Source organism: Phyllostomus hastatus, unplaced genomic scaffold (genome assembly GCF_019186645.2).
Source record: "Phyllostomus hastatus isolate PE091 unplaced genomic scaffold, TTU_PhHast_1.1 phas_contig_29, whole genome shotgun sequence".
In the NCBI taxonomy this organism is placed as follows: Eukaryota; Metazoa; Chordata; class Mammalia; order Chiroptera; family Phyllostomidae; genus Phyllostomus; species Phyllostomus hastatus.
Window position 1 is genome coordinate 47,575,477 of NW_025333835.1, and position 123,405 is coordinate 47,698,881.

General features: G+C 59.2%; 3 protein-coding genes across 4 annotated transcripts; 2 read left to right on the forward strand and 1 right to left on the reverse strand.

Annotated features, from left to right (window-relative positions):
• The first annotated feature begins 11,042 nt into the window (after positions 1-11,042).
• LOC123818782 (cat eye syndrome critical region protein 2) lies at positions 11,043-95,691 on the forward strand. Of its 2 annotated transcripts, none has more exons than XM_045839042.1 (18): positions 11,043-11,297; positions 61,462-61,556; positions 69,935-70,118; positions 71,610-71,749; positions 72,421-72,525; positions 74,135-74,181; positions 74,836-75,005; positions 81,062-81,215; positions 83,646-83,775; positions 84,189-84,226; positions 84,299-84,390; positions 84,666-84,792; positions 85,366-85,757; positions 86,136-86,264; positions 86,425-87,274; positions 88,716-90,087; positions 90,992-91,103; positions 91,760-95,691. In XM_045839042.1, the coding sequence occupies exons 1-18, from the start codon at positions 11,172-11,174 to the stop codon at positions 91,763-91,765; spliced, it is 4,269 nt and encodes a 1,422-aa protein (XP_045694998.1). In that variant the 5' UTR covers positions 11,043-11,171; the 3' UTR covers positions 91,766-95,691. The 2 variants fall into 2 exon arrangements, with proteins under 2 accessions (XP_045694998.1, XP_045694999.1); XM_045839043.1 differs by having other exon boundaries at positions 88,719-90,087.
• Positions 95,692-97,464: 1,773 nt separating this feature from the next.
• On the forward strand, positions 97,465-107,133 carry SLC25A18 (solute carrier family 25 member 18). Its single transcript, XM_045839023.1, has 10 exons — positions 97,465-97,657; positions 98,838-99,118; positions 100,006-100,128; positions 100,310-100,365; positions 100,770-100,860; positions 102,633-102,751; positions 104,704-104,848; positions 105,482-105,636; positions 105,928-106,003; positions 106,296-107,133. Exons 2-10 carry the CDS (start codon positions 99,099-99,101, stop codon positions 106,435-106,437), a joined length of 927 nt encoding a protein of 308 aa, XP_045694979.1. The 5' UTR covers positions 97,465-97,657; positions 98,838-99,098; the 3' UTR covers positions 106,438-107,133.
• Positions 107,134-107,310: 177 nt separating this feature from the next.
• ATP6V1E1 (ATPase H+ transporting V1 subunit E1) lies at positions 107,311-120,551 on the reverse strand. The gene is made up of 9 exons (XM_045839024.1): positions 120,401-120,551; positions 117,424-117,489; positions 115,693-115,802; positions 115,203-115,269; positions 113,773-113,862; positions 112,928-112,996; positions 111,043-111,137; positions 109,034-109,121; positions 107,311-107,841 (listed from the first exon to the last, which is right to left on the reverse strand). Exons 1-9 carry the CDS (start codon positions 120,431-120,433, stop codon positions 107,779-107,781), a joined length of 681 nt encoding a protein of 226 aa, XP_045694980.1. The 5' UTR covers positions 120,434-120,551; the 3' UTR covers positions 107,311-107,778.
• Positions 120,552-123,405: the final 2,854 nt, after the last annotated feature.

Sequence of the window (123,405 nt, forward strand, 5' to 3'; positions counted from 1 at the left end):
ATTTTGCCCTAGCTGGGCGACTCCGCTTGTTTGGGTTTTGGAGCATCAACCCATCCACCAAAAGGTCACGGGTTCGACCCACGGTGGGGTGCACAAGGGAGGCAACCGACGGATGTTTCTCTTTCTCTCAAATAAATGAACATACCCTTGGGTGAAGATTAAAAATATTAATAATGACAATAAAAATAAAGGGGGAGCCAAAGGTAAAACTAAAGCAAAATAGGGAAAACTTGGAGAAAAAAGATAAAAGCGCTCTTGACAAACTAAAATACAATCGTGTGAAATTGTTCCTCCTTTGTTACCCACGATGCCCTAGATGGTCTCCATCCTGTTTTCATGTTCAGGCTGAAATCCACAACATGAACGTGGCCGGGAAAGAAAACAGACGTGGAAGAAAAGCGAGTGTTTGGAATCAGCTGTACTGTATTTTGAAATAAGCTGGCCAGCAGGACTTCGGCACCTCTCAGTAATAAACAGTGAGTGATATACAGTAAAGTAGAAGGACAGAGTTTCAGAAGGGTTGGAATCTGGCTCTTTTCACCAAAATATCAGCTTCATTCATCGATCTGTAGTCAGCACCCAGCACAGCAGCGCCCATTTTTTCTTAATGATTAAACCAACTAAAAGTAATTTTCTTTTTTTTAAAGATTTTATTTATTTATTTTTAGAGAGGGAAGGGAGGGAGAAAGAGAGAGAGAGGGAGAAACATCAGTGTGCAGTTGCTGGGGGTCATGGCCTGCAACCCAGGCACGTGCCCTGACTGGGAATTGAACCTGCGACGCTTTGGTTCGCAGCCTGCGCTCAGTCCATTGAGCTACGCCAGCTGGGTAAAAGTGATTTTCTACATATTTTCCTGATTGAGGGAATCTAAAATATATTTTCTGTCATTAAAACTTTAGCTATTATTGATTTTTTTAAAAAGGTAATGTTATTCTGAATACCTTATGGTTCATGCTGTCGCTCAATTACATCAGCGTTATATAATATATAATCAAGGTCATCATGTCACTGCTGCGTATTAGGGCAGTCCTTCTCCAAAAGTCTAATCTGGTTGAGAAAACAGGACAAGCCCAGCTACAGTAACAGATTTAAGTAGCACTTCGAAATAAATAGTAGAAAGATGACCCAAGGAAGTGCTTGATAAGAGAATCACACAAACTGCAGTTCCTCAGGTCAGAGCCCCTCCCTGGGGAGAAACCTCGGAGGTGGGGTGTGCCAGGGAGGCTTTGCGAGGGCAGTGAGTGCTGCGGAGGTCGTGGACGGAGAGGCTGAGTCTTCCCAGGCGGTTCAAGGGCGTGATCAGAGGCAGGAGGCGAAGAGCTCCGTGTTGGGGGTGCGTGACTCAGGTGGCAGGTGCAAAGCAGGCATAGGTCAGGTGGGGTCAGGTGGGGTGGGGCGAGGCCTGGGAAGAAGGCTCAAAGGGCAGGTCGAAGCCACACTGCGGCAGGTCTCGAGCGAAGCAAGCGCCCACCAGAGTCGGCAGGTGCAGGGAGAGTCCCCGAGTTGTGAGCCGGCGAGTGGCAAGACGGTTTAAAGTGGAAGAGCATTACTCTGGCTCTGTTTTTAAGGCAAAACACATAGCACACAGGGGCCGTTTATTTTTTATTTTTAACTATAGTTTATTGATTATGTTATTACAGTTGTTTCCTTTTCCACCCTTTATTCCCCTCCACCCTGCATCCCCCCTCCCACCGGCCTTCCCCCTCGTTAGTTCATGTCCAGGGCTCGTGCATATAAATTCTCTGGCTTTTACATTTCCTGTACTGTTCTTAACCTCCCCATGTCTATTTTGTACCTATTATTCATGCTTCTTATTCCCTGTACCTTTTCCCACATCCTCCCCCCGCCCCCTCCCCACTGATAACGCTCCGAGTGATCTCCATTTCTGTGACTCTCTTTCTGTTCTAGTTGTTTGCTTAGTTTGTGTTTGGTTATTTAGGTTCGGTTGTTGATAGTTCTGAGTTTGTTGTCATTTCACTGTTCATGCTTTTTTATCTTCTTTTCCTTATATTCTAAGTCCATTTACCATTTCATATACTAAGGGCTTGGTGATGATGAACTCCTTTAACTTGACCTTATCTGGGAAGCCCTTTATCTGCCCTTCCATTCTGAATCATAGCTTTGGTGATTAGAGTAGTCATGAACGTAGGTCCTTGCCTTTCATGACCTTAAATACTTCTTTCCAGCCCCTTCTTGCCTGTGAGGTTTGAGAAATCAGCTGACAGTCTGATGGGAACTCCTTTGTAGGTAACTGTCTCCCTTCCTCTTGTTGCTTTTAAGATTCTCTCCTTATCTTTAATCTTGGCTAATGTGATTATGATGTGCCTTGGTGTGTGCTTCCTTGGGTCCAACTTCTTTGGGACTCTCTGAGCTTCCTGGACTTCCTGGAAATCCCATAGTTTCCTAAGCCTTTCCTCATATTTTCAAATTCTTGTTTCTTCATTCTGTCCTGCTTGAATGTTTATTTCTTCCTTTTGCTCCAAATCATTGATTTGAGTCCCAGTTTCATTCCCCCATCACTATTGGTTCTCTGTACATTTTCCTTTATTTCACTTTTCATAGCCTTCACTTCTTCCTCTATTTTGCGACCATACTCAACCAATTCTGTGAGCATCCTGATTACCAGTGTTTTGAACTGTGCACCTGGTAGGTGGGCTATCTCTTCGTCACTTAGTTGTATTTTTTTCTGGAGCTTTGATCTGTTCTTTCATTTGGGCCATTTCTTTTTTGTCTTAGTGCACCTGTTATGCATTAAGGGGCGTAGCCTTAGGTGTTCGGGGGTGGGGGTAACCCATGTCACTGCGTTGTGATGCTGTATGTGGGGGAGGGTCCGAGAGGGAACAGTGCTATTTGCTCCGCTCTGGGCCGGCTTTCAGTCACTCCCCCTCTTCCCACAAGCAGACTGGGCCCTTCTGGTGCTGGTTCCTGCGTGTGTGTGTGTGTGTGTGTGTGTGTACGATCTAGGACCCTCTGGGTCTCTCCAGCGGACTCTCCTGTGAGGCTGTGAGTTTCTCCTGCTGCCTCAGCCCCCACAGGTGTTTTCAGTCAGGGGTTTGAGGCTTTATTTCCCCGCTGGGACCCTGGGTTGTGGGTCTGTCTCACCCCCCAGTTGTTCCTCCCAGTTTATCTGCACACAAAGGTGGGACTCCTGGCCCTCCAGCAGCTGCCTCGCCACAGGGGCCACGTAGTTCAAGCCCCTCCTCTCACGGAAGAGGTGGAGAGAGGAAGAGCCTTTTCTCAGAGTGGACCGGAGCCTCCTGACTACTAATCTAACTCACTTTCTGCAGCCTGTAAAATTTTAAATTAGCCCGCCCAAGCCCTCTTTGGCACCTTATGGAACTTGGCCCTCTCATTTGAAAAGAGGGGTGTGCGAGAGAGTGTGTCAGGAACCTGTGAGGTGCTCACACCCTAGCCATCCACGGGCAACTGAAGCAGAGGAAGCAGTGCTCCCACAGTCCTCTGCTCCCGCTCCAGGCCGATTCTGGGTCTGAAACGAGGGTGGCCAGGTCAGGCTGGAGGCGGATGGAGAGGAGGGGCCGGAGTCCCAGAGAGAGAGTGCGGGAGGAGTGGTGAGAGTTGTGTTGCCGTCCCAGGTGCAGTGCTTACGGAAGAGGCCGCGCTTCTCCATGTCTCCTGCCTTCCAAGGTTCGGCAAATCCGATTGTGTGGAACTTGCTCTGTACTCGTCCTTTCCAGAGAGACAGTGTGATGAGAGGTGGTCACCGGGGGTAAGGGCAGCTCGTGCTGGCGCGGGCTGGTTTTGCGTCTGTGTCTGGGGCAGAGACCCCCGCAGCCTGGCCCACAGGCCCCATCTCTTTGTCAAGGGGCTTCTCCAGCTCCTGTGACCGACCAGAGTCTCGACTCTCACTGTCACCCCGACACGGTTGGAGAAAGCCAGGGAGAGCTGCAGGAACAATCTGGCCGCCCGGCCACCCAAGGGCGCTGTATCTGAGGACCACCCAGTGGCCCTGGGCCCCACCCCTGTGTGAAGGAGCCACTTCATGACAACGTCCGGCGACGAGGTGTCCCGGTCAACACCACTCCACAGAATGCCCAAGAGGCCCAGGCGGCTAGAGCACAGCGTTGCCGAGGAATCAGCCGGCGGGAGGGCGACGCTGGGCTCAGGTTACTGCCCCCAGCTGGTCCCCCGGCCAGCCCCAGGCCGGAAGATGGCCCCGTGGCCTCGGAGCAGCACAGGTTCCACCCCCGGCTGCCTCGTTTCCTCCAGGACACCCCATAAACCTCGGGACATCAAAACAGTCCCGCGGCTTGCGTCCGAAGCACTTAAAAGTCGCACTCGTTGACTGTTGACTGACGTGGGGTCCGGAGAAGCCTACGGACCGGGCCGCAGGACTCCGCGGGTTTACGGCCGTCGGGCTGCCTTCCGAGACGGGGGCGGAGGCCTCGGCTTTGCATTTCCTTAGAGTCGGAGCTCCGCGCCGCTCGAGGCCGCCTCTGCCCGCGAGCCCAGTTAGCCGGGAGCCCAGTTAGCCGGGAGCCCAGTTAGCCAGGGCGCGGCAAGCTGATGCACGCCTTCCGCCTGGGACTGGTCACCTTCCCGCCTCCGCTGAGGGCGTCTGGGGAGCGGAGGCAGAGTCAGCGCGATCTACCCGCGTCTGGGATTTCACGGGCCTGAATACGGTAGCCATCTGGCCAGAACCATCTAACCCAATAAATGCTCAAACAGTTAAAAGAAAAAAAAAAGTACTGCCTAGGTTCTCATATTATCCTCCAGAAACCTATATAAATCCCGTCACTGCTGAAATTACTGCATATTTGGCACAGAAATATACAGTTGGCCCTTGAACAACCCTCGGGGGTTAGGGGTGGTGACCCCCTGTGCAGTCCAAAATCCAAGTGGAACTTCTGACTTCCCCCAAACCCAAGGGCTGATGGCCTCCTGTTGACTGGGAGCCCCGCCTGTGACAGAAGAGTTGATTAACATGTTTTGCATGTTACTCTATTCTCGTAATAAAGTAAGCTAGAGAAAAGACAATGTTACTGAGCAAACCATAAGGAAAAGAAAACGCACTTTTAGTGCTGCATTTATGTATTGAAAAAAACCAGTGTGTAAGTAGACCCGTGCTGTTCAAACCTGTGTTGTTCCAGGGTCAAGTGTATAAATGTTTCTGGAACATTCATTAATAAGCAAAACTGACTAGCCAAACTAACGACTGTGTGTTCTTAAATTTTCAATTCTTTATTTTTATTTTAAAATTTTATTCATTTTTTTATAGAGAGAAAGGGGAGGGGAGAGACAGAAACGTTGATTTATTTTCCACTTATTGATGCGTTCATTGGTTGTTTCTTGTATGTGCGCTGATTGGGGATTGAACCCACAACCTTGGCATAGTGGGACAAACCTCTAACCACTGGGATACCCGGTCAGGGCCTTGTTTTTAATTTGAAAAATATTTTATTATATAAAGTTATACCCCAAACTGTGCTTTATTCATTATGTCCTGTACACTGCCACATACTTTAACCTGAGGACCTTTGTAGAAGCAGGGACTTTCAGATACCCTGGGAGACACTCCACCCGCGACGAGCTGTGTAAGTTCCGAGAGCAGCAGCTGTGTAAGGGTGGCCAGCAGCCCGCAAACAGCGGACACCGAAATAAGAGACGGGAGTTTAACACACAGAGGGCTACGTGCTTTACTCACTGATACACTAAAAGTCCATCTCTATTTTACGTATTTTTTTTTTTGCTCTTACTTCATTTGTCGTATTGGTAAGCAAAGCCCTGAGAAAGGTGACTTCCCCTGCTCAGACTGGGACCCACCTTCACCTTGACTAATCCGCAAGTCGCCAAGTTTGAAAGTCTCCTCATCAGATGCGACTGCACGCAGCCACTCACGAAAACTGTTCTTGAGGGATTTCTTGGTGAGATATTTTCAATATCTTCTAGAGAACTGTTTCTCAGAAATCACTGTGCTTTTATTTTATTTTATTTTTTTGACAGGGGGAAGAGAGGGAGAAAGAGAGAGAAGCGTCAGTGTGTGGTTGCCTCTCGTGTGCCCCACTGGGGACCTGGCCTGCAACCCAGGCATGTGCCCTGACCGGGAATCGAACCAGCGACCCTTTGGTTTGCGAGCTGGCGCTCAGTCTACTGAGCCACACCAGCCAGGGCTGTGATTTTATTCTTGATGCGTTCGTGAACAACATTCCCAAGACTTCCTGTTTCCCATCTACTTTCACCTTCTCCCTAGAAACGATGTAAGATTTCCAGAATCAAAAGTTCCATCTTCCACAGGATGCGCGTCCAGGCTGTCCTCTTAGCCCCTTCACCACCTCGAAGGGGGTCCGTGTGCTCAGAGAGCTTATGTGCTTTTTCAAGTGGAAACCATTTATGTAGAAGAGACCATGGAGCTGAAGGATGTAGATAGACAAGAGAAATGCTTCTTGGCACTTTTTTTTTCCAGCATTCAGAATCTTTCTAATGAGAAGGCAGGACCTGGGGTTAGTTTGTGTTGCCATGGCCGGCCCACGGGATGGCCCACGGCTGGCCCACGCCTCTGGCGCACTGGAACTCCCAGCCCTCGGGGGGCACACCGGTTTTGGGTCCCTGGGATGTTCCCAGATGCCTGTACGCGTCTCTGCCCTCAAGGACCTCAGAGCAGGAGGTGCCACCGCCCTTGAGGCAGCCCAGGGCCAGCGGGCCCATGGCCACCAGGAGTCCGCTCCGGCGGCTGCTCCCACGCGCTGCACACCCCCTGAAGCTGGGCAGCTCCTTCACACGCGCGTCATGGGTTGTCATCTCTCCAGCCACAGCGGGTGTGCCTCCCGGCCAGGGAGCTTCATCCTGTGGGTCGTCGGGGGAAGGGACAGAGGCGGCCGGTGAGTGTGACTGGTGAACGACCTCTTCAGCACCATTTGGTGGAAGGTGGGGCTGGTTCCCACAGCCAGAAACCTCTACAGCCTGACCAACAGCCCGCGGTGGGCGTCCTGGCTGTGGGGCCCCAGGGCCCCATCTCTCAGTCCTTGTGGAGGTGGGTGTCCTCTCCTTTGCTGGTGCCTCCTGCTCCTCCAAGTCCGGAAAGAGCCGCTTGGTGCTTCCAGGGTCAGCTGAGGGTACCGGCAGTGGAGAGAGGAAGGGAAGTGGGTAGGAGCTGTGTATGTTTTTTTTGGAAGATGACACAGGAGTGTGTAGAGGGTGGAGGGACTGGCCAGGCTGGAGAATGCCAGGGGTGAGAAAACAGCTGGAGAAAGGGAGGGGGCGGGGCGAGTGTCCAGCGTGCAGGTACAGGGTCAATAATCCGGATTCCAGGAGATTAGGTGGGAAGCACATCCAGAAAGCAGAGCTGGGGCAGCTAAGTCCTTCGGGGAGGGGGTGGGGGAAGGCGGGGCAAATGTTCAAGGCAGGGTCAAAGGTCCAGGGTATCAATTCCAATGGAGGCTCCGGTTAGAGCCCAGACTCAGGGAACACGTGGCCACCCTTCCCCTGCACCCAAGACACACGAGGCGCATTGGCTCCTCAGACCCGGATGGGGTCCGGGCTGTGGGCAGACGCTGGCGTGAGCAGAGAGCCCAGTGGGGTGAGCAACCAAGCAAGCACCGCAGACCCCGAGCCAGAGGTGGAGGTGGACAGAAAGAAGCAGGTCTCAAGCTGATGTGCCTCTCACTGAGAAGGGACCCTCCGAAGAAGAAGGTCCAGGCGGCGAAATCACCAGGAAGAGACAGGGAGAGACCCAGGCCACCACCAGGGGGCACTTCCAGTTCCAACACAGCTTTGTTGATTCACAGCAGGGATTTTGGACCGGTGGGCTGTAACACTTTTTAAAGCACACAGCACCTGACTATTTAGTCAGGGGCACTGACCTGTTTTCCCTTGGATTGTCAAACAAAAAAATTACACCAGCCACAGGGCAGAAGCCACCCGATGCGCATGCCCTGTCTTGAACCATAAATATGGGGGTCATATAACAGAGGGCGTCTTACTGGTCACCTCGTATAATAATTTTGTGTTTGATTGGTTAATTCTTGGTACCAGAAATGCTTACATGCAAGTATAAGCACCTGGTTTTTTAAAAGTCACTTTGGAACAAAAAAGGGTAGGTAATTAACATTATTTTTTTGTAAATCAGTGAAAATTATACGTATTTTTGTCGGATTAGCAAAAAAGATGTTTTTTTGGTGTGCCGCAGGACGTCAGTAATTAGTTTATGTGTCCCGTGAGATGAAAGAGGCTGAGAATCACTGATGGGCAGGATGGGGCAGCGGCGTGGGGGGAGGAGGGCAGCAGAGTAGCTTTCAAGTGGAGGTGCGGGGGAGGGTCGTAACTCTAGTTCAAATGTAGTCCAGTCACCAAGATGTCTCAGTTTCCTGCTTTCTGGCATTGTGGACGTTCTGGGCACGATCAGGAAGCTGGCCAGTAATGACAATTAAGTGGCCAGGTAAAAAAGGTGAAACAGTGATAAAGGTGAAGGCAAGAAGAAGACAGAGGGCGAACCAGGGAAGAGAAGGCGGGGAAAAGAAGGACCAGTCAGGATGGAATGGATTAGAGCCAAACGTGGAGGGAAGCGGTAACCCTTCAGTGAGAAAGGGTGGAAAGTCGAACTGACCCGTGGGGAAATGGAGGAGGACAAGGAAAAAAAGTCCAGAAAACATCTAATCCGGGTTATGGGATGAATTCCACAGGCGCTGGACACCCTTCTTACATCTGGTCTACTGACAGCGTATGTACCTGGTAGCTGTGCATTACAAACACACCACAATGTAGCCTTTGCTCTTTAGATGGCTGCTTCTGTCAAAGATGAACAGAGATAGTGTAATTTGAAGTTGCATTTTAAACCATTAAGTAGTTCCAGGTAATGAACAAAATTGTAGGACTTTTGGGCTGTTTCTCTGGGGGAGGGCAGAGCGTCTTAAAAGATGAAAGTATTTTGAGATTAGTTGATTCAGAAAAGATACACTTAAATACACATTTTAAGAAGTTGGATTTTTGAGAGTTGCTGCCTTATAAAAACGAAACAGGTTATTGAAACTACCAGAAAAATGAGGTGGAGGGGTGGGAGGCAAGCACCCACACAGCCCGCTCCCAATCTATCACCTAGCGTCCATTCCCCCTTGTGGGTTCTCCGCAGACTTCACAAGGACTCAAGGCAGAAGAGGACTCAGCCTTTGGTTTTCCCGCCACACGCTTTGTGGCTGTACCTGTCACGCAGTAAGTGCTCGATTCACTTGGGGGGAAGCATCAGGGCGGGTGCTTCCTGCCTGAGAGGTGGAATCCAGAACCCACTCAGGCCCTTTGAGACTTTAGAATGCACTTGCTAAATACTGGGCTTGTTTTTTTCTGTAAAGTAAAAGACACATTTTTCATTTTCACCAGTAACTTTATTGATTTGGGTATTTTGAGGATGCTGGCTGCCTCCTGCGTGTTAGAACATTGATCGTTCTCAGTTAATGTCTCGAGTTGATCCTTATCAACTTCAACTGGTCTACCGGACCACACTGCATCCTTTGGCGAGAAATCTCCAGCAAACCACTTTTGACACGTTTGATCATGCACAGCACCTACTCCACACACTGCATAAATCTTTATTTTTATTTTTTTTGCATTTCAGTTGCGTCTTTACCTTTCTTGAAATAATAAAGCACAATATGTGTAAAATGTTGTATATTTTAATCCCCCTTCAATATTAAAATAGCTTCACAAAAATTCACCAATTTTGATAAACTTTTTAAGAAATGCACCTTGATATGACAGCTGCCACAATACAACCTAATAAAATTGTTTCTAAATTAAAGACAACTACGTGCTCGTGCTCCCAGAGTCATCTTACAGAAAACAAACTTTTTGGTCAATGTGATACGTAATCACAGTGACCACTACAAATAATCTGGGCATTCGATTGGTTTTTCCAAATTTCTGGTCTGCTTTGGAGGTGATTCTTTTTTTTTTTTTCCCTTCAGGCTCAGCAGAATTCTAACACAGTGTAGAATGCAACATTTCTAAAGCAGACCCCTCAACACCCACCCTTCTGATCGAGTCTTCTCTCAGCCTAAGGCGCGCATGTCCCCACCCCCACCAGAATCCACAGACTAGCTCCCTTTTCCCATCCCCCAACTTTCTCACTACACAGCGCGCACCCTTCCAGGCAGCCAGTCTGCGGCCAGGGTATCTCCGGGCTCCAAGCTCCGCTTCTCTAGGGCAGTCACAGGAGCCCATTCCCGGGGAGGGGGGGGGGCGGTGGTGGGAGGGATCGCTCTTCCGCACGTCGGCTGATTGGTGCCTCCCCTACCCCACCCTTCCCGCTGCGCTCCAGCCTCCATCGCACTGGGTTCCAGCTCTACCAGACCCGCCGCCTTCTTCCCTCGAAGGAAAGAGCCACTTTTGAGCTTCCTAGTGCTTCTCGGATGGAATAAAAGTGTTCAGGAACAAGTGGAAACCACTTGATTTCTCGAGGCCTTCGATTTGCGCGGTGCCCGGTGCGCAGGTTTTCCGGTGCTACCCTCCGTACCAATAATAACCGAACTCCCACACGTGCGTCTTTCTGCATCTGGCCCCAACGGAAAGCATCACGCCGCGGGCCCTTTAACAGGATGCGACCACTAAGGCCTAGTGGGGGGTGGGCGGGAGACCGTCATTGTCCTCGCTCCTGGAAGTCATTGAACTCCTCAGTCCCGAACACCTGGGAAGCGGAATGGTTCTCTGCGCTGCTCCCGGGGTGCCCCTCAACCGCGTCTACTCACACTGCGCTCTTGGGGTGCTCAGTTCGCTCTCCCCTCCCCCTCTCTTCCCGTGCAGCTGTCCCGGCCGCGGTGGGGGCGGGGTTGTTGTTGTGGCGGGGCGGCCCCGCCCCCTCCTCGTGGCGGCCCCGCCCCCGGGCCTCGCTCGGGCCCCGCCCCGCCCCCAGCCCCATCTGTGTGCGCCGGCCGCGCGGTGATTGCATCGGACCGGCTGGGGGCGGCCGCCGCGGGATGGGGCGCGGGCGCGGAGCCTGCGGGCAGCCGGAGCCTCAGCCGCCTCAGTGACTCGGGCGAGCCGTCGCCCCCCGCGCCCGCCCTCAGCTCATGCTCTCGCCGAGCGGCGGCGGCAGCGGGAGGAGCCGCCGCCCGCGCCCCTGCCCCCGCCCGCGGAGCTGAGGCGGGAGTCCGGCGGGCAGCGTGGGGCCGCGAGGCGCGCGTCGAGCTCGGGGCCGGCGCTCCGGCCGCGAGCGCCGGGGCCGGGAGATGTGCCCGGAGGAGGGCGGCGCGGCCGGGCTGGGCGAGCTCCGCTCCTGGTGGGAAGTCCCGGCCATCGCGCACTTCTGCTCGCTCTTTCGCACCGCGTTCCGCCTGCCCGACTTCGAGATCGAGGTGAGCGGCGGCGCGCGGCGCCCGATTCCGCGCGGAGGGGAAAGGCTCTCGGCGGAGGGCTCGGTGCGGACCGGCCGCGGCGGGAGTCGGGCTCGGGACGGGGGCGGGCGGCCGCCGCGCGCACCGCGCCTGCTCCCGTGAGGCGGAGCGGGCGGCGGGCGGCCGAGCGCGCTTTTGTGGGAGTGGGACCGCCGCGCTCCTCGGCCTCCGGGAGCTCTCTCTCGGGACGGCGGGAGCGGCGCGGCAGCTGCCGGCGGGACGGGGCACCGGGCGGGGCCGCGGGGCCGGCCGAGGCGCGTCCCCACGTCGGCCGGCGCGCCGGGCTGAGTCGGGGCTGCGGGGCCGCGGAGGGAAAGTTTAGGACTCCCGTTATTTTTGAACGGCGCCCCTCCGCTCGGAACGGGCGGCTCCCCTCATGCCGGGACATGCGGAGCTCTGGGGTCGGCTTCGCCACCATTATCGCGGCGGGAGAGGGGCGGCTCTGGCCTGGCCGAAGGCGCTCACGCCCGAGGCTTTGTGAGCGCCGCGCTCGACCGGGCTCCTCGCGGCGGGGCTGGTGGCGGGAGAGTGGGGGACGGAAGGGACCGGGTCGCCTGGAAGAGCGGCCAGCCCCGCAGCATCCGCATCCTCCTTTCTTCTATTTTTAATTTTGGAAGGCGGTGTGGAATATTTGATTGGTCGGCAGGTTGCATCGCGCGGTCGCCTCTAAGCAGTGTGCGTAGTAACTTCCCACCTTGTGCCTTTGCACAAAGGTGGGTGCAAACGGCGGGTCAGTTTTTCTTTCCAGTTCTGCCTTGGAGTTCGCCGATGGAGTCATCGACACTGGAGTCGCCCGTTCGGAGGAGCGAATCGTGGTCGCGGCCTCCCCGCCCCCACCTATCTCACTTTCTGCCATTTTCGGATTGATTTGAGTTCGTTTACTTCTCCAAGATTTTCTGTCCTCGCCTGTATTTTTAGACTTTGAGTCGTTTGTGGAAGCACTGTTTGCTTCTCCTATGCATGAAGTGTGGGAACCCGCTCTTATTGCAGAGTTAGTGAAATCGGGAAAACGAAAAGATCAAAAGGGCCAGGGTGGGAGAAGGAAGAGGAATGCGGGCTGATAACTGGGGCCGTTCGCTGGCTCCTTAGTTCCGTAAACTGATTAAAACAAGGAGATCACGTCGCGTGCTGCCTCTGTTTTTAGGAAGACGGAGCCCCTGGGGTATTTTAGGTAGCGCCTCAGTGTTTATTTGGAAAGTTTGAACGAGACTGCAGAAAGCATGCTTTTCACTAAAAACGTTCGGGGGACGACTGCTCAGGCTGACTCCAGCAGAGAAACAGGGCCGCAGAAAGGAAAGGTCGGGGACGCTGAAGGTCAGGCGAGGCCCCACCATTACTCGGGCGACCCTGTGGTTCCCCTCGGTTGGCGGCGGAAGACCGTGCGCCGTTCAGATGCCGGGGCTCAAAATGGTGGCTGTTTGTTTGGGAGGTTCTGCCCGAAAGCACGCGTCGGGGGCGCCGGCCCCTTCTCTTCCCGGCAGATCACGGTTTCCGAGTTGACGGGCCCGTCCCACACGTGCTGCGGGGAAACTCATCCTTCAGAACCCATTTATTCCCATTCTGCTGATGGAGAAGTAGAGGTACCCAGTCCTGCCTCATTGCAGTTACGTAGCGTCCTCGCTAAATGACTCGTGCCGCGCTGGGAGAAATACACTTGGTTTCTGGGCGTTAGCGCGAGTAATGTAGTTGCTGGCGCAAGTGCAGGCTGAGAGGAGAGGCCAGGTTTGCGTGGGTAACACATGAAACGTCGGCTGCAGGTGAGCCGTGGGCCCTCGGAGGGGTTCTGGGAGGCCGCCCTCTCGCGTGCAGGGCGTGCGCTCCCTCAAACGCGAGCAGCAGGAGTGGGTCTTTGGGCTCCATTTTGATAACTGCTCACACCTGCGTAACTCTTCTCGTTTCTCAGGTAAGATGTGTTTCCAAATGGTTAATGTAAAATTTAACTTACAATTTTCAGTCGCTATCAGAAATTAAAGTTTAAAAACTTACTTTTAGGTTTGTAACAAATTTGATTCCGTGACTGGAGACCTCACCAAGAACGCTATCAGTTTTGATTCTCTAAGTATGAATAAATTTATTTTTATTTCGTTTAGGTGAGTTTTTAATCTAATCCTTTATTGTCCTGGCAGTTTGAGACACAATCCCATGGTTAGGATTTACGATGCAGTGGAAGACCGTTCTTTAACAAAACGACACAAAACGAATGCTGAGTTGTACCTTGTTAGGCCAGCTGAAGAGGCTGTACAATCTTAACTGGTGGCAGCCTTAACAGACAGAACCGATGAGGAACACCAAGGGGTGGAAATGGGGTATCAGCTGTTTCAGGAAGCCAGTCTTCACTGGTGGGAAAGATCTCACCTCACCCTGCACCTCCAGGCTGAGCTCATGGGTTCAGAAAGTGCAGGAAGCAGAATCCTCGAGGACTTGGCTTCTGTTTGAAGCAAAGCAGCCTTTGGAAGGAAGGGCGGGAGGGTCCGAGCCACAGTTCTGAGAGAGGTCGGGGCCTCCCACTTAGAGAACTGTCCCCCAGACATGGATATTATTTTTGCACGTTAAAAAAAAAAACTTGGTTCGTGAACCTTGAATGCACAGGATTTCCTTGGAAGAGTCAATCGACTTAATTTTGGTTTGGCGGGGGTATGTGTGAGGCCTTGTGTGTTGCTTCCCGCCCCCCACATTGGGATTCTGTAATCATCAGACCAAAAATCTGTGAACGTATAGGCAATGCTGTAAGTTGTTCAAAATCTCTGACTTCAAACATAATACGTACACGTTATGTAAAACTTGAACATTAAAGCAAAATATAGGTGAGAGAATGAAAGTCACCGCACGGCCACCACTCAGAGAGACGCCGTCAGCACGTGGGGAGATCGCCAGACGCCCTGCGGTGTGGTTGCGCCCGGGGCGGGTGTCCGCCTGGCTTCCACAGGGGCGTGTGGAGGCGCCTCTGGGCAGCGGCGCTGCGTTCAGTGGCCATTACTCATCTCCCCGAAGGTTTAATGCTGTTTTGTCTTTTTCCTAGGCTCGTTATTTTTACAGTGAGTGCAGTCTGTTCCTTGACCGAAGTAAGGAAGGGGAGGACCGGATCTTTGCGTATAATCTGGTCGGGAGCGAATGGTGATGGGGTTGGTCCGGGGCCAGAAGCCCCACCCCAGACGCCCCGGGCATATTTTCTTCAGGGAAGAGGCCGGGGTGCCTCTCGGTGACGGTTTGAAAACGGTCGTGTTCAGTTGTCGGAGCGGCTCTTGTATAGTGTGGCAGCATAGTACAAATGATGTGATTGTCCGTCGGCTTTTGGTCCTGAGCGTCCAGCCTTTGAGGACTGCTGCCTTGGCCGCCCTCCCTGGAGGTGGCAGGGGTTCCAGTCCTCACTGCCTCGGCGCGGTGACCGACCGGGGTGGTGTTCTTACCTCAGACCTCAGACTCCTGGTGGCTGCTCCTGGTGTCCCAGCCTCTCAGTGGAGAGCGCCAAGGCGTGAGTTGTCACTCCCCAAAATAAGTAATGAAAATTGCCCAGGGCAGCTCAGGGGCACAGCCGTGGTGTTAGTGGGTCTCCCGCCCCGGGCCTGTGGACCCCTGGCCTGCAGGAGGTTTGTGTTGGTGTGCACGAGTGGGCTTTGCCGGAGGAGAGGGGCTACCGCCCTCCTCAAATCCCGAGCGCTGTCCCCTGCCGCCCAAAGGTGGAGAGGCCTTGAACGAGGCGGAAGAGTGAGCTGGCCCTGGACAGGGCCATCGGAGGCCTGGCTTCGTGACACCAGAGGCCCTGGGCTGGGAGTCAGGAGTCTGGAGCTCGTGCTCTGACTGTGCCCCTCACTGGCTCGCGTGACTCGGGGCAGGTTAACATAGTCTGGTGACAAGTGATACTCTGTAGGAGCACTGTGTACCTTTTCCCAGTGTCACCTCATTTTGTGTCCCGAGCCATCACGGTGGGGTAGGAGTTATTCTCACTACAGAGGGGGCAATGGCAAGTTCAGAGAGGCTGAGCTGCTGCACGAAGGCTCATGTGGATCTCAGGACCTTTGATGCCACACTATGTCTCACACAGTTCCTTTCTTACCATCGCCAAGGACATTTTCTTTTCGTTGCTTTTAGAGAGAGGGGACGGGGTGAGAGAGAAGCATCGATGGGGTTGCCTCCTGAACGCTCCCGGACCCGCTGTGTACGCATGTGCCCTGACCGGGAGTTGAACCGCAACCCTTTGGTTACAGGACAACACCCCAACCCGCTGAGCCACTGGGCCAGGGCCCTCACGCTGTTTCCGAGTCCATTTACATTGTCTGTGAAATGAGGGGCTGGACCGAGATTGCGCAGTGCAAGTGGACAGTTCTTTGTTTCTTAATAACGTGGGGTGAAGATTGTTTGAAAACCGCTTAATTAAGTACGGACGGACAAGTGTACGATTTCAGTTGTTTCTTTCAGCTCATACCACGCATCCACGGTGTGCTGGGTGCAGTGTGCTAGGTGCTGGGGATACAGTTGTGAACGTAGAAACACCTGCCCTCTTCAGTGGGAGGTAGACGAGTTGGGTGGTGCGTTGGGGTGACAATTAGTCGAGCGGGGCGGAGCCAGCGGGAGGGCCACACTGGGGGGTTGTTGCAGTTTAAAAGGGGGTGATTGGGTACTGCCCCCCTGGAGGGTGGCGTTTGAGTAGGCCGGCAGAGGAGTGATTTAAACTGAGTTAGAAATAGGTGGTTGGCCCCATGAACCTGTGTGTTGGGAGATGCCGCACGGCAAACGTCCTCTGGAGAGCCCACGGACGGGCGGACGGGCTGGCTCGTGGCGGGGCAGGTCTTCGTGCTGTTGGAAATCCTGAAGGGGGGTGTTCTGTTGGCGTGATGCCCCGGAGGGAATGCTGGGGCCCTTTCTGTTCACACCAGCATCTCGAAAGGGAAGTTTGTCTTTTCCAGAGCTTCTGCTTGCGGAGGGGAGCTTCCGAGGGGCCTTGGGGGCCTCTGCCGTTGTAGGAGGGGAGGTTTCCTCTCGTCTCGCGAGGGCAGCGAGGGCAGCCTGGGCTAGCGTCTGGCCGGCTCCGTGGCAGCAGCTTAGCCCGGCCTCACGCAGTGTCCTGGAACACGACGAGGATATCCTAAAATAATACACCTTGGCCGCACTCGGCACGCCCGACCGGCTGCCCTTTGACGGGGAGAGGCTCCGCGCTGGGTTCTTGAGGTTTGGAGCAGGCAAGAATGAGGAGCACTGGCAGGATGCTGGGAACCCAGGCGCAGAAGCTGGTGCGGGCAAAGACTCCGGGTGGGCAGGTCCGCCTGGCTCCCAACGGTGGGGCCAGGGTCCGTTCGGTGGGCCTGCACGTCCGGCTGACCTGGGGCGTGGGCCCACCCGCGTCGTTCCCTGGAGTTGTGGTGCCGGGCACACCCCACTGGGTTTCAGACGCCCCTCCCATGAAGTGGGAGTTTTAAACTGCACGGTTCCCAGGGTTTCCTCGGCCCCCAGTCCAGTGACTCCAGGACCCTTCCTCAGTGTGCACAGTGCTGTCAGCTGACCCAGAGTTGCCCCGACCTCGTGGGTTTGGACCCAGGGTGGGAGCTGTGTTTGGATCTGGGTCTTTTTTTTTTTTTTTTTTTTAAGGATTTAATTTATTTATTTTTAGAGGGGAAGGGAGGGGGGGAGAGAGAGAAATATCAGTGTGTCATTGCCTCTCACGTGGCCCCCCCCAAGGGACCTGGACTTGGCCTGCAACCCAGGCCTGGGCCCCAACTGGAAATTGAACCGGCGACCCCTTGGTTCGCAGCCCGTGCTCAGTCCACTGAGCCACACCAGCCAGGGCCGGATCTGGGTCTTAACATGAAATTTGTACAAAGTGAAGGCGCAGTATCACACTCAGTGCGTTTGTGGTGTATGTGAGCTTGCCTTTCTACGGAAACCGTGCCTGCAGGTGTGCTCGGAAAGGAGCTCCTCGGGCGCGAGGGTCGGCCGCTCCCCCGCGCCCCGAGGGGTCCAGCCTGAGCGGGGGGGCGAGGTTCCACGGAGCTCTGGAGGACGGGGGTCTTGCGTCACGTTACGCCCCCTGGCTCTCGTTTCTTCTAGGGAGCACGTGCATGCTTAGAGCTGGAATGAGGCCCGGCGATAGCTTCCGGCTGGCGGTCACCCTTCCCTCTGCTGCTGCGCCCTTCAGAGGTCCGTTTCAGCCCCCCGTCCTCCCACGTTTCCCTGGGTGCTGCTCCTTGGGTGCTCTCCTCACGCGTCCTTCACATTAGCCTGTGGCGGTTACTAACCCTTTGTACGGAGGACGAGGCAGCCTTTTTAAATGTTTTAATTTTTTTCCAGTAGTTCTTACAGTTGAGAGAGGAATCGTGAGCGGTTGAGAGAGGAATCTCGGGCGTTTTATCCCAGGGTCCTGTGGGCTTCGTCGGTGCTCCGGGCTCCTCAGCCGCAGCACAGGGGGTGGGGGGCTGGGGGGCGTGTTTCGGGTCCGATGAGCCTTTGCTAGGGGAGGCGTCCGATGCAGTTAGCAGCGTCCTGGCCTCTGTGCTCTCTCTAGCTGGTGGCAGCCTCCGCCATGACACATGAAAGTGCCTCCAGACACTGCCCAGGGTCTTGCATCTGAGCAGGGTTGTCCTGGTGAGACTCCCGTCTTCCGGGTGGAGTGGGGAAGGCTTAGGGTTGGTCGTCGTAAGGAAGGTGCACTGTGTGTGTGTGTGTGTGTGTGTGTGTGTGTGTGTGAAGTGGAGGAGTTCTTTCCTTCTTGCAGTGATTCTTTTCCCTTCATGCAGACATCTACTATCTCCCTTTTTCCCCTGGCTGGTGTGGCTCAGTGGATTGAGTGCCAGCCTGAGGACCAAAGGGTCATCAGTTCGATTCCCAGTCAGGGCACGTGTCTGGGTTGCAGGTCAGGGCCCCAGTTGGGGGTGTGCCAGAGGCACCTACACGTTGATGTTTCTCTCTCTTTTTCTCCCTCCTTTCTCCTCTTTAAAAAAATAAATAAATACAATCTTAAAAATACATTCTTGTTACTAGAAGTTGAAGGCAATTGAAGTCGCTCCCAGATATGCGTGTCGTTAGCAATCGCACATGTCAGCGACTCGAGAAACGGAATTTTTTCCTGTCTCGTGGAAGGAGAGCCGTCTGGGGACCTCGGGGAGGGGGCCGTGAGCCGACTCCCTCCGGCAGGGCCTGGCCGCGGTGGACGGAGGGCGGTCGGAGCCACTCGGGCCGGCGCCCGGCTGCCACTGCCTGTCAGAGCGCGGCTGCTCTAGACGGTGTCTTGGTGTTGTGCCTGGGGGACTGGGGGGGGTTAGACGGACCAGGTCAAAAGTTCAGTGAGACGGAGCTGAGCACATGTGTGCATGTGAGTGTGCGTGTGGGAGTGTGCGCGTGCCGGTCCTCGCGTGCACCTCGGGGACATCGGCACGTGTGCAGCACAGAGAGTTCATCATTCCCTCAGAATTTTCGGTTCAGACCACACCAAGCACAGAGCCTTTGTCGATTGTCACTCTGAATGTTTTTCATGCTTTCTCCCATGGGAGTCGCCTCTCAGTGTGACGGTATTTATGAGTCAGATGAACTCTCACTTTGGTTTGGGGAAGAAATGTGTGTGACGATCACTTCGCAGTAGGAGCGTGCTGTGCAGGCTTGGAGCCCGGGGGAGAAAGCCTGGAGAACGTCAGTGGTCATTTGTCCGCGGCTCCTGGAGCCGTCTTTTCGGGAAGTGTCCATCTCAGAGGACATCGCTGCCATCTGGGGGTGTCTGCTCCCCGCTGGGGCCCAGCGCCTTAGTATTCGTTCTTTGTCTTTTGTCGGGGAAGCAGGGCCTGGCCACACTGCTTCGCCCTCTCCTGCCCCGTGCTGCGCCGCCCCACTGGGGCCGGGGCTCCTGCGGGCCGAGCCCGCGGTGGGGGAGGGGAAGCGTGTCTGGCCTGCCTCAGGGTCCGGATCCCAGAGTTTGTGCAAAAGCCTGAAGCTGGTCACTTCCGAAGCCAAAGGAATTTTTATTTTCTTGGAGGGCGAATGACCCCTCCGAGTACCTCTTACCTGCCCTGCTTTGTGCTTCGTTATCCACGCTCCCGTTTAAGGTGTAACCTGGCTTACTTACGTAGGAGTCCGAGGAAGATAGTGTTTTGTTCTCCCGCGGAAAGGCCCTGACCTCGGGACGTCACGGTGGGTATTTGGTCGGTCGCAGTGACGGTCGTGTTCCCATGGCTGTCACGCCCCAGCAGGCCCGACTCCGCAGGAGTGTTGGGGGGCCCCTTTCCCCTGGGGGGGGGTTGGCCGCAGTGACCACCTGCTGTGGCAGCATGTCACCGCGGCCTGTGGCCCCCTGAGTTAAGTGTGTGAGTGGTGGTCACGGCAGACCGGGTGCACCCTTCTCTGCTCCTCTCCCCCCACCAAGATGTGGTGGAAACGGGAAGCCCTGGGGTCGCGACTGCACTGACCACTTCACGTGCGTAATGTCGGGCTTTCAGCTGGGCTCCAGTGAAAGTTCCGGAGAACAGGGTGAGTTCTTACAGTGCACAATGCCGCTGAGCTGTCTGGTTGGTGGAGAGTGGTCCCCCCCCCAGTGCTTCTAATGAGCCTCTGGCCCTGCGAGGTCATTGTTTCCGGGACAATGGCACTGAGGACTGTTGATGTGCTTGACAGAAAAAGTGTTAAATTAACAGGTCTGCTTCTTGAGCCACCCTTTCTTTCCCCGTTCCCATTGTGTCTCCTCTGTCTCCCTGAAAGGTGGTGTTTGCACATTCTTTCAGGTGTGGGAGACAAGGGTTAGAACCAGTGTCCTGGAGTTCTTTGTCCAGGGCACAGTGTTACGGGGGAGGTGGGGTGGTTTATTTTTTCCGAAACTTGCTGGATTAGTGTATCTACAAATTAAAGTTTAAATTGCAGTTGGCGGGCATTATGTTTGTTTCAGGTGCACAACACAGTGGTTAGACATTTCTGTCACTTACGGAGTGACCCCGATAAGGCTGGTGCCCCGTGACACCATGCAGTTACCCCAGGGTGTCCCCGTGTTCCCTGTGCCGCACTCCCTGTCTCTGGGGCTGCTTCCCAGCCGCCCGTCTGCACCTCCTAATCCCTTCACCCTCCCGCCCGGCCCCCAGCCCCCTTCCCATCTGCCAGCCACCGGTTGGTTCTCTGTGTCTGAGAGTCGTTTCCGTGGTGTGTGTTCGTTTGTTCCCGCTCATTAGACTCCACATGGGAGTGAGGTCACGTGGTGTTTGTCTGTCTCTCCTCTGGTTCCACTTGCACCCTCTGGGTCCGTTGGTGCTGCCGCCGAGTAAGGAGCCGTTCTTGTTCACGGCCGAGTAATGTTCTTCCGGGCGCAGCGCCGCGTCGCCTGTCCGTGGACACCTAGGGCGCCTCCACAGCTCGCTGCCGCCGTCCGTGACAAGTCCTCCTTGGCCTCTTGCCGTCGCCTTGGTTTTACAGTCTCATTCGTCCGATGCAAATACTGCCTCCCCCGCCTTTTTTCTTTCATTTCCGTGGGCGTGCACTGCCCTTCCCACCCTGCACTTTCATCTGTGTGTGTCTCACCGTCTGGAGTGAGTGTCCTGTAGGCGTCAAGAGTAAGGGTCTTGTTTTCTTATTCACTCAGCCCCTCATGTGTTTGGTTGGAGCATTTAATCCATTTAAGTTTAAAGTAATTATTGATAGGTATGTAGCTGTTGCCTTACTTACGTTTTGTATTTTTTTCTTAAGTCTGTTTTGTTTTTACATTTCTTGTGATGAGTTTGTTTAGCTTTTCCTTGTCTGGGAGGGTCTTTGTTGTTCGATTCTGAACGACAGCTTTGCTGGGTAGAGTAGTGTAGGTTGTAGGTCTTTGCTTTTCGTCTCTTTGAACATTTTGTGTCAGTCACTTCTGGTCAGAAGTGCTTCTTTGAGAGATCCGCTCCCAGTCTTATGGGAGCTCCCTTGTGGGTAACTAACGGCTTTTCTCCTGCTTTTTCTTTTTTAAAGATTTTATTTACTTTTAGAGAGATGGGAAGGGAGGGAGAAAGGGAGAGAACATCAGTGTGTGAGAGAGATGTCAACCGGTCGCCTCTCACTCGCCCCCTACTGGAGACCTGGCCTGCAGCCCGGGCACGTGCCCCGACTGGGAATTGAACCGGCGACCCTTTTGTCCGCAGCCCGCGCTCGATGGGCTGAGCTGCACCAGCCAGGGGGGGTGTGTGTGTTCTAAAGGCCAAGTGGGTGGCAATGACAGTGTGACAGCAGGGTTATGTGCCCAGCAAGGGGTCGAGGAGATGGCTGCTGAGGGAGTCCAGAGGCCGGTGGAGAGCCCGTGTGAAGCGTGCCCGGGAGAGGCCGCCGTGGAGGCTCGTGTTGGAGCCCACGGTGCAGCCGGCTGGGTCGGAGCGTCCCCTGCTAGTGGAAGGCTCGTGAGGAGTGCAGTTGGCGGCAGTAGGCGGGAGGTCACCGCAGGCCCCGGCCACCAGGGCCGTTCCTTGTGTTCAGACTCTGCAGACAAGGAGGACAGTTTGAGACAACGAACGTCCGGTGTGCCGGGCGTTTTAGGTCGGATCTGGTGTCGGTAGCCGTGATAGGAGCGGGAGGACGACGGCTGCTGTAAGCACTGGAGTGGGACGGGTGTGCAGTTCTCGGGCTGGTGGTGACAGGAGAGTGCCGTTGTCCTCGGTGGTGGCTCAGCCCAGGCAGGAGGGGGCCGCCAGCGGTGCCGGGGCCCCTCAAGAGGCTGGCGTCAGCTGAGGACGTCCGTGGCCTCAGGTAACGGAGAGCACTGAGCTTGCAGACACTGTGGAGTGTCCTGTGAACACGGACCCGGAGGCAGGTGGCCCCCGGCGGGGGCGGCAGCTCAGTGGCCGGGGTCGGCCAGCGCTCAGGCCACGCTCGGCTCCCCGTCGCAGGGTGGGTGCCGCCGTTGCCAGGCCTGTGCCGCGGCGCGGGGCTCGGAGCTTGGAGCTTGGGCCCCTTCCCCTGGAAGGCGGCCGCGCTGCCCCCGAGTCTGGGGAGGAGGCGCGGGAGGGAGAGCTCGAGAGAGCGGTGGGGAAGGGAGAACTTGAAAATGAGCGCGGACTTTTTTACAGGTGACACAGGTACTGTGGTGAGAGGGAAAGCCAGTGTCTCACGTGTTAGGGCTGCCCTGAAGGAGTCGGCCGCTGTAGGGCACCCCCACCGCCTTTTTTCATCGTGAAAATCCCGCCTGCGTCCAGCTCCTGCCCCGGACTGCGCGTCAGTATGGCTCTTCTCCCCCACCCACCCCCCCAGGGTCAGTGGCTCCGTGTTTCAGCGTCCTGCTTAGCAGAATAAAAATGGAAATCCAGACACAGAAGTGGACCCCTTTTTTCAGTCGAACCCTCGATTTGCTCTTGCTCAGCTGTGTATGGTTTGGGTACTTGGGTTGGGCGCTTGTCTCTGCTGAGGAGGGAGTGGTCTGGGAGACCCTGGGGGGCTCCGGTCCTCGTGGGGCGAGCATGGTGCGCAGGAGCACAGCCGGGTGTGGGTCGTACGTGCTCCGCTGATGACAGGCTCCCAGGGCCCGGCGAGTTACGGTTCACCAGAAGGGCCGTTTTTCGTTTCTTTGTTTCTTTGATCTTTCTCCTGTGGCTCTGCAAAAATTTTGGGAGGTTATCTGGCAGCTCTCCTGGCCTCTTTGCCTGTCTCTCCTCCCTTCTCTGAGTCAGGTACACTTGTGTCCTGGCAGCCATCCACCGCATCTTGCAAGGAGAGGTGAACTGGGTCGGTCGCCGCCCCGTTCTTGGGGGTGTGACCAAGGGGAGACGGGGGTCACCGAGTCAGTGTGGGAAAGAGCCTGGGAGGCAGGCGCGAGAAGCGAGCTGCGACCCGGAGCCTGCGAGCGGGAGCAGAGGCAGCACCTCAGCCGGGGGTGGGGGGGCCTGCGCGCGGGGGCTCTGCGCCCACCCCGGGGAGCGCGTCCTGCAGGCGCCCCACGTCTGAGGCAGCCTGCACGCCCTGCCCCCCAGAGCCCAACGCTTGCCAATGTTTCTGTGCGTATATTCAGTGTTTTACACACGTAGGTGGGATTGTATTTCAGCTCCTCTTCTGAATCCTGTTTTATTCTGTTAATAATATCGCATGACATAAAATGCCTTTTCAGCACTTACATTATAACCTTTAATAGCTGCAGGAAATTATGATTTATTTAACCAATCCTTTGTGGGTCATTAAGGTTATTTTTAGTTGTTTACTATCATAACAACCGCGGACAGAAGATATTTCTCCCCAGATGGGACTGGTGTTTTTAATCTGAAGTCTTAGGTTTTTTTCCCTAGTCATTTTTTATCTCACGTTCCGTGATAAAAGCCAGAGTGAACTTGGTGCGCGTGGCGGGCGCTCCGGGCCCTGTGCCAGGTGTGCCTCCCGCGTCGCCCGCTCTGCCCTGCACCCCCGCGGGAGCGGCCCTGACGGCCGGCAGTCTCCGCGTGCTGCGCGGTGGTTTGTGTGCGCCTTGGGGTCAGCGCCGCAGCGAGTCTAATCAGCGTCCATCTCTGCTCTTAGTTACAGTTTTTTTCTTGTGACGGGAACTTTTAAGACCTACTTTATTAGCAGCTTTATACAGGACTACAAATTACTGGCACCACACAGTACATTACATCCCTGGGGCTGATTCTGTAGCTGGGGTGCAGTGTTTGACCCCCACCCTTCTTTCACTGCGCAGAACGCCCTCGAGGCCCGCCTGTGCTGGTGCAGGTGGGAAGAGTTCCTTGTTTTGACCGAATGATGCTCCGTTGCACGCACGCACGCACGCACCAGAGTTTCATTCACTCATCCGTCGGTGGACACAGTTGCTTCCGTGTCTGGCCGTTGTAAGTGCTCAGTGAGCGTGGGGAGGCAGGTACACTGGTTTCATGTTCTTCAGATAAGTACCCAGGCAGATCCGTTTGTAATTTTTGAGGGAACTCCCCACTGTTCTCCGCAGGGGCTGCCCCAGTCTGCATTCCCACCAGCAGCGCACGAGGGTCGTTTTCTCCGCGTCCTCGCCGGCCCTGGCTGTGTGTGGACTTATTGCTGACGGCCGTTCTGACAGGAGTGATGGGGTGTCCCATCGTGGTTTTGATCTGCATTTCCTTGATAATTAGTGATGTTGAACAACTTTTCGTGTACCTGTTGGCTGTGTGTCTTGTTGGAAAAGCATCTGTTCAGATCCTCTTTTGTGATTCAGGCTTTCAGTCTAGGGCTGTGCCTTGTGTTCAGCTTCTGGGCCCCCTGGCCCCTTTCATGGGGGGCGGTCGCCCCGTCTTTCCTTGCCCTTTTAGGAGGAGCGCATCTGAACGACGGTTCCTCACTTTGGGTTTGTTGGGTTCACCCCTGCGATGAGGCTCGGGTGCTGTGTCTCTGGCAGGACCGCGGAAGCAGCGGCCAGTGTCCTGCACGCGTCCGGGCGGGGGTGGTCAGTGCTCAGTGTGCTCCCTCCGCGTCCGCCGTGTCTGCCAGGCCCGCCTCTGCACTGCTGAGTCGCTGCCGTGGACGGCCCGGGGGGCAGACTCGCCGCGAACACGCTGGCGCACACCACACTCTCGCCCGTTCTTCAGTTTGTTAGCCCACGTGCGACCCTCCGCCCGAGTCGTTGCACCGTAGTTGCTGGTCATCTTCAAATTCCTTATTCCCTTCGTGCTTACAAATTGTATGCAGTTTTTATGTGTAGATTTTAAGTGATTCGAGACTTTTTAGTGTCTGATAAGAATATAACTTCATAAAGTTTTTTGTTTTCTTTGAAGTATGCTATAGTGGATTATAACAATATTCACAAAGTAAAGTCATTTTTTTTAACTGAGGAATTTTACCCCAACTTTTAAAAAAAGATTTTATTTATTTATTTTTAGAGAGGGAAGGAAGGGAGAAAGAGAAACATCAATGTGCGGTTGCTGGGGGCCGTGGCCTGCAACCCAGGCATGCACCCTGACTGGGAATTGAACCTGCGACACTTCGGTTCGCAGCCCGCACTCAATCCACTGAGCTACGCCAGCCGGGGCTGAAAGTCACTTTTAAAGCTTTAGATGTCCTGTCGTCATTTTATTTAAAAAAGCTTCAAACCTACCCTTAGATGTATTAGTTGTTAACATTTCACCACGTGAGCTTTTTCCTGAGTCGTTTTAAAATAAGTTGACAATGTGGTGATCCTTTATCCCCAAAACACCTTTTGGCATTTCCCGGGAATGGGGACCTTCTCCCAAAAGACCACAGTAGCCTGCTCACATTGAACGAGACCAGTGCTGATGCTTTAATGACATCTCGGCATCCACGCGTCTCCACAAGGACGGTTTTCCATCGGTTGATGGGAGGGTGCCGATTCGCCGTCCCACCTGTTCCCACGCTCACTGGCCGATGGGCCCTGCCAGGGATGCAGCCCTCAGCCATGGGTTCGAATCCGGCGTCCCTCACTTGGCGTGGTGCACCTGCGGCCCGTGTGTGTTGCACGTGTCAGCCCTTCGTTCCTGTCATCGCTCAGTAATGTTCCATGGACGGGACAGACCAGTCACGGGGGGGGGAGGGAGGGGGCGTTGGAGTCCTTTCCCGTTGTGAGTAAGTCGCTGAAGCACGCCCTCCCTGAGGTCACGCGAACCCTGTGGTCGCTGAGTCACGGGGTAGATGTGTGTACGCAGAGAACTGGTCTCCTCGCTCCTGGTCTTCCCACAGCCGTGTGAGTCTCAGCTCCGCATCCAGCCTTTGTGACCGGCCGTGTTTTCTGTTTTTGTTTGTTTTTAAAATTTCTTTAAAATTTAAAAACCATTTGATTTACTTTCAGAGAGAGAGGAAGGGAGGAAGAGAGGGAGAGAAACATAGTTTGTGGTTGCTTCTCGTGCACCCCTTACTAGGGTCCTGGCCCGCAACCCGGGCCTGAGCCCTGACCGGGGATGGAACTGGCGACCCTCCAGTTCTCAGGCTGGCACCCAGCTCGGTCCGCTGAGCCGCACCAGCCGGGGCACGTCCAACCTTGTAATGAGCTGCCAGCCTTGCTTACTGCAGCGGCTGCACCCACGTCTGTTCTCAACAGCCGGGTTCGAGGCCCGGCCACGCCGCAGCGCCGTCTGGCCTCGTCGCCTGTCTCTGTGATGATGGGCGTCCCGGTGGGCACGGAGTGGCATTGGGTCGTGGTTTTCATTCGCGTCTCTAGTGCTTAGGACGTTCGGCACCGTGTGTGTGTGTGTGTGTGTGTGTGTGTGTATTAGCTATTCATGTATCTTTGATGAAATTTCTGTTACGGTCTTTTGCCCATTTAAAAAATTGGGTTGCTGTCTAAGTTTGTATGTTCTGAATACAAATCCTTCTGATGTGTATTTTCTCGCAGTATGTGGGTTGTCTTTTCAGATGTTTAAAATTTTTATGAGTTTTAATTTATCAGTTTATTTTTATATGGTTGTATGTTACCATTTTCTTTCTGAAAGTCACAAAGTTTTCTTTTGGAAGTTTTACTGTTTCAGATTTTATATTTGGGTCTGTGATCCATTGTGGTTGATTTTTGGCGTATAGTTGGAGGTATTGATCAGAGTTTCTTTCAGTTCTGTTTGTGCATGCATTCCAGCAACTTGCGAAACGCCAGCCTTCATCCAGTGAATTGCTTTTGTGCTTTTGTCCAGGATTGGTTACCTGTATACATATGGGCTTATTTTTGTTACTCTGTTTGCCTGTGTTCAGACCAGTGCCACACTGTCTTAATTATTGTGGCTTTGTAAGAAGTCCTAAAACTAAGTAATGTTAGTAACGTTCACGCTGTTGTTCATTCTCAGGTGTTTGGGCTATTTTATATTGTTTGTGCTTCCACAGGAATTTTAGAATTTATCAGTTTCTACAGAAAGAAAACCTGCTTGGGATTTTGATTGGAATTGTGTTGAATGCATAGATCAAATTGTAGAACACTCCACATAATAGTATTTAAGTTTTCGGATTCCTGAAAATGCTGTATCTCTCTTTGTTTAGGTTTCCTATAAGTTCTCACCGAAAAGTGAGTATTTTTCTTTTCACTGTTTAGGTCTCTCATATTTTTGTTGTGAGACTTAATTCTGAAGCATTTCATACTTTTAAAATGCTGTCGTACATTTTTAAAATCCCAGCTGTTTTTTGCTGGTACACAGAAATATGATTGAGTTTTGCACATTGACCTTGGCTCCTGGTTCCCCACCTGGCTGTCCCCCGCTCCCTTCCGTCGCCGCCGTCCCCCTCCCTCCCCGCGTCCCCGTGCTGGACCGGGCGTCCCCTGAGGTGCCTGCCGGTTCCGAGCTGCTTGGCAGTGCCGCGTGTTTGGAGAGTGTTCGGAGAGCTCTCTGTTACTGGGTTTCATTTTGTCTTGGTCCGATAGGGTGCTCCATGCGACTTGCGTCCTTTAAAATTGACCGAGACGTGTTTTACAGCCCAGAACGTGGCTCTTGCTAAAGGGTTTGCGCGCGTTTGAAAGACTGTGTCTGCTGCTGCTGCTGACTGGGGTGTCTACAGATGCTCAGTTCAGGAACTTTAAAAATCTGCTGACGCAGCACGGAGCAAACGTGGGATGGATTTGTCTCCCTCCCCCAGACTCACAGGGTGAGTCCTGGAGGTCCGGCCGGCAGCTCTCCCTGCAGCTCCTCGGCGTCTGTCCTCGGACGGGGTGGCAGCTCTGAAGGACAGGATTTCATTGTCGCACTGACCAGCCACCGAGGTCACCCAGTTGGTTACTTAATAATTAAATGAAGTTGCTTGTAATTCATTGAGCCTTCGCAGAACTAATTAAAATAACCCTTTCCTGCCCAGTATGCCTGGGGATGCTCCTGTGGAAAGGGAAAAGTCTGAAGCCCATGAAAACTCTCTTGGGACGAAGAAGCAGAGGTTTCGGTCAGTTTCGAGAGAAGGACCCGGTTTAAGCAGCACGCTAAGTGTGAGCAAGACAGACGCAGGTCCCGGTCCGGAGGGGAGCCCTGAAACCACGCGCGTGCTCCTTCGGCAGCGGTGTCCTCGGGGTCCTCGTGGGGGAGCTGCGTGCCAGCTCTCCCTTGGCTGGGAGTCTGGGGCCAGCCCTGTCCGCAGCCAGTGCCCCCGTCCTGGAGAGTTTCCAGCGGCAGGGCGTTGCCCCGGTGAGCCGAGCCGAGCCGGCCCTGCGCGCGCGGCAGCCTGGGGCGCAGAGGAGGCTGGTGAGAGGGAAGGCCGCGCTGGGCCGGTGGCGAGTCACAGGCGATGACAGAGATGACAAAGGGCTGGGCTTGCAGACCTGGAGGAGACCTTGCGCCAGGTGCCTTACCTCGGCCTTCCCTCTGCAGACGGGCCAGCTGGCGGCAGAGGGATGGGACACAGGAAAGGCGGGCTCTGGTTGGCCGCGGGAGCGGGGTGGCTGGCCCCGCGGGGGGCCTGCCCGCACTGGGACTCGCACACGCGGCTTTCCAGTTCCGGGTGGCACTCCAGCCCGCCGAGCCGGCCGGGGAGCTCCTGAGTGTCGGTTAGGACAGGAATCTCCAAAGCTGCTTCCGTGACTTACGTGGTCTCGTCATCAGCTGCTGGTACAAACCCCTGAACGATTATTGTTTACTTTTTCAAGTTCATTTTACAAATTTAGGTACAATTTACGTGACATAATGCTAACTGTGAACCACGTTAAAAGCCCGAAGTTTAATGGTGTTTAGTGAATTCCCTGTGTTTCACTGTGCTACGTGACCGTGATTTGTCTAGTTCCGAGGCATCGGGATCCCCTCGAAGGAAGCCCGGTGCCCCCTGAAGAGTCCCTCTCCCCTCACTCTGCCTCCGGCCCCCGGCCCCACCGTCTGCTTTCTGTCTCCGTGGACTCCCCGTTCTTCTCCGGGTGTCTGTCTCCCGGAGCCGTGGGGAGAGCCCGGACGGGAAGGCCAGGGAGCACGCTTCCCTGTAAGAGGTTGCCCGAGTCGTGCACAGGAGTCGTGCACAGGAGTCGTGCACAGGAGGAATGGGGATTGGAAGCGAGAGCCACGCCCAGCAGGGAATAGTAGGCAGAGACGGAGTCTTTCTTCCTCACTGTTCCATGTTGATGACTTCTGTCAGTTAAATTGATTCTTCGTAATCTGCCACCTTGTTTTACATTTTTCTAGTCACTTCTGTAGCTTTCAGCATTAGCCACAGAGTGATGTTTTTGGATTAAGAGAACAGTCGGAAGGCACTGCTTTATTTGAGAGTTAATTTAATGTTATATTCCTGCCGACTCAGGGGAAGAGACACCCGGAGGGCAGATCTTGGTCAGGTGAGCAGTGGGTGTGTCCCCAGAATTGGGGGTGGCCGGGCGAGACGAGGAAGATTAGCAGAAGGCTGCAGGCGGAGGCTCAGCGCTTTGGGACGAGTCCACGAGCTCCCGGGGCGGCCGCCGCCGCGGCTGCGGCTCCACCTGGGCCTCCCCTCGCGGGGCTGTGGTGTCACGGACGCAGGGTGTGCACGCACGCTCGGTTTTGCCGAGAGGAATCGTCAGGTTGGGTAATGTTCCAGCCGAGGTACAAGGAACTGAAGGCTCGGTTTAAGTCAGTTCTAATCTACGACTTCTCTCTTTATCCAGTAAAATCCAGACCATTGGCACCTCAGTTCCTGTTTTTGTTTCATATCAAAAAAAGAAAACAAGTAAAAGTCAAAATCTGAAACAATCCCATTTCTCTCAAAAATGAAGTTTTGATTGTAGCTCTTTCCCATCTTGCGAGACGGCGGGGGAAAAGTTGAGGAGCCCAGACTGCGGAGAAGAAGCCTGAAGGCCGATGCTGGAGGCAGGCCGGGAAGGGCCGCCTCAGGCCCAAGATGCCTGAGGAGGGGGAGGGGGAGCTGCACTGCAGCCGATACCCTGCCCGAGTCCGAGGAGTTGGCAGGTACGAGGGGTGACCCCCCCAAAGCAGAACTGTCTTAGGGAGGTTGGGCCCCTTGTGGTACAGGCCCACCAGCTAGGTGAGTGGTCTAGGAACCCATCTGTATCAGTGGACCAGCTGGTGGTGGTGTGAGAGGCTGCATTCAGCTTCCGTGAATTTTTTTGAAGACTCAACACGTTTGCCCATTTCACGATGGGTGATTTATGAGTGCACCTGCCCACAATGCACATGGAGTGTTCAGTTTTTGACCAAAAACGGTGTGATCTTTGTACCCCACCTTTCCTGTTTACCTGATCTCGCCCTGAGTGACATTTTTTTGTTTGCTCAGATAAAAAAAGCCCTCCAAGAGAAACATTTGCTGATTGCAAGAGGTGAAACAAAAACCAGCAGAAGTAACAAAAGACATCAATGTTGATGAGTTCAGAACTGTTTTTTGAGCAGCCGAAAAAATGTCTCAGTAGGTGTATTACATAAAATGGAGAGTACTTTGAAGGTGACTGACATTTAAACACATAAGAATAAATACACAATTTTTAAAAAATGAAATCTGTTTTGTTTTGGGGTCCCACCCTTGAACACGAGGAAGTTCTCAGCAGCCAAATCTGGGATTGGAAAGGAAAAGGAGGAGGAAATTCTTGCTGCTGTCACAAAGCCAGTCGGTGGCGACAAGAATAGGGGCACCTGAGAGGTTAAATCTCACAAAACACGCAGGTGCCATGCTGCTGAGGATGCCTCGGAGGCTGCTCCCCCAGTCAGTGTGTGGGGGAGGCGCAGGCCCTCCTCTCCTGGGACCACAGCAGCTGGTGGCTTTCTGCCGGTGACGGGGCCTCTGGCTCCTAGTGGGGTCCCTCTGCGTAGAATGCCCCAGCCGGTGTCATCACCCCTCCACCCAGATGGGCATCAGTGCTGCGAAACCCCCAGCAACTCCCGGAGCCTCCTCCAGGAAGCGGCTCAGGGCCCAGATGTGAGGTGGGGGGGGTCCTTTCACCCAGAGGAAGGGAGAGTGGGAGGGGGCGAAGCAGCGGGAGGCTGGCCAGACGGCCACGGACGCGTGCACCCCGCCACGCTCAGGCCGGCTCCTCGGCCCCGGGGCTCCCTCGGCTCTGGCTGTGCGCACGCACAGATGGGCTTGTCCTCTCCGACGGGGCCTCTGCATCTCCGACGAGGGGCCTGATCAGATGCTCGAGTTGGAGCATTGTGTTGGAGCGTGTGTTAGAGCAGTCAGTGGATAAAACTGGAAAGTTGACGTAAGAAAAAGAAAATAAAATGGTTATTGGTGATTATTTTGAGCCTATATAGGTCTGCATGCAGACACAATTTTAAAATATGTGGTGGTGTTACAGCGTGTTTTATGTCTTTTCAAAAGTAATACAGAAGGAACATTTTTCATGTCCATACGCAGGTCTGTCCTAGCGCAGCCCGATACGGCTGCGCCGGCCTTGTTCATTGAACGCTGTCCCGTGGGGCCCCCCCCGTTGTCGGACATCTCGGTCTTTCTCAGTCTGACGTGAACCCAGGGTGTGAAGACGATCTGTGTGTGTGCGTGCGCTGTCTCCTTAGGGTAAACTTCACCGTGAGTTTCTGTGTCACGGTTATGTGCCGCCACTCACTCACTCACTCATTCAGTCCCACCCGAGGTCCTGCTTGTTGACTTTAGAGAGAGGGAGATGGAGGGGGGAGGGGGAGAAGCACTGATGTGAGAGAGAGAGACACTAGTCGTTGCTTTTTGTGTTGGGCTGGACAAAAAGTCCATTACGTTTCATCTGCAAGATGGCTCTGTAGTGCTTAGCTGTCTTCAGCTCTGTCTGAAGGAACTTTGTTAGATTGTATTGTGACAGTTATCATATCAGCGTGCATTTAAAAAAATACCAAAATTGATGAATTTTTGTGCAGCCATTTTAATAGTGAAGATGGAAGAAAATATGCAACATTTTCAGCGTATCATGCTTTGTTATTTCCAGAGAGGTAGAAACGCAACTGAAATACAAAAAAAGATTTGAGCAGTGTGCGGAGAAGGTGTCGTGAATGACCAGGTGTGAAAAAAGTGGCCTGTGCAGTTTCTTGGTGCTGTCGACACTGTGGCCGAGTCACCCTTTGCCGTGGGGCTGTCTGGTGCACGGGAGGGTGCTCGGCAGCAGCTCCGGCTCTGCCCACCAGAAGCCAACGGTGGGAGACAGCCGACAGGACAGACTCGGCACACCCCAGGCAGTAAAGTTGTTGGTGGAAATGGAACGTGTGTGTCTTGTTTCACGGAAAAACGTAACAGACTCTGTGGCCAACCTGGGGGTCAGACAGACCCACACCTTTAGGTTTGCAGGACGACGCTCCAGCCAGCTGGGCTCAGCCACAGCAGCTGGAGCTGGACCAACCAGTCTTCTCTCCTTCTTCTCCTTCTTCTCCTTCTCCTTCTCCTTCTCCTTCTCCTTCTCCTTCTCCTTCTCCTTCTCCTCCTCCTCCTCCTCCTTCTTCTTCTTCTTCTTCTTCTTCTTCTTCTTCTTCTGTGGTGTTTTGCTTGTGATGGCTGATGTTCTAGCAACATTTGTTGTACGTGTCGAGTGAAAGACACACGGCGGTGGCTGCGTGCAGTGCGGGGCTCCGCTCCGTTGAATGTGGTGAGAAGACTCGCGGAGGGCGACTCCTCCTGGTCCGGTCTGGCTCCCACCGCTGAGTCTCAGTGGCGTGCGACGGAGTCCACTCCCGTCCTTCCTTACGGCTGCACTTCCTGTTCTGTTTCTAGCTTCCCCTTCCATTTTAATGCCCCGTGCCCCCCTCCCCCCATTCTCCCCAGCGACTCGGTTTTTGCGTGCTTGGAGCGGGCTGGGGTGTGTCTCATCGGAGCTGGCCTTGGGCTTCACTTGCTAATGTGCACAGTGGGGGGGTCCCCATGGGCGCGTCAGCTCCCTCCTGCTTCAGCAGAGGTCACTGAGGGAGGGTCTTGCTTTGGTCGGGGAGAAGGAGAGCTTTTTCCAAAGGCTCTGCTGAAGGGGAAGGAGGACTTGGGAGGTTGGGGCCACTGTGTGCCATGGCCCCGTGTGGCTGTGAGGGGTCCGCCTGGGGTCTGCTGACCGTGAGTGGTGCTCAGCCTGTACGTGGAGACAGGTGGGGGCTTCGTGGGTGGGGGGCCCCCTTCCCGTGGCAGTGTGGGCGCAGCAGTCTCGGTGCCGGCGGCGTCCGTGCCCCGTCTCGTGAGCAGCGCGTGCTGGCCTTGCAGACGGACTGCAGTCTGACTCGAGTAGCCGCTCAGGTTTCTTGGAAATGCCCGACACCCTGTCTGAGGTGGACAGCGAGTGTCTGACCTTGACCTCAGCCTCTACACCCTCTCGGGGCGTGCACACCTTTCTGCGACCTTGTTGGACATGCATCTTCTGCGGAGCCTGCAGTTGGGCGTGGGGCTGGTTTTAAAGGTAGGGGACCCACGGTGATTGTGGGCCTCCCTGACCGGGGCCTGAGTCAGAGAACGGTGTCTGACCTCGGAAGCTGGGGAGTGAAGCGGCACAGGTGATGGGTGTCCCCAGCAGCAGCGGGGCCTGCGACCTCTCACTGTGGCGCAGGCTTTGTTTCCAGGCAGGCAGACGCCCTTGGAGGGCGCGAGGCCCTGGGCGGGCCCAGTTGCTCCGACTTGCTCTGCAGCATCTCCTCCCTGGACGAGTCTGCCTGGGCCGGCGGCCCCGTGGTGGCTGTGGCGGCGGCAGCGGTGGTGGCGGCGGCGGCGAGGAGGCGGAGTGCTCAGTGTCAGAGGGCCGGCTTTGCCGCAGGACCTCGAGCCCGTCTGGCGCCTCGTGTGTGGTTCAGAGCTCCCCAGACGCCCTGTGCCCTGTTTGGAAGAGGGATTCCAGAGTCACCCTAGCCCTCCAGGAAGACGGTTTCTTTGTGATGGCAGAGTTTTGAAGCGAACTGCAGGCACTTGGTTACTGATTGTGAATTAGCTTGCAGGTGATATCACTAAACATTTAATTTAGTAGCAAATGCAAGGTTGTTCTTGTGATATTCTGACGCACATTTTCACATGCTCCTTAGGACGGGAGAAACATTGTTGGGATGGATTATAACTAGGACAGAGTCTGTATGTCTGTTCAGCCGTCTTGGTGACCATCCTCGTGCCGTGCCTGTGGGGGCGTGCCTGCGTGTTCGAGGCGTCTGTTTGCAACCGTGCCTGCTGGGTTGCACAGTGAGAGTTGCCCGTACAGAATGGGAAATGTTTCTGTGTTAAATAGTCTTCTCTGTGGAGAGTAGAGCTGTGTTCAGGGTGGTGATACAATTCACGTAGAAGCCACTTCTTTCAGTGCCGACGGTGTGAACCGTGTATTTGGGGAAATGAACAAATACGTGAGAATTACTTGATTTCCCAAGTGAACCGTACCTGTTGAGAAGCATTTGGCGTTTTGCTCAAGTCACCGACTGAGCATCATTTTCTTCCCCCCCCGACTCGGTGCTCTGCCTCTCTGGCCCACTTTTCTCGTTCTCCTGCTGCTGGCGTGGGGCCACTAGGCGAACTGCTTTCTGCTGGGGGTTTCACGCGAGCAGCTTCACCGCTGGGACAGGTGCCCGGCTGTGGACTAGCACCTGACTGGCATTCCGCAGAGCACTGGCCCGCAGCTGATCGTGGTCACGTTCCTCCAGGAAGACTCCCACGGACGGACAGCGTTTCCTGACTCGTCCCAGGATAGCAGTTCACAGTCCCCAGTTTTATGAAAGTCTGGGTTTCTGCCGTTGTGTCATGGTGCCATGAAGCTCAAGGCACTCAAGATAAAATTTTAATTCACCTTAAGGAATAATTCCAGGCCCTGGCCTGGTAGCTCAGCTGGTTACAGTGTTGTCCTGATGCCCCAAGGTTTCAGGTTCGATCCCTGGTCAGGGCACATACGAGAATCAACCAGCGGATATATCAACATGTGTAACAACAATCAATCAGTCAGTCTCTCAAAAATAATTTTAAAAATAAAAAACTAATTCCATATAAAAGGATGCAGAGCACCAAGCTGCAGTACAGCACTGGATCTGAGGTCATTCCTTCCTTTGTGAAGCAGAGGGAGATGGGGAAGCAAGAGGAGTGTGTGTTGGGGGCAGGTTTTCTTGCCTTCTCCCGGACGAGCTCCTGCACCCACAGGGTTAGCACTCAGCACCGTGGGCGCCACGCTCCCTGGGGCTGCGGGGGGAGCAGGGAGTGAGGGCCCCATGCACCTGGGCTCCTGGAGACAGGCGACCCGTGTGCACCGAGTGCACTAAAGCCTGAACGCCCACCGGGTGTGCGAGGAGGTGCTCACTGCACTCCACCCGGTGGGCCAAGACGCACACGGGGACGGGAGAGCGCGTCTGTCAGAACTGTCGGACTGGACCGCGAGTCTCGGTGCTCCCGATACGCTGCCGTCTCACGGATGCAGCCTGGCGGCCAGGCACTCCCTGTGTCCAGTTAGGGTGATCTCGGGCTGTTCTGACTGACTTCACCTGCAGTTTAAGTGCATCAGCATGTTGGGGGGTCTGGATTAACCTTGGCGACACCACCTGAAAGCAGCAGTAATGATGGCGTCAGCAGGGTGAAAACATACGTGTGTGGCCAGAGTTGCGGCGTGGGTCATCTGCATTGCCTGGTACTAGTTTTCATACATAAAGCTGCGTTTAATTTTAAAAGGACAAGAAGTTTGCGGTCTCCTTCACGTCTCCCAGACCGCTGCCCTGCGCTGTGGCCGTCAGTGCGCGCCCCGCTCCTGCAGCGGCCCCCGTGGGTGCGCCCCCTCTGCGGTGGCCGTGCCCCTCCTCCTGGCTGTGGGCGGTTCTTCATGGAGGCCCCGCAGTCCGGCTCCCTCCCAGGAGCATGGCGCCTGCGTACCCCGTCCTGTTGTAGTTGACTTACACTGCGCTGCCGCGGGCAGTCGACACGGGCACCGCGGGCAGGAGGGAGCGCGGGAGGCCCTAGAGCTGCTGGGGTGTGTGTGGGGGGGCAGGGTGGGGAGTCCGGGCGGGCCGCTCTGCCTTCCTGGTGGCCGGCCTCTGTGGGAGGGGGTGTCTGTCCCCAGAGGGCCAGAATTTGGAGTTTGGAAATGGCAGTCTTACAGTTTGTTTATGCGGTTAGTCCTTGGTTTACTCTGTAAATAACTGGAAGCTTTTCATCTCGCACTCCATCTTTCCGACAGTCCTTCTATCCATTGTAGCATCCGCTGGGGAGAGATTTTGTTCTTCCATTGAGTTTTTTGCTCACTGGAGATTCTGAGAATTCTTCACTGCTTCCAGAGGGCCAGGCTTCCCTGTGTATGGACGATTTTGGGGAAGAGACTGTTTTTAGGGTTGTGTTTAGTGTCTCTGGACCTTTCCATTCTGTGTTGGAGAGGTGGGGATGGTGAGACTCTGAGGCCAGCAGTTCACGCCGAGGGAGTGGAGTGCCCTCTCTACTGAAGTGCCTTTGAGTGCAGTTCCCTGAATAGCGATGAATTTCATGTAGAATATTCGAACACGGGCAGCACAGAGTCAAAGGGTCAGCCAGAGGAACAAGCAGTGATTTGTGTGTACAGGGTGGGGCAAAAGTAAGTTGATAGTTTGTATAGGTAATAATACAGTAATTAATATAAGAACAAGCTGTTCCACGTACTCAAAACTGTGCACCTACTTTTGTCACACCCTGTATACACGAGTACTAATAGTTACTGAGTTTACAATTTCTGAAGAAGACTTATTTTTTTAGAGAGAGGGGATGGGAGGGAGAAAGAGGGAGAGAGACACCGTGTGTGAGAGGCAGGCACACTGGTTGGTTGCCTCTCCCACTCCCCCCACGGGGTCCTGGTCTGGAACTGAACCGACAGCCTTCTGGTTTGCGGGCTGGTGCTCAGCCAGGGCGAGCGTTTGTTAATAATGGGTCAAGAAGATGGAATTTGGAATCCTTTTCATTGTTCTCTTGTCCTCCACCTCTATTGTCCCGTACATTTCTTTTGTTTCCCTGCTGCCAAACGCTGGTACTTTTCTCCCTCCTCCTCCACGCTGTGAAGGGTGAAACGGGTGAGGCCGGTGAGGTCTGCTGCGAGTTCAGGCTGCAGATCCGCGCCGCCCCCAGCGTGGGTCCTCCAGTCGCTTCAGCGCTCCGGTTGGTTGGTTTTTTAATGGACGGTATGAATGGACATCAGATGGGCACATTTGTTACTGCTCCCATCTGATAAACCCCTCAAAGTGCCCAAGTTATTAATGTTTTTAAAGTCGTTTGATGCGTATCTCACGTTGACATTGTTGTCAGGTGTGTTCTCACAACGGGATACTTCTTTATCCTTGAAGAATTTAAAATAGCCTTATCCCATAGCTAGAAGTTTGTTGAGCTTCATAGTCCTGCGAAGAGATTTAATTTTTAATGGGCCTCATTACATTCATTTAACAAGTCTGTTGTATGCATTTTTGTCAAAATAGCATTTAGAAAAATTTAAATCAAGGCCTGTGTTAACCAAAGGTCATTGGTGTCAATTCAACACCAGTGGGAACCCCCGATTTGGGGGGCAGTGAAGGAGGAAATGGTATTCTGAGCAGACGGCCCGCGGTGGTTGGGGGGCCTGGGCAGGCTCCTCCACTCTGCCCCAGCAAGGTTGGGGGAGAGTGCGCTGCGGGTCCCCTGGGAGCAACTTACCTGGACCCAAGTCCCTGCTCCTGGCCCCTGATCGGTCTGTCCTCCTGCAGAGGAGGGCCCCAGTTGTTGGAGTTTGGTCCAGGAGGCATTGTCCTGATTGTCCAGAGTGGAGCTGCTCTAAAGGGTCAGTGCAGACACTGGGGCTGTAGCTCAGCAGCTCTGGTTGGGCGGGGAAGCCTCAGTCCCGTTGGCTGAAGCAGGATCGCGGAGCTCCTCTGCGAGGGCTGCTCCCCAGGGCGCGGTGTGTGGGGGCCCCGGGCAGAGACGGCCAAGCCTGGTGAGCCGCCCGAGCCCTGCTGAGGCGTCTGCTCTCCGTGTCCCCAGTAGCAACAGCCGTGGTTGGCATTGTATCTTCTTTGAGGGTCACCTTGATCACTCAGTTTTGCTTTATGAAATGGGAAGTTTACTGTAGTGCACTTGTGTCCCAGAGAGGCAATAATTTATTTTCAGGTCTATGGAAGGAAAAGTATTACAGCAACTGAAGTTGTAGCGAGTGAAAATGTTACCAATGCGTTCACTGCTCAAGTGTTACGAAAAGTAGGGAAAAAAACTTCAGGATGCAAAATGTTATTTGCTACAACCTGTGCTTAGGGCGAGAGGTGGAAGTGTGGCTCTTTGGATTTCCTCGGAGACAGAACTCCTGGGCAGCCGAGAATCTATATATTGCAGTTTACCGCTCTTTAGCACTTGATGGCCTAAACGTCTTAAAAAATTGTTTTTATTTATTTTTAGAGAGGGGAAAGGAGGGAGAAAGAATGGAAGAGAAACATCAATGTGTGGTTGCCTCTCACCCGCATTGCCTACTGGGGGAACTGGCCCACAACCCAAGGCCTGTGTCCCGACTGGGAATTGAATCGGCGACCTGTGGTCTGCAGGCTGTTGCTCAGTCCACTGAGCCACACCAGCCAGGGCTGAGGGCCTAAACTTTTCATTTACTGATTTTGAGAAGAAATCTTGATGGAATATATTATGCTTCCCAGTCTTTTTTTTAATAGACTTCATTGAAGTATAATGTATACTTTATTGAAGTATACAAAAAAGATATACAGGTTTTAAGTATATGGGTACTGTTGAGTTCCAACCACTGCATACACCTTTGTAACCACATCCCCAAACAAAATACCACTTTCATTCCCCCAGGAACTCTCACGTCCCTTCTCGTCGTACTAACGCCCCCCCAGCCCACCCAGTGAAGCTGCTGGTCTGATCTCCCACTGCAGATTAGACTTGCATGTCTTACAGAATAAATCGGATCGTGCAGCGTGCACCCTCGATGCCCCCCCAGCCTCATGTAGTGGAGGTGTGGGACACGCCTGTGCCCAGCTCCCACGACGGTGCACTGCGGCACGTGGGCGGACTGTTTCCATGGGTCCGTGTGGTGCTGCCCCAGCTTTATTAGCTCTGCACTTAGGCTTGGGCGTGGGTTCTCGTGCCGGCTTCTTGCAGGGTTGTTTCTGGCTGTCCACCTCACGTCACACGACCAGCTCCTGGGGTGCTGCCGCGTTTCTCGCCGTCTCACCTGCAGTGCGCCTTCCACAGGTGGCGCCGGTGTGCCGGCCCAGCGTGGTGCCGCCCGGCACGCGCAGTGATCTGTGCTCACGCTCACTTGGCTGAGCCGCGAGCGCAGGCTCCTGGGAAACGCTGCAGATGAGCGTCTGCGGGGATGCTCCTGCCGCTCCGCACCCTGTCGCCGCCTCTCTTCCCACACGTCCGTGGGCTGTCATTCCATCTGTCACTCCTGCTTCATCTCCCGATCTCCAAGATGTTGCATCAGCCAGTTGATCCCCCATCAGCCCTTGTAGTTCATCACACTCAATTTTATCTCCCCCACCCCTCCTGCGTCCCGAACACACCCCCCACCGCCGGGTCTCCCAGGCTGTGGTGATGTCCTCCCTCTCCTACAACCAGCTTTCGCTCAGGGCCAGTGCCCATCGGGCGTGTAATGCTGGGGAGGGGCCGTCTGCCCCGAGCCTCAGTTGTGCTTTGTGTGGTCTGGCTTGTTTCTCGGCTTCCGGCCCCGGTGTCTGGGCACGTCCAGGGGGCAGAAGTGCCAGGTGGCGTCGTTCCTGTCGGCTGTGGCTGCAGTGTTTCCGCTCCTTTTAAAAACAGCTCGGTGCTGGGCTTTCAGATGACCCTGGAAACAAGTACTTTGCCCGTGTAAGTCATAGCAGTGGTGGACAGTCGCTGCCCGTTCTTCATGGTTACTTGTTCAGCGTACTTGGGGCAGTGCACGTCACCAAATGTGTGCTGGGCTAACTCTGTTAGTTTGCAGGACCGGGACAGCCACCCCTGCGTGTGAATGCTCTGGAAGCACTCGGTTGCTCATGTTGCACGGTGAAGTGGTTACACCAACTTACAGAGAACCCTGGTGCGCATAACAGTACGGATGGTCTTTGAGTGTGATTCGTAACTCTGGTCACGTCTACACATTTCGGTAGCTTTCTGAATGCTGCATCTGTTTTTGCTGAAGTTGCAGTAAAAGACACACATTTGAGTGACTTTAGTAGTAGGCTTTTAATATGCTGTATTTCACTTGGCTCCTAGATGAACTCTGTGTCGGTTGCATTATCTCTTTCACACATTAAGAAACTGAAGCTTAGATTAGTTAAACGACCTGTTTTGTTTGGACTGTGAGGAAACCTGGCTTTGAGTTATTCCAGTGGACGACAGTAAGGCCTACCTTGTAGGGTGTTTGGGAGAATCATAAACAGCGTGTGCGTAATTAAAGCATCAGGCCTGGTGCGTGACACAGAAACTATTAAACAGGCCTGTTTCCTGTTCTCGGTAAACTTATGGTCTAGAACATCTTCCAAAACATCCTAGCCTTTGCTTGAATTGGTTCATTTCTAAGAGGAATCCATTCCATCTTGAGCATAAACTTGTATGTAGACTTCTAATAATTAACAGTCTTCACTTTCGGTCAAGATGACGGTGTAGGTAGACGTGGTGCTTGCCTCCGCCCACAGCCAGGTCAGAAACACAGCGACCTGCAGAACTGTCACCACTCAGCGCCACCTGAAACCTGCTGAACGGATGGCCTGCAACTCAGGGTTTGAGGAAACAGCCACGTCAGGACTGGTGGGAGGGACAGATGAAGAACCGGCCGGCCCCACACCCATGTGCGGCAGATAAAAATCTGGAGGGACGGCTCAGCCGCACAGGTCCCCCTGAGGGACAAGGGGTCCCAGCCCCACACTGGGCCCCCCAACCTGCCCAGGGTTCCGGGGCTGCGAGGAGAGTCTCCCAAGCCTCTGGCTGTGAGCACCAGTGCAGACAGAGGCGGAGTGAGCCGGAGGCTGGAGTCCCAGGCAGGTTCTCTCAGAGGGCCTGTGCACTCGGACTTGCTCAGTCTCACCCCCTCTGCGCTCCAGTGCTGGGGCAGCAGCTCGAAAGGCACCAGGGACACAGGAGGAGGAAGTGAAGCATCGGCATCAGGGCGAGAGCTGGGGGGCAGCTTCCTCCCAGACAGACGTGCAGGCAGAGGCCACTGCTCCTTTGATGAGCCTCCCGGCACAGAGCTTCAGGCAGGCCCCTTACCTGAGTCCCCATCAACCTGGCTGACACTGTTTGCCCACCCTGGTGTCACTCTACCCCACTCCCACCCAACTTTTGGGCCCATCCCAGCTGTTTCCGTGGCCTTTCCATACAACTGGCCTCTCTTGCCTCATGCTTCAGGCTTCCCTAAAATCTTTCAAGCAAGTAGCATCTGACATGTGTGCCCCCTATCTCTTGCTAAGTGGCCCCAGGCCCAGCACTAGGAGCAGCTGGCCTTGGTTAACAGCTGGGCCTCTCCTGGGCACCTCCAAGCCCAGCATAAGTAGCCACCATCTGCAGCTTGCATTGTGCCTCATGCCAGGTGGACCCGGGCAGAACACAGGAGGTAGCTGACCTTGCACCTCTTGGGAAACTTGAGACAGTGCATCACCAGGTGGACAACTTCAGTCGTGTCCAGGCACCACCCGGCCACCTCCAGAGCGACACACTCAAGGGGCTTACTCACTGAGCACCAGAGCCTCGCTGAGGCATGTCCCGCTCCATAGGGTCGCCTCTTGCACATCCTCCTCAGCCGTGTTCGCAGCCAGTCCTTGCAGCTGGTTGGCCTGGGGATCCATCTCTCCCAGTGACACCAACAGCAGTCGAGGCTCAACGGCAGCGGGACAGTGCACATAGCCCACAGGGGATGCAGCTGGAGCCCCCAGGACACCTGCCACACAAGGCCACTCGGCGGAGTCCAGGAGGCGTGGCGGCTCTTAGCCTGACGCACAGAAACAGAGGGAAGCAGCCAAGAGGGGAGACAAGGAAACAAACCCAAAGTGAAAGAACATGAGAAATATCCAGAAAAAGAACTGCATTGAAATGGAAGCAAGCAAGTTACCAGACAGAGTTCAACACGATGGTTATGACGATGCTCAAGGACTTAGTGAGAACTCCCGACAGCATGAAACCAAAGGACCGAGAAACCAAAGTGAGTCAGACAAATGAAGGACACACTAACTGAAACGAACGATTTACAAGGAGTCAACAGTAGAGTAGGTGAAGCTGAGAATTGAATCAGTGATTTGGAGTCTAAGGAAGGAGAAAAATAACAGCAAAAATAATCCCCCCCCAAAAAGATGATAGTGTAAGGAGCCTCCAGGGCAACTTCCACATAATGGGGGTGCTGGAAGGAGAAAAAGTGCAAAAAATTGAAACCCCATTTGAAAAAATAATGACAGAGAACTTCCCTCACCTGGTGAAGGAAGTAGACAAGTCCAGGAAGCGCGGAGAGTCCTGAAGCAGATGGACCCAAAGAGGCCCCCGCTGCAAGGCCCATCAAATCGCCTGAGTGAAGCAGACGGGCCACAAACAGGAGTTTGCTTCGTTGTAAGAGCCAGCGCGTGGCCGCAAGGTGGTAGGGCCAGGTGGAAGGGGCAGACCCTGTGCCTGCGAATTGTCTCCAGTCAGAGGGGGGGTGTGGTGCCTCTTCTCTCACCGCTGAGCTTAGGAAGCCCTAGTACCCCTGTAGATCTGTGTGGTCCACTGCAGGTTTTGGGGGGTTAGCAAGTGAGACAGATGGTCACAGGGCATCTGGGTTTCTTTAATCAGTGAAAATTTCAGACAGGTCACAAATACATGGAGCCTAGAACAGACTCCCTGGATCTCATTTACTCCCAAGAAAAAGTAACCTTAATGGGGCGGGGCCCTCCAGCGTAACCCACACTTAGGCAGTGCAGTGCCCTGACGAGTTCAGCCTGGGGCTGTGGAGGATGAATTATCTGTGACCCTCCAAGGGGTGGGTACTGGGCGCCAGAAAAGGCAAGTTCCCTAACTTCCTCCCTCTCCTGAAAGACAGTTTACCGATGACTCAGACGGTGCTCGATCACAGTGAGGGCTGGCCTTGGACTTCATCTGGAGTCTCGTTACAGAGCCCAGCACAGCGCGCCCCTGCGACCTGCCCGGTCCACCGCGTGGGACAGCGGGGCGGCCGGAGGGAGGGTCCATTAGGCGCTGCGCACATGCGGCTTGTTTGCCCCCGCCTTTGACATGCGTCTCAGTGAGCTTGCCTAATGCTCTTCCGTCAGACACTCAAGCTTTGTCCCTTTTGAATAATTAACGTCCCTTTTGAATTAATTACTCCTTGGGCAACTGATTTTGAAAAACCCATACTTTCACCACTACTAATTCCAGCAACCCCTTTCTCAGATGCAGAGGCTTTGTCTGCCTGCTCCTCAGGGTCGGCCAAGTTTGTCCCCACGGAGTCTTCCCCAAACAGGGCCATCCGCCGGGACCGAGGTCCCTTCTCAGTCAGGAAGAGGCGGTATAAATAGCTGTGCACGCACTCCAGAGGGGGAAGGGCCCCAGAGGTGAACTCCTGTTTTTGTTTCAGGGTAATTAACGTTCACTCGGATTGAGCTCAACTTGGGGCTCTTGTGCTTTGGGCTGGGGTTCTGACCCAGCAGCCTTCCGGCCCGGGTGGGGTGGGGGCCGCGGCGCCTGTGTTTCATGTCGTCCCCGGATGAACGGAGTAACGTGAGAGCAGTGGTTTCTTAGGCTTGGACTTGAGGCTGGGAAACGGGCTGTGGAGGGTGAACGCCTCCCCCGGAACGGTAGTGGCTGCGGAGCCGCGGACGCGGGGGGTCTCCCGTGGGACGCTGAGGACCTGGCTCCTTGCCGTGTGCGGTGTCTGCGGGCTTGTGTGCCCCCAGGTCCTCTGCCTGCTCCTGTCGCGAGGTGGCTGTGCTCCTGGCTGCCTCCTGCCTCCCGCCCCTCCCCCACCTTGGCCTTCTAAATTAGACACATTCCTTCCTGTGCTCCCAGACGTCTCCATCTCCCCGTCCTCTGACAGAGCAATCATTTATCAAGTTGTTTCACGCGTTGTCGGGAGGGGGGCCCAGGGACTCGAGTTTGTTTCGTCCCTTTGTTGGGGCTCCGCGGGATCGTCCAGCTCCGTCTCCAGCCGACTGCTGGGAGTTGCTGGACTCCGGGCGCAACTGTTCAAGGGGCTGTCTGTCATCCACTTGCTGCTGCCTCAGTCTTGTCTTTCCAGCTCCCAGTTACTGCAGCTGTGATCACCCTGTCCTTCCTTGCACACGTGCGTTTCCTGGACATGTGTGCGGTCGTGGGAGGGTTTTCCCATTCCTCTTCCCCCCCGGCCCTAGTCACTGGAGATCTGGAAATAGATCTCGACGCGCTCTCTCTCGCCGTCCTTCCCCCGTCCTTCACTCCCACCCCGCGCCTCCCTGGCGGGGGCCGCCGTGACCGACTCGGAGCACGGGAGTCCCGCCGTCACGCGGCCCCTCGGTGGGTGTGGGTGAGCGTCCCGCGGCCTCCTTGTCCACGGTGCCGCCTCACCGTGGACACAGATCTCCACACAGTGGACGGGTGGAAAAGGTTTCAGAGTTGTCCAGACTCCTTTCCGGGGGGGGCATAGCTGCCTGTTGCCAGCGGTTACCGGGGTCTCCGGGGCGCCTGTGGAGGTGGAAGGACGGAGGGCTCAGCCCTAGGACGCAGCGTGAGCACTAGCAAGCGCTCGCTGACTGCGGGGGTGCGAGATGGGCGCTGCTCACCGCGACCCCTGCACAAGGACCGTGTGTGTTTTGGGAGCAACGGGCAGCCGCTGCCGCAGCGACCACGGGAGCTGCCTTCGCTCTTCCGAGCGGCAGCCTCTGACCCCTCAGCACAGGTCAAAGGCCGAGAGCTCTTCGGGCAGCCCCTCTGCCTCCTCCAAGGCTGAGGCTGCTTCCAGGCAGTTCCTGCGCTTACGTCATCTCTCCGTCTCTGTGGCTCAGGACCCACCGTGGGGATGGCCCTCGCGGCCCCACGCACAGGACGTCCAGGGTGAGCTGGGCTGTGTTCTCGTGCGCAGGGCCGACCAGGGAGGGTGCCGCTGCAGAGTCCACGCACGTTCTTGGCAGAGTCCAGTTCCCATGTCCCGGCTGTCCCGCTGGCTGGCCGGCAGCGGGGCCGCTCGCCCCTCTCAGGCTGCCTGCCCGCCTGCGGTGGTTCTGGGGACGTGGAAACCGTCTCCCGTCAGAGCCACCTCGCGAGCCTCCTCGCCGGTCTGCTGACGGGGGCGCTGCCCGATGTGACCCCACCGCAGAAGCTGCGGTCGCCGAGTCAGAAGCAAGTCCGGCTCCCACCAGCGTTGGAGAGGCAAGAGGTCGCGCTACAGCTCAGGCACAGGCGGGCGAAGCCCACGGGGTGTTGAGGGTGTGACGGCCCCGCCAGCCTCGGGGCAGGGCTGCTGACGCTGCGCTCCGGCTCCGCACCGCACATCGCGCCCCTGGGGGGAGCCCGAGCCTTGGGCACAAGACAGTCGCTCCGATGACCGCGGTGGGGACAGGCCTGCACATCCGTGCCTGCCCTGGGACATCCTCGCTCTGGAGCCCATCTCAGCCCTCCCCCAGTGTGAACAGGAGCTTTGGTTATTGTCTAGTCCAACCGCCTTGTGCTGACAGACAGCCAGACTCGGCAGGGAGCCCCGAGAGAGGTGTAACCTGCACGTGGACCTGCGCTGGGCTCCAGCGTGTCCCCACATGGACAGGTCCATCTGGGACTGACCGCCTTTCTAGGCACAGTCGGACCCAGTGGGTTGCGTCCACTGAACCCTTTGCCCCCAGCCACACGCATCCCTTCCAAGTAGGACTCATCGGACACTCGAGTGCGGGAGGAGCTCGGGGAGCCTGCCCTGCAAGTCCCATAGTGGGTTCTCCGGGGGAGGGGCGTGATCTGCACCCCCCCCCCAGCAGTCCCCCCGGGGCCCAGCGCCCAGTCAGGCAGTCCCCTCGGACTGTTCGAGGCTCCTTGTCGCGAGACGGTGGGAACTCATCCTGACCGGGGGGCCGCAGTGGCAGGCGCAGTGTCGCAGGCTCCTGCTGAGGGCCTGACCAGACAGCACGTGTGAGAGGACAGTGCACCCGCGGGTGGGCGGACAGCCTGCGCCTGGCTGTGGGGGAGAAGGCAGGAGCAGCGCGTGTCCCTTCTGTGGACGAGAAAGGCAGAGGAAGCCCTGCCCCAGACGTGGCGTTGGCGGGAACACCACCCTCCTGCCGTGGGGGAGGAAGGGCCCTCCGCAGCGAGAGTTTCCAGGGTCAGGCCAGAGCTCAGCCCTCGGGTGCCCTTCCCGCAGGCGGTGGTGGGCGGGTACTCCAGTGATGAGCCCTGAGCGGGAGCGGGCGAGCGGGGAGGATGGGGCGGCGTGGGTGCAGACGGGCGCGCTTCCCTGCGGCCCCCGGCCCGGCAGGGGCAGGGGCAGGGTCCGGGCGGCTGTCAGTCCTGCAGTGGATGGGGACCTGCTGCGCCAGCCAGCCGCGGGTGCCGCACGCGAGAGGGGACTGGAGCACGTACTGTGTGCCCGCCTGCAGGAGGACGTGAGGGCGTCCGGCAACAGACCGGACCATAGCTGCTGCCCCACGTAGTGGCCGGGTTTGTCACTGACCAGAGTGGAACACAGGGTCAGTCCCGCCACCGCTCCTGCAGCCGTCCGCTTGGGGACGACGGACTCTGAGACCGGAACTCCGACTGAGCGCCTCAGGAAGGGGAGGGGAGAGGGTGCCGGGTCGGAATGGGGGAGCAGGTTCCGAGAGACCTGGCGCACCTGAAAAGCCTGCTCGGGCTGCAGACCCACCGCCTGCGCTCCGCTTCCTGTCTTTACGCGCGGCAGCATCCGGGTGCCCGTGGCAGGTGGTGCCTTCCTCCCCGTTTGGCCTGGGCCCCAGGCTGTCCACCTCCGGACACGCCGCCTGCGTTGCGTGCGTCTGCTGTCTCTCGTCCCTCTGAGATGATGAGCTTTCCGAGGCCAGGAGCCAGGCTTGCTCGTGCTCACAGTGCCCGTGTCCCCCAGCACAGACCGCCGTGCGGGCGCGGAAGAGAGGGGACAGGCAAAGGCCCAGTTCTGGTCCTGTCTGGCTGCTCGGGGGGCTCTGGCATTCTCTGTGCTTTGCATCTTCGCCAGGGGATCCTTCAAGGTAGAAGAGGAGTAGAACACGCCCTTTCCTCTCGTGCCGACTTGTTTTCCGTCCGCAGTTCTCCAGAGGGTGCCTGTCGCCACACTTCACGGTGACCGCACGACTCGGACCCCGCGCTGACCGGTGTGGCTCGGTCGGTCCGCCACCCCGCAAAGCGGGAAGTGGGTTTGAAGGCGGGTTTGATTCCCTGGTTGGGGCGCGAGTGAGGGGCAACCGATCCATGTTTCTCTTGCTCTCTTCCTCTCTTCGTCTCTAGTAAGTATGTATTTTTAAAATATTTACTTATTTATTTTAAGAGAGAAGGGGAGGGAGAGAGAGAGGGAGAAACGCTGATGTGTGGTTGCTTCTTGCATGCCCTCTGCTGGGGACCTGACCCAAAACTCAGGCGTGTGCCCTGAGTGAGGATCGAACCAGCGACCTTTTGGCTCACAGGTCGGCTCTCAATCCACTGAGCCACACCGGCCAGGGCTGATAAATAAACACTTAAAAAAATACATATTGACCACTTACTGACTGCCTCCATAGGGCAAGCTCTGTCTGTGCTGGTAGTTTAGATTCCTTACCTCTGCAGGGGAGGAAAGCAGTTTGAACACTTGGGTCAGCTGAGCTTGAACAGTGGTGTTTGTCCTCTCTCGAGGCCCGCGGTGCGTAGTGAGTGCTCGGGGTCGTTGCTGTGGCGGGCTGCACGCGGCGCGGGCCTGGCCCTTTCACTGAGTGTGCAGTTCCACGGTGTGAGCACACTCCCGCTGCTGCGCCGCCCCCTCCGTCATCCCCGAACGGTTTGCCTTCCCACACCGAGAGCCCGCCCCCACGGCCTCGCAGCCCCTCCCTGCCTCTCCGCAGCCCCAGGCCGCCGCGCCGTGCGCGCTGTCCCGGGAGGCCGGCTGCCCTGGAGGCCTGCTGAGGAGGAGCCCTGCTGGGTGTCTGGCTTCGGCGACGGCAGCCTGACGTCCTCGGGTTTCCTCCGGGTGGGTCACGCGCCCGGACTTCCTCCCCTCCGGCTGGGGGGCACTCCGCCGTGCGGGCACGCCACGTGTCGGCCTTCCCTCCGTTCGCTGGTGGGCGTTGGGGTCGCTTTGCTTTTTGGCGACTGTGAGTAAAGCTGCCGCGAACACGGGTGTGCAAGTATGTTTGAGCCCCGTCGTCTGAGGTGGACTGGCCGGGTCACGTGGTGGACCCATGTGTAATGTTCAGGAACCGTCACTCTGCTCGCTGCAGCGTCGGCCGTGCTCGAGGATTCCGACTTGTCCATACCTCGTCAACACGCGCTTTCTGGGTTTTCTTTGAAATGTTCTGGGTTTTCGTTGCACAGTTGTGACAGCTAGTTTTTAAAAGGCTCTTGAAGGCTCTCGAGGTCTCTTCGAGACCCAGCAGTCTTTCTGTGTCGCCCCGGTGTCGGGCTGCTCTTGAGTCGGTCGCACCGGGAACCCTGAGCGCTGGCCTCCAGAGGGAGCTGGCAGAGGCTGCCTGTCCCGTGAGCCTGCGGGGGGGGGCCGCTGCCCCGGCAGGGCAAGGGCCCCTGGGGCGGGGAGGACCGTGCGGCAACGGTTGGCGTGCTGGGCCTGAGCACTCCGCTGCCCTCGGACAGCGTGCGTCCACGGTCTCGTGCACTTCTTAGAACAACTTCGAGAGAAATACTCACAGCTTGCAGGTAAGAAGACAGATTTAGAGTAATTCATTCTCCCGCAGTTACGCACAGCCGAGGAAGGGGAGGTGCCAGCTCAGAAACCAGAATCATCTGGCTCGACAGCCCGAGCTTTGGACTCCTGCTCCCGGCCCGGGGCCCGGGGCCCGGAGATGACAAGGGAGGAAGAGGGCGCCGCGGCGGGTCTTCCCTGCCACCTGCCCACTCCCTGGGAGACGAGAGAGCTGGTGTCTAGGCACACAGCTCTTCGCTTTGCCTCCTCCCGTGACGTCCTTGTGGCCGAATCCTGGTCGGCTCAAGTTCACGGGCCCACCCTCCAGGAGTCACGCGTGTCGAGCGGTGACTGAAGGCCCAGCTTCTCGCTCCTGGTCGCCTGGAGGCCTCTGCTGTTCAGGAAACCGCCTTCCTCACCCACCGCCCCGCTCCCGGGGGCTGCCCGCCGGCTGCCCGCCGGCTGCGCTGCGTGCCCGTGTGCATGGCGCCTGCGCATCACCGGGTATGGAAAGCAGGTTTAGGATGATCTTCACATCACGTTGACCTTATTTTCCCCTCTTTTTTTCTTAAAGAAGACCCTTTAACATTTGACGTAATGCTGCTTTGGTGGTGATGAATTTTTTCAGCTTTTTCTTGTCTGGGGAGCTCTTTTTCTGCCCTTGGATCCCACATGACAGCTTTGCTGGGTAGCGAGCGTAATCTTGGCTGTAGGTCCCTGCTTTTCATCACGTTGAGTATTTCTTGCTGCCCTCTCTCTGGTGTGCAGGGTGTCTGTTGAGAAATCAGCTGACAGTCTTTTGGGAGCTCCCTTGGAGGTAACTAACTACTCTACTCTTGGTGCTTTTGATATTCTCTTTGTCTTTAACCTTTGGCATTTTAATTACGATGTGTCTTGGTGTCGCTTTCTTCGGGGTCATCTTGTTTTGGACTCTCTGTGCTTCCTGGACTTGGGTGTATTTTTGTGATTAGGTTAAGTTTTCCATCGTTTTTTTAAGTAGATTTTCAGTCTCTTGTTCTCTCTCATCCTTCCAGCGCCTCCATGTCGTGAACGTTGACACACTCGATACACTTGAAGTTGTCCCGGAGGCTCCTTACGCGGTGCTTTTTTTTAAAATTGCTATTCTGATCCGATGTCTTCTGCTTTCTTGTCTTCCGAATCACTGGCTTGATTCTCTGCTTCGTCTGCTTCATTGTTGATCCCCTGTATTGTAATTTTCGTTTCGGTTAGTGTCTTCCATTCTTACTGGTTCTTTCTATGGTTTCCATCTTCATTTCCATGTTTTCTGCCTCACTGTTGAAATTCTGAGTGCCTCTTCCCCTACGGTCGATGAGCACCCTATAACCTGTGGTTTGAGGGTTATAGGGTTGGTTGTGTGTCTCCATTTTGCTTCGTTCTTCTGGAGTTTTCCTCTGTTCTTTCATTCGGGCTGTATTTCTTCCCCCCTCACTCTGGCTGCCTCCCTCTGCCTCTGTCTGTGTATTGGGTAGAGCTGCTTGTCTCTTGGGTTTGGGGGCGTGGTTTTATGGGGCAGGTGTTCCGTAGGGTGCTCCAGGTGTGCCGCTCCCCGCTCCCCGCCCCCTCCCGTGCGCTCTGTGTACTGCTGTTGTAGGTGAGCCTTGATTGCTGTTGTCATGTCACTGGGAGGGGCTGGCTCCCAGGCCAGTCAGCTGCAAGGACTGGCTGCCTTCACCGCAGAGGCTCAGCTGGGCAGGGGCTGACCCCAGGGAGCAGGGCTCACTCCAGGGGGCGCTGGTGTCCTCTGAGTCCACCCCCCAAATGTGTCTCTTGTGGAGGGGGTTGGGCGGTGCTTCAACGTGGTGTGAAGCGGCCCACAGGGTGCGCTGGCGCTGGGGCCTCCCAGGAGGTGCAGGCCACGGTCAGCCCCCCCCGTGCCCTGCCCGGGCCCACCCAGCGTGAGCTGCAGAGCGAACTGCAGACGGCTGCGACTCGGGCTGGGCTTGGAGGTGCCCAGGAGAGGCCGGGCTGTGAACCAAGGCCGGCTGCTTCTGCTGCTGGGCCTGGGGCCACTTAGCGAGGGGCTCCTGGAGGTCAGATGTGGCTTGTTTGAGAAGGTTTAGGAAGGTCTGAAGCGTAAGGCGAGAGAAGCCGTTTGTGTAGAGGGCTTTGGGTGGGCCCGCAAGTTGGGCGGGGCAGACGGTGCGAGCCAGGCTGGTGGAGACGCAGACTGGGCGCCCGCCTGCGCCTGCATGCTCTGCGGTGGGGGGGTGGGGCTCAGCGAAGGAGCAGTGACCCCTGCCTGCACGTCTGTCTGGGAGGAAGCTGCCCCCCAGCTCTCGCCCTGATGCCGATGCTTCACTTCCTCCCTGTGTCCCTGGTGCCTTTCGAGCTGCTGCCCCAGCGCTGGAGCGCGGAGGGGGTGAGACTGAGCAAGTCCACAGTGCACAGGCCCTCTGAGAGAACCTGCCTGGGACTCCAGCCTCCGGCTCACTCCGCCTGTGTCTGCACTGGTGACGAGGATGCAAGGCAGCGAGAGCAAGAGGGCAGAGGTGCACGGGCAAGTGGGAGGGCAGGGGTGGGAGGGCCGGGTCCCAGGCTGCCGGGGACGTGGGCTGAGCAAGGGGGGGCGGTGGGAGTGACAGGCTGTCCTCGGGGGCTGTACGGGTGCAGCCTCACAGCTGCAAGGCCAGCTTGCATTTGATTCGGAGAAGGATCTGGAAGGAATGAGAAGTGTTCTGCTGGAGCACCCTGAAGGAGACGCTCTTTGTTGAGACTGGGGCGGTCTGTGCCCAGGCAGGTGTGAGGCGCAGGCGTGAGGCGGTGGGATCAGCGTTCAGTGTGGGTTCTGGGGAGTGTGTGCAGGCTGTTTGACCCTCAGCTGTGCCCCGCGGGCTAAGCCAACTTTGGAATGCTGAGAAGTGGGCCGTGCCAGTAGGAGTCGTTAGCTCTCAGGCTGGAGCCCCGGAAGGACAGGAGGAGAAGCAGGTCAGCGCCGGGGCCCAGCGGTGTCCCCTCCTGTTGTGAACCGGTGCGGGGGCGGGGGGTGGGGGGGACCAGCGAAGGTGGAGAGGGGCTGCCTGTGAGGCGAGGGTGTGCCCTGGAGTGAGAGGAGCACGCCGTAAGGTGAAGGGGGGAATCGGCGAATGTAAATGTGGCTTTAGGTCCTGTGTGGTGCTGAGGACCGTTCGCTGGGTTTGAGTTGGCTGCAGTGGAGTGGCGGGAATGGAAATTTGTTTGCATCCCTAATGTTGGTGATAATATTGTGCACGGGGTTTTTTTTTTTTACGGTCCCTGAGGTTCAGTCATTTTTCTGCACAGTTTCACTATAAATGAGCTAATGTGTCATCTGTGTACAGATAATTAACCAGGAGCTCATTGCTTAAGGCGAGCTGGTGAGATTTCTTGACCAGCGTGGAGTTTTAAAAGGCATCCACATAATTTTTTAAAACTTGAGTGGTCAGAGAAGGGACCGTGTGCTGCAGTCGGCGGCTCGGCCACACCGGCCCCGGAGGTCTCCGCTGTGACCGCGACGTTTGTTCTGGACGCACTGCGCTTGCGAGGAACGGAAGTCCGGTGTGAACGCGCGTGAACGCGGGCGCCCCAGCAGGTCGTGAGCGCCCCGCCCCGGCGTTGCCGTGTCCTGCAGAGTGCGCGCCTGGTGCTCGGGCGCATCCCCCCGGCAGCCCTGTCTCCTGGTTGTGTCCTTCCCAGGACCCCCTTCTGCCTGCGCCTTCTGCCTGCGTCACGACCGTCCCCCAGGGCGTTTGCGTCCCCCAGGGCGTTTGCGTCAGGCTCTGCACTCAAATCCTGCCTTCTTTACCTGGTTCTCAAGGACTCGCACCCACCGGCTTGTTGCTTTTCCGGGTTATCTGTTAACTCCTTCCTGCTGTGAGGCTGACGTGCCTCACTGCAGATGTTGAGGAAAACCTAGTGGGGAGATGCCAGGTTAAGTGTTTCACTGGTCCACCAGATCAAAAGAGAGGGCAACGTTTTTCTTGTTTTCCTGTTTGTTCCTGTTTTGGTGGAAGATGAGGGAGGATGAAAGGGAAGGCAGGCAGGAGAGCTCTGGGGTCGTAAAGAAGCCTTCTGGGTCGGGGCCTGGTGAACAGGGGGCGCGAGGGAAGGCCTGGGACGGTAACTGGGCTGTTGGGGTGGGGTGGAGGGGTGGGGGTGCAGGGGGTGGGTACAGGGGTGGGGTGGAGGTGGCCGTCCTTCCTGCTGGGACGGTGAGTGAGGAACACGGTGAGTGACTTGGGCTGTGTCTCAGAAGAAATGGGGTCCCTGTAAACTGCTGCTCCCGAACCTTTCCCGTCTTCCCGGACCATTTCGGTCTCTTCCGTGGGGAGGTGTGGTTCCCTGTGACTAAAACAGTTCTTTTCCCAGTGGTGGTAGCAGGGTAAAGCTGTCATGTGTGCCTGAACTTAAGCAACCTTCCCAGTGAGGTGGCCCAGTAGAACTTTTGGGGAGTATTGACTTACTCATACTGCGTATAAACTTACATAAAGTTGACTTTCAGAGAGAGACTTGTTCTGCTCACTCTGCACTCCTTGGGTGCTTCCTGTGTGTGCCCTGGCTGGGGGTCGAACCCACGACCTTGACGTGTGGGGACACCGCTCCAACTGATAACCGGGCTGCCTGGCCAGGGCTAGTACGTGTGAGCTGCGTTGACAGAGATGAAATAGTCCAATTTCTGTTTGGAAAACTTATTTTGGAGGTTTTTACATAAGCACTTGAATTTTTAAATTCAGAAATAATTGCTTTTTCCCTGTTATTTCCAAAAAAGTAATTTATCACCACTAGACCCACTTTTGAACAACTCTGGTACAGTTTTCTAGAGCACTTCACCCTCACTTCTGTCTTAATTTTTTGAATTTACTTTAGATGCTGCTTTCTGAAGATGTACCCCAAGTTACAACTGCCTGTTCCTGTAACAGGATCACTGGGTTCCTCAGTTGCTCTGTGGGTGTGTATTTCCGTTCACCGCGGTTGTTGTAATGAGAACCAACACTTGGAATCGATGTCACACCCCAGAGCACGCTCTGGATCACTGTGAAGTTGTTTTTTTCTTCCTGTCTCGTAAAATGGATGGAATCGAACGACATCTGTAAAGAGCTAAATCTGACATCGTCTGAGGTTGTTTCAGGCTGTTGTCTCTTGCCTAACTACTGTTATCTCAGAATAGAGCAATGGAGAGTATCTTGTAATGGAAGTATTTACGTTCCAGGTAACTGTTCATGAGAGACACTGCTGAAAAAGCCTTCCTCCGCCAGCAGCAGCACCCCACCCTGTGTGCCCTGTGCGCCCTTGCTCCCCTCCAGGCTCTGTGGGGAGTGCGTTCGGGTGAACACTGCTGACCCTCAGCTTTGTCAGGTCAAGAAGTGGGTGCTGTCCTTAGGCCCCGAGTCTCAGAGTGACATTTCACTCACTGAACCGGGTGGGACACGCCCCGCCTCCCGAACACCAGGCCCCTCACTAATCCAGGGGGCGGGGGGGGGGGTCCTCCCGGCCCGATGAAGCACCCCCGCCCCCAGCCAGGGCGGTGAGTGTCCGCCGCCCGCCCAGACCGGGCCGGGGAGCCCTCCGCGTCTTCACCTCGGACCTGCGTGCCCAGCACACGTGAGCCAGCTCATCCCTTCTCGGTCGTAACACTTGTTAAATGAATCACACCGTTTCCTCTTTTAAAAAAGTCTTCACCTAAGGATATGTTTTTTATTGACTTTGGAGAGGGGAGACGCGGATGTGACGGAGGCAGTGATTGGTCGCCTCCTGCGCACGCCCCGCGGGGGGGGGGATCCCCGAGCCCTTTGGTGCGCGGGACGGCGCTGCAACCCGCTGCGCCGCTGGCCAGGGCAGCTGGTGCTGTTTTCTCGTCGTTACAGTCACGCCCCGGTCCTCCCTGGCTTGTCCCGCCTCCCCGGATTCTCCTGATGGACGCTCTGGCATTCATCTGATCAGACCGTCGTTCCCCGCGGCTGCGGACCCTCCGTGGCTCCTGGGCAGGCGCTGGGCGGCGCCGGGGGTTCGGCCCGGGCCCCCCGGTGCTCGTGGGCAGCCCTCCCTTCTTAAAGGCAGCCTGCCCCTCCCCGGAGCCGTGCCGGGCATCACCCGGACGTGGGTTCCTGCACCCCTTTCTCCATCTGCCGTAGCACTGGAGGACAGGGCTCTCGCTCTCCTTGCGTCCTGCACGCCCAGGCAACGAGAGCCTGGTGCAGGGTGTGCGCTCGTGGGCCCGGGACCCCCTCCACTCGCGTCCCGTCGGGCGGCCGCCCGTGTGGGGCTGACTGGGCGGTTCCGTCGGAAGGGCCCAGCCCCTCCGCACGTGGAAGTTACGTGAGGGGGTGTGTGTGTGTGTGTGTGTGTGTGTGTGTGTGTGATTCTGCCGTTTGCTGCAGGAGGCGGGGCACAGGTGTGAGCAGCACTTGAACTTCCAGGACCGTGTTTGGACTGAACCAGCACTCGCCCACCCCCACCCCCCACCCCGCCTCCATTCAGTGTGCGTCGTCCTTGTTTCTGCCCGCGGAGCGTGCCCACCCAGACCCCCCGCGCCCCCCCCCTTTCTCGTGGACACACAGTGCGGGCGGAAGCCTTGTTCCCCTGCTTCCGAAACTCCCCTTCCCCTTCCCCTTCACGGTTCTGCTGTCATCCTTTTGGTCTCGGCCCCTCACTCTCCGCCGGGACCAGGTCGGGGGCCTTGTCACCCTCCAGTCTCCGTCCCTGCGGGGTGTCCCGAAAGCCACATCCCGTTAGCCTTCCCAGCTGGGGGAGCCTTCCCTCTCCATCCAGAGTTGTTGCCTGTTCCCCAGGGACTCTGGCACCTAGAATAACTTCCAGCTCGTCCAGGGCTGTGTCCAGCGGCAGAGAGGACAGACGCCCAGCCGAGGCTGTGGGTGACGAGGGTCTGAAGAATCTCCAGCAGGCTGTCCGAGGAGGTCTCCTGTCTCATTTTTTAAATTCATGCAAATAGGTGAGCTTCGAATGTCTTCCTGAGCTGCACCTGAAACCTGTATAATTTTCTTAACCAGTGCCACTCCAATAAATTCAGTAAAGTGGTGGTGGTGGGGAGATTTCCTTAAGTAGCTACAGTGGCAGCAAGAAATCAAAGTAAAAGCGAGTCTGGGAAGCTGTGCTGTTTTCACCGCGTGGCTCTGCGCCGCGGGCATGGCCTGAGAGGGAGGGCCCAGGCCCCCGGCCGCGGGGCTGGGTGTCCCTCCAGTGTCCCGCAGCGGCCTCGGGGCGTGTGTGGTGCTCGGGCACCTCTCTGCGTCTTGGGCGTCTCTTTGGACCTTTTTGGCCTTTTATCACCTCTGGAGCTACGTCAGTGACTGACGGACAAGGTTCAGAAACTCACCTTCTCGTGGATTAATACTTTCTCTGGTGTGGGTAGGGTTTTCCGGGGAACCAGGGGGGCGGTTCCCTCTGCTGGCCCCCAGCCGGACACGGCGGCACTGCTGTCTCCGGGCCCAGGTGTGCCCGGAGGGACGCTGCGCAGGGCCGCGGTGTGAGACCGCACGCGGCCTCTGGGGAAGTCGCCCCGTTGAGCCTGCTTGAGCTGATGCCGACTTCACAGTCTGAACTGGCAGGGGCAGGCCTCTGGGATCAGACTGACCTACACCGGCTTGGAGAGCAGCAGCTGCCCGGCTCGGGCGCCCCTGGAGGCTGGAGGCCGCAGGCCGGCTGCCCCGACTCCGGGCCCCGCGGCAGGTGGGCTCTCCTGGCAGCAGCCAGGCGGCTCCGCACCCTGCGTGTGAGCGGTTCCGGTCTCAGACAGGAGCCCGGTCTCGGACCGAGTCGGTTCTTGTATGAGTTAAGGTGATTTGTGACCTTCTCAAATCAAATACAACATATTTGACATTCTTTCTCCATCTTTTTTTTTTTAAGATTTTACTTCCTTATTTTTAGAGAGGGAGGAACGGAGAGAGAGAAACATCCATGTGCGGTTGCCTCCTGTGCCTTCCCCTGGCCCGCAACCCGGGCCTGCGCCCTGGCCGGGGGTTGAACTGGTGACCCTTCGGTTTGCAAGCTGGCACCCAGTCCACTGAGCCACACCAGCCAGGGCTTGACATTCTTTATGCCTCCATTTCCCTCCTTAAGTAAGCTGAAAGGAATTATTGTGCTTGGATGGCAGTAGTAGAAATCAGTGGTCTTTACCCTAATTTGGAAATTGGAGAAAAGAAAGTTTCTCTCTTTAGCATTATTTTTAGCAAAAGATGCAGGAATGAGGAATATATCAAGCAATAAGAAGTACCTTTTATATTATATAAGGAAAGTTGTTTACAGAGGTGGCACATTAAAGAAATTAGTAATATTGTGTCCTGGATGGTGTGGCTCAGTGGACTGAGCACCGACCGTGAGCCAGCGGGCCACCAGTTCAGTTCCCAGTCGGGGGACGCGCCCGGGTTGCAGGCCGGGTCCCCAGTAGAGGGCGCACGAGAGGCAGCCACGCATGGATGTTTCCCTCCCTCCCCCCCCTTCCCTCTCTTAAGTAAATAAATAAATATATATATAAATCTTCATAAAAACTAGTGATAGTCTGAGTCTGGAGATTATCTTTGCTTATTAGGCAGCCGGGAATCTCGGAAGGGCAGGCCTGGAGGTGTTTTTCGGAGGCGTGACCCAAGGGCCCCTCCCCCTCCCCCTCCCCGGCCCAGTCTGCCCCCTGTGTTCTTTCCCAGCAGCCTCTGCTTGCTGGGGGGGGGGTGTCGGGGGATGTCACAGGGACTTGTCCCTGATGAGCTGTGACGCAGCTGCCCGGGACAGACGTGGCGCCTCCCTCAGCCACTCGCCGTGCCCAGCAGCAGGGGCCCGGTCCCCTCTCGGCCCCCATTGGCTGGCTTTCTTGGCAAAGTTCAGGTTTCGCTCACAGCTCGCTGCGCATGGTGAAAAGGAAATGCAGAAAGGGGAGGGGGTGTTGGAGAGGGCTTGGCCCTAGTCTGGGACCCGGCGCCACACGCACGGGGGCGCGAGCAGGGAGGCTTTGGAGAGCCTGCGCTTCCCTGTGTTTCTCTGGAGGGGTCACTGGCTTGTGCGCACCGCAGGCCGTGCGTTCAGAGAGTGTGGCCTTCTGTTCAGAAACCCCTCAAGTTTGAGAAACCACTTTCTGTCTTTAAAGCGGTTGCTTTTCTCCCCACACACAAACCCTGTGAGAGGAAGAGGAATCGTCGTGATGTCGTTACAGAGCACCTACTGTGTGCTGGAGGAAGCCCTTCTATGAAGCGTTGCCTCATTTAATCCGTGCACCCACCCTTGGAAGTAGATGCGTCACTGAGTTTTTTTCTAAATTGTGGCAAAAAACACACGACACAAAATGTACCACCTCAGCCACGTTTAGGCACAAGGTCCCGTGCGTGCTAAGTCTGTTCACGCTGTTGTGAAACGGACCCCCCGGGACATCTGCTTCTCGCAGACCCGGCTCTGTCCCCATCGAAGTGGAAGATGTTTAACCGACCAGTGAGTTCTCCCGTTCAGCAGATTGGAGTTGCCCTCCTGTTTCTCTGCTGTGCTGCCCTTCTGTAACGCGCGTAGCCGGTGCCCAGCACAGGGCGGTGAGCCGGGCCTGCGTTAGTGCCGCTGGCGCCCCGGCTCGGCACAGACCGCCGGTGGCCGCCGGCCACTGCAGGGCGCAGTGGGGCTGTGCCCGCCTGGGCTCACCGCCTCGCCTGTGGCGCTCCTGCACTTGAAGTTCACTGGGGGCTTTGTCAGCTCATGACTTGCCCTGGGCCTGCTTGTGTTTTTGGTGGGTTAGCTAGGTAGCTTCTGATTTATGAAGCACGGTATTGTGCAAATATGTTTTTTAAAGCCACTTTCTATTTTGAGACCCGTTTTCTTGCTGACGAGGAGTTTCCCTGGCCCATCAGGGACTGCAGGACAGTGTCTGCAGGGGTCACCGAGTTCCCCTCAGTGCCTGTGTCACCGGAGAGACGGCTCACGCCTGCCTGTTCTCTGCGCCGTGCCGGCCCGGCGGCACACTAGCCTGCCGGCTGTGGGTGCTTCTTGCGGGCCTGCTGGCCAGGCAAGGCCAGCTCCCTGGGGAGAGCCGTCGCCCAGCCCCGGTAGCCAAGCCACCACAGCTGGACAGGTCACTTACACCACTTTTTCAGATTAAGGTAGGGGGTCAGTCCGCAGTTCTTGCCGATGGCGTTCAGAAATCCAGGGTTGACGTGCCAGCTAAGCCTGGGTCCTGGGCAGGGAGACTGTGGGGTGCTGTGGCCTCCTTCCTGTCCGAACCTGAGACGCACGGACTTCGTTGGGGGTGACTCCCGGTTCACAGCCTGCCCTGTCCTTGGTCTGTGGACGTTTCACGCGTCGGTGCCTCTCTCCCGCCGTCTTCTGCCTGCCAGCACCCGGGGGAGACGCCAGCAGCCCAGGTGTGGAGCGAAGTGGCCTTAGACTCACCGTAGGTGCGCTGCAGACGGGTAATTCAGCGCAGGCGTGCGTTTAAGGTGACTCGCTCTTAGACTCAGAAAGAGTCTGTAGATCTGATTTACTAATTTTGATTTGTGCCAACTGCCACAGGTTAACAAAATGTTAGTATTTTTAAGCTTGAAAATTCATAATTTACGTGTAAGTAAAATGTGGAAACCCTTGGATTTAAGGCTGTGTTGTGTTTGGTGCCAGGCTTCACCTTCGTCAGCCTTGGCTCTCGTTTTGGCGCGAAGACCTGGCTTCACGCCCCGCGGCCTGGCGTGCCGCTGGGCGGTGTGGCGGCAGCCACGGGAAGATGGCGCAGGGGTGCTGCTTGGTGACGGCTTAGACCCGGAACCTCACAACAGGTCCCATGTTCTCCCTGGTTTTTAGGTAGATTTGCTGGTAGCAGCGACCTTCTTCTGTAAGGAGCCAGGGACCCGCTCTCCTCACCCCCGAGGCGGACCCTGGGCTGAGGTGGCGGGGGGCGCGTGTGCTCCGGGAAAGCACTGGGGAGCGCCCGTCAGTGCACACGGCCGTGCCCGCAGTCAGGGGTCGCGCGGCGCTCCTGGTTCACCGCGGTGGGGAAGGACGGCGGCGTGCGGCTCGGCAGGTGGCCTGCAGAGGACGGTTTTCGTGGACAGGACACGGTGCGGCCTGGTGGCGGTGCTCCCAGACCAGAACCTGCGCGGGGCGGGCACCGGGGGTGGCTGGGGGCCACTGCGAGCAGTGGGGACAGGCGGCAGCGGGACCTTGCCAGACGTGGCTCCTCCACCTCACGTCGCGGGAGCAGAGGTGCGAGGGCTCACCTGCCGTGCTGTGTCCAGTGCCTGGCTTGCCTGCCCGGTGCGGTGCGGCCGCGGTCCCGCTGCGGCACACTCCCGAGTCGTGCTCGCCTGGTGGCACGGCTGCAGGTGGGGGCCACTCGGGTCTTGCCCTGGCCTCTCCCTGAGGTCGGCCGGACCCGGGTGTCTCCCTCTCCCTGCCCTTCTCCTCCTCAGGAAGCCTCCTTCTGGGTGGGGCCCGCTGCCCCCCCCCCGCCCCCCCATACCGGGTTCGTCTTTCAGGTGCGGGCTTGGATAATCAGCCCCAGGGCCCCTGTGCGCTCTCGCAGGTGGATCCCCGCTGTCTCCAGGGGAGTCCGGCTCTCGGCCTGAGCCGCCCCCTCCCTGCCAGGGACTCGAGTGTGGCCGTGGGCCCCGGGGTCAGGTCATGGCTCTTCCACCTGAGGTGCCCCCACTGTCTCGGTGGAAAAGCTAGAGTCATCTTTTTCTCCCCAACTCCCGCGACACCTTTGCTAATTTCTGTCTGTCCGTCTGTCCTTGTGCGTTCCTGCCTCTCCGAACGGAACCAAGCTCCCAGTGCGTGGGAAGGACTGCGTTGTTTTACACGCAGGGTGGGTGCCCACTGCCTGTTCGCTCCGTGAAAGCAGTCGTGTTCTCTGCTTGGTAGCGTTTATTTTTCTGGCCGACCTCTAGCTACAACGAAGAAAACAGTAAGTTAATACACGACTAGGAGCCACAGCTACGGGTGCGCTAATAATTCCCAAATTTGTGCTCAAGGCAGGCAGGGCAGTGTCAGGTGGGGGCCGGCCGCAGAGGCCTCCCCTCTCGGGGCGCCCCCTGGAGGCGGTCGGTGCTCCGTCTGCACCGGCGAGTGTGTGTGTCGGTCAGTCCGTCCTCCGTCCCGTGGAGTTCCTGGAGGGCGTGTTGGTGGACGTGGGAGTTTGAGGGACGAAGAACGGTCCCTCAAGGGCCGTGGTGCGGGGGAGAGGCTTGGGGTGTGCTCTGGGGCGCCGCGCTGCAGGTCCGGGCGAGATCGGGGACGGGCTGCTCACACCCCGAGCCCGGCCACCCCTCCCTCCCCTCAGAAAATGCCAGTTTATCCCAGGGGACCGAGCAGAGAAAGAGGGCCCCCTGGAGGTCCCCGCTGTCCCTCCTGGACCCTGTCGCTGGCCCACCCACCCAGGTTCAGAGCCAGCACCAGCCCCAGCCACCCACCCGCCGGGCGTGGCCTCACTTCCCTGGGGCGGCGGCTCGGTACCCGTGTGGCCCTGCGCCGGGGGCCTGTGGTGTCCCTGAATTCGTGTGGCCGAGTGGCCCGCTGCCGGTGCTCGTGCAGAACAGAGGGGCCCTTGCAGCCGGCCCAGCTGGGCCACCCGTTGGGCCTGTTGAGCACACGGAGGACAGTTTCTAGCTCGCCCCGTGTTCGCAGTGGAGCGTGTGCACGCCGGCCGAAGGCTGCTTGTCGGGAAGAGGCGCGAGTTTCTGCAGTGGGGGGGGGCGGGGGGGGCCGGTGGTGTGGTGCGGGGCGGGGGTGCGCCAGGAGCGCTGCGTCCAGCTGGCCTCTCACCGGCTGGCTCTCTCCCCGCAGGAGCTGGAGGCGGCGCTGCACCACGACGACGCGGAGTTCATCAGCGACCTCGTCGCCTGCCTGCTGCAGGGCTGCTACCAGCGCAGGGACATCACGTGAGTCTCCGCCCGAGGGAGCCCCCCCCCACCGGCCCCGCCCGAGGGAGCCCCCCCTGAGCCGGGGCGCGGCTCTCCGTCCCCTCACAAGCCCCCAGCTGACCAGCGAGCGTAGGGTTTCTTCTGCTTGGGGTGTGCCTTCCTTGCCAGTTTCTGTTTGCAGCACGCGGCCGAACAGATTCAGACCGGCCCCCGCTGCGCTCCTGCTGCGCTCCTGCGCCCAGTGCAGCCGCCGCCCCGAGCCTCGGGCTCCCTCGCGCCTCACCTGCCTGGTGAGACCGCACCTCTGCAGACAGGTGGAGGGTGTCCCCGCCACAGCCCTGGCTCTGACCCTGCCTTGGTGGCCGTGTCCCTGGCCATGCGTCCCCACACTGAGTTAAGAGGCTGGGACATGTGGGCCTCCGGGTCTGGCGGTCCCGTCTGGTGTGCTGACCGCACAGCGACTCCGTCCCTGGGACACGGGCCTCGGCCAAACAGAGGAGGGGTGGGAGGGGGGTCGCGGGCCGTGCCGCCACTCAGACACAGAGGTGCTGTTTTCCGTGGCCCCCCTACTCTCTCCCAGGGTGGAACCTGGGTGCCGGGGGGGTTGAGCACGGCACGGTCACGTTGTGTGTGTAATTTCACGTTACAGCTGGGTTTTCTTTAAATGTGGTTACCCAAAATATCCTGTTTGGTAGGTGGGCGTTTCTGCCCAGCGTCTCACTGCTGAAGACAGGTGCGATCCCCTGGTCTTGGACGCAGAGTGCACGCCTCGGGGTGGGGGGGGCGCCCGGGCAGGTTTGCCAGGGCCATTGCCAGGCTGCCCCCCGCCTCTGCTCGGAGTGCGGCCAACCGTGTGCCGGCCGCAGGCGCTGGCGCGGGACCAGGTCTTGTCTGCACACAGCCGGCAGCACCGGTGGGGGTGACCGCGCAGGGACGGCGCAGCTGCGGCTCCCCAGGCCATGGTGCGAGCGCGCTGGGGTCCCCGCCGTGCACACCCTGCGTGAGACCGTGGTCACGTGGCCCAGGCTGGCACGTGCCGGCTTTCTCAGAGCCTGCACCAGCAAAGCCCGATACTCAGGTCAGTGGAGGAGCCAGCAGGGAACCTGCCAAAGGCCCGCAGGCAGTGAGGTGACGGTCTCGAGCTCCCCGCCCGAGAGCAGAGCCCAGGTGGCAGGTGCAGAGGAGCAGGTGCCGCGCGGCTTGGACGCAGGGTCAGTGCGAGCGGCGCGGTTGCAGTCTGCGGCGGCCGTCAGAAGGAAACCTCGTGTTTACAGCCCGGCCTGCAGCGGTTAGAGGAGCTCTGACGGTCTGAGCCCACTGGCTCGGGGGACCGGCCACCTCCGTCCCCGGCCTTCCTCTCGCCTCCCGCAGCAGACTGCACGGCGCCTCCCTCCCTGGTGGGCGGCTCTGGCTCTGCTGCCCCTGGCCTCAGCTCGTCCTGCTTGTCCGGTCTTCCAGGGAAGGGCGGCGTCCGTGAGCAGGGTCCTCTGTTTGTAGTCCGACGACCCGGGGCTTGGCCTGGGGAAAGGGGCGTCTTCACGATGCTGAGATTGCTTTTTGGTCTCTGTTCTAAGGTTGTTCGTATTTACTCAGTGAAAACGTTCAGCTTTATGTATTTGGGCCAGATGCACTCCCGGCTGCTGTAGTTTTTGGTGCTCTTAAGAGAAGAGTGGTGTCCTGGCGGGTGTGGCTCGGTGGATCGGGCAGAAGTGACCAGTTTGACGCCCACGTGCCTGGGGCGCGGGCCAGGTCCCCACTAGGGGACACGAGAGGGCAGCCGCACGTGGATGTTTCTCTCCCTCTCTTTTTTCCTCCTTTTCTTTCTAAAAATAAAATCTTTTTAAGAATTAAAGAGTAGAATCACACTCGTACCTCAGGAACTTCTCGGTTTAGAACAAACTCTGTGTCTGCCTTGCACCTGCCCCGTGTGGGACCCTGAACGTGTTGAGTGGTCGCTCTGACTTCCTCGGGCCCCCGCCCCCCAGCACCTGCACTTGTGCCTGCCCCACGCCGCAGGAGGCACCCACCGCCGTGGGGCCCGTCACCCTGGGGCTTGGTGCGGCCGAAACCAACTGCAGAGGTCGGGGAGGGCCCGGGGTCTGCGGGCCGGAGATCGGGATGCGGCCCAGCTGTGTGAGTCCGGCCTGGGCCTGGGCCCCGGCCGGGACGCGTCCCCGTCTCTGTTTTCCGTTGGCGCACAGCAGCCTTCCAGGGTTGGTCGTTCAGGGTCACGGCACCTCCCAGTTCCGCAGGTCAGAGGTGGTCCATGGCTCCTTGGTGCCTTCTGCGTGGGGTCCCGGGCTGTCTGTGGCGGTGGCCGGGGTGTGGCTTCATGGAGGTCCTAGGCTAGGCTGTGCCCTTGCATGTGCAGGACTGTGGCCCGTGGGCTCTTGCCAGCACTTGGCTGGGCGCTGCTGTGAGCCCTCTCGGTCGGTCGCCCCACCACGTGGCTCAGCCTGGAGGAGAGGGTGTGCGGGCCGTGACGGCCAGCAGGCAGAGCTCGCCTCGCAGGCTTCCGGAAGCTGTGGACTCCGACCGCAGCACAGCCCTGGACGACCCTGGTTGGGTCGTGTGCTTCGTCCGGTCACGCGTGCGTGGTGACTGACGGTGTGCCACAGGTTCTGTGTGTGGCGGGGTGGGCTGTCGGACGAGGACCGGTTGGTTTTTGGATAATCGTGTGGACGGAGTCATCAGCAGGAGGTGGTGGTTTGCCGCTTGGGTCAGTGGCTGTAGCAGCCTCCTCGTATGATTCTGTTTTCCCGTCTTCCGTTAGTCTCCACTGCAAGCACGGGAGGAGTGCTTACGCACACTGACGATGTCCGCCACGGGAACGACTGGCTGGGGAGGAGCGGGTGGTGTTCGGGCGACGTGAGCTCGGCCCTTCCCTGTCACAGCGTCTTCCACTGGGGCTCGCTTCCCAGTCCCGGCCTCCTGACGGAGGGGGAGGGGTGGGAAGGTCCGCCAGCCCACAGATCAGCAAGGTGCCCTTTCGCAGGGAAGGAAGCCCCTCTGAAAGTGTAAGTTTCTGTCAGGTCACCTGGTTGACGGGAAGACGAGTGAGTCCCGTCATGTGTCTGCCCTGAGGACACGGCGAGGAGGAGGAGGAGGAGGAGGAGGGAGGGAGGGAGGGAGGGAGGGAGGAGGAGGAGGAGGAGGAGGACGGGGTCCCGGGGCCCGAGTGCTGGGCCTGCAGGTCGGTCCCTTCACGTCCGTGCTTTCCGCATGAAGTCCGTGCGTTTTCGCAGCATAAAAAACGATGTTTGAAAAAGCACCCCCCCCAGTGTGGTTTAGAGGGGAAACCCACCCCCTCCTTGAAGAGAGGGGGTGCAGGGTGAGCTGTGCCCCCCACGCACCTTGGAGCCGGAGAGGGCGCTGGCGAAGTGCAGGAAGTGTCTGTCCAGCAGAGCCGTGCGGGAAGGTCAGCTGCCTGCAGGTGCCCTGCCCCATTCTGCCCCCCGCCCCGCCACACGCCCGCCGTCCCCGAGCTGTGTCACAGCAGCTGCCGTGGGCGCCGTTGCTTCCTTCCCACAGCACCGTGTTCGGGAGTCCCGAATGCTGTCTTCTGAAACGAGGGGCTGATTTTTTTTAAGTGACCCTTCTCTGGTGTTAAACACCTTTAGGTGCTTGCTGCACCTGGGGAGGAGAGGACGGTGTTCTTCACCTTCGCTTTGGCAGCAGCAGGGTGACGTTCCTGCTCCTGGGGGAAGTGCCAGGGGCCGGAGCGGAGGAAGCCCCGGCGCCCTGTGCTCCGCTCGCGACCCCTTGGGGGGCGGGGTGGGCACGGAGGCCTGTGGTCCGCCACAGCCATCCTCCGACCACACTCTGCAGGGCGCACCTGTGACAGGGCAGGGCGCGGCAGAGACCAGTGTGGGTTTTCTTTCCTTTTTAAAAAATATTTTTCATTAGCAATGTAGGGTTTTTATTTGTGTAAAAACGTTATACGCACATGAAATGAAATGTTTGCGGATGATCAAATGCGTTTCAGGGCTGGTGGCACCCTAGTTGTGAACTGACTGGTCTGGGAGAGGCCTGGGCCCCAGCCTTTCAGGAACCGGTGGCTGCCGTGTCGCACGCCCACAGGGACAGGCACCTGCGGGTGCTGACGCCGAGCAGGCCTGTGTGACGAGCACCCGGGCCGGAAGCCACTGTGCGGTGGACTCTGCTTTTGGAGTTGAAAGGAGTTGCCCACGGTGGGGGTCACCTTGTCCCACCAGGGGACCGCGAGTGCGCACCACCGGTGCCAGCTCGTGCTCTCTGGGGTCTTCCGGTCACCCCAGCCCGAAAGGAGAGGGGGACGGGGGCAGATGAGTGCCCCGCTGCCTCTGGTTCTGAGAGTTGCCTTTTACCGGGGTCAGAAGTCACTGAAGGTGTCCGCGCTCCCCCTGCCCGGCTGTGAAACGGGCCGGAATCGGCGCCCACCGAGCCGCTGTGCGGGGGAGGTGTGGGAGGGCGGGAAGCCGCAGCCAGGTCTCCAGCAGCTGATCGCCTTGGGGGGGTGTGGGGGTGTGTGTGTGGGGGGGGGGGGGGAGAACTGCTGCTGCAGCAGCTTCCCAAGGGGGGCCGGGGCGGGAACGCACCAGCAGACTGGGCGGGGCCGTGGGGCCGGTGGGCGGGGCTTCCGCTGCACACCTGGCTGTGTCTCATCAGCTCTTGCTGGACGTTGCAGTCTCAGTTTTACATCATTTTCACGTGTCGTGAAATAAATAGTGTTTTCCCCCAGTCGTTTCAGCAAGAGTGGCTTTTCTATTCGTAGCTGGAAAGAGAGAGACAGAGTCAGTTGGATTTGGCCCAGGGGCCCTAGGTGACCAGCCCCTGCTCCCGGAGGATTGCACAGGCTGCCACGCTCGTCCCACTAACCCGTGTGACCGCTGCGCCAGCACACAGCCCGGGTCGCCGTTCCACCGTGTCCTCCACCACGCCGTCGGCGCCCGGGGCGGGGGGGCGGGGGGCGGCAGCCTGTGTCCGTGGAGGGAACGTGCACGCTCCGGCCAGGCCCCTGCTGTTCCCGGGCTGCGCTGGGCGCCTCCCAGGGCCCCTCCGCCCGGCAGCAGGCCCTGCACGGTGTGCTCGCCCACCTGTCCGGGGGGCGTCCCGGGCTCCTCGGGGGTTGAAGGACTCACCTGAGGCCACACGGTCACAGCTGGTCACTGACAGAGGACAGGTCGGGCCCTGGCCGGCCAGACGGTCGGCTCCGAGCCCAGCCCCGCGTGGGAAATGAGTCAGAGGAGGGACGCCGGCGGGAGAAGTCGGTTCTCCTGAGACCGGCGGCGCCGGCGTGTGCGTGGCTGGCGTGTGTGGCTCACGTGGGCCCTGCGGCAGCGTCTGTGCGCCGCCGGAGAGCACGGTGCGATGTCGCAACAGCGAGTTACGGCGGAGCCCAGCTACGGAAAAATGTTGAGGTAACAAAATTTTGACACAGCAATGGGCTTTTTCATTAACTAATTAAAGAACATGCTCTAGCAGCAAGCCTGATTTCGCAAGATTATTTTAATGGTCAAATATTGATGATTGTAAATGTTACGTGAAGATATCTATAATACCTGTAATGGGGTATGAAGGCATCTGAATTTTGTTTTTGGATTTTATTTATTTTTAGAGAGATGAGGAGGGAGAGAGGGAGAGAAATATCGGTATGTGAGAGCAACATCAGTCGGTTGCTTCTAGCACGCCCCACCCGGGGACCAAACCTGCAACCCGAGCATGTGCCCTGAGCGGGAATCGAACCTGAAACCTTTCACTTTGCAGGATGATGCCCACCCCACTGAGTTCTGTCAGTCAGATATATCTGATATCTTTTGATGAAAAATACACATACCACTAAAATTACTGTATTTTGTTGCCTACATTTCGAATTGAATTGAACATGACATTTTAGAGTTTAGTTAAGATGAAAATTAGTATTTTCCCAACCAAGTTCATGGACTGCCTGAATTGAGTATGTGGGCCTCTGCTTTAAAAGGCCTTTCAAGTCTCAGGTGAATCTGCAGACAGAATCTGTGACTCAGAAGGAAAGAAACCGTGGGTGCCGTCGAGTGGAGGGTTCTACCTGGGAGGACCCCCCGTCGTCCGACTCCGCTTTCACGAAGCCCCCTCCTCCTCTGCTGCGGCCGCCAGCCCCACTGATGGCCACAGTGTCCGGCGTGACACTGCTGGACTCAGTCAGTAACCGGCTGCGTGGCCTCATTTACTTCGTGTGGGAACTGGTTGTGCCGGGGGCCTCGGTGGGGGGGTGCCGGTGGACGTGTCTCCGGGCCAGCGGTCCTTCACGTGGCTCTGCCATCAGCAGCCGGAAGGCCGGCCTGTTCTCGCCGCCAGCTCCGGTGCTGCCGCCCCCCCCCCCCCCCGGGGGAGGGCGTTCACGCGGCGATTTGGGGCCTTGGTGTCGGGGCAGCACCTGCGTAGCTTTTGTCCTCCCACATTTCTCCCAGAAACAAAAAGCCTGCTAGAGAGGATGGACACCCGGAACAAATAATTGACTTTCCCAGTCCTTGAACACGATCCGTATCTATTTCTTTGCCCTCTTTCATTTCAGCCATGTTTTATGGGATGCATTGTGCAGTACTGGGCATCTTTCCATTGATTTCGGGAGTTCTGTGTTTCTGACGCGACCGTGGACGGAAGCAGTTAACACGTTTACTTTCCAGGGGTTCGCTGCTGGCTTGTGTGCAGCACAGTTGTCTCTTGTGCGCGGACCGTGTCTCCCTGGTCTTCCCGGTCCGTTGTTGGCTCCCGAGGGTCCTCCGTGCGGTCTGTCGCTGAAGACCCTCGCGCTTCTTCCACTCCACGCCCCTCGGCCTTCCTGGCCTCGTCCCGGCGGTGCCGGCCGGCCGGGACGCGAGCACACTCACTGTCCCCGGTCTCAGAGGGCAGTGTTCGGTCCCAGCATTCAGCGCGAGGGAGCCCTGTGCCTCTTGTCCACGGCTGGACCGTGTTTGGCTGAGACACCGTCAGGGAAAGCGAATGGTCTTCAACTGTAAGCTGCCAGGTGTCTCGGGATGCGGCGGGCTGGACAGGCCAGGCCAGGAAACTGCCCGCGGCCAGGTTGCAGGGGGACAGGCGGGGCCGCTGGAGAGGCTCTCGCCTGGGCTCTCTGAGAGGGGCAGGGCTCTGGGCCAGGGGCGAGGGGTCAGCTGACAGTCCGTCGGGCGCACGTGTGCCCGTCGGTCCGTGTGCCCAGCCCGTCTCCTGCTGTGCAGCGAGTGCCTCACAGGTGCTGCGGGGCCTGTTGGGGTAGGTGCAGGGTTTATCACCGAAGAGACGTCACCACCTCCCTCTTCCCCTCACCCGCAAGCAGGTGTCCGAAAGCACTGCATTTCCTGCTTGACTCGACCGCTGCCACACTCTGCTTTCCCAGCAGCTCGGACGGCTCCTGGTCCGGCTCCCCCTCCCGCAGGGCAGGGCCAGCCTCGTGGCCGAGAGGGTCCCCCTGCCGCGTTTGCAGGGTCCCGGCTCTCTGACGAACCGACGCACCCACGTGTCCCCCCGTCGCAAAGAAACGGTTGTCTCTCTCTCTCTGCCAAAGGAAAATGTGGTTTGGTTGCCTAGGGCCCTTTGGTTTTTTCCATGCCTGTTTCCTCTGACTTTCCCAGCGGCATAACCGTTACCGTAGGTCCCAGGTTGGCACGGCAGTGGCGGGCCTCTTTCTGGACCGGGTTCCAGTGAACCCTTGCGAGACGTGTGGGCCTGGGAGCTCTCGAGTCGAGCATTAGATGTCACGTCAGAACCGGCGCGGTCCGAGGTGTCGAGCAGCCGTCTGACAGTGGAACCTGAGGTCAGGTGCTAGGCCCGTTTTTGGTGCCCGCCAAACAAAGTGCGCGTGCAGAATTACCGAAGTCTGACCCAGAAGCATGTCGGTGGCCATCAAACTGCCTTAAATGTTTCCCATGGAAAAAACTCTCTTCAAAACTTAGAACGCGTGGCTTCGCACCGATGGATAATGGAATAGAGCATGATGGTCGCACACCGGAGCGGACGCTTGTGTCCGAGGGGTCCTTCCCGCCTCTGCGCGTGAACCTGAGGTGGAAGGGGGCCGGGCCAGGCAGCCCGGCTCCGTCCGGACCGCGCAGTCTCTCCAGCCGCGTGCACACAGGCGGGCCGTGGGCTGCAGCTGCCCGGTCTGTGCCGCCGACTGGCGAGACGCAGACCTGTGTCACCAGCGTGGCTGTGCCTGGCTTCACGTCAGACAACCTGTTCTGTGGGAAACCCCTGCCGTGCTCACCCTGTTTGGGGCCTGACAGCGCGCGGTGCCGGCAGGTGCTGCGACATCGCCAGGCTGCGAGGGGCCGGCAGACCCTCCTGTGGTTCCTGTGTGAGCCCCGCCCCTGGCCAGCCCCCGCCCCCCGCCCCCACCGTGTGTCTGTTAGTAACGTGTCTCTGTGCTGGGGCCGGCGAGCCAGGCCCCAGACCTTCCACAGCTACCTCGAGGACATCATCAACTACCGCTGGGAGCTGGAGGAGGGGAAGCCCAACCCGCTGAGGGAGGCCCGCTTCCAGGACCTGCCGCTGCGCACGCGGGTGCAGATCCTGCACCGGCTCTGCGACTACCGGCTGGACGCGGACGACGTCTTCGACCTGCTCAAGGTGCGGCGCCGCCCTGGCCCCGCGCGGCGGCTCGGCCTCTCCCGCCTCCTGCATGCCCGCTCACTGCCCACACTCTTGGCACCCCAGAGAGCACACTTGCTGGTGCGCTACCAGAAAATAAGTGTGATTTGAGCCACTCACAGGACGCCTACTGTTAGCTGTCTTTTTTTTAATTTGACAGTCTAGGGAGAAGAGGTCAGTGTCCCTAAGTAGTTGAGTATTGCATGTTTTTGAAATTCTTGCTTCACACCTGTGAAAAAACCACTGTCTTACAATCGCCCCCCCCCAAAAAAAAAAACCCCATACCCAGTACTCTAGTATGTAAAATCTGGGCATACCAAGAGACACCAGAGCCTGGTGTGTGTAGCTGGTCCTGGGACCCTTTTTTCCCCCCAAAAAAGATTTTATTTATTTCTGGAGAGAGGGGAAGGGAAAGAGAAAAAGGGAGAGAAACATCCGTGTGTGGTTGTGTCTCATGTGCCCCCCCTATGGGGGACCTGGCCCTCAACCCAGGCACGTGCCCTGACTGGGAATCAAACCAGCGACCCTTTGGGTCACAGACTGGCGCTCAGTCTGCTGAGCCACACCGGCCAGGGCTCGTCCTGGGACTCTCAAATTGGCAGAAGTGGCGTCTCGAAAACACGGCCTCCGTGGCCGGAGGATTCCGAGGCACCTGTGTGTAGGAGTGCATGTCAGGTGAATTTCGAGTTTGCTTCCGTCCCCTCCTCATGCGTGGAGTTGCAGACGACACAGGAGAACGGTCTCTGGGTCATCAGCCACACTACCCACTGAGTTTGTTTCCTGAGGCCTGGAATTTGAACGTAACCAAAATGTTTATCGAAAACTCAGAGACTTGAGCCCACCTGTGCCAGTGAGCTCATCCCGACCACGCACACGCCCCACCACCAGTGTGCTGGAGAAGGCCGGGGGCCCTCCCTGCCCCGGGTTCTGTGCGGGGTCCATTCAGACACCCGTCTCGGGGGGACGGGGCAGGCAGAGGCTTTCTGCCCGTGGCCACGGGGTGGCCGTCACTGTGCAGGGCAGCGCGGTCCTTCCTGCAGACGGAGGCGTGTGCAGCGGTGGGGGGGCCAGTGCCAGCTGGGCCCGGGGCCGCGGTCTCAGCGGGACGAAGAGGTCGTCACTGTGGCTCCTGGTGGGCTGCTCGCGGGGGGGGGGCGGGGGGAGCAGGTCCAGGGAGACGGCGCAGCGCAGGCTCCGCCCTGTCGTCGCCGTCCATCCCCCTGTGGACGCACGCGGAGCAGTCCGGCCGTGCCTGTGACTCGTCCCCCAGCTCGCTTTGGGGGCCTCTCTCCTCCGTGCGACGGCAGCGGCGGTGGGGGGTGGCCTGGGGTGGGCCGGGAGCCGGTCTCCGGGTCTCGGACGACGACCGGCTGCCCCGGGCCTTCTCAGGCGGGGCTGCGTCCGGGTGTGAGTGCTGAGTCCTCTCTCCCGTCCTGTCCTCCCACCTCCCCTCCCCGCCCGCGCACCCAGGGCCTGGACGCGGACAGCCTGCGCGTGGAGCCGCTGGGGGAGGACAACTCCGGGGCGCTGTACTGGTACTTCTATGGCACGCGGATGTACAAGGAGGACCCGGTGCCGGGGAAGCCCGGCGGGGAGCTCGCCTGCAGCAGGTACCTCGGGCAGGGCTGCGGGCGCCCTTGTGCGAGAATGCCCTGCGGACTGAAGGCCTCGGTGGCACTGTGGTTCCCTCGGTCTGGAACTGCCTGTCCCGGGTGCCCTCAAAGGGGTGGCCCCGGGCAGCTGGGAGCAGCAGGAGCAGGAGTCGGCTTGGAGCCTCTGCTGGCGGTGGGGTCTCGGGTGCCCCGGACTCGGCGGCGGCGCCCCCCACCCCGGTCAGAGGCTGCTCTGGGCTGCGGCTCGTCTCAGCAGCCCGGGCACGTGGCTGCTGTGGTTTCCTCCACGTGCCACATGCTCCGCTCCTGAGACTCCGCCTTCCTGCCAGAGTGGGGCACTGGCCCCCCTGGGGGCGGACCAGGGAGCAGGGACCAGGGACCAGGAGGCCCTCAGGGAAGGCCTGGAGCAGCCGTGCTCAGTGCCCCCAGTGGGGACCAGCCCCTCCACAGCCCCCCGCAGCAAGGCCGCCCTCCCGCCCTCCTGCCCTCTGCGGGTCTCTCCCTGCTGCCCGGGAGGCGCCGGCTCTGGCTGAGGCTGCAGGGTCGGGAAGTGCCGGCTCTCGGGGGCACCACCGTCGTTCCTGTGTGCGTCCCCCTGACGGAAGAGCCGCGCTCACAGCACGTGCGCACCGTGACCGGACGCCTCTGTCTGATGTGCTGTTTCTCAGGGAGAGCGAAGGACAGAAAGGTGTCTCTGGCGTTCCTGGGAAAACGGGGAAGAGGAGAGGAAGGCCCCCCAAGCGGAAGAAACTGCAGGAGGAGGCTGCAGCGAGGTAAGACGCCTCGGGAGTCGCACGGTCGCAGGGCCTTTTGCCGAGCGGAACCTCCCTCCCCTCGTCCCTTCGCCCTTGACTCTTTGCCGGGGAAGGACCCAGCACCTGGACTGGGGGGGGCGCGAAGTGGCCGGTGCGCCCGGGGCAGCTGGGGTCTGATCGGACGAGGGCGGCACTGGCAGGGAGGGACCCGCTGAGAGAGCCGGGCGTGTGCCGCCCCGCGGCGTCGGTCCTCTAGGACGTGTGCCACGCGTGTTTCCAGGGGGCGTGCAGCAGGTGGTTCTGTGGTTAGCAGTCAGCATTTTAGTAGGACTATGTACCGCATGTGAGTTCAGGAATTAATTCTTTTCCATCAGGGAGATTTTAGCAGCAAATGTGCTTTGCTTTGTTTAGAATACGATTTCCTAAAATAAAGTCAAGACATTAAACACGTTTTAAATTACTTTATGTTTAATTTTAGCAAAGAGAAAGAGACTGTTACATTTATCAGAGTCTGACTGCGTTTCACACCCAGAAGCAGTGCCCCACTCACCCTCCGGCAGCCTGACCGGCCTTGGCGTGTGGCTGCGGGGACTGCCCCCCCCCCCCCCCCACACACACACACAACCGTCTGTTCCTGGGTCTCGGTGGCAGTCGGTCTGCAGCCCCGCCTGTGCCCAGAGGCCGTGCCGCGCTCTCCCACTCCCCGTGGGCGCTGCTAAAGCACCTTTGCGCTGGGGACATAGACTCCTGGGGAGAAACGTACGTGGACTTGTGCTACCCTCTACTGGTGATTTTATTCCTCGGAGCTCTGTGTTCAATACGGTATTTAAATATCCTTAAATTACATAAAACTTAGAGTTCCGTTCCTCCGTCACGCCAGCCACATTTGAAGCGTGCAGTGGCCACGTGTGGCCTGAGCTGCCGTGTTGGCCGGCAGCAGGACGGGGCCCCTGCGCCCCAGCCCGTCCCGTGGCGGGGTGGGGGGTGTCCGGGAGGAGGCGGGCACGGCGGCAGCGCCCCCAGCCCCGGCACGCTGAGCAGGCGCCTCTGTGTCTCGTCGCCCGATGCCTGGACTTCGGCGTGGTTGCCGCTCGGTGGGCTCTGTTGCCAAGGGCTGGGACCAGCTCTCCCAGGGCCGTGGGCAGCGGCAGCCTTGTCCCCGGCCTGCGCCTTGCCTTTGCCCCTGCGTGGGGCTCCCTTTAACCGCGGGGCGGGCGGCGGCGGTCCTCGGTGGGGAGGGGGCGGGCCACGGTGGGTTTCCCTGTGTCACTGTTTCTCCGTTGTCTGCTGGTTTGTGTTCAGCGGCTGCGGCCCCGCTCGCGCCCGCCCTGCACCCTCTGTCTCCAGCGCAGCCCGAGTCCAGGAGGACGCAGGGGTGTGGGGTGGGGTGTTGGGGGGTCCTCGCCCGTCTTTCCTTCCTGGCATTTCACTGTCAGCGCAGAGCTCCTGCTGGAGTGTTTTATTTCCGCGTTTTAAAAGTTAGCGTTTGCCCAGGGTGGGTGCAGTCAGCCCCTCTGGTCCCGCCCACCCGACGCTCACACGCTCTCCGCGTTGCTGGGCCTGCCTTCCAGGGGACACGCCGGTTCTGAACGACGCCTTCACGTGTTCTCTTTTTCCTGTGTTTCAGCGAAAAGCGGGAAGAAAACTCGGCGCCCGAGCTGCAGACGAGAAATGGTAATGGCCCGTGTGGGGCGGGGGTGGGAGGACCCCGGAGCTGGTCGGGTGTGTGAGGATAGGCCCCGCCGCCCCTCAGCTCTCCCTTCCTCGCGCTGGGTCTGGGCCGTCCCCTTCCGACGGGTGACTCGGGTCGGGAGCGGCTCCCTTCGCTGGGGCCCTGCTGCCCGGCTGCTGTGGCCCGGGCACCTAGACACCGGGGGGTGGGGGGTAGCGCGGGTGACTTCTGGAAGGGCTGTCGTTTTCTCGCAGCACCCTTCCCTGCCCAGCGGCCGGGACGGGCGGGAGGGCAGTTTGTGGAGTGTCCGTGTCTGCGAGGAGGGGGAGGTTCCACTGAAGGGCAGGCCCGGCCTGTGGCGCAGGGGAGGGGACGCACGACCACGTGCCTGCCACGTTCTCGTCCGTCAGAGGAGAGGCCACGAGGGCCACGAGTGTGGCCTTGGGTCGGGGTGCCCTCTTCGCCGCGCACACTGACAGGGACAGAAGCGTCAAGAGTGCACGGAGCACCCTGTGCACTGAAGGGTGGCCGGCCCCTGGTCCTGCCCGCCCCGCCCCGTGCAGGGGAGATGGGGCCGGGAGAGGGAGCGGGGCCGGGAGAGGGAGCGGGGAGAGGCCCTCGTGGGGTCTGTTGGCCAACCTCCGCCTCCTGCCCAGGCTCCCAAGGGCCCGGCCAAGGCACCTGGTGGCTCCTGTGCCAGACGGAGGAAGAGTGGAGACAGGTCACGGAGAGCTTCCGGGAGAGGACCTCCCTCCGGGAGCGGCAGCTCTACAAGCTCCTCAGCGAGGACTTCCTGCCGGAGATCTGCAGCATGATCGCGCAGAAGGTGCGCCGGCTGCCCCTGCCCCATGTGTGTTGTGTGTGGGGGGGGTGGCCGCTCCGCCGGTCTCGTCCGGCTGCACGCAGGCCCTCCCTGGGGGCCGAGGGTTTCCTTCTCCTCGTCCAAGACGTCCTCAGTCAGCTGTGACCACACCCCCCTGCGTCTGTGCTCCTGCCTGTCAGCCGCTTCCCGTGTCCCTCCCCCGCTGGGCGGCTCGGCCGACGGGACGCGCGTCCCTGCGGCTGCGGCGGTGCCGGCCCCTCCCCCGCCGCTCCCCCAGGGCACGGGCGTCAGAACCTGTGCCCCGGGGTTTCGTGGACACTCTCCGACTCCTGACTTCCGACGAGTCTCCCCGTGCGGACCTGCTCCCTCCGAAAGCCCGCCTCAGAGTCACCCCCCACGCGCAGTCCTGCCCCCCACCCCCACCCCGTGTTGACCCCGCTCCGCTGGGGGTGGGGCAGCTTCGACCTCAGGAACCGCGTCTGGGTTGCTGCTCCCACCCTTGGCACCTGGCGCGGGGCCTTCCCCTCGGCGGGTGCTCCGGAGCGGGGTGCGGTCTGTGTGCAGCCCGCCTGCACGCCCGGGGGTCCGTGGAGGGGCTGCGTGTCCTCCGCCGTGCCTGCTCTCCGGCTGCTGCTGTCCCGTCGGCGTCAGCCGCCGGGAACACTGGCGCAGCCGAGGGGTCGTGGGTGTGCGCCCTGGGGGCGGCCGGCCTGGACGGTCCGGCGGCGTCCCACGGCCTGGCTCAGTGTGGGCGCCGCTTCCGTCGAAGCGACGGTGTCACGGGACACGCCGAGGTCTCGTCACTGAGTGTATTCTGCCTTGAGCCTGAAAAGGGAAACACTTACTTAAACTTTTATTTTCTTCTGAATATTTGTGTTTACTTTTTACTTCTTTTTTTCTCGGGCTCACAGGTGTGTTCTCGCTGGGAGCTGAACGGCCCAGCGCTGTGTTAGCTTTGCCCCGGCAGGTCTGGGATGGGCCTGCTCCCGATCCCCGGCCGCCAGGTCCTCCCTCGCCGGCGCCCGGCCCTGGCCCTCCGGCTCTGTGCCGGGCCCCCTCCCATCTCCGTGACCCGGGTCCCATCTCCGTGACCCGGGCAGGCGCCACTCTGGGCTGAGTCAGGCTGTGCGTGTCCACACTGCAGACCGAGTGCCCCCTCACTCCTGCAAGATAAAACGTCCTTTCTTCTCAGCAGCGGGCTGTTTCGTCTGTTGACGTTGCTCTTTAGTTTTAGATACAAGCAGCCATGGTGTGGTAGCGATCCTGATGTCTGTCGGCACCAGGTGGCCTGGAGACGACCTGCACTGTGGCCTGGGCTTTGTGGCTGTGCTGAAACCGCAGGACCCTGGGCCTGCGTCCATTGCCTGGCGCCCGGCCTTACCACCTCGGGGAGTCCTCCGGTTCTGACTCCTGGGGAGAACACCGGCCCCCAATACCAGTGCTGAGGGTGGCTCTGTGGGAGCGTTCTGCTGTGGGCTGGGCTCGAGCAGCTGTGAGGCGGGCGAGGTCTGGCCGGGGGCCCAGGGCCAACACCCTGCCCTCTGGCGGGGCAGTTTGGAGGGGAGTCCTGGGCGGCCTCTCCTTCCTGCACCCCTGTGATTCGGATGTTGGGACGTCTGAAGTTGCCCCAGAGGTTCCTAACCCTCGCCTCATGTTTTTGAATTCTTGTTTCTTCATTCTGTTCTGGTTGAATGTTTGTTTCTTCTTTCTGGTCCACATCGTTGATTTGAGTCCCGGTTTCCTTCCCTTCACTCTTGGTTCCCTGTACATTTTCCTTTATTTCACTTTGCATAGCCTTCACTCTTTCCTCTATTTTGCGACCATACTCTACCAGTTTCGTGAGCATCCTGATTCCCAGTGTTTTGAACTCTGCATCTGATAGGTTGGCTGTCTCTTCATCACTTAGTTCTACTTTTGGAGTTTTGATCTGTTCTTTCATTTGGGCCATATTTCTTTGTCTCCACTCACCTGTTATGTAGTAAGGAGAAGCCTTATGTATTCGCCAGGGCGGTTCAACCCCTGTCTCTGTTGCATACCACATTTTTATCCAGTTGTCCACTGGTGGACACTTGGGTTGCTTCCAGAACTTGGCTGCTGTAAATAGTGCTGCAGTGAACATAAGGATGCATGTGTTTTTGAATTCGTGTTTTGAATTTCTTAGGCTAAATTCCCAGAAGTGGGATTGCTGGGTCCCGGGCACTTTCATTTTTAACTTTTTTCAAGAACTCTCCACACTGTTTTCCACCGTGGCTGCCCCAGTCTGCATTCCCACCAGCAGGCCACGGGGGTTCCCTTTTCTCCACGTCCTCGCCAGCACTTGTTGTTTGTTGATGGATTGATGGTGGTCATTCTGGCAGGTGTGAGGTGGTGTCTCATTGTGGTTTTAATTTGCATCGCTGTGATGATTAGTGATGCTGAGCACCTTTTCCTGCACCTGTTGGTCATCTGTATGTCTTTGGCAAAAGTCTCTTCTGATTATCCGCCCATTTTTTAAAAGATGTTATTTATTTATTTGTTTTGGGGGAGGGGAAGAGAGAGGGAGAAAGAGAGAGAGAAACATCAGTGTGTGGTTGCCTCTTGCAAGCCCCCTACTAGGGGACCTGGCCTGCAACCCAGGCCTGTGCCCTGGCTGGGAATTGAACCGGCAACTCTTTGATTCGAGGCCAGCGCTCAGTCCACTGAGCCACACCAGCCAGGGCCATCTGCCCATTTTTTATTTGAATTTTTCTGCTACTGAGTTGTATAAATTCAGTTTTTATGGCTTACATGTTTAGCACGAACGTTAGTGTGTTTGAGTCTGAGTAGACGTATAGCATACGGTTCTGTGCACACGAACCATCCGGACTGAAGGAGCCCACAGAGGCGGGGCACCCGGGGGTGCCGGGGGCAGGGCTCCTGCGGCAGGGAGTGGCGGCGGGGCAGGTGCAGGTTTTCCTCTGGGGCCCTGAACCTGTTTCGCAACTTGATGTAGGTGGTGGCTGCGTGACGTTGTGAGTGTACTTAACGCCACTGAATTGTGCACCTGCAAACCACCGACTTTATGTGTGGATTTCACTTCGGTCAAACTGTGAGAGTAATTTTTACCTGTTTATTCACGTGGTGGAGAGTGTCTGATTTGCAGTAATCACTTACATCTGTAAGTTTCTTAGTCTTAAAATTTGGGTTTCATAGCTACCAAAATACCTTAAAGTGTTTATAGTCCACTTGAAATATTTTACCTTAAAAGTCTGCAAGTTGTAACCTTTTGATACTTTGACATATTTAATTTTACGCTTTTAACAGGGTTCGCATACTGCAGGAGGTAAAAATTAGTGAAAACCAGGTCATTCTGGGGCTTGCAGTGCTCCCTGGGGAGGTTCTGCGTCCGAGAGAGCCTCCGAGAGCCCACGTGCCGAGGGCGGCGAGGCGGCCGCCCTGCCCCGCCCCGGGGTCATTGCTGTGCGCCCCAGGGTCATCACTGTGCGCGTGCGTTTGCTTCCGGGCCCTTCTCTGTGCATGGGTCACACGGCCCCCTCCCGACCGGCCGTGCCTGTGGTTTCCTGGGACACCGTGCGAGTGTGTGTCCGTCCGCAGCGCCCAGAACGGAACCGTTGTTGCCTGCATGTCCACGACTGGGATTCCCTCTGTCAGTCCGCCGCAGAAGTCGTGGTGCCGGCCTGTCCGTGTGAGGGTGTCCCTCCGGGCGGGGTTTCTCATGCCCGACCCGGGGGGGTCCCCCGGGGGAGCCCTGGGATTGGAGCGCTCATTTCACCACAGCTTTGCCGGCGCGTCGCTTCCATGGTGTCTGAAAGTTTTGTGAGCGAAGGGGCCATTGTGGTGTTCTCTTCCTGCACAAAACTCGGTGAGTTTTGTGTTTGTGTCCTGTTTGCTTTGGAGGTGGCTCAGAGTAATAAATCACCGTATTTGTAATAAAAAGACACAGATATTTGAATGATTTACGTAGTTAACTGTTTTCCCCCCTTTTCCGCTTCCATTGACTTACCGTGTGAAATGTTTCCATGTTTTCCAGATGACTTAGTGGTTTGTTTTTATGTAATTCTCACCTGAGGACACGCTTGTTGATTTTTGAGGGGCTGGAAGAGGGAGGGAGAGAGAAACACTGTTGGTTTTCTCTCATGCACACCCTGACCAGGAATCGAACCCACAACCTTTCCTCTCGCAGGAAGACGCTCCAGCCAACCCGAGCCACACTGGCCAGGGCCTGGCTTAATACTTCTGTTTGGGAGTCGCCGGCTTGCATGTTTTCAGTCCTTGAAACTCTGGTCAATCTAACGTCCCCTTCCACTGCTGCCCTTTGTCACGTGAGCAGAGCCATCGTCACACGTGAATGTGTGCCCTTTCCCTCGTCCACTGTGTCTGCGGCGTGGGCAGTGCTGCAGCGCGCAGTGTTCCGCGAACGAAGGGGCCCCTTCGACAAGGCTGCGTTCCTCTGTGTGTGTGCGTGTGTGTTCCTGTGTGTGTGTGTGTTCCTGTGTGTGTGTGTGTTCCTGTGTGTGTGTGTGTTCCTGTGTGTGTGCGTGTGTGTGTTCCTGTGTGTGCGCGCGCACGTGTGTGTGTGTGTGTGTCCCCGCCCTGAACCGATGCACGAAGGTGTTTCCCTGGAGTCCCGGTGTGTGTGACAGCAGCCCTTTGGGGTTGTTCCGCCGTGAAGCTGTTGCCTAAAGGGGATGATGGGGGGGCGGGCAGAGCTGGTGGGGTGCGGGGAGGGGCCCTCCTCGGAGAGCTGCCCTTGTTCAGGGCCGCAGCGTCCCGGTTACGGCACGGCATCGACTGCGCGAGACCCCCTGCCCCAGCTGTGGGGTAGGATGAAGGTTGTCAGAAGCCCTCCCCGTCGGTGGTCTGTGGAGGCTCCCCGTGAGTGCCGTGTTCTGTGTGCAGCAACTGTGGTTGATGTTTCTGTTCTTCCTCATTTCCCTAGTCTTCCCTAAACTGGTTTTAGGACTGGAAAGAAAATAACGTAGATTTAACAGGCAGTTTCGGTGTTGAGTGATGACGTGAACGGCGTCGCGTTCTCCCCACAGGGGGACCCTTGTGTGGGGTCCCCAGGGTGAAACCGAGATTTGTCTGCGTGACGGATCCTCGAGGCTGCTTCCTGGGGCCGTCTCCCAGGGGTTGACGACCCCCGAGGAGAAGCTTCACATCTCCGAGTACGTTTCGGCCCAAACGTGTTTTCTCTTGCAGACGGTAGTTACTGCTGCTTCTCTACCAGTTCTAGGAAAGAGGTCTAGCTCTTACATCAGCTCAAAAGACCTGGGCAGAAATTGAAAACAAGCAGTTTCAGTGCTTGCTTCAGTGTCCTGGGTCACGGAACAGCTCCGATCAGTCACTCTGGAGGCACACAGACAGAGTAGAACGTGAATGAAGTATGGTAGTAGTCCTCTTTCATTAGAGCTCTTAGGCAGATTCCCAGTGTGTTTAAGGCAAAATGGTGGTCCTCCCACCAAAGCCCAGTTTTACTCATTGTTTTACTAGTGAGGTATAAGAGTTAAGGATTTCAGTGGAGAAGCCAAAGAATTTATGTGTGTGACCGCTGGACACGAACTAAGGCGGGAAATGCTGGTGGGAGGTAGGGTGCAGGGTGGAGGGGAGTAAGGGGAAAATGGGACGACTGTAACAGCATAATCGATAAAGTGTATCAACACCAAAGTTGAGGGGTCACAGTGCGGAGTCTGTCTGGCGACCTCAGACGAGGGTGCTCTGTGAGATTCCGCTGGGACCGGACGTGAGGTCCAGACACCACCCGGTCTCTGGCCCGCCGTGCGTGCTCCTCCGGCCGCCACGTCCCCGACGGGCTGCCTCCCTGCGAGGGACCGCACGCAGTGCCGGCCGCCGGCCCACCCCTGGGCTCCGCTTCCTGTCTCCGTTGTGTTTTATTGTCAGCGTGTGTGTGTGCATGTGTGTGTGTGTGTGTATGCGTGCGCTCGTGTGTATTCTTCGGGTGATAGAATGGGATCGATTCCCCAGCTGTCCAGTACGACCTCCTGAATAGACCGAAATCAGGAAACGCCGGCTCTCGCTCAGAGGGAGGAACTGACCTCCCACCCGCTGGCCCCTCCCAGGAGACGCCTCTGCCGGCCCGGACGGAGAAGCAGAAGCGCCGGGAGGAGGAGGAGGAGCGCCAGGTGCTGCTCGCGGTGCAGAGGAAGGAGCAGGAGCAGATGCTGCGGGAGGAGAAGAAGCGGGAGCTGGAGGAGAAGGTCAAGGCCGTGGAAGGTGTGTGGGCGCTAGGGGTGGTCTGCGGGCAGGTGTGCGTGGTGGGGGTGGGTGCTCCTGCAGCCGGAGCCCTGCCCCGGGCCGGTCTGCAGGGTGGGGAGTTGGGAGCCGGCTCTGGCCAGGTGCTGGCCGGTCCCGGCTCGGCCCCGAGTTGAGAGCTGTCTTCTGTGCTGTGGATCCATCGGGGTCCAGCCTCGTTGCCATGGCTCCTGGCCCCCCCCGCTGGGTGAGGGCCATGCACACCCTCCTCCCCGTGCCCCACCCACTCCCACCTCTGCGGCGCCCTCCGTGCGGAACGGGAAAAGGCGAGGTGGCTGGCAGCTGAGTTCATGGGCCTGGCTGTCAGCCCCAGTGAAATCACGCTTGGTTGACCAAGGCCCCCACACAGAACCGACAGGTTTACAGGAAACCCCGAGGGCAGAGGGGCCCTCGGGGAGGCCCTCAGCCGAGTCCCCGTCGTGTGGGCGGTTCAACCCGCGTCGGAGGTGCCACCCGTGGGTGGTGGGTGCACCTGTCTTGGTGATTCGTGCAAACCCGACTTCTTAAGAGGTTACGGAACATGTGGGAAATTTTGACTCTGACTCAATGTTTAATAATAAAAAAACATTTTATAGTCTTATAATTCACACAGAGAAGCAGAGGGCTAAGATAATTTCCAAAAACAACGTGGTGGGAACCCTCCTTCTACCAGGTGACAAGAGTGACAGTGACTGAGGCCGGGGCGCGGGCCCAGGGTGGGCGGTGAGTGCAGTGGGGCGGGCCCCGGCGAGGGGCGCTGGGACAGCTGCCTGCTGGTGGGCGCTGGGGAGGGTTCCGTCTCTTGCTTCTCCTGCAAGAATAATTTCCAGGTAGACAAAAGGACAAAACCGTTTTGAAGAACATACAGGTGAGTACCTTGAAGATACTGAGATAAAAAGGGAATTTTTAAGTACAAAGAAGAGTTCAAACTGTAAGGGGAGAGAGGAGGATAGATTTTGCTATGTTGTTTAGAACTTACATGTGGAAGAAACACTGCAAACAGAGTTAAAGACAAGTCCCAGGGCAGAAGAAGAAGATTTCACACACAGTCAGCAGAGTATTCAAAGCACTTCTCCAAATCAGTAAGAAATCCAAACCCCACAGGGACACAAGGGTCAAGTGTATGAGCAGGAAGTTCAGCAGGGCATGAATAAACTGCAGTGTGTGCATTATCACGCCAGTCACGAAAGTGGAAGTGAAACCGTCCGAAGGCCGTGTCGCCCCTCCGTTTGGCAGAATGCTGGCTGTTACCCGACCAAGTGGCGCTCGAGGCCAGTGCCAGGAGCGGCCGTGGCCCCTCGGCACTGGGACGGCGAAGGCAGCACACGCACCCATCCGACAGTTCCGCGCAGGGTCTGTTTCCGGGAGGGCTTCCATGCCCACGGCAAGAATGTCTTGTGGAAAGCACGGTCATTACAGTGTTACGAGAGGCAACAAAATTGCAGACAGCTGGAAAAGGGGTTATTAGCCTGGGAAGCACTGTGTGCAAGTCCGGGTGGAAATGTTAAGCTCTGACAGCTTGCCTGGTAGATGCAGGGGTACCCGTTAATGTAGTTACACTTCTCTCTAAGCTTGAAGTAGTTCTCTTTAAACACATGAACAGTTTTTAGAGGTTGTTCATAGCAAAGTGCCTCTGATTGATTGGAGCAGATGCTCTGGTCCGTCCACGGAGTGAATGTGGCAGCAGAGACGCTGCTGCAGACACGTGTCAGCTGGAACACGCGGGAACACGCGGGCGGGAGAACAAGGCCTGTCCTGGCTTCTCCCTCCCGCCCTTCCCCTCCTGCCGACCTCCTGGGAGGGCAGGTGTGTCTCTCTGAGCCGGGAAAGGGCCGTCCCCGCCACCCCGCCAGCTGCAGGGCGTCGCTCCCTGAGCTGCCAGCCCGCCACCCCGTCGCCGCTGCCCCGGTGGGGGTCCGCTGCCGTGCACGGTGCCGCTGGGCCCGAGAGGCCTCGGGCGCCGGGAGGCGTGCAAGGACGTCCGTGTGGCCTGGTCCGAGAGCCTGGTCCTGGGCTGCCCGTCGCCCTTTCGGGGAGGAGGAAGGGGTTGCAGCGGTGGCAAAGATGATTCTCCCTCAGCCTTCTGTTCCGCTTTTGTTTTTTCTTCCAATTTTGTCGTTCTTCAGCCTTGCTCTTTGCCTGCCCCGACCAGGGCTTGTCTGCTGCCCTCCTCCCTCCGCCGGCGCGCGGGGCGGCCAGGAGGAGCGCTGGTTTCCGGCTGCCCCAAGGCACTCTACTCCTCCACGCAGGCGCCCGACTCCTGTGGGGGCACGAGTGGAGTCGCGAGGCGGCTCCGGGGCCGCGCCTCCCCCTCCTCGGGTGGCGAGGACGGGTCACCGAGGCCTGGCTCCGCAGAGAGGACGCGCCTCCCTGGCCGCGCCTCACTGGTGCCTCGCGCCTGTGTCCACGCAGACCGAGCGAAGCGGCGGAGGCTCAGGGAGGAGCGGGCGTGGCTGCTGGCCCAGGGGAAGGAGCTGCCCCGGGAGCTGTCCCACCTGGACCCCGGCTCCCCCGCGAGGGACGAGAGGAGGACGAAGGACCTGTGAGTACTTGCAGCACGGGCAGCAGCCCCCTGTGGCCGCTACTTCAGCTCGGGCCTGTGCCAGTGGGCGCTGACCTCGCTGCACCCTGAACACACCCGTGCGGCGGGTGCTGCGCGGTGCTCGCGCGCCGTGCCTCCGTGCTGCGCTGGCGAGGCCTGGGGACGGGCGTGCTGCCGTGAGACGCCCGGCACGGGGCCCTGGGTGGGCCAGTGCGTCACCGCACAAAGGGAAAGGCCGTGCGCCCCTTCCGGCTGAGCGTGCTGACCCCACGCCCCTCCCCCCGCCTGCTCTGGAGCGCGCCGCTGTCGCTGGCGGGTCTCGGGCGGCGTCGCCGGGCCTCTGCCCAGCCCTGGCGCTGCCACCTGGGCCCGCGGTCGCCGCCGTGCTGATTTCTCACTTCGTGGCCCTGCAGCTTTGAGCTGGACGACGACGTCACCGCCATGTACAAAGGTCAGTTCCCGCCCCCGCCGCGGGTCCCGGCGGCGTGCTCTGCCGGTGCTGAGCCCGTCCTCTGGCTCTCAGTCCTAGACGTGGTCAAGGCGCACAAGGACTCCTGGCCCTTCCTGGAGCCTGTGGACGAGTCGTACGCCCCCAACTACTACCAGATCATCAAGGTAGCCAGCCCTCCGCGGTCTCCCCTCACGGGACGGTCACCCCCCTCACGGGACGGTCACCCCCCTCACGGGATGGTCACCCCTCGCGGGACGTGCGTTTCGCCCGCTTCCTGTGTTGTGTCTGGCTTGGTGGGAGTGGCCTCACCGCGGTCCCCGAGAGCCGGGCCGCTGGAGGCTCCAGCTCGTGAGTGGCTCAGAGCAGTGGCACCCCTGGGCCCCGTGCAGGTCAGGGCGTGTGTCTCCCACCTCCTGTGACCTGGCGTGTCCCGTCTCAGGTCCCCATGGACATCTCGAGCATGGAGAAGAAGCTGAACGGAGGCTTGTACTGCACCAAGGAGGAGTTTGCGAGTGACATGAAGACCATGTTCAGGAACTGCCGGAAGTACAACGGCGAGAGCAGTGGTGAGCGGGGCAGCGCCCTCGGGGCCGAGAGGGAGACACCCTCGCCCTGAGCAGCGTGCGTCTCAGCGACCCCGGCCCACCTCCGGGTGGGAGGAGGACGCGCACAAGACCCCTCGCAGTGGGCCGCGCTGGCTGCGCGCTGCCTCAGGAGCCCCCTCCTGCCGGGGAGAAGCAGCTGGGGGCCGTGGGCACCGCTGTTCCCTGTCGCCTGCAGGCGGCGGGGGGGCCGTTGGCGTGGGACAGTGGCCCTGACAGCACAGACGCAGGGTAGGGCCGCTCGTCGGCCGCCTGAGAGCTGCGCACAGGCACAGGCGGCGTCCGCTGACAGGGTGCGCGAGGCTCCTGGCCGGGGCTCCGCGTGCTGCAGTCTGAGATCTGAGGGGGCTCCGAGGTTGTAGTTGACACCCCACAACTCCCCCCCAAGCCAGTGGGAACTCAGTTACGTCCCAGCCACGCCGCCCGGAAGCCCTGGGGACAGGAGCCCCGAGTTGCCCCGTCGCTTCCGGGGGGTGCGGGCGAGGGCTGCCTGCCCTGCGGGCGCGGCCCCGGCGCCCAGCGACGCCTCTCCTGCAGAGTACACCAAGATGTCGGACAACCTGGAGCGGTGCTTCCACCGGGCGATGGCGAAGCACTTCCCCGGCGAGGACGGGGACACGGACGAGGAGTTCTGGGTCAGGGAGGACGAGAAGCGGGAGAAGCGGCGCGGCCGGGCGGGGCGGGGCGGCGGCGGCCAGGTGTGCACCCGCTCCCGCGACCCCGAGGGCCCCGGCCGGAAGCAGGCGCCTGCGGAGAACGGAGGGAAAGCGCTGCCGCCCTCCCGCCGGGCCCCGCCCCCGTCCGGAGACGGCCCCGGCAGCAGCCCCGCGCAGCCCCCTCGGGACACGGGGGCCGCCAGCGGCCGGGGCCTCGCTCGCCCCCCGCACTGCGGCGGGCCGCCCAGCCAGGCGCCTCTTCTGGGCCAGACGGTGAGGAGGCTGGGCCCGGCTGTGTCGGTGCCGGTGGGCGCGGTCGCAGCACCAGAGAGCCTTGGGGGGGCGGGGCGTGCAGGGATCTCCTTCTCCCCGTTGGTCCATCCGACCGTCCTACCTCCTCCGTGTTGATATGCCTCGGTGTGGGCAGGCACTGGGGCGGGCACCTCGAGGTGGCTGTGGAGGGCAGAGGTGGCTGGGAACTCCGGCCTGTCCGTCCTGCGTGGGGGCGGGCCTCGGGCCCCGGGGCTGCCCCTGCCCCCGGGGAGCCCTGCCCCTGCGCCGGCTGGGGGTGGGCGGGCTGCCGCGTCCGCTCCCGAGCCTGTGCTTGTTCCTTCCTTCCCGTCCTCCGTGCCTTCGCGCGGCACCCTGCAGCGGCCTGCGGTGCCCGGGACGTTCGGCCCTCTCCGAGGATCTGACCCCGCCGGCCTGTTCGTCCCCTCCCGGGTCCCCGAGCCGCACCCCGGGGAGCCCGTGCAGCAGCGACAGCCGTTTGCTGTGCAGGTGAGCGGCCTGCCCCGGCCAGCCCGGCAAGTCTCAGGCTCCGCCCCACCCCGGCGGGTGCCGTAACTGCCGCCCACGCTGGGAGGTCCGTCGCCCGAGAGGACGCACCTTGCGCGGCAGGTCTGCTGAGCGCGGCCGTACCCTCTCTTCTCGTTGCCAGCCTCCGGTCGGGACAGACAAACGCCGAGGGCCCGGGCTGGGCTCGCCTGACGAGAAGCCTGTGTGTGGGGGACTGGCCCACCTCTCCCACGGGGGTTCGCACCCGGGGCCCCTGCGCCTCGGGCACGGGAGTGGCCCCGGTGGGGACGGAAGCATGTACCCCCCGGCTCAGTTCCAGCCCGGGCTGATGGCGCCCCGGCACGGAGGGGTCCCGGCCCGGCCCCTGGACTTCCCTGAGAGCCCGGAACTTCCTCCCAGCCACGTGTACCGCCCGTACAAATACCTGAGCCGAGCTCACCCTGCCGTCTGGAACGGGAACCATGGCGCCGTGAACCCCGGGCCTGCGGGGCCCGGCGACAAGGCCCTTCTGGAGGCCGGCCTCCCGCACCAGCCGCGCAGCCTGGGCCATGCGGGGGGGGACTCCCGGGGCATGCGGCCGCCGCCGCCGCCGCCCCCCAGCCAGTGGGCCGAGCGCCCCAGTTTCCTACCTCACGGCATTCCCCCTCCGGGGTACATGCGGCCCCCTTGCAGGCCCGCTGGGCACCGGCTGCAGCCCCCGCCGCTGGCGCCGGGCCCCCTGTTTGGAGCCCCCTCCCAGGCTCTGCGCGGGGTGCAGGGCGGGGACTCCATGATGCAGAGCCCCGAGATGCTGGCCATGCAGCAGCTGTCCTCCCGCGTCTGCCCACCCGGCATGCCTTATGCCCGACCGCCCGCTCCCCCCCACGTGCCCGGCCCCTTCCCGCAGGGGGCTCACACCGTGCCGGTGGGCCTGCCAGTCCCCAAGCCTGCCTTGGGGGACCCCGGGAGGACACAGGACAACAGCGAGACGCAGGAGCCCGAGCACGACCCAGGTAATTGACGCTTCCGCCCGACTCTCGCCCTGGGAGCTGTCGGTGCGTGCGGGACCTCGCTACGCGGCAGGAAGCCAAACGTCGACTGGTTTCCAGCCGCCTCCTCCCGGACCGCTCAGGGCCCAGGCAGCCCCGGTGCCCTTTCTGACCCAGACACCCGAGAGGGTGTCTGGTGCTGACCCCCACGCAGACGCAGTGCTGACGGGCTGGCCGCGAGCCTCCCTGGCCGAGAGCCTTCCGACCACGGCCGTCCTCGGCCCTGTCTGTGCAGACGGCGACCCCGGGGGCTGGAGCCGCGGGGGCCGGCCTGGCGAGGCCTCTCAAGGGGCGGGGCTGAGCTGCTCCCGGGCAGCCTGGAGCCAGCCCGCGCGTCTCCAGCCCCCGGGGCGCGGGGCCAGGTCTCAGCAGGGGCTGGAAGTCCAGTTGTTTCTGTCCTTGTGCCCCCGGGCGCACGTCCCTGCGGACTGGGAGCGGACAGGGGTGAGGTGCAGTGGACCCTGCAGGCGTCCTCGGAGGCCCCTTAGGAGAGGGCACCCGAGTCGGAGGCAGGGAGCGCCCTGATCCCGTGGGTGGCGGGCCTGGGACTCGGGCTGACCCTGGAGAGGAGAGTCCCACTCTGGGACCGGTGGCCCTGGCGGAGCCCTCTGACGCCGGTCTCCCGGCGCCCGTGGCTCCTGGGGAAAGGCTGTCGTCCCCGTGTCCCGTGTCGGCCACACAGCACAGAAGGCACAAAGTTCGGCTTTCATTGGGCAGCCTGCGCCTTCCACCTTCACAGCCTGGGGTCCTGGGAGGCCTGCAGGAGTGTTTGCGTGCCGCCGCCGGCCTTGTCCTTGACGTGGAGTGCCGGGTGGTGTGTGGCCTCGCCGGGCCGCCGCTCTGCTGTGCCCTACGGGCCCCGGCAGCGCAGCCACGTTCGCGGGTCGACGTCGCGGGCGGAGAACTCCGAGGCTGTCGTTCGGCACCTGAGTCCAACACGTTCATCCCGTGCGGCTGAACAAGCTTCTGTAACACATCAGCAAGGGCTCCTGAGGTTCACGCTGCAGGCTTTGTGCTTTGGTGGCGTTCAGATGGGGGGGTGTTTCCCTTCAGCGTTGATGCCCCGGTCTGCGCAGGGGCTGGGGGTCGCGTGGGGCACGAAGCGAGGCCCCCACCCTGGGGCGTGTGTTCTGATGGGCCGCCCGCCCGCCGGGGACGACCTCCCTGCGCAGGTTGAGTTTCGGAGCCGCCCAGCCCGTGCCCCCGGCTGCCGGCTGGAGCAGGTCCGCTGTGCGGGCGCAGAGGCGCGGGTCTGCCTCCTGGCCTGCGAGCAGGAGCAGGAGGGCATGGAGGTGCCTGCGGTTTTCGCGGGGTTCGGGGCCGCAGCCCCCCCCCGCCCGTTCTCACCGGGCGGGCGCTGTCGTCTCGGCGGCTGAGCTGGCCCCGTTCTCTGCTTCCCTTGCAGCAGAGCCCTTGCCCGGGCTCGAGAAGCCGCCTGGTGCGGGCGCCTCCGACGGCAGGTTCCTCCAGCAGCTACCTCACCCTGCGCCCCCCCGGCAGAGCTCGCCCCGGGACAGGGGGGCCGAGGGCCCCGAGCTGCCGGGCGGCCCCGCAGCCTCTGAAGACAGCTGCCGGGCGGCGAAAGGCAAGAGTGCCTGGGCCTCGGAGAGCGGCTACCCCGGCCCCACAGCCCAGGGGTGCACGCGGGACCTGCCGGCGCTGGTGGGCCGAGGGGCTCTGCCCGAGAACGGGGTGCTGGCCGAAGGGCCCCCGTGTGGCTCGGAGGGGAAGGGCCTCGGTGGCTGTGGCCTGGAACAGCCCCTCTGCCCCAGGGGCAAAGCGCTGCAGGACCCTGTGCCGTGTGCCGGGCCGAGCCCTGCGACGCCTCCCGGCGCAGACCCCGGTGCGGCGGCGGGCGCCCTGGGCCAGTTCCCTGCCCTGTACCTGCCTGGCCTGGAGTACGCCGGCTCGGCTGCCCCCTTCCACGGTGGCGCCGGCCTGCAGGGCCTGGGCCCTGCCCTGGGCGCCAAGCCCTCGGGGCCCCAGCCGTCGCATTTCCCGCCTCGGGCCTTCCACCCCAGCAGCCCCCCCTCGGGGGTCTTCCCCCGGTATCGGCCCCACCAGGGAATGAGGTATTCCTACCAGCCGCCGCCTCAGCCCTCCTACCATCACTACCAGCGGACTCCGTACTACCCCTGCTCCCAGGGCTTCCCCGACTGGCAGAGACAGCTGCCCGCCCCGGAGAGCCCGGGCGGGCCCCCCGCCAGCCAGCCACCCCCCCCGAGGCCCCTGTTCTCGGACAAGAGCACCATGGTCAGCCTGCAAGGCTGTGAGACGTTGAATGCTGCCTTAATGTCCCCCGCCCGCATGGACGCACTGGCCGCCAAGGCCGTCACCGCAGATGGGCAGGACCCCGGCCCGGAGGAGGAGAAGCTGGACGAGGCTCTGGAGCGGCCGGAGAGTCCCAAAGAGTTTCTGGACCTGGACAACCACAACGCCGCCGCCAAGCAGCAGGGCACCCTGCCGGCCAGCGAGTACCTCTACGGGGCCCCGCCTCCGGCCCTGGGCGCCGGGATGGGGTTCGCGCCCCCCGCGTTCCCACCGCACGGGGGCATGCTGCAGGCCAGGCCTCCCTACGCCCCGCGGCCGGCTGGCCACTTCCAGCCCCGGGCCTACGCCTCCGCCGCGGCCTCCCAGCCCAACGGCCTCCCGCCGGAGGGCCCCGTCTACCGCTGCCCGGAGGACGGCCTGGGCCACTTCCAGGCTGTGATGATGGAGCAGGCGGGGCCTGCGGGCGCAGCGAGGGGGCCCTTCCAGGACGCGTACAGGCCCCCGGGGTAAGCGCACTCGACTTGTTTTCTTCTCCCACGCACGAGAGCAGGCGTTAGTGTCGGGAGGAGAACGGCTTCGGGGAGGAAGGGGACTGGGGTGGGCTTCTGGGCTCCGCGCACGTGGGTGGGGGCTTCGTTGGGGCGTCAGCCCAGGAGCCCGGTTGTGTCTCCGGCACGTTCCCCTCGTGGGCGGGAGCGTTCTGACCGCGGAGACTCGGGCCACTCCCGGGGCATCCTCTTCAGGCTCCAGTCCTGTGCCCTTGAAGGTCGGGGCGCCTGGTCAGGAAGCCAGGTCTGCCCCCTTGCAACCCGTCCAGCCCCGCACCCTTCCCCCAGCCGCACTTTGTCCCGTGGGTCTCTGCCGCCTCTGAACGCCCCCGTTCCATTTTCTTTGGTCCCTTCCCCCTAAACCGCTGGGAGGTGAGCTGCAGACCTAGCGACGCTTTGCCCCTGAGCACTGGAGCTCACGTCTCGCCCGAGGAAAGGGGTCGGTTGGGCGCAGAGCCGGGGCGCTCCCGCTGTTCCTGAAGCGCCGCCCTCGCAGCTGCAGGGCTGTCCTGATTTACTTTTCACTCAGGAGCCCGTCGGGGTTTGTGCGTTCACGTTTCATTGAGTCTGTTGACTCCCGTGACGCAGAACACTCGCCCCGTCGCGTTGGTTCCCTCATGCGGTGTTCCAAACGCTGGGTGCTTGCCGTGTCCCTGTGTTCGGGGTCCCGGTAACCACGGAACGGGGACCGCGTGCTCCCGGCGCGCGCCTCGAGACTCACGATGCCTGTGGCGTGTGGCGTCCCGGGATCGGTGGTTCCCAGGCTGATCACCGGGGTGACGGAGGCAGGGTCTGCCTGGGATCTGGTGGTTCGCGCGACTTCTCCCTTCAGCTCTCACCTGTGCCTTTCTCGCGGCCGTAGCGTGCAGGTGCACCCCATCCAGCCGCCACCCTCCTTCCCAAAGACCCCCGGCCCAGGAGCGCTGCAGGAAGAGCTGCCGCCCCACAAGGCCCCGACGCTCCCCCTCGATCAGGTAGGACACCTGGAGCCCGCCCCGTGCCGCTCCGCGGGGTGGGAGGGGGGCGCGTCGGCCCCGTGCGGCTGCCCTGGGAGCCCGCTGCTCTGTGGGTTTCCAGCTGCGCCGTGGGCTGGTGCCCGCAGCCCCACGCTCCTCACGTGCAGTCGGCGTCCTGCGGGGACGGCACTTTCCGAGACGGGTGTCCTGTCCGGCAGGCCCCCAGGCAGCAGCCGCCCGGGGCCAGCTGCACCTGTGCGCCTCCGCTGGCTCTCCCGGGACCAGCCATTGGGGGGGTGTTTGAAGCTCGTTGTCCCAGACTGGCTCCCGGCGTCTGTTCTGATGCGGTCTGCTGCCTGTTCCACCTTCCCGCGTGCTGGGTTCTTGAGGGACTAGGCTGTGGGGTTTGCAAGCCACAGGCGCTGCCTTTGGGTGCTGCTCTGTCTGGCGCTGTGCCGTGGGCCTCTGCGTGTGGCTCGTGGCCCCCCGCCACGCCCCGGTCCCCCCGCAGTCAAGGTCAGCGGCCGTCACAGCGTCCTGCCCTGTGTGCTGGGGGTCCTGCGGGACAAAGTCCAGCCGCTTCCCGGGTCGGAGGAGCTGCTCTCTGGCATAGTTTTTTCAGCACTGAACTCAGATGTGAATTTTGTTTATGTCGTCCGTTTTGCTTTCCCCAGAGCTAGTCCGGGGAGGAAACAGCCCCAGGAGACAGAAGGCTGCGCAGGACGACGGACCGCGGGGGGTCGGGCCGGGGGAGCCGCGCCCTCCTCTGCTCCCCGCCCTGCCGCGCCCCCCCAGCGCCGCCCCGGTGTCAGCCTCAGCCCTCGCAGCCAGCGGGCGCCGTGGACGACCGGGGACCAGTGTCTGCGGGGGTCTCCTGTGTGGCTGACGGTCGGTCGGGATCGCGGGAACTGGAACTGGAGCTGGCGGGGGCTTTCCCAGGCCCTGGGACTGTCTCAGGGCAAGCCCTCCAAACTGGGGGTCCCCGCGGGGTCGGAGGTGCTTGTGGGCACTCGAGAGCAGCTGAACTCAGGTACACGTTGGGAGAGGAACTCCTCGTAGTGTTGAGGTTTGGAGCTGGGTCCAGTTTACAGAGTTTTCATGTTGCCTTTTAAACTAATTTTTGTTGTTGGTGGTGAATGTATTGTACATAGTGGGGGGTGGGATCTGAAGCAGTGGGCATCCTGACTCGGGGCACCAGTCCTGGAGGGTCTTACCTGTTTACAATCACGTCACACGGAAGCCGGGGAGCTGGACAAGTGGGCAGAGGGCTCCTTGGCCGTGTCGCTGTTTTCCCCGGCGGCCAGCCGCCGTGGGCAGGTGGGGGCCTTCTCTCCGACCCGCCCAGGACGGGGGTCCCACACTCCCGGCCGCCCCGTCTCGGCTGAGAGGCAGTGCGCCCTCACGGCCCCTGGGTGGAGGTGTGCGCCCGGGAGACAGGCAGTGCCCGCCGCCGTGCGGGGAGCCGGGCGCCGGGTCTGGACGCGGGTGGGGGCGTTTCCTCGCCAGGGGAGCAGTCTCCCCGCAGACCCAGCCCCGAGGGGCTGGTCGGGGGCGGCACGGGGCTTCCAGCACGAATCACGTCTGTGGGGCGACTACTCAGGTCTGTACATGTTAGAATCCGTGAGGAAATTGCACAGTTCTGACTAGGAAAAGTGTGGTCTGTAGGTTTACAATTTGAGTTTAGGAGTATTTCGTTGTATTTAGCCTTTATTCATTTTGAGTGAGTCGTCGTGGAACCAGTCGCGGCGGTTGAAGTCGCTGCCGGAGCACAGCCCCGGGAGCCCGTGGGTGTGCGTGGCAGCTGACACCTCAACAGTATTACGTCACTGCATCCCAGTTTCAGAGGCAGGTCACCCCGCGCGCTGCCCGTTTAGCTCCTGGGTCTGGTTCCAGCTGAGGTGCCACCAGCGCTGGGGCTGCGGCGACTGTCCCACGGAGGAAGGGGAGTGCCCCGAAGGCAGGTGTCCAGGGGGGAAGAGCGGGCGCGTGGCTAAGCCGCCTCTGGGAAGGCGGTCCAGGGGCCCGGTCCCCTCCGAGCTCCTCTGTGTTGGGGCGGGGACCTTTCATCCGCGGCCAGGTGGGGACACGCTTGCTGAACATACGCTCACTGTCCCTCGGGAAGGAGACCAGCGGCCAACGTTCAGGGTACACAGGTGGCCCAGAGACCCCGCCGCGGCATCAGGGACGTGCGTGCGTGCGTGGGGGTCCTGCTGTCGGCCTGCAGGTGGTTGTGGCCCCGGCTGCTGGGATGGGAGCAGGCGCGCAGGGGCAGGGCCCCGTCCGCCCAGCCTGGCCGTAGGGAGGGAGGGGTCAGCGTTCTCAGTGTGGGGAGGGGGCGGTGGGCGGGCGTCTGGCCAGCCCTCAGGCTGGGTGCTGTGGCCAGGGTGGCCCCCTGCTGCTGCTGCTGCTGCTGCTGCTGCTGTGTGCACAGAGACCGTGGGCAGTGGAGACCAGCCGGTCGCTGTAGCGCGCTCCGCCCCAGCCGGGCTGGGGACAGCCTGTGCTTTCTCGCGTCGGAGCTGGTGTGACGGAGGCTCCTGCTCCCCCAAACCAGCAGCACCCTGACCGGAGCAGGACCTCTTCCCCTGGGTGGACGCACTGGGTCCCCTGGGGTGGACCCTGGGGTGGGGCAGCTGCGGACACACACACTACTGGGGGCGACGTTTGTCCCCGCTCCCCCAGCCCCTGACCCTGTCCCCTGTTAGAAGCTGTGAACTATACGGGAAAAACCAGTGATTTCTTTAGTCCTAATCTCCCTCCCCGGTGGGCGGAGAGGTGGGGCGCAGCCGAGGAGGGAACCAGGAGACTGAACTACTGTATTATACTCTCACACTGTGAACGGGCGGGGGGGCGGGTCCCGCAGGCACGCCGTCAGCCCCGCTGCACCTGTGGGGGCGCCCGGTCCTGTGTTACGGGCACAGGGCTCCGTCTCCGCCGGGCGCATCCAGGCCTCTCGCCACCTGGGTCGGCAGGCCCGCCAGACGCCACGGGGGCCGCAGGGCGGCAGGCGCTCCTGGCTGACCGTCCTCGGGCCCTCGCCCTGAGCAGGGCTCTTCAGCAGGCCGTGGGTCTCTTCTCCTCTGGGGTGGCTGCGCGACGGGCGTCGCTGGGTGGGAGGACACCCCGGAAGGGCTGTGCTCGGGCCGGGAGGACGGACCCAGGCCCCTGTGGCCCCTAGAGGGACCGAGGGGCTCTGATAAAAGGAGGACCTTGTGTAAGGCTTGCTGGATCCCTCTTTGTCCCCCGGAGTCTGCCCGTGGGAAAAGGGAGCTGCTGCCTGAAGGTAGTTCACCGTGGTCGGCGCCCCGGGGCGTGAGGACGGGCGGAACGTGCAGGATCTCGGTCGTGCGGCTCGCCCGTCCCGCTTCCGGGAGACAGAGCGGGGAGCCCCTCCCCCTCCCCGGTCCGGGCGGGCTGGTCGGACGGTGCGCGTGAGCGGGTGGCTGAGCCCCACTCCGACCGCCTCGGGCTGCGGGGGCTGCGGCCCCGACCCACCGACCGGCTGACCGCGTGGGGTGTGCGGCCAGCCTGCCGTGCCGTGCGCGGGAGGCCCGGGGGCTGAGGCCGGCGTTCCGTCCACACCGCCCGGGTGAACTGTTTTCCTGCTCTGTCCTTCATGGGCGTTCAGGTCTACAAATACGGTTCTGCTCCTGAGGTCTGGCCTGGACGTCCCCAGCAAGTCCTCTCCGCAGCCCCAGGGCGGGCCAGCCACTCGGCGCGGAGGCCTGCCCCGTGCTCGGAGGGACCCTGGTGGGGGGGCGGCTCCGGGTTCCCAGCACAGTCGCCCCGCCCCCTCGTCTCCATCCGTCCGTCCGCCCGCCCACCGGGCCCCGCGTGGGTGCCGTGTGGGGTGGGGGAAGGACCTGGGGACGCAGGGTCGCCCTCCAGGGCTCCGCACTGTGCAGGGGCCAGGGGCCCAGGCCCTCTTCTTCCTGGGGCTGGACTCGCCGTGCAGCCCTAGGACGTGCAGCCCCGTCCTGCTGCCCTTGCGGTGGGGCAGGACCTGGGCGGCCACCCCTGCCCCCGGCTGCCCGAGGGGGCTGGTGTGAGCGTGGTCTCCAGGCGGGTGTCAGGCCTTGGCCTCTCGTGGCCTTCGCTGGACAGACCTTCGGGGAAGCTGCCTCCTGGCCAGTCTCCCCCACCCACCCCAGGGGACCCCGCGACCTTCCTGTGGAAATGCCTGGTGCAGCTGGCTGTCCTGTGGGGTGGGGTCCGGACCGGGGGTGTAGATGTTGAGCCACTGAGAGGCTGAGCCCCCATCAGTCAGTCTGTGGGACCCCTCTCTCCCCAGCCTGGCTCAGCCCTCGCCCACCCGCCTTGCACACGGGCTCAGGGACACCCCCACGCCTGCCGCGGAGGCTGCGGGCGCCGCCCCGGCCGGCCCTGGGCAGGGGGCGCTATTTATTTCCGTGTTGTGTGTGTGTTGTCGTGGTCTGCTGACTGACGCCCTGCCTCACCGGGAGCGACTTACCTCAACGGCTAGCTCAGTGTCGTGTGCTGGATGACTTTCTGGAAGAACTTTTTAAAAAGCTTTTTGATCCTTGGAGGTCTGTAGATTTATTTCCATATGAACTGGTTATTTTGTATAAATTACATTCTTAAAATAGCACGTCTCAGATGTGTGTGAGTTGTGTGTCTGTGTCATTTTTCTCATCGGGATGAACTCCCACTGACACCAGTCCCCAGTGCTGTCACCCGGAAAGTGCGCCTGGTCCCAGCACCACTCAGTCCGGGCCCGGTGTCCTGGGCGGTGGGGGCAGGGGCCTGCGCAGGGTGCCCAGGCCCCAGAGAACGTGACAGCAGAAATAAAACTGACCGGGCAGTCTGCGCGGCGTCCGGAGTGGAGTGCTCTCCCTCCGTGCCCACGCGCGCCCAGCCCTTGGGTGCCGTCTGGGGTGCCCCCGTGATACTCCAACTGTGACTTTCCAAACCCTAGGGTGGTGGGCCTGGTAGGGGAACCACACAGCTGCTGACAGCCGGGGCAGGGGCACATGCAGCCTTCGCTGTCCAAAGCGCGTCCCAGCTGTGAACACACGTGACATTGCTGACCTCGAGGTTCCCTGCGGAAACCCCTCCTGTGACATGAATTCCTTACTAGAGCCAGACTCTGCCCGTCCAGCTAACGGTCGGTCAGGTCTGACTGTGTTTCCTGGGACTCAGCCCTGAGCCGGGCGCCTGCAGGCCTCGAGGGGGGTGTCTGTCTGCCCGCCCGGGACCAGAACAGAGCGCCTCCCGAGGGTCAGCACCGTCTCACAGCTCGGTGCCGGGCCGCCGGGAAGCCGACCTTCGCCCTGCAGCCCTGCTGCGGAGGCGGCTGGCCTGTCCTCGCGCTGTTGGGCAAGAGGCACTTTGGCCTTTCGGCCCGGAGTCCAGCCCCGCAGTTGCTCCCCGGCCGGGTCTGTGCACGTGGTGGGCAGACCCGTTCTCCGGCGGCATCGGCTTTTTCTTTTCTTTTTTTTTTTTTTAAGGACTCCTGTGCGTATCTTGTCCCCTGTCCAACTAAGGATCAGTCCACTTGTAGCAAAAACTTAAACTGCAAAATGGGCTGAAATACAAGCCAGGAAAGTGGCTGGAAACCCCCAGCTCTGGCTCTTGTACCGAAGGCCCCCAGCCTCCACCACCTTCCAGCACCCACGTTGTACAGAGATGAGCCAGCGCCCCCTAGAGGTGTGCGCCCTGGGAAAGGCCGCCTGCAGCCACTGCTCTCCCGGATGGGACAGGCTTTGAGCCGACGGTGGCCTTCGCATGGCCCTAGCCTCAAGGTCACGAGCAGCCTTGTCCCAGAGCGCGATGGCTGCCCAGCTCTCCTGCCCCCCTCCCAGCAGACCCGAAGCGTGTCCCTCTGTCCCATGTGGGCCCCTTGGTCCCCTGTGGGTGCAGACAGGTGCTAGTCAAGCAGCTTGCCTCAAGTGAGGTCGCTGTTAACTTGGGAGCTGGGGTTTGAACCTGGGGCTCCTGAGACCAAGGTCTCTCTCCCAAACCCTTGGCCAGGCGACAGGTTCCTGTTCTCCGCAGACCCCATGCGGCTCGCCGGTCTTCTCATCTCCCCCGCACGGACTTAGTGCTTGCCCCAAATTAGACAGTTTGCCCCTAAGAAGCGGCTGGATCACAGCTCAGACGGGACGCCCTGTGGGCAGCCCTCCGCAGGTGCACGCATCCCCAAAGAGGGGACGCCTGGACACCACAGGAGACGCAGAGCCGGCCGCCTGCAGCTGGAAAGGTGCCCGCATCTGAGGAGCAGAGGGCAGCTCCTGGCACCAGACGTCTGGCTGAGTGTGTGTGCTCCATCGATTTCTTGTTGTTTGTTCTCCCTGACCTCCAGATCTGTGTCCCATGACCCCCCCCCCAGGGTTTTCAGCAAACCCCAGCCTCGGTTTTTGTCCCCATCACACCAGCCACGAGTCACAGCCACCTGGGGCCAGAGGGCTGGGCTGAACCTCTTGGGGGTTTCCGGGGGCTTGAAGGGGGGACTGCAGACGACAGGAGGATTGCAGCCAGCCCCCAGCGCAGCTCAGCAGCGACCTGCCCTCTGCCTCGGCACCCAGAGGAGTCGAAGGTTTTCCTGAGAGCAGGTGAGTGTTGTCTGGACCATAAGCTCAGAGTGAGAGGAAAAGACCCCCTTCTAGCAAAGAAGGCGGAGGGGGCAGCTTCCTACCTGGGCGCCTCGGGCCCCGTCGGGTCAGGAGGCAGCTGGTCAGAGGAGGGGACAGCAGGGGGCCTGGCTGTGGCGCAGCCCCTGCACCAAGGAGCACGGACGGTCACAGGGCGACCCCGGACGGGCCGGGCCGCAAGGAGCCGCCCTCCTGGGCCCCGAGGCACAGGTGTGCGCCGGAGGGCCCCGCGTGGGGCCCCGGGAGGCAGCGCCGAGGCCCCGCTCAGGTGCCCAACCCCTTCGACTGGCGCTCAGACCGCGCACAAACGGTCGTGGCGCAACTCGGTAGTTTCGGGGACTGGGTGTTAGCTGGTCCCAGGAGGGCTCCTGGGCAACTCCGGGGAGCGTGGGGGGACTCGTGGGAGGGAGGTGGAGCCGCTGATGAGTCGCCGGGGAGATGGGGAGTGTGGGCGAGGCTCCGGGGCCAGAGACCCCGTGGCCCGGAGGTGCTGCCCGTGGGGGTGAGGGGCCGGGCCTGCATGCACAGTGGGGAGGCGGTCCAGTGTTGGGGGGGCTGGTCCGGGGCCCACGCGAGCGCTTCAGTGCCCTTGGCCTTGCTGACAGCAGAGCTGAGGAAGCTGGGGGCAGTGGGGGCACCCCGTGGCCCCACTGAGGCCAGTGGCTGGGAGACCCCGGACGGCGACTTTCTCCCAGCCGGCTCTGGGCCGTGCTCTCGTGAACCGGCTGCTGCTGTGGTGGCTCGGCCGTCCGTGCGCGGCTCCCTGCTCCCCAGACGCATCGAGGCCCGCCCGCCTGCCCGCTGGCCTCCGCAGCCCAGCCTTCCCGCAGGGCTGCCAGGAGCTTGGGGGACGCCTGCAGACCCAGAGCGCAACCTCAGGACTCGGGCGTTTCGTTGTCGCTCCTGGACACTAGGGGGGCTTCCAAGCTGCCCTGGGAGCCCCTCCTCCAGACCCGCCAGCGCCCCCCGTGGCCCGGGCTGCTCTCCCTAAAGCCCAGGATCCCTCTCCTGAGCCGGCCGGGGCCCGTGCTTCCCTCCCTCTCTGTCCTGGTCCCGCCCCCAGAGTCCCCCAGGTAGTGGGGGGAGGGCACAGAAGATGTGGGCAGCGTGAGTGGGCTCGTGACGCTCCGTCCCATCGCAGGTGTGGGTCCCACGGCAGGAGGTCGGTGCTGGTCTGGTCGCTTCCCAGAGGAGGCGCCGGCTGCAGCCCCAGGGGTTGCGACCTGTTGGGAGGTGGCCCCAGCCTCTGGCCGCCGACGCCCGCTCTCCGCACCCTGCCTTGGTGGGCCGGAGTCGAGGGCGCGGACTCCGCCGCTCCGCCTCGGCTGACGTCTGCCCTGAGGAGCGGCACAACAGCCTCGCACCCCGGGAGCCCCCGAGTCCTCTGCCCCCAACCCACAGGATGTCCAAGCAGGATTTGAGGTAAGCTGGGGCCGAGACAGCCCCGTCCCCGGGCGGGGTTTGGGGCGGAGCTGCTGTGGTAGCGACATCACTCAGCTGCCCTCCAGTCCCTGAAGTGCGAACTGGGGGCCCGGGAGCGGCGAGAGAGACCCCTTTCCTGTGGGCGGGAAGGTGTCCGACCGGCGTGGCCCCGCTGGTGGCAGCGGCATCCCAGGACCAGAGGGCCTGTGTGGGAGGCAACCAATCGGTATTTCTGTCGTCCTATCTCACTTCGCAAAAGGAGGGAAAAAAGGCAAGTCCTGGCTGGCGAGGCTCAGTGGATTGCGCACTGGCCTGTGCACCGACGGGCCGGCGGTTCAGTTCCCAGTCAGGGCCCAGGCCCGGGTTTGGGGCCAGGTCCCCCCAGGTCGAGGGTGTTCAGGAGGCAGCCAGACCGTGTTTCTCTCCCTCTCCCCCTCCCTTCCGCTCTCTGAAAGTGAGTAACTTTTTTTTTTTTTTTAAAGACAATGCAAAAAATGGCCTCAGGTGAGGGTTTGTAAAAATAATCACACGTTCACACATGTGATTAAGTATAATTTGTACGTGTCTGGGCTGCGTCTCTCAGACGCACTGGGCGGCTCGCGGCGGGGAGCCCGGGTCAGAGAGGAGACGGCCGGCCTGCTCTCCTCGGTGCCGCCGGGACCGGGGTCACTTCCGCTGACCTTGGCTCTAGACGGAACCCCGCGTGCTGGAAGCCGTGTCCTCCCGTGGCCCTGGACGGGGACGGCTCGGAAGGGGTGCTCTGCCGCCCAGCGACCCCTGGGGCGTCCTTCCCAGAAGCCCTTGCGGCGTCTCAGCTGCATGCGCCCCCGCCCTCTCACCCCGAACCCCTCCCTCTCTCACCCTGCGCCCCTCCTCCCACGACCCAGCGTCACAGCAAAACTCATCAACGGAGGCGTGGCGGGGCTCGTGGGGGTGACCTGTGTGTTCCCCATCGACTTGGCCAAGACGCGGCTTCAGAACCAGCACGGGACGGACACGTACAGAGGGATGTAGGTGCCGGGGCCGGGGGGCGAGGAGAGGGGCCCCGGGCCGTCTCTGCGGGGGGTGAGCACCCCGGGGGAGGGGGGAGGGGGGTTGTGCGGGGGAGTCCAGCAGGACGGGGCTCCGAGCGGGGGCGGGGGCGGGGGCGGCCCCCCACGTGCGCTGACGTCCTCTCGGCCCGGCCTCCAGGACGGACTGCCTGGTGAAGACAGCGAGGGCCGAGGGCTTCCTGGGCATGTACCGAGGTGGGCTCCCGGGCCCTGGGCGTGGCTGGAGGGGGTGGCACAGCCGGGGGTCCCCCCTCATGGCGGGGTCACAGACGGGGGGGGGGGTGGTATCTCTGCCCGGGGAACTCCTGGGACAGCCTGGCTGCCCAGTGACTCCAGACTGGTCGCTCTGGTCCTCCGGTGACACGGGCAGCCGTGGGGAGGTTGGGGGCGCCCTGGGCCCCATCCCAGCACGACCCTGCGTCGCAGCGCCCCCAGCTCCCCTCGCTGCTGCTGAGGCAGAACCGACAGGCCGGGCGTTCCTGCGGGGAGCGGGCGCAAGGCCGGGGCGCAGAGCCAGGCGGGAGGAGGGGGCGGCGCGGCCGGAACACTGTTCATCCCAGTGAAACGAGGGACGAGCCTCCTCGGCCCGCCCTGTCCAGGTGCCGCCGTGAATCTCGCGCTGGTCACCCCGGAGAAGGCCATCAAGCTGGCGGCCAACGACTTCCTGCGGCAGCTGCTCCTGGGAGACGGGTACGGCCGGGCCGCGGCCCCCCCCCCCCATCTGTGTGTGGGCGGAGGCGGCTCGCGCGGGGCCCCTCGGGGTGGGGTGGGGGGCAGACAGGGTGGGAGGGCGAGGGGCTGCTGGGCTCTGGGAGTTCTGCACCGACGGGCGGCGGACGGAGGTGCAGGTGGGTGGGTGGGGGGGTAGGTGGGTGGGCGGGGCTGCGCAGGACACGTGCCCGTCCAGTAGCTGATGAACGTTCTTCCGGTTTCTTCTCACTTTCAATCCTCACCGGAGGATGTGTCATCGTTGGTTTGAGACAGAGACGGAGGCGCATCGATGGGTTGCTGCGTGCAGGCCCCCTGACCCCGGGGGGCTGAACCCCCGGCCCTTGGGTGTGCGGGACGGCGCCCCTGGCAGCCGAGCCCCCTGGCCAGGGCCGCCTTCTCCGGCCAGCGTTCAGGTCTCGCCGGGACACGGCACTGTGCACACTGACGACACACAGCGTCATGCCTAGACACACGTGTTAGGAGGCCCTGGCCGGAACGCTGAGGGTCCAGCCTTCGCCGCGCTCAGAGCCGCCAGCGCCCCACAGTGTCAGCTCGAGTCCTGGGCTGCACGTCAGGTCCTTGGCTGGCGTCGCCCGGAACTGGACGCCTGGCCCTTCGGACCCCCTGCCCCTGGCCCCCCCGCCCCACAACCACACGTCTGACCTCTTTTCTGTGGGTTTGCTCCCACGTCTCGGCTGCTGCGAACGCAGTGACCTCGCTTCCTTTGGGTTCACACCCAGAAGTGGAACTGCTGGATCACATGGTAGATATTTTTTAATTTTTCGAGGCAACCCCACACCGCTCCCCACAGCGGCTGCCCCGGCCGCGTTCCCACCGGCAGTGCGCGAGGGTCCGCGTCCTTGCCGGCCCTGGCTGTGTGGGGGTTCCTTGCGGACGGCCGTGCGGCCGGGAGTGCACTGGTGTCTCCGTGTGGTTTCAGTTTTCGTTTCCCTGCTGACCAGTGGGTGACGGTGAGCTTCTTTTCACGCGCCTGCCGGACACTTGAATGTCTTCTTTGGAGAAAGGTCTATTCAGGTCCTTGACCCCTTACAATGTGCTGGGTCAGCCGACCTTTCCCGCCCCCCAGGGGCCGGCTGCCGGCTCTGCGGGCACTCCCTTGGCCGTGCAGCTCCGCCGTCCGAGGTCCTGTGGGTCCGTCTTTGCTTCTGTCGCTCTTGCTGCAGGCGGCCGACGCCGGGAGCTCTGTCCCCGTCTCCCCCTCCTCTTGTGGTTCCGGGTCTTACATCCAAGTCTGCGTCCGTTGGAACCGGTTCCTGAGCATTTTCTAAGGCGGGTCTCGCGTTCCCTCTCCCGTGTGCAGTCCAGCCTCCTCCGCACCAGCCACCGAGGGGGCCCTGCCCCCGCCGGGGCCGGTTGGGCGTGCGCGCTGGGGTCTGTTTCTGGGCTCTTGATTCCGCTGCATGGATCACGGGTCTGTCTTTATGCTGATGTTTTTAAAAGTAGCCCCCAGTCCTTTTCTCTTCTTGTGGTGCCTCCTGTTGCCTTGGTGACGACCACTCAAGGGGTTGGGGGCATCCCTGCGGTGGGGAGTTCCACCGTGCAGACTGGATTCAGCTCCCGCGGGGGCGCTGCCTTCTGCAGCCTGCTCCAGACTCGGCCTCCTGTCTTCGGGGAGCCCGGGGCTGAGCAGGGTGGGTGGGTGGCGGCTGCCGGGGACAGGACGAGGACCCTGCGGCTGGACGGGGCGGGGGGCTGCCTGGGACTGACGGGCACTGACCCCCGGCCCACAGGACGCAGCGGAACCTGAGGATGGAGATGCTGGCGGGCTGCGGCGCGGGCATGTGCCAGGTGGTGGTCACCTGCCCCATGGAAATGCTGAAGATCCAGCTGCAGGACGCCGGGCGCCTGGGTGAGGCCGCTGCCCGCTCCCCACGGCCGCGCTCGTGGCCTGTCTGCGCGACCCAGCTCACGCTCTCGGTCAGCAGGCACCTGCACGTCAGGGCTCCTGGTCCGGGTTCCACCCAGTCCAGCTCCAAAACCCAGAGCAGGAGCGAGAGTCCCGGTGCGGGAGGGGCAGAGGCCCCACCCCCTGACTCCAGACCCTACCCACGGCCTCGAACGTGAGCCTCGGTCTCCTGAGGCCCTGCAGGACCGATGGGGCTCGCTCTCCGCACGCAGCCCATGGAGGCCTCGTGACGATGTATTACGTCACGCCGTAGCAGCAGCCGGGCTGGAGTGGGGCAGCACAGGAGGGGAGAGGAGGACCACTGCTGTTCTTCTGGTTTCCTCTGAAAGAGAGGTTGGCCCTTTGCCGAATCCCGTCCCTCTGAAAAGGAGAGGGTAAAGTGGCGTGGCACCACGGCGTCTGCTGAGAGCAAAGGCTGACCGTCGGGGCGGGTGGGTGCAGGCTGAGGGCTGCTCCGGGCTAAGCCAGGGTCAGAGTTCAATGAGCCAGCGTGCCCCATGCCAAGCAGAGCGCCCGGTGAGGACCCGCACAGCTGGGGGGGCCCTCCCCACCCCCCACGGTCCCGTGCGTGTGCGGCGTGTGCCCCGGGCGGAGCGGGTAGAACTGCCGGAGGGACTCTGGTCTGGCGCTGGCACGCCGTCACCTGATTTGCTCAGCTGAGGGGGGAGCCCTGCACTTCTTAGCTGGGGTGGGGAGTCGTCGTGTCCCTAAAACACTTTAAAAGGAGAGAGAGACAGGCTGTGGCTGAGGGGTGCCGCGTGGGGGCGCGAGAGAGCTGCTCCCACACTGAGGATCCGGAGGGTCTCCACGCCCGGTTTCCGGGCGGTGAGCCCTGTGCTTGTGACTGGGACTCGCGGCCCCTGAAATGCTGGCACTGGACCCGTGGGCTCAGGAAAGAAAATAATTCCACCCTGCATTCGATGTTTAGCTCATCTTACTATTTTTTTAATAATTTCTTTTAGATTTTATTTACTTTTAGAGAGGGGGAAGGGAGGAAGAGAGGGAGAGGAACATCACTGTGTGATTGCCTCTCGAGCGCCCCCTACTGGCAACCTGGCCCGCAGCCCAGGCCTGTGTCCTGACTGGGAATCAAACTGGTGACCCTTTGGTTCCCAGCCCGGCACTCAGCGCACTCAGCCACAGCAGCCAGGGCTGACTTACCGTAGTGTGAACTCTGAATTACTCTGCTGAAAGGGGTTGACCTCTCAAGAGTCAAACTCTTACAAAGGGGCACAGGGACTAGAGGACACGCTCCCCTAGCCTCAGTGTGCTACCCGGAGGAGGTGTTGCTGCAGTTTGAAGAGCTGGGGGTTTTTTTTTAAAGATTTTATTTATTTATTTTTAGAGAGGGGAGGGAGGGAGACAGACAGACAGACAGACAGACATCAATGTGCAGTTGCTGGGGGTCATGGCCTGCAACCCAGGCATGTGCCCTGGCTGGGAATCGAACCTGCGACACTTTGGTTCGCAGCCTGCGCTCAATCCACTGAGCTACGCCAGTCAGGGCAAGAGCTGGTTTTTAAACAAGGAATTGGCTGCTTCACACCCGAGGCAGCAGACACATGGGGTTCTCCCGCCCCAAAGAGCCAACGGGAAGACACAGTGCCGACAGGTTCAGAGCCTGTGAGGAGTGGGAGGCAGCGGCGTCAGGGTGAGCGTGCTGCCGGCCAGAGCCGCCCACGGGGGGAGCTGGGCAGGCCTCGTGTGGATACTGCAGGGCCACAGAGGTGTCCTTGGAGCCGGCCCGGTGTCATCGGGGAGCAGGACCGTCCCCAGACTCCAGGCAGGGCGGCCACCCTGTCTGTCCGAGTCGTCCCAGACGCAGGCAGCAGGAGCCCCTCCTGTGCGTGTGGGGCCTGGGTGGTGACGGGAGGCCTGTCCCTTCTCCCTTCCAGCCTCCGGCCCTCAGGGCCCAGACTCGGCGCCTTCCTCCCCGCCGTCCGCTCAGAAGCGCCCGTCCGCCACCCTCATTGCCCGGGAGCTGCTTCGCACCCAAGGCCTGGCTGGGCTCTACAAGGGCCTGGGGGCCACTCTCCTCAGGTGAGGCTTCCCGTGCAGACGTGGGACACGGAAGGGCCCTGGGGGTGGCGGCGGCGGCCCCGACCTGCCCGCCCGCGCTCCTCCTGGAGCCCTCAGAGCCTCTCGCTGCTTCGGACTCCGTCCAGACTGGGGCAGGGCCGCACGGAGCGGGCCGCCGGAAGGGGGCTCCTAGGCCCCGTGTCCAGTGACCAGGCGCACAGGGCGACTGGGTGATCGGGGCCCGCGGGCAGCTAGCATGTCCTGTGCACAACGGACTGTGTGGGTCACCCCCAAGGCAGTGAGAGGCTGCTCCCCCTCGTTTTACTTTGCTCCTCAGCCCGCCTCCTCCCAGTTGCTCAGACATACCCCAGGCCAGGGGTCTTCTGTTCCCTGGGCAGCACCACCTGCCTGCCGTCCCGTCCCCAGCCTCTGAGTCTGCGTCAGGGTCCTCATCAGAAGCGGCAGGTGCTGTGACGGCAGAGGAGTGGGCTGGGCTGGGAGTGCCCTCTCGTGCCATCACCCACATCGTCCCTGGGTGCCAGGGTAGGAGCACAGAACCATGGGCTCGTCCCTGGCCGTGGGCCGCCCGTGGCCTCAGGGAGCAGCCCCGAGTGGCCTGTGGCTCAGGCCGCCTCCTCCTCCTCCTCCCTGTAGGGACATCCCGTTCTCCGTCATCTACTTCCCTCTGTTTGCCAACCTGAACAACCTCGGGGTCAGCGAGCCGGTGGGGAAGGCCTCCTTTGCCCACTCCTTCGTGTCAGGCTGCGTGGCCGGTTCCGTGGCTGCTGTCGCTGTGACCCCCCTGGACGGTGAGTGCGTCGGGGCCAGAAGGGCTGCAGGGTCGATGCGCCTCGCCAGTCAGGCACCTGCGCGGTCATTCACAGGATAAACCGCAGTTCTGCACTCCCAGGGCAGCGCCGGGGCACCTCCCACCTAAAACCCTCGGGTCACAGCCCGTGACCACAGTCAGGTCTGCCCCAGAGCGTGGGCCTTGGGCGTCAGCCCCACGTGCGCGGCCGTGAAAGGAGGCCTGGCCACTCCGTGTGGGGAGGAGGACTCCGGAGCGAGATGTTCCCCACTCACTGTAACTTTCGCTCTAGTTTTGAAAACACGAATCCAGACCCTCAAGAAAGGCCTGGGGGAGGACAGCTACAGCGGCATCGGAGACTGTGCCAGGTGAGAGCCCGCCCCCGCGAGGCCGCGAGGCGTCGCCGCGCCCAGGCCCGCACCGTCGGACGCGGTTCCTTTCCCTCCCCCGAACCCCAAGCGGGACGCACGGGGGCTTTCCTCCTCCGTGTCCCCCGCACTCCCCAGCCGCTCCTGCACGAACCGCACATGCGTCCCGGCACACGCATCCCGGCAGGCGCGGCTCCCACGCCCCTTGCTTGAGGACAGACGCACAGACGCCGGAGCAGAGGTGCCCCCCCCGCACCCCGTGGCAGGCCTCAGCCGGCCCTCCCTCCCGCAGGAAACTCTGGGCGCAGGAGGGGCCGTCCGCCTTCCTGAAGGGCGCGGGCTGCCGGGCGCTGGTCATCGCCCCCCTCTTCGGCATCGCCCAGGGCGTCTACTTCGTCGGCATCGGCGAGCGGCTCCTCGGGTGCTTCGCGTAGACTCGCATGCAGCGCCGTCCCGTCCGGCCGGCTCCCGGCGCTGGTTGGAGCAGCCGGGAGCGGGCGGCTCCGCAGGCTGTGCGCCGAGTCCGTGCTGCGGCGCCCCCTCGGCCACGGGCGCACTGGCCACCCCCTCCCGCAGGAACTGCACCTGCTCGGCCGTGTTGGTCACGGGACCCCACAGACAGGACGTAGAGGCAGGGTCTGCCCACGCCGTGCGTCCCTGTTCTGCACACGAGCCCCACGTGTCTGTGACTGCGTCAGCGGGAGTGCACACTTTTGCTGGCCTGAATGGAGTGGCGAGGGCCGAGTCCAGGCCCTCGTTCCCGGAGGAAGCAGAAGCAGGTCAAGGGCCTGTGCTAGTCCCGAGTCGGCCCCCGGAGTGGGACCAGGCGAGCCCGTCCGCTCGTGGGGCTGCAGCTGAGCAGCAGGGCTGGCATCCGGCCCCTTGGGGACCCAGGGGCCCTGCTTGAGTCGGGGGGCGCATTGGGAGCAGCCTGGTCTGCAGCTGACAGTCGGGGTCCCCTACCGGTGTGTCCAGCTGAACACCCAAGGGCCCGGAAGCGAGAGGAAGTGGTGTGTGGGCCCCTTCCCCATGAACCCTGCAGACTCGCGTCTCTCCTGATTCTGCCAGCGCCTGCAGGACCATCTCCTCAATAAAGACGTCGGCCCGCAGAGGGCAGGTCTTGTCTCGGACCGTCCGTCTGTGTGTGGTGCGCGCAGCTGGGGGGTTGGGGGGGGCGCGGGAAGCAATGCCGCGGGGCGAGCAGGAGCGACCGCCAGCGACACGAGCCCACAGGTGTGGCACCCACAGCCGTCAGCCGGCAGGGGCTGGGCAGCTGGACAACTCGTGTTAACAAATTACCACAGAGCTCACATAAACCTTCTGTTTAATAAATAGAGCCTCCGGGCTGGGGTTTCACGTCACGTGTGCGGACGGAGCCCCTGGGCAGCGGGAAGGACGTGGGTCTGCAGGTCAGGCCCGGGGGCGGGGCGCCGGGCAGGGGGCGGGGACGCCGGGCAGGGGGCGGGGGCGCCGTGCAGGGCCGCGGCGCTGGGGCGCTAGAAGCAGAGGAGAGCGGGAGACGGCGAGGCCCACGCACCCACCACCCGAGCCTTCACCGCGGGGCTGCGGGACCAGCGGGGAGCTGGGATCCCTTCCGAGAAGCGAGAGGTAGGTTCCTGGTCACAGTGACGGGGAGGCTCCCCCACTGTCACCAGCTGGCGAAGGGCACGGGACAGGGGACACCCACTGACACACGGGGGGCTGTCGGAGCAGCGGAGGGGACGCCATGCGGGGCCGTTTCTCCGGCGATCAGACGCGCCTGCCTCCCGGCCGGCCTAGTCCAGGAACTTCCTGTTGGCGTTGGCACCGAACAAGGCTCCGCGCACTTCCGGCATCATCTGCGGGGAAGTAACGTCGTTAGTGCATGAGCGCAGTCGGCCGGGAGACCTGGGAAGAACGGCACGTTCAAAAAAAAAATGGACCGAGTGTGTGGGGTGACCCTGGTGAGGAACCTGCCAGGCCCCAGGGTGCAGTTCCGGCCGCGTCCTCTGTTACCCGCTGCCGCACCCGGAGTCCCGTCTCCTGTCTCCACTGGTGAGCTGCACCGCGTCACCCCAGACCCCAGGTTGTGACCCTCCACGGCCAGGAAGGGGCCACCGAGCTAAGGGCGCTGGTCTGTCCTTGACCCGTCCCAAATCTGGAGCCAAGACTGACTGCATAAACGGGACAAACGCACTACAAATCGAGGAGGGTGTTCCTAAGGCTCCGGTGATGTGGGGAGAAGAGTCCCCCCACAGTCGTGTTTCCCGATCTTCACCTTCTGGGCCACCTACTGTCCACTCCACAGGTGCTCACCAACACCCACAGACGCGCAGAAAGCTGGGGGTGCGAGTTGGGCCAAGGGGCTCCTTGCGGCAACTGGAAATCCCCTAGACCTGACCCCAGACTTCTAAGCAGAGCCACATGTGGTCTCACCCCTGAAACATGGTCAGTGACCACGGAACAGAACTGTTAAGTTTGCTTAATTTAAATAAAAAAAAATCCGTCTGCAGCGACCAGCTGCTCTGCTGGGGCACAGCTGCCGGGTGCAGGTCACGAGGTGACGCCCCACGCCCAGGTGTGCCAGGCCACCTCCCCAGGGCGACACCTTCCTGCCGTCTCCAGAGCGTCCCCTCGTGCAGACGCGGAGCCCTGGGGGGCAGCAGCCCCCCAGTGACCTCTCCACACACAGCCGCCTGCAGTTCCCGTCGTTCTGGATGGGCGAAGAGCTCCAGTCGGCATCTCCACTTGCAGTGAGTGCGTGCATTAAAGCCCCGATGAACAAGACCCATGTTCTGACCCCAAACCCTGCTCCTGTAACTCGGGGCCCCCAACTTCCTGGCTGTGAGCAAAGCTGGCCTGAGAGCCACCTCCTGTGTGCACCACCCCCACCCCGCCTCTTGCACAAACCCGGTCTCGGGGCCAGGAAGGTCGGGGGCTGCTGCCGCCCCCCAGTGCTGCCGCCCTACCTTTTAAGGAAAAGGGAGTGCGGACGGAGAGAGCGACAGGCCCCGAGCAGCAGGGGCTGCCCACTCCCGAGCCCCCACTCACCTGCTGAGCAATGAGGTCCAGCCGGCTCTCGAGGGTGTTGGAGACCTTGATCTTGCGGTCCCCGTTGTAGATCTCAACGCCACCAGCGCTGCGGAGAGCAGAGAAACGACTGTTCCCGCGGGGCCGAGGCAGGTGGACACACGGCACATTCTCGACCCCCCCGGAGCAGAGTGCTGGGGCGTGGAGTGTCTCAGCACCGCGAGGGGCCCGTGGACAGAGGCAACAGCTTGGAGTAGAAAAGGCTCTTCAGGCCCCAAGGGGTGGAGCTGGTGGTGACCGTCGCTCACCAGGGACGGCCGAGTGCCGACGGGGCTCGCTGCGACCACCCGAAGGGACCGCCAACAGCCCACAACGTCAGGAGGTGGGCACCTGAGTCCCCGTTTGCAAAGGCACAGACAGAGTCCCGTCTGAGCGCGGCTTCGGGGCGCAGTGCTGCTGATGACCGGGGGCTCCGACGGGGCCAAGTCCCGTGTCGCAGCAAGTCCACACCCGGGAGGTCCTGCCTCAGCCACTGCCCACTCCCGCCACTGCCTCCGTCTCCCAGCACTCGGCCAAGGGTCGGTCAAATCCTCGCACAGGGAGCCTCGCGGGAATGGAGTCCGTTCGCTACACCAGAGTTTCGCTTTACCAAGTCGTTCTTGACAGCAGGCCGTGGGGCAAGGGCTGGGGCAGGCCTCGCAGACTTTCTTTGGGGAACTTCAATGGGCCGTGACCCCAGTTTTTTCTTTCTCCCCCTCCCTCCCTGCTGGTCCTTTGCTCCACCTCTCTGTCGTTTTGTGGACAGACTCGGCTGTCCCCAGGGGCGTGGCACTCAGCTCCCTGCTGAAGACCTGGAGCTGCTGTCCGAGCAGAGTGGGCAGCGAGGGAAGAGGAGACCCCTGCACACGGCTCCGGGGTGCCTACCTCATTATAAGATGGTTTACAGAGAGTTGTTAAAATGATAAAGCTGGTGAGCAAAATCTTTAAAGCTCCACTTTAAATCTGCACTGCAGGAGCCCCCGGGCCCTCATCTGGAATTCTGAAAGCTCCGAGAACAAAAAACTGGAACTCGTGCGACAGAGAAGCCTCCCTGCCCTCCACAGCGGGAGAGCCCCTTACGCTTAGGCCCTGCCCAGGGGTGCTATGGCACAGGAACGGGGTCTCGACTGACACCCCCTCTCTACCACAGCCCCGCTCAGTGCTCCTGCCTGCAGCCCCGGCGGTGACGGTGCCCCGGGAGCGGGAGCAGAAGCAGGCAGTGAGGCCCGGCCGGCGCCAGGCACGTGGGAGGGGCTGCAGACACTAAGTCTTCTGAGCTCCCAGAGTCCCGAGAGGCAGCTGTCAGCGCCTGGATGGACTTAGCAGATCAGGGCTCTGTGAGGTCACGTGATGGGTCAAGGACACGTCGCCGGCACGTGGCGGAGTGTCAAACCCACACCCAGCAGTAAGGCTCAAGGCCGTCCTGTGCACCTCCTGGTGGGCGGAGCCCTTCGCCAGTCACCCGGTCCCTCCCTCCGCCCCCTCAGGGCACGGAAAGCACGAGTGCGGACCCGCGTCCGGTGGGGCTCGGCTCCGTCCCGGGCTGGCAGCTGGGTCTGCCGGCACAGTGAGTCGTCGGGGCTCGGCGCAGCCCTGCCCAGGACCCGCCCGGCTGGCACCCTCCCATCCCCAGTCGGCAGAGGGACCACGGCGGCTCTGCAAGGCCCTGTCCTGGGACCCTCACCGTCAGTCACACATGACTGCGTCCTGCTTCTGGGGGCCCTCGGTGGGAGGCCGCACTGCTCAGCACAGAACGGGGTCTGGGCCCAGCTTCGTGTCCCGGTCAAGACCAGTGGTGCTGCTTCTCCACGGAAGGAACCAAGGGGCCCTCAGAAGTTGGACTTGCAAAGGGTGTCCCCTGGCTCAGAAGGACGAGCACACGGGGCCCAGCAGAGACCAGGGCGCCCCGGACAACACGCCCTCCCCAAAGGCCCAGGCGAGGGCCAGGCTTGCAGCAGGAGGCAGGCATGTAAAGCAGAAAGGCTCCTTACGTCTCCTCGGGCAGGTAGGCCTCCTGGTCAATCTGGACGTCAGCATCTTTCTTGGTGGCGATTTTGTACATGGGGATGGCTTTCTGCACGGCAGCCTGGAAACGCAGAAAACCACCGGTCTTAGCGGAAACTGTGACTCAGGCATTCAAAAAACGCACACACTGTGCAAGAGTTCTGGATTTCAGGTAAGAGACTTGAGAAGAGAGCAGAGAACGGGACGTGAAATGGTGCAGCTGCTGCAGAGAAGTGTGGCAGTTCCGCGAGCTGGACGGAGTCACTGCGTGGCCCCACGGGTCTGCCTCTGGGCCCCCCGACAGGACGTGCACCCCCATGAACCCAGCGGCTGAAAGGTGGAATGGCCCAGGGGTCTGTCGACAGGGGACTAGAGGAACCAAGTGGGGTGGTGGGTGTGCCTGACGACGGAGCCCGAACTGGGGGGTTCGGCCGCCCGAGGGGCACAGGGGGAACCAGGGAGACACTGCGCCGAGGGAACTGAGCCAGACACACAAGGACAAACGCTGTATGATCCTCCTGCGGAGGCAGCGACAGCAGTCGAGTCCACACAGACAGAAGGCCGGAGGTGGGGCAGGGCTGGGCAGTGAGTGTTTAATGGGGACAGACTTTCGCTTCAGGAGATGAAACTCTGGAGGAGATGGTGGTGACGGTTACACAGCAATGCCTGCATTTAAAGCAACCGTGTGTTTAAAATCATTAACTTTTTATTGTGTTCGTTTTACCAGTTTTCTTATAGGCGGAAGTGGGCTTTTAACTACAGTGTTGCAGTTAGTGCGATAAAACATCTAAGAGCGCAAAGTCCAGTTTCTGAGCAGCAGTGCGGGCACTTTGGCGTTGGGCTGGCCAAAAAGTCTGTTGAGCCTTTTCCACAGAATGAAAGGCTCGTTTTTCATTTTCACCCATAACTTCACTGACTCAGACATGTTGAGTCTGTCGGCTGCCTCCCGCTATTGGCTTCTGGTGGGCAGAGCCGGAGCTGCTGCTGAGCACCCCCCAGTGCACCGGACAGCCCCACGGCAAAGGGTGACTCGGCCACAGTGTCAGTAGCACCAAGAAACTGCACAGACCACAACTATCATGTTCGATCAATCACAGCACAAATCTTTTTTTGCATTTCAGTTGCGTTTTTACCTTTCTTGAAATAATAAAGCATAGCTTGCCAAAAATGTTGCTTATTTTCTTCCATCTTCAATATTAAAATGGATGCACAAAAATTTATCAATTTTGGTGAGTTTTGACTTTAACTGCATGCTGATACGACAACTGCCACAATACAATCTAACGACACTGAAGTTTAAAGACAACTAAGCACTGTCAGAGCCATCATATGGAAAAAACAATGGACTTTCTGTCCAGCCCAACGCAGATGTAAATGACATCTTAAAGGAACTCGGACGTTTTCCTCTGACGGTGTCAGCAGCCCAGCAGATCCGTGCATGTCTTCCGTCTTCCCTCCCTCAGCTCTGATGTGGTGCCGCCCGAGAGCTACTCGGGACACGGGGCACTGGCACCGTGTCTGCCTCGAGGAGAAACTTGCGGGCGCCCAGTGACACCCCTGTGTCACCGGGGGAGGCCAGCAGGCAGCACGGACCTGCCGCCACAGCCCGGGAGCAGTGGGCTGGCCCTGCTCGGTCCCAGCGAGTGCGGCCCGGTGCTGTTCTCGGAAGACCGGGCCTCACCGAGCCCCCCGGAAGGAGGTGGGGGCCCACGAGGAAGGCAGCACGGCCGCCTGCGGAAACCAGAGGCTGAGCTCACGGGCCCAAGCTGCCACAACGTGTTGGGGCCCCTCTCGTCCCCACGGCCGCGCTGCCATCCCTCAGAGCGTGCATCCCGTCCCCCCGAAGAAGAGTTCTTTCTCCGAGCTCCTCACCTTGACCAGTGGGAAATCCTGTTTCCGGCAGCGGACCACCATCCGGGGCTCCAGCAGCTGGTACATGCCCTGCAACGCAAGCGGGTGCAGTCAGTGGGCACACGCGCCGTCAGGCTGGGCAACGGTGAGACAGCGTTTGTACGGTTCTCGCCTCTGGTTCCGAAAAACACCCCCTTGTAAATTTCCCCAAAGACGGCACGTAACAGAAGGACACAGAGACACCGCCCCGATGTCACCAGGCAGAAAAACGCACCCGAAGCTCAGGCGGCAGAAACAGAGTTTCTGCGGGAGCCGTACCTCACAGCAACCGGGCAATTGGCGTGAGTAAAATAAGGGCTCGCAGCCAAGCAGTAAGGGGTTAAAATGTGTACAGCCTTTTGTCTGAACCCCAACAGTCAAAGCAAGTCCTGTTTCAGTGGTGACATCAAACTAGGAAAACTGACTCGAAGCTTCAGAACTGAGAGCTGAAGGCTGCAAGCGACTCGGACCCCCGAGTCGTAACGAGCGACGAGGCTGTGGTGGGGCGGTGAGCGCGAAGTCCTGTCCGGATACACGGACAGTCCCGCCGCCTCCTGCAGCGCGGTTCTCTGTCGGACGAGGGAGCACCCCAGAGGAAGGGACGAGGACGGAGGAGCAAGGGGGCTGCCCTCTCTTGCAGCTCGTTTTTTTTTTTTACAAAGATTGTATTTTATTTTCAGAGAGAGGGGAAGAGGGACCGATGTGCCACACATACAGCCTTCCGGCTCGCAGGCGGGCGCTGAGCCACCCCAGCCAGGGCAAGCCAGTCAGTGTTTTAGGCTCTGTGGCTATAAACTGGAGCAGACCTGGCCTATGCAGACAGATACCTGGAGAACCAGTCCATCCAGCAGCACCTGGTACCTGGTTGTATCCTTGACCACCTTGCTGAGTCTCTGTTTTGCTTCATTGAGGAGGTCCTACAAAGGGTGGGAAAGGAAGAAGTTATCTCTACACCTGGGCAGCCAGCACAAAACGCACCGTGAGGCTGGTGCCAGCTCGTGCCCCGCATCACAGCTCACAGCTGTCTGCATTCGACGCGTCCTCTGAGACACGTGATGGACCGGGTGTGTCCGAGCACACGAGTCCCAGGAGGCACCACTGTGGCTCCCTGCAGGCCAGTCTGGAGCAACAGCCCAGATCAGCGATCAGTTCCGGACTCACACACCAGATCGAAGCGGGAAGATTCGTATGGTACAGATTCAAAAAGCAAGCTGGTACGACAGTTATACAAGACGCTTCTATTTTTCAAAAGATTTATTTGCTTTTACAGGGAACAGAAGGGAGAAAGAGGGAGAGAAACACCCATTGGTGGCCTCTCACACGCCACCCCCCCCAAACCAGGGACCGAACCTGCAGCCCGGGCCCGTGCCCTTCTGCTTTTTGGGACGCCCTGCGCACTGAGCCACACCAGCCAGGGCCCTGACTTCCCATTTTTATTGATGGAAACACCACTCTCCTAGTTGGCCGGCCTGAAATTTAGTATTTGGCATTGAACTTGGAAGAGGGGGAGTCAATCGGCAGTCAGCCCCCTGCAACAGCTTCCTGTAAAGCGTGTCACCACCGACACCTGGCCAGATCCGTCTAGTGAGAATAGTGTCTTTCAACGTTGGTTTGTTTCTTTAATCATCTAAGAGAATGGTGTAGTTTCCATTTATTCAAGTGTTACAGTTTTTGCCATGGAGGTCTTGTCACTTACATTTATTCCCCAAAATTAGAAACAGTGTTCGTAGCTATATAGAGCGATCTACTGTTTTACTTGCTAATTGGTTACTGTTGGCATGCAGGAAAACTTAATTTCTCTAAGTTCTCTTTGTAGCCTTTCTGTTACCTTCTGAACTAATTACTAGTTCTTACTGTTTTTTGGATGTTGGGTTTTCTGTGTAGACGAACAAATTGGCAAAAACAGTCACTGTTTCTTCCTTTCCCACACTGACAAAACTCTTACTTCCCCACCCCACAGGGAGCTGAGGGCCCCCGCGATAATCTTGAGCAGCAGGGACCCCGGTCTCGTCCTGACTGTGACTCTGACCCTCCGGGCTTTCTCGACCCCGCGCCACTGGGGCCTCTGCCCTCTTCCAGACAGCCCTTCCCACGGCTCCCTCATGTCTGACCTGGGCATCGGTCTCCTGACATAATGCTCTCTCTAGATACGACTGACTGAACTCTTTCGGTAATTCTGAACAGTAACTAGTAAATTCTCTATAATAGACAAATAAACATTTTACAATTTTATAACCCATAGGGGTGAATTACTCACTGTAATAAGGTCATCTCTCGCTCTGAGGACTTTGAGTCTTGCTTGATTCATCAGGTTGGACATCTGACTGCAAAGGGCACGGAAAACATAATTGGTGCAACATAAAAACCAAAACCCACAGAGAAAGAAATGTGTGGCTTCCTTTGCATACACAAACACTTCTCTTTGTACATACCCCAAAGAGAGCGCCACTGAAATACATTTAGGTTATTTCTTCCACATTCTTCTCAAAGGTAACGAAACATTCATTAAGTGCTTACCAAGTAGCAAACAATTTCCCATCAGTTACTCCAGGGTAAGCTTCCCACTGTCCCCGGAGGCCCCCACATCCACAGACGAGGGGAGAAGTCGAGCAGGGGGCCCCAGGTCAGGCGGGCAGCGAGCGACCCACGTAAGACACGACCCAGACCCGCGTGGCGCCCGCTCCGTCCTCCTGTCCCACCGACTCTGACGCTCCCTCAGTGTAGCGCTGTGACCAGGGCCCACTCACATCTTCTTCTGCTGCTCGATCTGCTTTTCCTTCTTCTCGTAGTACTCCATGATCTTCAGTCTCTGGGTCTGCACCAGACGGCCCTTCTCGATGTTGAACTCTTCTTCTGCCTGCCAGGGACGAAGCCATTCCTGACACCAGATTCTGACACTTGTATTTTAAGCAGCTGGTGAGCAGAGGGACTTGCTTATAATCGCCTTATTTCAGACCGAAAATAGGAAATGTATTGTTACTTGTCTTCAATGATCACCTAATTTACTCAAAAGGGAAGACCAGCGATTTCCATCATAAATAATGAACCAGAGGACTGAAAGTTTGGCCAAGGATCATAGTACCCAGAAACAAAGTTACAAAAGATATAATCGGGTAGAATGTTTTGTATATAAAAAAATCACTACGCATTCTAAGTTTAGTCCATCTGCTTAGTAGAGAGCCAATGCAAACAACACAGAATTTGGAGTTCAGGAAGTCTGGGTTACTGCCTGAAGAACAATGAGATTTTCTGTGTATAAATAATGTGCAGCTGGAAACAGCCACACAGTTCCTCAGTGCTGACTGTTGCCTTTGCAACAGGCAGGAGGTTTCATTTTCTACCGTATGTTCTTCCTAGGCATCCTTTTTTTTTTTTTTTTTTGCAACAAGCATCAATGAATGAAAAAAGCAAAAGAGGAACACAAAAATAATACACCTTCCTTAACGATCACAATTAGTCACAGGTGTTAAATGTCTGAATGCTGGATTCCATGAGAAAATCAATTCATTCATTGTGTTTTTTAATTAAAGAAATGTTTCAAATTTTTGTTAGGAAACTTTTAGATTTACAGAAAAGTTGCAAATTTATGAGACTGTACTTTCACCCACCATTTGCCATCGTCTTATATACACGATTTGTCAAAACCAAGATATCTACACCAGCCCATTACAATGAACCCAGACCCAAATTTTATTCCCCTTGTTGCTACCTAACATCCTTTTCTGTTCCAAAACATCACCCAGGACACCACTTATGTGGTCACTGGAGCCCCAAAACCTCCTCAGACTTGTGATTGTCTCTTCCCTGGTTTCTCATGACCTTGGTAGCTTTGAAGAGCACCGGTACGGTACAGCCCCTCCCTCAGTCTGGGTCTGCCTGCGTCTTGTCGTTCCTTAGGCTGGTGCTGGGGGAGGACTCCCAGGTGGGGAGGAGAGCACCGCCCAGGGGGCGTGTCCTCCCCCGGTCACATTTAGGGTGACCCGAGCCATCATCCACATCACTTGGTTAGGTCACCCCTTTTCCTTTTCCCTGGAAGGTGGTCACCAAGTCCGGCCCACACTGTGGGGAGGGTGGTGGATGGGGGACGGTTTAAGCTCTGAGCCCCCCCATGAATATTTATTTTATTTTAATTGTTGTTCAAGTACAGGTTTCTGTCTTTTACTCCCAGCCCAGCCCCTCAAAAGCTCCGAGTTCTTGCCAAGGGCAGTCGCCTGCGTGTGTGTTGTGGGGCTCCCCTCTAAGGACTGTGTCTTCTCTCCCCGGCCACCACTGTCCCGTCCGTACCATACGTAACACTGCAGCAGACTCACTGGCAACCAGAAGGTCAGACAGGAAAACTTGTTTTTAATGTTCATGATGAGAGGTACTCTCATTAATCCTACGCAATGCATTGTTAAATAATTTTACTAATTACTGTTTATCAAAGTAGAACAATGTAAAGCTTTGTAACTTCTTAAATCTCAAAAATGGAATCTTACTTTTGCATCTATTTCTTCTGCTTTTTCATTGGCTTCTTGTTCAATAAAAGCCATCATATGCTTAATCTGTAAGGAAAAAGAAAAGATTAGTTTACTTTTGAGTATAAAAAGAGAAGAAAATGTGTCTTTTCTGATTCAGTCAAGTACTTACTGACTGTGTCTGATGCATCAGGCTGTGTGTGTGAGGAAAACCAGACAGTCCCTGTGCTCAGGGAACCTACCACCTGGAGTCTGCTCCAGCAAGTGGCCAAGGTGCAACGTTCAGTAACACGGGTACCCTCCTCTCCAGGGGCTGGGATCTACTGGGTCTCCCTCCAGCCAGCTGCTCCGCCTCCACCCGCTCCGACCGACTCTGGTGCAGAGCTGCTGCACCCCCTCTGCCAGCTCTCTCCCCCTCCTCCCCACACACGTCCACCCGACCTCTGCCCCTTCCAGTCCACTGCAGTTGCACTCACGAAATCACAACCTCCTTGCTCTGAAACCTAACCCTTGATCTTCCAACATCTTTTTAAAAAGATTTTATGTATTTATTTTTAGAGAGAGGGGAAAGGAAGAAGAAAGAGAGGGAGAGAGATATTGCCTTTCCTGTGTGCCCCAACTGGAGACTGAACCTGCAACCCAGGCCTGGGCCCTGACTGGGAATCGAACTGGCAACCTTTCACTTTGCAGGATGGCGCCCAAACCAGTGAACCACACTGGCCAGGGCCGGAGTCTATTTTAAAAGTTGCACAGTACTTACAAAATCTCAAGGCTTGAGCTGTCCAGGGCACCCACATGAGGGCTCCGTGCACAGAAAACCCCATGACCTTGCAGAAAGGACCGGCCCCCACACACCTGTGTGCGTGGGCCCAGGTGAGAATGGCAGCTTCCCCCAAGTTCGGTTTGAAGCTTCAGTGAACTCAGCCTGGACTTTCAGAGGTAGTTTCACTAAACACAGTCATTAAGTCAGATGTTTATAAACACTACAATGGCACTAACTTTAACCCAGGTCAAAAAAGCCTGTTTACACTCAACCCCTTAAGGACATTTAACTCCACCCCTAAGGCAGAAGAATCTGACCTTTTAAAAAATACTTTTAACAGCTAATCCACTGATGACCTAGAGCCCAAGGAAATACACTGCCTGACCTCTCTATTTCTCCTGGGGAAGCCTGAGTCTTCAGCACGTTATGACATGGGGGGAGACGAAAGAGCAAGAGTGAGAGGAGCCTCAGTCCTAGTGCCCACTCTACTGGAGTATGAGGAGGGCACTGCACTTTTTTTTAAAGACTTTATTTATTTATTTTTAGAGAGGGGAGGGAGGGAGATATATATAGAGAGAGAGAGAAACATCAATGTGCGGTTGCTAGGGGTCATGGCCTGCAACCCAGGCATGTACCCTGACTGGGAATCGAACCTGCGACACTTTGGTTCGCAGGGCATTGCACTTTTCCTGCAGTCAAGTTTTTCCTGCAGTAAAAGCCCGAGCAGCAGTGCTAAACGTTCATCAAAGGTCCACTGCTCTGCCCGGGGAGCCAGCTGGTGAGAGCTCGTCCCAGCAGCCAAGGCTGCAGGTTCGACCGCCAGTCTGCACATCCAAGAATCAACCCATGAGGGTCTGCACAGATGAGAGGAACAACAAATCGCTGTTTTTTTTTCTCTCCTTAACATCAACTAAAACTTTAAAATGTTAATTGAAAAAGCCCACTGTTTTGTAAGACTATTGAAAGCTTTCCTGAAATTCTCCAGGGGCCATTTTTGCTACCCTTTCCCTTTGCGATCAGCATAAGAACCCCCGAAATGGAGAAGAAACGCCCCACTCTTCTCAGTGCATGTTAGGTTAAGACTAAAATTCAAAGGTATTTTCAAGGAAATGGAAACATCCTAAGGGGGAAAAAAAAAAAAAAAAAAACCACTGTATTGCTCATCAAAAAATATCCGTAACCCAGCGAGTGAGCTTTAGTCACAGAATTTTCCTACTGCCTCTAAAAGAAGGGCACTTCGTTCTCCAAATCAGGCGGAGATTAAACTGCAGTGTTAACCCCCCCCTTTTTTTTAAGATTTTATTTATATATTTTAGAGAGGGAAGGGAGGGAGATAGAGAGAAACATCAATGTGCGGTTGCTGGGGGTCATGGCCTGCAACCCAGGCATGTGCCCTGGCTGGGAATCGAACCTGCGACATTTTGGTTCGCAGCCCGTGCTCAATCCACTGCCAGGGCTTAAACCCCTTCTTTATAAAACCCATTGGCAACGTGACCCCTAAACCCGAGGACCCTGGTTTCAGAATCTCTCTCAGTCGGACATGTTCTGCGGAGAGACTTCGGCAGTTTAACGGCCCTACTGCCTACAGACGTGAAGGTATGGCTCATTTCTTAACAAAACAAAACAGTTGTCTAGGACTGATTATTCGCTTGCAAAACGGACATTCGTTCACAACCTTGGCAACAATTTTCCTTGGCTCACTACTTCGTGCCGAACACTGCTGGGCTCCTGCGGGTGAGGAGGAGAGCTAAGCTCCGCACAGACGCGAACGCACCGCCTCGCGGACCGACCCCTCCAAGGTGAAGGCGACAGTCAAGTGGGCGGCGTCAGAACCACGCCCGCGGGAGCGGCTCTCCGCTGTCGCCATCGCCAGGGTTGGAGCCCAAAAAAGAGGGCGTCCTCAGCCTCGCTTTCCCCTTGCCTTTCCCTCCGTGTTTGCCACGCTCTGCGCCACCAGGCACAAGGGCCCGGGGAGCGGGGACCCGAGTGGGAGGCCGAGAGGCCACGCAGGCGGAGCGCGAGACTGGGCACCCGTCACAGGAGCAGTGGGGCTCCTCCCGGGTCGGCAGGACTCCCTCCCGCAGACAAACCGTCAGGTCACGGGACCCGGGGGCCGGGGACGCTCCTGGGCACCCGGGCTGCCGGAGGCCGCGCCCGCCCACCCTCCCGCCGCCTGGCTCGGCCCAGCCTCGGACGGGCGCCGCGCCATCGCGGGGCCCACGCCCAGCCCCCCACCTGCTTCTGCACGTCTGCATCGCTGAGGGCCATGGCGACGGCGAGGCTGGGCAGCTGCGCGACGAGCTCGAGTTTACGCCCGAAGGAGACGAAGAGAGGAGAAAAGCCAGCGCAGGTTCCGCTTTCCTTAGCCTTATAACCCCAGCTTCCTGTTCCTGTCACGTGATCGCGAGGCCGAGACACGTGCACATCTTCACCCAATGAGAAGAGAGTAGGCTCGGGGAGGTCCCGTGTCTCCCCGCCCCCCGCCGCCTCCAGGCTAGCGCAAGTGCGCATGCGCGAGTGATCCGGCACGAGTCCGTTTATTTCATTTGCAAAAAATTTGTCGTCGCTGTTTTCCTCAACAGCCTCCTTTTCGCTGAAACAGACGGAAGGTCAGGGGTTCTGGCATCCGAAGTTATTGGAGCTGCGTGGATTTCTCCAGTCCGAAGCTTAAATATTTTATTTAGACAAATCCAGAATTTAGTGTTTTATTGACATGGGCTTAATGGAAACAGCAAACTCAATAATCTTTGATTCATTAATAGACTTTATTCTTAGAACAATTTCAAGTTTACAAAGAAGCAGTAGCGCAGAGGGTTATCAGATACTTTTGTCCCTCTCACAGTTTCCCTTATCGTTTTCTTGACGGCAACTCTGAGGTTTTATGTTATTTTTTTCCAGTTTCTCCAATTGTTAACTTCTTAGCGCAATACATTTGTTACAGTGAGTTCATCAATATTGGTGTATTAACTAACGTCGATGATTTATTTGGGTTTCCTTAGTTTTAACCGAATGCTCTTTTTGTGTCCCAGGGTCCCACCCGCGACACATTTCACTTAGTTGTCTCGTCTCCCAGGTGTCCTCGCGGCTGTGACAGTTTCTGGAGGAATCGGAGGATCTTGACCGTGTTGGTAGGTCTGGTTAAGTATGTTGCAGGATGCACCTCGGCTGGAAATTTGTCATGATCGGTTGGGAGTTTCAGGTTTTTCGTAGGAATGTCGCAGACGTCAAGTGCCATCAGGTCAGGCTAGCGATTCCTGCTGTCGACATCCTTTTTGGCTCTTGGTGTTGACCTTGACGGGCTGGCTGAAGGACGGTGTCAGGTTTCTCACTCCCATCCTGTCCTCTGAGAAGGAATTACTTAAGGACTGGGGAGCTGTGCTCCATCTCGCTTAGGGTGCAGTAGCTACATAAATTATTTGGAATTCTTCTGAACGGGTCTGTGCATTTTTTAACATTGCTCCCAGAAACCAGTTGGAGGGAATTATTCAGAAAATTAGGGCAGAAATTACTACAGATGGGTTTACTTCAAACCCCATTTTTTTCTCCCTAGCTATAAAGGCAAAGGCTGGAAAGCTTTATTTTTAGGATAGACTCCTATTAGTAGAATTGTGGGTTAAAGGGTTCACACATTCTTAATACTAGGTTTTAATTTTGAAGAAATTTCAAATATAATAAGTTGTAAGAATAGTACAATGAATTCCCATTACCTAGACCTGGTTCCACCAACTGTTAATCTAATGCTGTTTGCTTTATCACTGTCCATACAGACAGCTCTCAAGTTATAATGGTTAGACTTAAGATTTTTTAAAAAAAGTTTATTGGATTTTAAAGAGAGAGGGAACAAAACATCGATTTGTTGTTCCACTTATTCATGCGTTCATTGGTTGATTCTTGTATGTGCCGGCTTGGTATCAAACCCACAACCTCGGTGCATCAGGATGACACTCTAACCAACTGAGCTACCCAGCTAGGGCTGGCCTTAAGTGTTTTTTTTTTCTTTTTTAACTTTACGATAAGGTGAAAACAATATGCTTTCAGTAGAAACTGTACTTTTTGAATTTTGATCTTTTCCCAGTCTAGCCATATGCAATACATGATCTGTACGCTCCCGTGATGCTGGGCCATAGCAGCGAGTCCCTCCTCTCACTCAGCTGTGAGATCACTAGGGTAAACAATCAATTCTCTACGGTTTACTGTGTTTTGAGCATTAGCATCGCATATGTTTACAAAATTCCCCTCATGTCTCCTGCTTCCAGTGAGAAGAGAAAGGGCAACTACTCTTGACATGGAACTCAAGATAATTGCCCAGCTGCACATTCGAGGTAGGCTAGCATAAACTATGACATTTGGTGGGTTAGATGTAGTACAATAAATGCATTTTCAACTTACGATGGGTTTATCAGAATGCAACTCCATTTTAAGTCAAGTAACATCTGAGTGTGTACGCATCTTTATGTATTATGACTCTAAATAGTTCAATGTTTAAAAATAAGGGTGTGCATAATCAAATTCAGGAAGTTTAACAGGTCCATACTCCCAGTAATCCACGCCCCACCAATATCCTTTGTAGCAATTTTTAAAATTCAGAATCTAATCCAAGATGTCTTTTTAGTCTCCTTTAATATGGAAGAGTTAGTTCCTTGACTTTGTTTCCCAGTAGTGATTTTTTAAAAGATTTTATTTATTTATTTTTAGAGAGGGAAGGGAGGGAGACAGAAAGAGAGAGAGAGAAACATCAGTGTGTGGTTGCTGGGGGCCATGGCCTGCAACCCAGGCATGTGCCCTGACTGGGAATTGAACCTGCAATGCTTTGGCTCGCAGCCCAAGCTCAATCCACTGAGCTACGCCACCCAGGGCCCGGTAGTGATTTTTGAAGTGAACCAGACATCAGAAGAGGCCAGTGCTGTCGGACAGTTTCCTCTTCCTTAGGTTCAGGTCACGCACGCAGGGAGTGCTGCGTGTGTGGTACCTGTCCTCGGTTGAAGCACCTGTCGAGGCACCTTTCCATGGCAATGCTGCACATTTTTAAAGTTACCAAATTGTCTTCCAGCTCTACTAAGTGGGTGGTGTTCTTTGTGGTGTTTGACAGATGGGTGCACCTACCTGATAAATCTGTTTTCATGAGAGAAGGGTTCAGCCACAGGCTGGTAGAACTTCAGGGCAACAGAAACCCACCAAGTGGGCCTCATCTGGTTCAGCATTCTCATGAACTGAGCCACGCCAGATGTTTGTTTCTCTCA

What these genes read in the sequence shown, in the direction of transcription:
- LOC123818782 (XM_045839042.1), top strand. Translation starts at nt 11,172, where the DNA reads ATGTGCCCGGAGGAGGGCGGCGCGGCCGGGCTGGGCGAGCTCCGCTCC. An exon ending in TACCAGCGCAGGGACATCAC is followed by an intron (nt 61,557 to 69,934) that starts GTGAGTCTCCGC and finishes CCGGCGAGCCAG; the next exon opens with GCCCCAGACCTTCCACAGCT. An exon ending in ACGTCTTCGACCTGCTCAAG is followed by an intron (nt 70,119 to 71,609) that starts GTGCGGCGCCGC and finishes CCGCGCACCCAG; the next exon opens with GGCCTGGACGCGGACAGCCT.
- SLC25A18 (XM_045839023.1), top strand. Translation starts at nt 99,099, where the DNA reads ATGTCCAAGCAGGATTTGAG. An exon ending in CTTCCTGGGCATGTACCGAG is followed by an intron (nt 100,366 to 100,769) that starts GTGGGCTCCCGG and finishes CGCCCTGTCCAG; the next exon opens with GTGCCGCCGTGAATCTCGCG. An exon ending in GGCATCGGAGACTGTGCCAG is followed by an intron (nt 106,004 to 106,295) that starts GTGAGAGCCCGC and finishes TCCCTCCCGCAG; the next exon opens with GAAACTCTGGGCGCAGGAGG.
- ATP6V1E1 (XM_045839024.1), bottom strand. Translation starts at nt 120,433, where the DNA reads ATGGCCCTCAGCGATGCAGACGTGCAGAAGCAG. An exon ending in CAGAAGAAATAGATGCAAAA is followed by an intron (nt 115,803 to 117,423) that starts GTAAGATTCCAT and finishes CGTCCCTGGCAG; the next exon opens with GCAGAAGAAGAGTTCAACAT. An exon ending in TGGACCTCATTGCTCAGCAG is followed by an intron (nt 107,842 to 109,033) that starts GTGAGTGGGGGC and finishes ACTTCCCCGCAG; the next exon opens with ATGATGCCGGAAGTGCGCGG.